This window comes from Ceratosolen solmsi, unplaced genomic scaffold, assembly GCF_000503995.2.
Source record: "Ceratosolen solmsi marchali unplaced genomic scaffold, CerSol_1.0 scaffold7, whole genome shotgun sequence".
Lineage (NCBI taxonomy): Eukaryota > Metazoa > Arthropoda > Insecta > Hymenoptera > Agaonidae > Ceratosolen > Ceratosolen solmsi.
In genome coordinates this window covers 17,609,176-17,753,354 of record NW_011948413.1, presented here as the reverse complement: position 1 = coordinate 17,753,354, position 144,179 = coordinate 17,609,176, and the positions used below count along the sequence as shown (strand labels likewise).

At 24.7% G+C, this 144,179-nt stretch overlaps 5 protein-coding genes across 5 annotated transcripts in view; 2 read left to right on the top strand and 3 right to left on the bottom strand.

The window, feature by feature from the left end:
• Positions 1–4,700, bottom strand: part of LOC105367742 (A disintegrin and metalloproteinase with thrombospondin motifs 2) — a 21,880-nt gene extending 17,180 nt beyond the window's left edge. Inside the window, exons 1-3 of the mRNA XM_011506510.1 lie at positions 3,810–4,700; positions 537–661; positions 90–182 (exon numbers count right to left, since the gene is read on the bottom strand). Coding sequence (XP_011504812.1) covers positions 90–182; positions 537–661; positions 3,810–4,581 — 990 coding nt within the window. The 5' untranslated portion in view covers positions 4,582–4,700. The remainder of the gene's footprint in view (positions 1–89; positions 183–536; positions 662–3,809) is intronic.
• Positions 4,701–13,846: 9,146 nt separating this feature from the next.
• LOC105367592 (uncharacterized) lies at positions 13,847–15,891 on the bottom strand. Its single transcript, XM_011506360.1, has 3 exons — positions 15,675–15,891; positions 14,631–14,797; positions 13,847–14,265 (listed from the first exon to the last, which is right to left on the bottom strand). Exons 1-3 carry the CDS (start codon positions 15,742–15,744, stop codon positions 13,984–13,986), a joined length of 519 nt encoding a protein of 172 aa, XP_011504662.1. The 5' UTR covers positions 15,745–15,891; the 3' UTR covers positions 13,847–13,983.
• Positions 15,892–35,747: 19,856 nt separating this feature from the next.
• Positions 35,748–127,735, top strand: LOC105367591 (uncharacterized). Its single transcript, XM_011506359.1, has 6 exons — positions 35,748–35,809; positions 117,227–117,609; positions 120,589–120,921; positions 122,081–122,439; positions 123,727–124,066; positions 127,397–127,735. Exons 2-6 carry the CDS (start codon positions 117,364–117,366, stop codon positions 127,685–127,687), a joined length of 1,569 nt encoding a protein of 522 aa, XP_011504661.1. The 5' UTR covers positions 35,748–35,809; positions 117,227–117,363; the 3' UTR covers positions 127,688–127,735.
• A 7,213-nt stretch (positions 127,736–134,948) lies between these two features.
• LOC105367590 (peptidyl-prolyl cis-trans isomerase) lies at positions 134,949–138,106 on the bottom strand. Its single transcript, XM_011506358.1, has 2 exons — positions 137,770–138,106; positions 134,949–135,349 (listed from the first exon to the last, which is right to left on the bottom strand). The coding sequence occupies exons 1-2, from the start codon at positions 137,983–137,985 to the stop codon at positions 134,975–134,977; spliced, it is 591 nt and encodes a 196-aa protein (XP_011504660.1). The 5' UTR covers positions 137,986–138,106; the 3' UTR covers positions 134,949–134,974.
• Positions 138,107–141,471: 3,365 nt separating this feature from the next.
• Positions 141,472–144,179, top strand: part of LOC105367589 (cell division cycle and apoptosis regulator protein 1) — a 9,739-nt gene continuing 7,031 nt past the window's right edge. The window contains exons 1-6 of the mRNA XM_011506357.1: positions 141,472–141,682; positions 142,669–142,796; positions 142,878–143,149; positions 143,258–143,494; positions 143,585–143,848; positions 143,922–144,147. Of these exons, the coding sequence (XP_011504659.1) occupies positions 141,625–141,682; positions 142,669–142,796; positions 142,878–143,149; positions 143,258–143,494; positions 143,585–143,848; positions 143,922–144,147 (1,185 nt within the window). The 5' untranslated portion in view covers positions 141,472–141,624. The remainder of the gene's footprint in view (positions 141,683–142,668; positions 142,797–142,877; positions 143,150–143,257; positions 143,495–143,584; positions 143,849–143,921; positions 144,148–144,179) is intronic.

The following is a 144,179-nucleotide window of genomic DNA, read 5'->3' as shown; positions in this document are numbered from 1 at the left end:
TCATCTTTCCTACATTGAGAAATTAATATTTTACATGCTAATTATTCATCACTAATGATTCAAATTAACGAAAAATAAATATAAATTACCATCCCATCCTTTTTATCAGCATACAAAATCATACGAACAACTACAAGTTGCATATTAGAGTCAAGTGTTGGATCTTTATAAATTGCACTGACCTGTAAAAGATTGAATTGTAAATAAAATGTGCGTTAGTAGTTCAATAATATTCAATAATCGTAAATCAATTTTCATCGAGTTAAGATTAAAACGAATTGATCGCGAGACGCTTTAACTCTAACGTTTATTAACGCGATATAAGTGGCAATTTAATGTTTAGAGCTTTCTCACGTAATAGAAGTATCTAAAACATTTCGATTCCCTGGCTTGGTTAATTTTCCAAAACCAATTCATCGTACCAAACCTATTGTCGCTTAACTTCCGATTCGATTTGAATATTAAAAAAAAAAAAAAAAAAGAAAAAAATATAAATTAGCATAAAAAACAATAATTTATTAAGTTATAATACTTACAATGTTAAGAAGAGCTAAAATGTATTGTTGGACTCGCGATCTGTGAAAATCAATCACCGAATAATCAGCTACGACCGTCATCTCAAGCCACTTCGGCGGAGAAAATTTGTTCATTGTTTTTCTTGCTATTAAAAAAATTTCACTTTTAAGTACAACTCCAGCAATTTATTAAAATATTTGAATACTCGATTCCTCATTATAATCAATGGTTTTAATTGTAACTTGAGAATTGTAATTAAACAAATAAAGAACAAAAAATTAACGATAATTATTCTGAAATAATAAATTTATGAATTGGCAAAAAAAATGTCTAATATTCGACATGTTTGAAGCAAATGATAAATAATGATATAGATAAGATCATCCGATAATAATAATCATTTCAGTTAAAATAACATAATTTATGATGTGACATAATTAAAGGTTCAGTAACAAAAACTAAACGATGTTATTCCTAAGGGAAATATTTAAATAAAGATTACTTAATTAAAATATACAATATACATGATTATTATCAAAATTTTTTAATACAAATTTATGTATATAATAGTAAATTTTTAAATTAATAATAAACTTACTTAATACTCATATACGATATCATCTATTAAATAGACATTATATTCATAATAAAATATTATCAAGTATCTTTACATAATAAATAAAATTAGAATTAATTTGCTTAAATTCAAAACATATTGATAATTAAGAAATTTTTCTTTATATATATGAAATGATAAAAAAATTTATATCTAAACTACAAATATCCATAAAAATATTTAATTGAAATAATACATTAAGATAAAATAAGTATTCATCATTGATCATTATCATAATTATTCGTCTAGTATACTGTTTTACATTCTGAAACTTCAAAATATATAGTACATAAAATTAAAAAGGTAAACGAAATTGGAGTGAAAAATCTTAATCAACATTCCACACTTTGTACCTATAAACGTAACATAATTACAAAACTTATGATAAGACTATATATATATATATATATGTGTGTGTGTGTGTGTGTGTGTAATGGTTGTTGTTACAAGCGGCTTACGAAAGCATAAATACTATCAAATAATAAATTAACTTACTTGATCCTAAGCTGTTTACAGTATTTATTTCTACTATGCGGAATGTTGCAAACAAACCACTTTTGTATCTTTTATAATTAATGCTTATAATATATTATATGAAAATTGTAAATTATATCTAGTCGATAGTTAAAAAAATATTAATATAAATATAAATAAATATTTTTTATATAATATATCCAAATTTTCTAATATTTTAATACATATTTTTTTATCATATATATATATATATATATATATATATATGTATATATCGATGTACAAATTTGAGTATTAGTATAATTTAATAATAATAAGACTCGTTAATCACAAGATTACAATAAAAATTTCTTATCTTGGCAAATATCCACTCACATTTCTAGGCAATTTATTATGTTGATTCTAAAAATGAATTCTTAACCGTTACAAATTGAATGTTAACAAGTATGAGTTTAAAGGAAACTGTTTTATATGGATTTTAAACATATTAATAAATTGATTGACTGTTTTTATGCAAATTTTTTGTAGAAATTTTCATTGTATTTCGTATATTTTATTACTTATTAGTAGTTTTAGTTTTAACGCTATGAGAACGAAATGGGAAATATTATTTTTTAACCCATTATTCTACATTGCATCGAACTGATGTTTCTAAATCATTTCTTATTTATTTATTTATGTCGTCAAATTTATGCAAAACTTATTAACAATTCCTACAATAATTATCATAGTATTAAAATTTTTTTTATTAATTCTTAATAATCAAAATATATGTATAACTAAGAAAGAGAAAATTTAGTTGCATGATTTTATCAATCCCTAATTAAAATTAAGTATTATTTAAATCATGTTTATTTCAAATTTAGTATTATATCATGGATTTTAGCTTGACTATAAATAAATTTCACATATTATTTCTTTCAATGACGAATAAATGATTTGCAATCGACATGTGCATGAATAAGGATAAGTTTTCCGTATACATATTACTCGAAGCAATAAGAGCGATTTTTAAATTTTATATTTTAAAATGCATTTACTAAAATCTGTAATTGCTATAGCGAACATTATATTTTAATTAAATATACTTTTAAATTTATGCTTTCTATCTGTATCCATAAAAGTTTATTCAAATTTCTATATATATAAAAAAAAGAGAGATTAATTACAGTTCACAGTAGCATTTTTAATGATAATTGATTAAAATTGTTTGAAATTTAGCGGAATTTTTTTTCAAAATTAATGAAAGTTATTTATTACTTTAGAGTAAATGAAAGGTAGTATGAAAAAAGTATTTGAAACTGTTCGGTCTCCTGATATTTCATAAATGTTTCTAAATTTAGTATGTACCTGCTATAATTATCTCTATTAAAGAAAGTGTTTAAATCTCTAGCAGTTCACCGACTCTTTTTTTATCGCGATTATTTATTTAAAATATTGTAGTTTGAATTGGATAACATTGAGACATTGAGCTCTTTATTAAATTTTATCCGATGAACAATAAATTTATTGTGTATAAACAGATATATATATATATATTGATTTTTTTTTTTTTTTTTTTTTTTATAAAGCATTTACACGTTTCTTTTCTTTATTAGTATAATGAACTTAATGTTATGTTTAAAGTAAGAAAAAGTTTGTAAATTATGTTTTAGAAGCAATTAAAACTGATACGAATAAATAAATAAAAATATCTATATATAGAAGATATTCTTGTAAATTACCAATGAAATTTTAATCTTAATATTATCCCTCAGCATTGCTCGGTGAAAGTGTATGTATCTTAACTCGAAAAAGATGATTTTTTTTCTTTTGCTTAAGAAATTTTGAAGAAATTATTATCTTGGAATCGTATCATCAATAAATACGTATATTTAATTGAAAATATGATTTTCATGATAATTAAAATGCTCCTCCCCCCCCCCCCCCTATTAAAATACATCCCATTACGAAAAAAAGGGCTCAGCTATTAATTGTTATATCTCTCTCTCTCGTTAATCTTGTCTCGATAAAGAAAACACTTTACTTTCATACACCAGCAACTAATGACTGCTTTCTCGCATTGTCTATTGCATACCTCTATTTATAGATGACTTTTCTAGCACCGTCAATTAACGGCAGATCTCGATTCCCGCTACTAGTCAAATATAAAGCCATTATCCATATTAAGCGGCGTTCGATTAAATCATCTCTTAATACTTACTCGGTAGTCTCTCTCTCTGCCAATTTCTGTCAAAGAAGTATCCCACATTAGCGGAATCGTCAATCCCAATAGCAACTTTGGACCTCCCTAGCTCATTACTTCTACTTAGATCGCTGCGTTCGCTCAATAATTCGGGATTGTCATCATAATTCTCGAGTTCGAAGGTGTCGCCGCTGAGATTATAGAATCGCCTGCTCGTTTCGTAAATCATCGATGACAAGGACAATAACGAGGACGATGACAATGGCGAGACCTCGCGCCTTGATCGTGAAAATTCAGCTTCGTAAAGCAAATGCTCCCCCGTCTGGGCCAACAATGGCTCTATCAAGTACGTCCTATTTTTCATATTAAGCATTCCGAAAAACTCGTTGTCACAGCGCGTTAATAGGACGTGTGAGTTGCCCTCCCAGCCATGAATCTCACCTTCGCGACTCTCGCACGACTTTACCAGGTTCAATGACTTGGAAAATGCCGACGACGCTGACAGGCCGAACCACTCGACGCTGAATTTCGGCGAGAATACGAGATGATGATTCGGTTCGGTCTTGAGTATCCAGTCATTTAAAGCGACGAACTGAAGATTCCGGCCGCTCTCGAGTGGGACCGAGCGACGATCGCGTGACAATTCAGTGCGTGGGATGATGCGTGGATGAACGATTCGTGGATAGCGTTGCTGACTACTGGCGTTGCTGAGAATTAGAACTAAAATAACGGCGATGCTTTGTTGGAGGATGGCCGATAACTCGCGTGAACTCACAAATGACATAATCATTGTTTTAGAGCTTTAACGCGCCTCTCTTATCGCATGCCTCAAATAATATCCAAACAAAAATGTTCAAATATTCAACTAAAGGCCCTAGTCGAGCTTGTATTTGCCGATCGTACTTATGAAATAAAACTAAGTACCGTAGACCAAAAGGAATTAATCAGTTGCCAATTAATAATCGATTTGATTAGCATTAAACTAGTGTCAGTTGTGGTTGAGGGCCATTTAAATTTTTCCTCTACTCGTACTCGCGATTAAGCACGTATATTTACAAATTTTTCTTTTTCCATCCGACGCATTATGCTTATTGCACATTTTCTTAACTATCACTTTATTTATTTCTATCCAAAAATTTCAATTACAAATACCATCTCAACCATCTCGTTGTCGCACGCCATAAATTAATTGCCTTGAAAAGACAAAACCCACTTTTATTACCCACTGATCTTCTGATCTTCTGATTTATTCGTTTTCACGAACGCACGAATTAGATGAGCTTTCGAATTAATAATGTGCTCAGACAGTTCAACGAGTCAGCTCGAAACCAACCGGTCATTCCATTACGTATCGTATCAATGCTGATACAACGACTAACCCACCACGTAACATCTCCAACAAAAAAACTTGAAATCACATTATCAATTATTACATTCCTCGACTCGGATCTCAGACTCAGCCCATGCAATTACAAATGTCCCGCTTTTACATAACACAGGATATCCGTAAATTCGAAAAGTGCCCGTTAGAATTGATGCTCCAGCATCCCGCTGCTCCGGAGCCGATAACTTCACCATCGAGCGATCGAGCGGCTGAATAATTATCCCGAGCCGACGATCGAACAAACCGAAAGTCCAATCGAAGCGGCCCGACGGAGCGCCTGAACTTTCGCCGCGAGGGGCTTCCGACTGTCTGACTAATGGTCGCGAGTGCCACCACCAACGCCCGCGTGAAAATCCCCTAATTAACGTTTAATTAGGCCGCGGTACCCGCTCGCGCCGCAACAGCCGAGGCGACTGGCTCGCCACATGGCGAAAGCTCGGAAAGCGGGAACGGCGCGTTATGGGGACCTCCTCCCGCTGCTGCAGACGACCGAACGGGAGATCAAGAGAGAGAGAGAGAGAGAGAGAGAGAGAGAGAGAGCGATTTTGAGCGCAGCATAAGAGAGATGGAAGGGCGCCTGTATGCGTGGCTGCTTACGTATATGCGCGCGCGCGCGCGCGTATAAGTGTGTGTGTGTGTGTGTGTGTGTGTGTGTTTGTGTGTGGCTTTCATCTCGCAGACTCTCGTGCGGCATTCTAATAATGGCAGTTTTATGCGTGAACGCGGCGTGTAGTATCGCGCTCGCATAGAGCGGTCAGTGTTCTTGCGAGAGCTCCGACAAGCTTTAACACGCCCTCTCTTTCCATGTCGAGGAGCAGAAGAGATGCGGAATTGCCCGGCTCTTTTGCCTTTTGCCTTTCCACGAATTCTCACGCGGCCTTTATTTCCCTTCCCTCCCGCCCCACCCCATTCCACCAGGCCGCTCGTACACTTATCGTCGCGCTCTCGCACTCACTTTCGTTTTCGCGGTCGCTCCTATAATCGCGCTTGTCACTTGCATCCACTCGAATTTGACCATGATTTGCTATTTTATTTTTTATTTTCTCTTTTAAACGCATCCTCAAATCATATTATCCAATGATAATTCTCAATGAGGTACGAATTTCAAAGTATTCAATTAATTTTATTCTTACAATTTCGCTGGCAACTACTTCAAATTATTTACGTACACGCACACGCATACGCACCCGCACCCGCGCGCGCGCACACACGCACACACGCGCACACACACACACACACACACACACAAAATTCGTGAATAATTTTAATTTCTCACAATATCGATATAACTATGATAATATGGCTGAATAATATTAAACGTATACGCATAATTACTTGTATTTTGAACAATTTCTTTCAACATTTTATTTTATGTAAGAAATTATGCTGCTGAGCATCGTGCAGTAATAATTTGTTGAATGTAGATCATTTGAAAGAGAAATATTTAATAAATTTATACTAAAAAAGATTCGTTTTTTATGGAAAATTCGTATTGTTTAAAACGAAAATATATAAATATTATTAGTTTCATTAAAAATTTTTTTTTTTTAACCATAAATACGAGAATGTTTTGCTTTTTCTCATTAGAATTATATTATTACATTATATTATACCTATTATGTATATTAAGATATATTATTTTATATTTACTTCAAATTGAATATAACAATATAACGAATTAAATATTTGTTCGAAATGTAAGCGACAATCGTTCATTTCAACTAAAACTAAAATCTCGAAATAAACAGTTTTTTTCCAAAAACGTGAGACCAAAAACTCGTAAAATACAAACATTTCTTATAATGTATATTGTTATTATATTGAATTTTATTGGATTATTAACTAAATAGTTTACTTTGGGTCACGACTGCTTAGAAAGATTGTATAATTGCCAAATGTGTAAATAATTATTATTATGTTGCCAATACTGTTAGATAAAAATATTAAAATCACAATATCAACAATCGATTTGAATGGTACAATAATATTAACTAATTTCAATTATTTATTATATTAAATCGTAAATCGATTGTTCGAATTCTATATTAAATATTTCTTTATTACTTGAGATATTATTCCTATACATATAGATTCTTTTTTTCATTTTTAACTTTTTTTTTATATTAAAAATTTACTTTAATAAATGAAACACAATTTAATATATCAAATAGTAATATTTCTCAATTAAAAATTTCAAAAATCGTTAAAATTTTATTGTAATTAGTATGAAAAAATTTTTTTTTTTATAAATAATATAAATTTCGGATAAATTCCTTAGAATTTATTACATGATATTTACAGAATTTAATATTTAAATTATGTCTGGAATTTTGAGTCTTGTTGTAAAAAATGAGCATATGGGTGACGTAAAAAAGTAGAATTACGAAAAGGTTTTTTATTTCTATGAAATTGTTTAAAATCACAATTACGTGATGATACTGTAAGGTTATTTTTTCATCTGATATACTTTCTCTAAAAATCTTATACTCTTGCTAATGTTGGTTTTTCCATATAATTGTTCTAAAGCAAAAACATTAATTCCATCTTCATGCGTCATACGTACATGCAAATCATAATCCATTTTATTTGTTATGAATGTTAATTCCATTTCACGCATTACATTTTATTTTAAAAACTTTCTCAAAATAAATTGTCGTATAATTGAGTAGAATTTTTTTTTCATAATGAAAGAAACTCTTCTGTACATATTTAATATGCATAATTTAAGATAATTAATTAAATGAAAATTGTTGTAAATATCTAACCAATAATCACTAAACGATTACATTTCGGACAGATTTAATATAACTTACTTTCACACCACTTTTATAACAATTCGATCGTAATATAATTGGCTACAAGCATTGGAAATTAATCTATGTATGTAATTTATTCTAGTAAAGTAGTACATGCTAGCTACATTTAATCAAATAGTATTACACCTTATCATAGAGAGAGAGAGAGAGAGAGAGAGAGAGAGAGTGTGTGTGAGAATAAATTAATGAAAAAAAAATTCTAGTGAATAGAGTTCCAAGACATTAAATAAGCAATATTCTGACATTATTAGTCGATCTATTTAAAATTGTTTTCAAATAATATAAATACTGTTAAATGTTTTTCAATTATTCCTAATAAATATCAAGTAATTATGAAATCAGAATGCTATTTTATTAAACTTTATATCATTAGTATTAAACTATTTTAGTTAACTAGTAACTCTAGTGACGAAAGTGGTATTTACACAGTTAACAGATAACACAGTAGGAATGTGTGGAAAATTTAAAAGTCGTGACTTCAGATTTAATGCAAAGCAATTGTACTAAAAACTCGATCACTTAGCTCTCTGATGATCTAATATAAATACAAGCGACATGTGTTGTTTAGTGGTGTCATATAAGCCAAATATAATCCGAGCTAAAAATAAGTATGGCTAATTAGTTTTTTTTATGTATTTATATAGTTCGTAAAAAGAAATACTTCGTTTTAAATTGGAAAAAAAAGTTATAAAAATAAAGAGAATTCTACCATTCTTTATACATAATTTTATTTACATACTTATTATACACTGATTAGAAATTTATAAAAAAACAATTGATCATATTTAGAAATATCTTAATCATAAAATTATTATTATCCTATTGATTATTCTAATATTTTAAATAAGAGGGGCCATTTAATCAGTACATATATATTGTCGAGAGACAGCCAAAATAATTTCTATATAAAATATGATTCAACGATCAATCAAACATATCCTTTATGGTATCTTAACCCTTTATGTTCAAAGCTGCATTACAAAGTAAAATAATTTGGTAAAATGCAATTTAATAATGTTACATGTATCTTATAATTATAATGCATTTGTATATTAAGTCACGACTTGCTGTAATGCGTCTTTCTCGAATTAGCACATTTACTCTATTTTAATTTATTTTTTATTCGTGTTGTAAAAGTGATAGCGTTCAAGACATGGTTAATAATGATGATGATGACGATGATGATGATGCTGATGACGATGATGACGATGATGACGATGATGATGATGACGATGACGATGACGATGACGACGACGATGATGATGATGATGATGCTAATGATAATAATAACAACAATAATAATAATAACAATAGCAATAATAATAATGATGATATAAAATTATTTAATATTACTTTATAAATATTTGCCATATATGATTTTACATACATATATCTGTATCGACATAAACGATACAATGAAGCGTATAATTATAAAGTTAGTGTAAAAGTAATTGGAAAAAACTATTCCTTAAAAATATAATTTTAATATTCCGTTACCTTTCGTTAAATTGATTGGAATTTTTTATTAAATTATTTGCAATATTTTAATTTAAATTAAGAAAAATTTCAATATAAAGTTGTTCGAACACTCAAGTTAAATGTCAAATAAATGCTACGTCATATTGTATCAACTTATTTATAGTTCGAGTCATAAAAACTGTAGTTCTAATAGATTCTCCAAGCTTATCTGCAAATTATCTCTATAAAACTTTGCAGTGCATAAGATCTTTTGAAAGTAGACCATTCTGTCCATAAATTTTTTTGCATTTTCAATTAAATAGAACGATGAAAATTCATCATAAAAATCTTCGATAGCAGATCGTCTTTAATTACTTAAAAACATTTTGAGATTCTCATACATCGAATAGTTGCATAACTCAATCGAGAAACAAGTAACTTTCTACTTAAATGGCTTCGTTTAGCAAATGCTTATAATATAAAATAACTTTTAATTAATATTTACCTGTTGTAATTATCAAGTTTTCTAAATACATTACATTACAATACCTTAATTATATTTAAGAACATTTAATATTATAATTATTAATTTTCATTGGTTACTCGCAATTATATAATCATAATATAATATGTTTAAATAATATGAAATAACATGCGATTATTTAAACATTTTCAGCAACTTATGAGCAAAATTGTTTGAATAATCAGAGAAGGTTCATTAAAATTATAATATATCATAAATATTCATATTAAAATTAATTATTTTTAAAGAAAGTCTTTACGTAAATGCAAGTTTACTTACTTAACACCTACAAATGAAATTTATATCTACGTTAAACAATTTAAAGAATTATGAAGAAATTTAATAACGAAGCATTTACATTGACGATTAAATAACATATTTATGAAAATTGTAATAGAAACTCTTCATTAGTAGGAATTTCAATAATACAATTAATTCAAGTAAGCAGTACTATGTTTTTGGGATTGATTATATTAATTTAAGGTTATATATTTCTTACTCTACGTATTCGATTGAAATAACTTATTTGTATGTGATTGCAGTATAGCTGTCTTTGCTCATACATTCACTTGTTCATCTTTATAATCTACATTTAAATTTTATTCAATGATGTGTTTAGTTCATTTTTTTTTATTTATATATTTTTGAAGAATTATAAGTTGATTAACTTTGACTATCACCACTGCGGTCATGAAGCTACCCTTCTACAACAATTGACGCACTTTCTTTATATTCTCGTCTTTTGTGTCAAGTAACAAGGTTACATCTTCTCAGTATTTCTATTAGTAGCTCAATAAAAAATTATATGAAAGTTATTTTAGGTATTAGTTAAGAAATTAAAAGTACAAAAAAAATTTAATGAATATTGTAATAAGATTCTAAAATGTGTTTTCAAAAGCATTAGTCGAAGTAAAAATATATGACATTAAATTGAATGAAATGACTAGATTTAGAAATTGAACAATACTGAAAAAAAATCTAATATTATATATAATATAATAATATTAGAAATTGAACAATACTGAAAAAAAAATCTAATATGTGCTTAAAAAACCTTTACACAAAATTTCATAAAATAATGAATTATTTTTGTTTTCAATTAACACTTCATTTGTTCTTCTATATTAAAGTATAATTTACGAATTTTTTAATTCAATGACGAATGATATTTGTAATGTTTCGGTAAGGCAAGGGAAAAATTTTTAATTCTCACATTGTACGAAGAAAAAATAAAATAAATCGTTTTAGAATGAATTTAATTCTTACACTACATGCATTTAAAAATTCTATTTATCTATAATAAAATAATTTTATGGTAAAGTATATTTTATATTTTACTCGAATCTTATTCAAGATTATTTAAGAGGTAAAAAATCCTTAGATGCACGTTAAATTAAATATTCCAACAAAGTTCGCTAAACATTTCAACCTCGACAAATATACAAATGACCTATGTTTAACTAAAAAAATATATCAAAATGTCAATTATCTTAAACTTTCGCCAAGATTCACATGCCTCGCTCTTAAATACATTTAATAAGCAAGTTCTCAAACACGTCATGCATCAACAACTGCTCGTGGAGCGATGACAAAGGCAATTGCCAATCCCTTGGAGCGAGACCGAACACGCGATTGTGTGCGTGACAACTAAGTAGAGAATTGTACACGTTGCTTTTGAAATATGGGACATCTTAGCCGAGCCACAAAGATATTTAATGTCGGCAACTAAGCCACAATCTGTTAAGATAAACTTACCTGTTGTAAAAGTTTGTAACTCTGTAATTTGTATGTAAATTTACATGATGTACCGCAATTGATGTAAATTAATGAGCGTTACAAATTTGATAATTTTCATTTAATTAAAGAACGCTGAAAAAAAAAATATATATTGACTATCATCGAAAAATATGCTCTAGTTAATACTATGCGTTTATGCTTACGTTGCCGTATATGTAAATACGTAAAGACAATAATTTATTACTCATAATTATTGAAATTATACATAAGTGTAAAAATAATGGCAATTATGGAAATGTAATGGATAATTTATGTAAAATTTCTATTAAGTTTAAAAGTATATTAATATCGCCCCGAGTAAGTTTTATATTAGGAACGTTAGTAAAGTTAGCATATAATTTATATCGCTACAACTGTCATCAAATATAATCGATTATCACAAATCACTTGTATAATTTAACCTAATAATACAAACTGTAATTTTAGTACATAATTTCAGAAATGTACGAAATTCAACTGTCAAATTAAAAAAAGTAGGAATAAAATGTATTTAATAATAACTGTGAATAAATATTTTTACAAAATCGATTAAATCGAAAGAAATATTAATAAAGCCAGTATATAATGAATTTATAAGCATATTTAGCTGTAAATTACAACAAAATAAACGAAAACTTTTATTACGATTATTTGATTTTTCAATTGCATTGCAAATTTTCATATTTATGAAATATCACCGAATAAAATTTATACTTAAAATGAAAACATATATTTAATGTATATCAAATCAACGACTGAATATTGAAATAATTAGTAATAATTAAGGCCAAAGTTCATTACTGGTGTCATTATTAATTAAAAGAGTAAAAAAATCAAAATTATTATTTTACAATTGTTCATTTTCTATTGTATTTATGACATACGATTAAAACTTTTTAACTACTCTAATAATTTCAGCAACATCATGATATTTAATAACGCTTATGCATATTATGCAGTTTATGTCACCTAACTGTCCTTAAATACTACATAATACACTATTGTGTTGAATAACATCGGCTTTCAATTATTCAAAATTGTTGACGAAGTTACTATTGAAAATATTGAATTATACCGCACATTAGGTTACATCAATAAGTTTTGAATTTTGAAATATACAAAATTGTTAATACGTAAATGCTTATACCTTAATAGATGCTCAATTTGATGTATATATATATATATATATATCAAATACATAAAATATACGTATATATGCGTAAGCGTATTATATTATAAAGTTATAGCGTATTATATGCGTATTATAATGTTCTAAAAAATACTGTAATTATTTGATTTGTACAATTTCTCTCAATTATAATAAAATTAATTTTTCATATTTAATTATTTAATGTTTTTATTCATCATACTTTATAGCTTACGTAATTTGCAAAACTTATCAATAGGGTATTCTCATAAAATTATAAATATAATTTTAGGTGTAAAGATTATTAAAAAATAGAACATAATTTACGAATATTAAAAACAATCAACTTGTATTTGATTGAATTTGAAATTATTTGATAAATTAACTTTATTAATTCATCTTTATTGTATATAAATTTTAAATTACCTTATCCAAGTAAAACATCAAAAATAATGTTTTTAATAAAATGGAAATTTAATAAAAAATATTTCTTTTAAAACTAAAATAGTAAATTAAATTACAATTGGATATGTTGGATATGTGTGAATAATTATCATTCTTAATAATTGGAATGTAAAATTATGAATTGATGAAAATCAATTAAACGAGCTTGGACATAAAATAATGCAAAATACAAGCAATTCTAATTATAAATATACAATCAATTCGTAAATAAAATATAATGTTACATGTTATTAATTTTGAAAATATCTTTATTCACACATATATATTTTACAAATAGATATGCATACAAGAGATTCATTAGTAAACGAAGAAAATTATTTATTATTCTTTAAGCCTCGTATTGCTTGATATATGCTGATAATGTAAAATCATTTTCTTTTTATATTACGTGATATATTAATAGCCAATGCGGATTATTATGCTTTAATGTTCTTACAATGGTACGAGTGCTGGATTAAATCGATATTTGCATTGCAAAAAAAAAAAAGATTGACTATTCTCGAGAATGTGGAAGAAATATTTTAATAACTAATAACGTATCATCGATATTTTCACATATCACTCGGATGAATCGACATGCGCACAATTCATTATATAAATCCTAGATGAGGATGCTTGTTATTTTACAGCGAGTGGCAGGAAGGATAGACCGTAATGGTAAGGAGTATCTGAAGCATAAGAGCGAGAAAGAATTCCAATTCCTTGATCACGAGCTCATTAGCTGTCCCAGTTCCATTGTTGCAAAAAGATTTTACGCAGCAGGCAGTGCAGGCGTAGAGTTTCGTACGCTCGCCGATGACGATGCATCCGGGTTCGCACTTGTTGGTGCAATTGCGCTCGAGACCCCACATCATCGGTACAGATGTCGAATTCTCCGTACTCGTTGTGTAGGAAAAGCGTTTCACCTTTAGCACAATAATACGTAAAATGTATTACGAATTTTCCATGCGAAACTACATATACATACACGTGTGCATGGAACAATATTTCTTACAAATGCATTGCTGTTGCGATATTATAAGATTTATTTTCTATCTCTCACCTATGATATTAATGTTTTTCATTCAATTTTCCAAATTTACTGGTACATTGCATTGAAAATCAATCGATATATAATTCATTTATTTCCGAGATTAAAACAATATAGAATAGTTATTTACCAGTATTCTCGAAATTATTTTAATTGCATTTTAAGCCAAGTCCCAAAGATATTGATAACCATTGGATTATGGGTATGATCGTATTAAAATTTGTCGACAGTAATAAATACCATGCATGTCCGTTTATCGTCTTTGCACTTTTGAATAAGCGAACTGTGGTTTCCAGTGACATTGATACAGCTTTCACCTTCTCCAATAGTATCGCATTGATAGCACCATAAATCATCTTTTCTTTCGGATGCTTTATGTGTTCTATGCTCTTTAGACATCAGTTGGCCTGAAACGATATGTATTCCATTCAATATAATTATTTATCTCTTTTTATCTGCTTTGTATTAAGGTAATCATTTACGAACGATCATATTATAATAAATTTTTCGCTATATCATGTGTAAAATATCAACCGTAACAAACGTAAGCTAAGGAATTGTTAAAGTATATGTTAACTCAGAAAATACATGAACCCTGTTCATTTTTGAAAGTTTCCATCGCACGATTAGTGAAGCGCGCTCAATCTATTAGCAAATAATTATTTAGTAAGCTCTGGCATTTATAAACGTTGTTAATTTATTAAATTATATTAAAAATGCGGATAATTAGATCATACGATATCTTTTAATTCTATTCGTTTATTTATACTTATATGAAACGTTGTATTTCAATGAAATAAACATTGAAATTGGAATTTCGAAATTTCGATTCAATGGCTTAAGTTACCCGAGTAATATGCGCACATGATAATACAATTTCTATTCCAATTTAAAATGCATATGAATTTATGTATCGACAATCGCTTGTGCACCCTGTACCAATTGACAAAATGTCAGTCTGCTCGATTGTTTGAATGAGTGACGAATACGATTCAAAGCATTAACGATGACAAAACTTTTGACGTATTTGAAGCTAAAGTATGCTTAATCCTGCCTATTTTTCAGCACGCTATCTCGCGAGCTACGACACACAGCGATCTACGAAATTAACAGAAATGCGAAGGAATAATAAGAAACTTTGCTTCCATTCGATTATAGTTTAGTTAAATATCTAAAACAAAATGAGGAGAAAAAAAGAGAGATAAATGCAAGAAAAATTAACTCTGAGTAGAGGCTCGTATATGAGCAGGAAGGAAGGTAAAGGAGGGAATCGTAACGACTTACCGCACGAGCTGCCAGAGAGGAAGACGACCGCGAGAATCAGAAGCAACAGCCTCCAATCCACGTGTAGCATGTCGTTGGTCAAGCTCGAACCTCATCAGGACATGATGGACATCCTGAGTCGAGGGGTATTAACACCAACGGCAGCTCCATGCCGCGGGTCGCCATCTTCTTACAGCCGCACATGCGCGTACGGAATTCTCTTTTACACTAGCGCCCAAAAACCTCGGCAGCCGATGGTTGCGCGACAGCACAAGCTCTCGACCCTTCCTCTCCTCCAGAATCCTCGGAAATCGATTTTCCAAGCGACTACAAACTTCCGGATGATTTTCCCGCTCGCTGACGCATATAAGCGCACGTAGATGCGTGCGGGTGCGCGCGCGCACGCCAGTACGTACCGTGCAAGGTGAGACTGGATTTATCGATTGGAATTCCTCACCCTCGCACACTCTCTCAACATCCAGTCGAAGGCTCATTCTGGGCGCTAGATACGAAGTGGCAAGCCTTTCAATCGAATTTCATAAGTATTGACCTCATAATCCGGATGGGCTTTCAGTTATTGCACTTTTCCTCGTTGGCTTGACTAACGTAGCAAGGATTTTCGCACATCCAGTTGAAAGAGTAGTCGTGCAGTTTATGGGCTAATCAGCTATTCTTGAAACTAATGTCTAGGGTACCGGTATTGTCAATGCATATTATACTTGCAGTGAATTTAAAATTAAAGCGTTTGTAAACATTCCCGATACTTTGATTCAAAGTACACTTTTCTAAAGGATAAAAAGAATAATTTTCTTATACGTTGCTTACTGTATGAATTACCGTAGACTGGCAGAAGGATAATTCCTTAGGAAAAAATAATATGTTATTTGATATGCAAGTAGGTGAGCGTTCATAAAGATATGAATAATAAAATAATATATAAGAGCGCAAAATTTTTTTCAATGCATCAAACTCGCGAATTTTCTATTGCATTGCATTATCGCCTGTATTATACAAGAAAAAAATGAATTGTTTTCAATAATGCACAAATACATTTTAATAAGGAAACTTTTAACGATAATTTAAAAAGTCTTAAGTATTGTGATACTGTTTTAAAAAATAATCCAACTAAATTCTAATATTCGTATAAATAGAAAAGTATATAAAGTTTCTTATTATAGGTAGCTTTGTTGAAAATAAAAACTTTTCTCAATTAAATTTTCAGTCTAAATTATGAGCAAAATTTCCTATAATTAGTTTTAAAACTTTGAGCATTTAAAATTTATAATTCATTATGTTTATAATTTTTACTTGTTCTTCATTGAAAATCCTTTACTTGGACTGTTTGTTCTGTATTATTTTTTCATTGATCTTATTAAAAATTTTGCTCGTTATTATTAACAATATAATAAAAAATTTCCACATCATATTATCTTTAATCCCGTTCTGCCGATTAAATTTATGTTTGTGATTCGAGCAATTTTTATCGATGCTATCGACAAAAGAATTTCAATATCAATTGGAAATTTGAAAACAAAATTATTTAAACAAATTCATCATTACCATAAATTAAGAAAATTATACATTTAATAATTAATGTAATTGCATTAATTCCCACTATGTAATTATTCATCTTAAAGAGTAATAATATGAACGATAAACTACATAAATTGTTAGACAAAACAAAGCCTTAAACAATTTACTCTTTTCAGCTAATATAATTTTTTAATTTTACTAACACCTATAATACTATCTTACGCTCTATACTAAGAGATACGTACAATAAAGTCACAGATTACATTGATTGCGAGTATTACCGAGGAGGAGAAGAGCTACCTTTCAACACTTGTATTTAATTCCGAACTTTTACGTTTTCTATCTCTTTCCATTTTCTTCGATGACCTATCCCTTTCATTTCCCTTTTTTTTCTTCATAATATTTTCTACTTCTCTCATTATGTCTCGTTTTTTTTTCTTCTTTTTTCTTTTCTTGTGGATCAGCCAGCAAACGAACATAGAGTTTAAGGATTAGGAGCTTGATTACAAAGCCTTTGTACAGAAACGATGTATCATCTTTAAAACTTCAAAATCTATAAGTTTTTATATTTCATTAATTGTATAAAAAATAATTTGTTTCTTTGGAACAATAATGTCGGTAATCGTGCATGGTGAGAAATTTTACTGAAACGAATTTGTTTTAACAATAATATCAATCGATTAAATAGATTGTTAATATTCGCATGGATATTGAAAATATTTACAAATGTCAACGTTTCAAACATTTATTGTTTCAAATTATCACTTAAAAAAATTATCTACAATCTATAGTAATAAAATAGAAGTAGAATAATTATAGAAAAATGTGTATTACTCAGCTGTATCTTTGACAATTTTCTATATATATAACCATTCCAATAAATTCAAACCTTTCAATTACAGAATCTTAATAATAGAATTTCGAATGTTTAATATAAAAAATTAGATATTTAAAATTAAAAAGTTACGTTTTAATGCCATTTATTAAGTATTAATTTATAAATAATGAATTTTTTAATCTTAGATATCTTAAAATTATATTTTATTGTTTAAAAAAATGTAATTAGTTCTCTGAAACTTACGTAGATATAATTTTTTTTTTTTTTTTTATAAATTGTATGAAATCGTATGAATGTTAATATTGTATAATATTCATGTATTATATGTATATATATATATATATATATATATATATAAGTATTTTAAATATCTAAGATTTATTAATAAAACTGATCTTATAATCTACTTATCTTAATATTTATTTCAATTTAAAACATACTCGTCGACTTGACATATTATTAATAAAACATTTATTATACTTTTAGTTAATTTATCAAGAACGTAAAATTATATTCCAAATTAATTGTACGATTATTTTACATTATATACATATAATAATAGACTTATGTGTGTTTAAGCGTGCGTATGGGTATTTATAAATACATTTTTATTGAATTTAATATTATTACATATTTTATTATAAATCCAAAATATATATTTATATATTTTTATTTCGCTTAATGACTATCGATCAACTAAAATCATATTGTCTAATTCGTATTTTAATAACTCCGTACAAAATATTTAATCACTTAGTTTTATAATAATAGAAGCAAAAAAAAAATAATAATAATAATAAAAATATAAAATAAATATTGATTATATATCCCATTAATGTCGATAAAAAGCTTTCAAACTACAGTGTAATAACATAAAACGAAAATTAAGGTGTAAATGAGTGGAAGGCATTTCATTAGCCATTTGTAGGGATGAAAGGTGCTCATGAATCCTACGTATACTCGTATAAATCTCACGCAACCTCATGGGATTTCGTGCCGTTTTAGTAATGGTAGAAAAGTGGCACTCTATAAAGTGCATAGCGATAGTGAATCTAAATGTCAATGAAATAAATATCCATTGGGAGCTATCGCCGCTCTTGAAAGGCGATGGCAGTGACCCGAGGACAGAGACACCGAGGACTTGATTTGAACTTTGCTACGACTACGTGCTTGGTATTTAGAATTGCATCACGTGCGAAAACTCCTGCTGAGTTTCGCTCCATATCCTTTTTCTCGCTCTTGCCATCCAAGTTTTGTCCGCACTGCCATAAAACTCGATATGTAGCAGCATAAACTGATGGGCGGAATCGAGGGTGAGTCTCGTTCAAATTGTATAGGTGCCAGGAACATTTTCAAACGCAAGTTAACAGATACTTTTTCCTGTATATAAGCATTTTATCAACTAGTACACTACGTGATGACAATGTTAACTTGATAGGCATATGAAATTATCGTTAATAATATCAGTTAGCGTTAGTTAGTTATTAAGGAATCTGCGTTTCCAATTTACTTATGAGAAAATTTCAAATTAAATACAAAACTTTCTATAATTTTATATTTATAAATAATATTTAAACTTTTCAGAATTGTTAATAATCGCATACGCATACGAACAAACACACACAAACACACACATATATATATATACACGCGCGCATACACGCGCACGCAACTACGTCCACATTGAATGTAACAAATCTTTTAAAATCTCTACGAAACACTTTATCTTTGAGAGATTAAATAGTAAATCTAGAATTACCAAAATCATGATCATAAACTTTGTGCCAAAAGAGACTTTAGATCCAATTTACCAAAGTTTTACAATCTTTTTAACTGAGATAGATATACTAAAGCGATTATTGTCTAAGGAAAGTATTCCTCGTAATTATTTTCTCTTCGGTTATATTCAAATAAAAGTTATTTAACTATTCTAAATATAATATTATGAATAATTTATTAAGAGTAGTGTAAAGAAATTTAACAAACACGATTACACACAATTTATGTAGATATTACACAAATTAAAATCTAAATATTATAAGATATATGCACATACATAAAGACAGTTATCAATTGTTTTCTGTAAAGGTTACATTGATATTGTAGTAAATTAATTCATAAATTATATGCGACCAATCACTTTACTTAACCTGAATTTCAGAAAATTTTCTTTTATCTGTATTAATATGTATCAATGTATAATAATTATCACAACATAATTATATAAATAATAATTTCTATAAATCATAACAATTTTCGACTATCCATTAATACACTATTATATTCGTTAAATTTCCACTGGTTTCTTAGGTCCTGAATATTAGTGTATGAAAACCTAATCTATATATTACCTACTCCTCCATTACTATTACTACGCTGTTTTTTAAATAATTGTCTCGGATAATGCAATGAGACGTGTATAATATAAACTATCTTGGCTATTTCAAAAATTTGCAAAAAACATAACTATACATTTAATTCTACAATATTCTGCAAAATACATATATTTAATAATTTATATTGTCAAACATATTAAATACACGTGCGACTTTACATTATCTTTACATCAGTGTTTCTCAAATGCTCCAAGATTTATGTCCATATACATTGAAATTCATTTGAGCCACGACTACAGGCATAATAGTAATTTACTAACAAAATTCCTATTCAAAATTACTTATTATAATTTAATGAGTCTATTATTAAATTATACTTTAAACAATTGTAATTAATGTTTATTAATTTTTATACAAATACATTACAATTAAATAATCTATTACAAAACAAATTAAGAAAATAATGAATTATTATTATATCATAAATTAAGAATGTATTGAGAATATATTTAGGCTTATTATACCTAATATCTATTATATAATAAATTTAACTAACTTCACTTCATATATATTAATCATTAAATTATATAATACTTTTGTTAATAACATCGGTATTAAACATATAAACAATAATTATTATATTTACGTATTATTTATTTCTGAAATTTATTATTTCGAAAACAATTTCAAGGAAAAATATATTAAATAGTAATAATAAAATGTATATATGTAGTACTTCTAGTATTAAAAATACATACTAATAAATAATAATATATCACTTATATATTATGTATGAAACTAGAGGGATCTATTATTTCCAATGGTATATATATATATATATATATATATATATATATATATATTTATATACAAATATAATGATAACAATTTCATAATATATCCCTCTAATTTCATACATAATATATAAGTGATATATTATTATTTGCAAAAAAGTAAATGTTAAAGTAATGAAATATGTATACAATATCAATAATCAATCATGTGGAATATTATATTAAAAAAATATAAATAAAACAATTGTAAAATTTAAAGTAATATTTACATAATCTATTGATGATCAACAAAGTAATTATTTCGAAATTTTATGCAATGTATGTTTTATTAAGATATATATGTTACAATATAAACAAATTATAAAAAGTATTTACTGAAAAAATGTATATTACATCATAAATATAGTCTAATGAAATATTTTATATAAAAAATATGTATGTATATTTAAGCTTCTTCGACTATATTATAGAAATGGAGTTATATATACGGCGAACACAGATGCTTATGTACAAATTTACAAAGCATTTTAAGAAATATACATATGACATATTATGGCCAAGCCAATATTTTTATCTTATCAAAAGAAATAGAAATCCAAAAAAAAAAACAAAAAAAAACAAAACAAAACAAAAACTTGTCAACAAAATAATTTCATAAATATATAAGTAATTTTATTACCTTATAATCACACTTGCTGCGGGAAATAGAAGCAAGTATTTATATTATTAACTTCCATTTCTGAAATCATATACAATTCGACGATAATAGTTCGGTGGCAATTAAGTATAAGTTAGGCACAGAAAACCGGAAAGGTTTAATTTCATCTTCCTCGACACAAGGTCGGAATGCTAAATTTGTTTAAACGTAAAATCACTGGTGAAATTCTTAATTTCGAAATAATTCTTCCGCGCTTACGCCTGGATGACAAGATTACCAACATTAGTTATATTAATGATATTGTTGATAATATAATGTATGTATTACAATGAAAAATTTAATTTCAATGAAATATTGATTCAAAGTATATTTAGTAGAATGATGTTATTTATTAAATATTTAAATTTGAATTAGACGTAAATTCGATTTGAATTAGAAATGGTTAAATAGAATGAGAATTCATACTTAAATTAAGCCGTTCTGTACCTTCCATAAAATATCGTTAAATAATTTAATATTTAATTTCATTCTTTAATACTTTATTGTTTAAATAGGCATTTATCTTAAAGATGAATTTACAATTATTCTCACTAGTAAAGTCATGTCTATTATAATTTTATGTACTGAGCACAGTAAACAATTGGTAAATTCCAGTTTATTTTTATACAGGAAGCATGTTTGTGAACTCACTCAGAAAACGTGTTAACAAATCTGCTAATGATTTGAAGTTTTACAAGAATTATCTTAACTAACCGCTGCTTTAAATGAGAAGCAAGTTTATTCTTAAATGAAAATTTTCAATTTAAATTTTATGTTAACTATAGAAAATGTAATTGATGTTTTTTTTTTTTTATATATATTTTAGTCATTTAAAACCAAGGGAAGAAAATGTATTCACCAAAAAATACTCAATTAATTAAATTAATATATAATACATTATATTGATCATTGTAGACATTTTTGTTGTAATTTTCTTTCATAAAATCTAGATTTTTATAATTGATAATTATAAAAAGCACTTACATTAAATCCCAATTCTCCCGTACGCCTATATTAATATATGTCTTTATTAAGCGTTAATTAAATTTTATAAATGTTCTCCCAAATACTGATTAGATTAATATTAACTATTTCACATCAGTAGATCATTGTATGAATTATTTTAACAAACAATTTTTATAATGAGTATTTAACAAAGAGTTTGAAAAAAGTAATGAATAAAATTTTATTCTTATAACGGAGTTTAGAATGTTCCGTAAAATTGAATAATAATAATATTTTTTATTCTAATTACACGAAGTATTAAATATATTGCGATTGTTCACTTACCATGTATAATTAATGTATAAATAATTCAAAAAGGTTTTGCAACTAATAAAAATATGAATGTATCAATTTTCTTCTTTTCACATAATTTAAATAAAACTATTTTATAGTATTCAAAAATATATTGTATAAGCCGAGAAATAAAAAAAATTATCAATAACATAAGTATCTTTTTAATTAGCGATGTATTTGACTGAATAACGATTACGTAAATGTTATCATATTTCCAAAAAAAAATATATATATATATATATTGGCAATAGAAAAAGAAAATTTCTTGATCCAACATTTCACACAAGATTTATTTGCTTAATAAAGTCGCGCTAATCCATTGACAGTTCCAGTACTCACTAAACTAAAATTGAAATACTAGAAAATAGAAAATTACTGCCACTAGACTTTCTTGATCGCAAAATGAATAATTATGATATAATAAACTCGCGTAGTTGAAGACTTGTCTTATCTTTTAAACTTAAGAGTTTTCAGTCAATGTGTAGAGACAATACTCCTCTACGATATTATGGTGTAGAAGTTTCTCTGCATAAATTGTAGTTGGTTAAAGTTTTATATTTTCTGTATTTAAGACGCCGTATGTTTTAACAAACCGCAGCAAGGATAATACATTATACGGTTAAGATTATATCGAAGAGTAAAAACTTTATAAATTTAGTAAGTAGTGCTACGTTAATGGAAAGGAAATTTTTCAATTTCTAATTGAAGAATATATTATAGAAGTGAATTCGATTGATGTTGTATATATTTTCGCAATCGTTTCATTTTCGGTCTATTGAAATGTTATTAATACTTGTTATAAATAATTCATCGAGTTATGTAATTTTAATAATCTTAATTTAATCATGATAATGGTGACTTTAAAGCTGCGTCATGCTTGATCATAAGATGTTATTTACTTTCGATTCTCGTACTTTTAGTTGGAGTAATATAACCTTCGATAACAAAACAGTTGACAAGTTAAGTAGTCCTCAAGTGCTAAAAAATACCCATATTTTTCATTAATATAAAAAGCATGGCATTGTGCTTAAATAAATAGAAAAAATAGTAAAACATATAGAATATATGAATTCACGTTATTATAAGATTGAATATAGTTTGTATTTTCTTTTTTAACTAAATATCCATCTCATATTTATAGCTTGAACTCAATTATAATTTTTAATACATATTTTATACAGTTATAATATTATATAAATATAAATTATAATTTAAATCGATGGATGAAAGAGAAAATTGTCTGTATTACACAAAAATAACTAAGGCATTCGATTAAATTACCGTGAAAATGGACTTTATACGGAAATTGAATGGCTTAACCACTGAGTCAATGTGTCTGAAAGCTACTAACGCTTTTAATCATGGATGTATCGTGTTACGGTATTCATCTTGATTGTTATACTCATTCTTATACACAAAATATTGTAAAAAAGCTTGGCTATGATCACTAAATTAATGATATATTAATGTATATATTATTGTTATTGACAGAGCATTGATAATGTATATTATAATCAACTTAATGCGTTTATTACGTAATGCATGAATAATTGAAAATAAATGTACCATTCGTTAAAAGCATTTATAAATTCTTATTGAAGTATTATTCCATTAAAATAGAAAAATTTTCATTTAATTATGTTAAATAATTTGTAAGGATTAAACCCGCAGCTGCGACAATTCATAAAAATTTTCTAAATATTTCTCATAAATATCCATAATCCTCGTACAAAGCACATATGAATCGCCGATATTAACTACATAAACTCTCACTAATCCCAGTCGCAGACCTTCGTGAAAGTATGAACCGAATAACGTCGAACTCACTAATGTCGAAGTCGCATCTCCCTATCTCAGTCGGGTTCAAAGAGATCGCTGCCCTCGACCTGCTCAGGTACTTTTACTTGCGAGGGTGAATAGCCCCGCAGGTGCCATGAAAAATCGATGGAAAGCGCGCGAAAGGGAAAAAGAGCACATATACAGCGAAAGTCTACAGTTGGTTTCATCTTCAACGACGTCGCTAGCCAACATTTATTATCAAATACCGCTCCGTTGAATTTATAAACCGAGGCTTCTTTGTGACTTTTGTACAAGTGCAAAAGTTCAGAGAAAGTTATTCAAAGATTTATGAAAATATGCCCACCCCTTGAGGGCTTGTAGAGTTTTATATGTTTCTGTGTAGATATTATACCCACCCCTTCGTAATCATTTATATTTTATTGAACATATAAAAGTGTCTTGAATTCTAGATTACAAAATCTATATCACTGATAAGAATGTTGATTTAAGAGTATATAATAAGTAAAGGCTTTATTTGCCGTTTTAAAGAGATAAAATAAGATAAAGAGATAGTAAATTTTTCTTTTCTATGTCAATCAATAAGTAAGTATAAATTTTTAAAAAATAAATAAATTATCGTAATCTAGAGATCACCTTTTATTATTATTATTATTATTATTATTATTATTATTATATATATATATATATATATATATATATATATATATATCACGGATTTACAAGATAACAATTGCAAGATTTATTTTCATTCACAAAATCGTTAATAATACCAAATTAAATTTTATAGAAGAGAAATAATATTTTTCCACGAATATCAAAAATATATAGCATTTAATTAAATAATGATAAACAATATACAATTTATGTAAAAGCTTACATTACATTGATATATATATATATATATCTTAATGATCTTCTACTTTGTCTATATAGTTTTATAATTATGAAAATGATAATCACTGGAGATAACAGTAAAATGGCCATTTTAATATATTCAATAATTGTAAATATTAGAGTATTAAAATCAATTTCAATAGAATCATTTCAATAAAATAAAATAATATCTCATGTTATATGTATTATAACATATTTTGAATGTCATTTTGAAAATATTAATATAAATACTATTAATATCATTGCTGGATACAATAGAAACATTATGGTTTGAAAATATTTGAAAATATTATGAAATAATATCTTATCACAAATTTATCAATTAGAACATATAATTATCAGACGGATGAAATTTTCACTATTCATTTTGTAAAATAAATTTCAAAATTAAAATATACATCTACAACCACCCATAACATTAAACAATCAACAAATTATAAATGAAATACAACACTTGTTCAACATATTATCACGTAATTACAGAATAATGTAAAATTAAATGAGTTTCAAAATCTTATTTATTTAAAAAAATATGACGAACTCTATTTTGTAAGCAAAAATATATTAAACGAATATGTAATACAGATTAATTAAAAATTAAATACTAAGAATTTTATTCGTTATTTTTATTTGTATTATTAAGATGAGAAATGAACTTATGATAAACTATGTATTCTACTCATATTCGTATCTTAAAATATGAATTTGATTCTTTTCGCTCTATAATTTAAATTTCAAATGCATTAAATATTATTATTATTAGTTTTTTAAATATAATATATATTCATTATTTAGTAAATAAAGTCGAAAATTTTGTTAGATCTCAACATAATTGCTAAATAATGCGGATGAATTAGTGATTTTATAAAATATTTTAAATAGTATTATTAAAGAGTAAAAATATTAATATTTTCTTTCAAATATTAGTCAATGAAAAAAAATTTATTAAAGTTTTTGTGCGTATGGTACGTACGAAACTACGGATGTACTTAAAAATATATTCTAAACAAATTTTAATTTCTTACTTTAATGTGACAATAAAATTAATTCAGTCTACTTATATAATTTAAAAGGGAGAAAAATTTTTTAAATTTCTAAAAATTAACACAAAAATTTTTGTCAGTTATTAGAATATTTTAAGGCAAACATCGGTAATAAATAGCAAATATTTTCTTATAATAACAATAATGGTAATGTACAACTACTTTTGCTACATACAATTTTGAATATAAAATTAAGAATATTATAAACAGCTGATAAAATTAAGTTATATATTGTAAATATTGAAAATTATAATGCGTAAGACTTTCTAATTTCTAATAGAAATAAAAATGAAATTACTATAGAATAACGAACTGAATACATTCAGAGTTTAAAACGAAATTTTCATTAGTAAATTTATTATTGATCTTAATGATAAAGCTGGCTTTTGACAATATTGATTCTAATAGATATTACAAAGTTGCTTAAAAAATTGTTTTTGATACTGTTACAGTGTACTTTTAAAGGTATTTTAATACCGTGCGAAATATAACTTAAATTCATATCCTTTTTTTTTTTTTTTTTTTTTTTTTTTTTTTTTTTTTTTTTTTTAATACACTATATTGCTTCCCTACTCTGTATCTGTCAAACTATCTACTGTCCACTGGCCTACCTAACAAGCTATTTATGTGATATATACTTGTTTAAATTAAATAAGATATGGTAAGTAAGATATGGAAAGTATGATTCATCAAAAGATATAAAATCATAAATTTTATTACAGTCCACTTTTAATAAGGAGAATTCATTAAATTGAAATTGAAATTGAAATGAAACGTATGACGATTATCCGATTTAAAAAATTTAATTAAAAAAAATTCTTTATTAAATATCGATTGTGAAATTTGTAGAAATGTCGAGAAAAATCTAATAGCTTCAATGTAATTTGAACATTAGGAACGAATCGTAGAACATCGCAAATAGTCTGAAATATCAGAATAATATTTTTTCAGTCTGCTCATTCCGTTCAGTCCCAAAACAATTTATTCGTACACTAAACCATACACGCGCAATTGCCAGAAATCAGATATTTGTTTTTATTTTCCTTACTATCCTACATTACAAGAATGTTTGTGTAAAAGGTGCTATTGTTCGTCACTTTCTAAATTAAATCACTAATTTTATGAGCTCAATTTCAAATTTGTCTTTCTCCGTAAAATTAATAAACTATTGCATTGTGCAGTGATATTTTTGTAATCGATGGCAATTATTGTGTAATAAAAAAAAAATGAATTTGAATATTAAGTTTATCGAATAGAAGAAGGTTTTTTAATTACACAATGCGAACCCATATATTATAATATATATATATACAAATAATTTACTTATATAATTTTTTTAAGTAATTAATATTTTACAATAATTTCATTTTGTTTGCAAGTAAAATGTATTAAAAAAAACTGCAAAGAGCATACCAACGTATTTATAAATAATCGCATGAAGGATTTGCTTAATTCCCTATTAAGATACGTTTTAAGCGTTAAATAAATTTGTAAAATCATTGGATCAAATAAATCATTTAAATTTTTATAAAAAATATATTTGCTTTTAAAGAATTTATTTGATATTTGAAAATAAACTAGCTTTATCTACAATTTAAATTTATAAAAATTATATTTTAAAATACCAATTATAAATATTAACTTTCAGATTATGATATTTTAATGTCATAAATTGATTTAGAATGCTGGAAAAAAAAAATTTTAATTGCAATACATTGTAAAGAACTAAAGAACAAATATTATTTTTATTCGATTGAACGACTAAGGAGTAATGTAAATAGTAAAATATTTTCTTTAGCATTAAAAAAAGGGGCCTAACAAATGTGATCATTATAAAATTTCAATTAAGAAAATAAAATTAATATATACACATTTATGTATTATGTTTGCATGATTTTTTTTTTTTTTTTGTAAGAAATTGTTTCATTAAAGTGGAAGTTTTTTTAATATTTATGTTTAACATGTATCTAGTATTGTAGACTTTTTCCGCTAATAATGCATCAAAAATAATGCCAAACAATAAGTTTTTATATGCTTTGAGCTGTTATTCATGCACATGAAGAATAGATTTTAAGTCTGACGATAAATTAAGGACCTTATATCGTTATGCAAGAGAGGAGTTTAAGTTTTTTTTTATTAAATCTCCTGAAATTGATTGCGCATATTATTATTATTATTATTATTATTATTATTATTATTATTATTATTATTATTATTATTATTATTATTATTATTATTATCATCAAAGATAAATAAGTATTTTTAGTATAAAAAGTTGGCTTTGTATTATCTCGTGGTTAATCTTATATTTCATTGACAATACTCCCTTTCGTATTTTAAAATAGTTTGTAAGTATCTATATGTGTAAGTCTGAAATGCAACCTATTCAACACTCGAGTGTATTTTCCATTTTAAACATTATACATCTTCAGCTCAGCTTTCTACAATGTTCAAATCAAAGCTCCATCGTCCCTTCGCATCATTGTCACATCACACGACTGGAGTAGCTAAATAATACCGGAACACAGCTTTGTCGAGACGAGGAGCCGTTTTCCACACCAGTCGGCGAATCTTGTCATCGCCGTACAAGGAATCGCAGCTTACAAAGCGAGATTCTACCATAGACAGCTCGACTGACTTTCTTCCATTCTAGTCTGAAAAAAAAAAAAAAAAAAAAAAAAAAAAGTGAAAATGGAGCTCTCGTTTTCCACGGCGGAAAGCCCCGCTGGACCAGTAAAAGCCAAGCTCACCCTTACGCACTACGGGGCTTTTCTAAACGTCGCAGCCCGGAGGGAAAGCTCGCCGAGCTATTGGCTCGGTCCGAAGGTAGAGGGATAAAGCGGGCGAGCGAACGAGATGGAACGATTGAGGGAAGGAGGGAGAAAGGAAGAGAGCGAGAAGTGGTGAAGCGGCCATGAAGCGGCGAGTAGTCAGTTACAAAGCGACCGCCGGCGCTGCGTTAAGGCGACCTCGCAGTAGATACGGACGCGCTCCGGACCGGCGCAGCGTCGCGCGCCTTCGGTGACGCGTGTGTGCATTGTGGAAATTTGGATCGTCAACGTCGCGAGGAAACCGAGAGTTTACCACGTGCGACTTACTAAAATTCGCCATAATATTGCGTTATATGCCTTTCCCTTTCCCTTATAATAAGCAATTTGTATGCTACGCTACCGTGTCGTTATCGTGCATCGATGTGATATTTATATTTTTGTTTGTACATTATTAAATGCACCACATTCCGTTGCTTTACTTTCAATTATCAATGCGTCTAATATGAAGTCCAAATTTGAAAACAAATACGTTGAATTCGTTATGCGAAGCATATAAAGGTGGACTTCTTTTCATTTACTTCATTTGTCACCTTCGAAACAGAGTTTAAAGTACAGCAGTACTATAAGTAAAAAACATATACCTAATTGCAGTTTACAAATTCACTTGTAATTACTTTAGTAACTTCTAACTTCTGACTTATTTAGTATCTTTACGAAACCGTCTAGCTATTACGTACTATTTATACTTAGTATTCTTTGAATTTTTACTTGGTACGCATATGTAAAGGGTTATTACAGTTGATCGTTTACGTCGTTATAATAATATGTATATGCAATTAAATTTCAAGTATGTTACTTACCAGTCAAATGCAGAGCTTCTCTAATCAATTCCATGTAAAATTTTATATTTAGTACTGTACATATGATCGTTTCAATTCAATCAACATTCTATTTAATGAAAAGAAATTGTTTAAACAGATTATTCATCGTCGTGTTCCATAATAATATTATTATATTACTAATCTTAATGATTGGATATAAAATATTGAATTAACATTAATGACAAAAATTCTAATCAATTAAGAATTTTAAACGCTTCAAATTATTTATCTCAATGTAAAAAGGAGCGACGCTAGAATTTTCGATGGAAAAAAATTGTTTTTTTAAATTTGAGGTTTTTTCTATATAATATTTACATTGTTTTAATTATAAAATGATAAACAATCGTTTATGATAAATTTAACGATTAAATTTTTTTCTATTAATTTTTAACAAAAAATGAGTAAGACATTGTTTTATATCCGATAGCCTTTTATCACAGTTTTTGCGCCTTTCGCACTCACTATTTGAATTTAATACCGGTTTCAGTCGCCATGTTCTGCCGCTCCTTCTGTATATTTTGAAAAAAGAATTATTGTAAAACTGATTTTTCCCTTATGTTAATCGTTTTAATTGAAAAATCTTTAATTTTAAAAGATTTTAATTTTATAAAACACTTATCGCTGACATTTCACACTGCTTTTTCTATTTTTGTAACAGAGGCTGTAATTATTTCACATTTGGTTAATATCAATTACTTTCATTTTATTCGTGAGATTATATGTTCAGTCTCATTTGAAGGATTTGACATAATCATTGACAAAATAATCAAATATAGAATGTTTTACTTATTACTTCACCAATTGATATATTAAAAATATTTTCTTTCTCTAATCTCTTATGTGAACAGTGAATTCATTTTACTATGCAACATATTATTAACATAAATACTATTTCCTATAATTTCTATTACAGATATTAATAGGTTTTGGCTACAATATTAACGTAAACTTCTCATAGCTTTAATTTTAACGTAATTAGAAAATTAAGTTACAATGTCTTAATAAGTAAAAATTTACTTTGTCTATATTAAAAATATTTTAAAAACGATAATATAAATATTATTATATCTTCGGTGAATAATAAATAGATGACATAATCACTAGTGATTTTATGAAAGTCTTGTTTATTACATTAATATTTACTTATGATTACTTTGTTAATACAAATCAAGGAATGTAAGTAAATGAAAATTAAAAAAATGTTATATATCGGTTCTAAGGTTATTATTAATGTAAATATAAAATTTTAATATGTAATATGTTCTTCAATAAAATTTATTATAATAATTACTAAAATAAAAATATAACATTATAAATGATTGAATAATTTATTACATCACTTTAATTATTTTAATATTTCAGTTAGTAATAAATAATTATAATTAAAATTATAGCAAATAATTCCAATTTAAAATTACAAATTTTATAATATATTACGTCGTCAAAATTTCACGAATCAAAAACATGTTTTCATAAATTTATAATAATTAACTATTGCAGTATTAAACGAAAATATTATTGACAGTTTAAAAAATTATTGGAAAGAAAATTTTTGTTAAATTTTTTATATTTTTGCAAGTTAATTGAAATTTTTTTTTTTTGCAAGTTAATTGTTAAAAATATCGAAAAATAATATAATAACTCTTTAACGTGGCTAATAAAGTTTTTATATAACTTATCTAAAAATGTTATAGTTGCAGAAATATGACATTTTTTTAATGTTTTATACATGAAAAAATAATAAATTCAAATTTCAAAATATTGTAAATAATTATAAACGAATTTTCAATATAATTTTTTAGTTGAATATAAATATAAATTATCGAGGTATATTTTTCTTAAAAATTTTATTATTTCTTCGGTATATACATATTAATTTATAAAATTAATGGTAACAAGTCTATTAAATTGGTTAAATTAAGTAGATTAAATAAATAAAAAAATCTTATTAACATCCTAGCAATCTTTCATAAAATAAATGAACAAATTAAAACATTTATGTCGCAAAAAAGTACTTACAAATCTATTTAAAATTTTGATATCTTCCAGTATAATTTATTAATTTTAATATAACATTGTCTTTAAGTATTATTGGCTTTGACTTTTCAACTATTAATTGTAAATATATATTTATATTAAAATAAAACATAATATATTCTATCGTACAAGATGTACATATTATTGAATTAATAAAGATTATGTGTCAATTAATAAAAATGGTAAATTAAATGAAAATATTCTGCAAAATAAATATTAAATTTCATTTGGCCTATAAGTTGCAGAAGAATGTTCGATAATAATTTTTAATTAAAATAAATTTCAATATGAGAATTTAGAAAAAAAGCATACAAAAACAGAAAATTCCTTGACCTACGAATGCATGGAACATACATGCAAATCGTTATGTATAGACAATAAAGAGAACTGTGACGTCAGCAATCCCTTGATATAACGAGGGCAATAATAATCCATATAAATAGAATAAAAACATCATCTGCCCACATCAACTTTGATATTCAATCAAAATAATTTTGTGATCCCACCTGTTAGCGACATACAGTTTTACAATTCTTCTAATAATGATAAAAATCGGCTTCGTGTTTATATGAAAACATAATAAATAACCAGAAAATTAAGTAAAAACGAAAGCCCAATTACTTTTTTAGTTGAAATTCTCTATGTACTCTATAGACTAAAATTTTAAGAATGTCATTAACATAGATAGTACGTGTATAAAATTGGTATTTACTGTCTTTGCTCAATTCATACAAGGAAATAACAGACAAATTTATATCTAAGTTAATTCAGAAGATTTACTAATATCCAATAATTATAGATTTTCTGTACATTAACGATTTAATTTAAAAATAATTTAAAGACAAAAATATTAGATAATATTTTACTATTGATTGTTGAAAAATAATTTTAACTCTACTTGTAATAATACAAAATACTTTATGAAAACGAAACTGTAGCTTTACTAATGATTAGAAAATTAAAAAAAAATCTATTTAATTAGAAATTAATCTGCCTAAGAAAGCATAAAATATTAAAATGTAAATATATAAATTTTTTCATTTTACTAGATTAGAAAATAAAAAGTAAATATTATGTATTATTATAATTATTAATTATTATGTATTCATTATAATTTGCCATTTTATTGCCAATATTGCCAATTTTATTGTACAATGTAAATTATAAAATAATTTAGATTCTTCCTTATTGCCTTGAGTATATTTTTAAAAAAGTTAAACTTTATTATATTAATCAATTACGTCGAATATTTTGCTTCATTTTTTAAATTCGGCTTTATCTAGAATATGACTTTCTTATATTTTCATTTTTTAAAAATATTAAATAATTTATTACAGGATAAAGGCATAATTTTACGGAATATTAATTTTCGCTTTTATAATAGAAAATAAAACATAATAGATGCAATTTAATATTACGTGATACCGAAGCATAATCAGATTACATAAAAAAATTTGATTACCTTTCACATCTAACATTTTACATGTATTACTATTTACAGCTATTGAATTATTATTTAAAAACTTAGAATTAATTTGCATGCGCTTATGTTGAAAATATTCAAATATTTTAATTAGAATTACAGAAAAATACCCTCATTCCTGAATAATTGAAATAAATTACAAAACGTTTAGTAAAACCTAAAAAGATGCAGTATAAGTTAATTACAAAGAAAATTTCTATAAACATTCATTATTTATTTTAGAAAATTTACAGCCCGAAAGCGTGAATATAAAATTCTGATTGCTTATAATAATATATAATAATTAATTCACGTAACATTAATTCTTACTTTATTAAACAAATTAATTTGTTCAAAAATACTAATATTATAAAGATTATATATATTATCTACTTATAATTTATTTCACTTTATACAGATAGAAATTTTCAGAATAATATAAATGTAGAAATCCAATATTTTTAAGAATAACTGTGTACTCAAGGTTTTAAGATTTACTCTTGTATTAGTGGACAACTAAATATATACATTTTCTATGTTATATTATATTTGTATTTATAAATCATTATATTATATAATGATTTATATATATTTTATATATATTTTATATATTTTATTTTTATTTTATTATTTATTTATTTATATATTTATATATATAATATGTAAATATATATTATAATAAATAAATAAATATAAATGACATATATAATATATTTATATATTTAATAATAATTTATTATTAAATAAATATAATAAATATTTATATTTATTATATATTAAATATAAATAACTATTTTATATATATTTAAATATTTTTGTATATATCATTTTAATTCACTACTAATTTAAATTATCATATATTGTCCGTTAACTCTATTTTATTTTAAAACAAATTTAATTTATAAAACTTTTATTCCAAAAAGTATACTATTAAATATTTTAATATTTTTATAATAATTAATATTCAATCTGTAAGTTGTAAATTAGCTGTTAAGTTTATCTGTTTCTTATTTTGTATGCGATCTATTTACTTTTTATTTATTATTGCAAACTTCATTAAAATTTTTTTATTGATATTCTTAAAATCGTTTGTTAAAAGTGTAAATTTGATAATAATCGAATCATTGCATAATAAAAGCTTAGAATGATGTAAATTATATTGAATTTCTAAAATCTTTCAAATATTTAATTATCCTCTAGAGTATTATATCGAATGATTGTTCACTAAAATAATTGTATTTCATTTTAAAAACAGAACCTACGTAAAAATAGTTTTATTTTTATTATATTTATTAAATATATATACAAATATATATATATATATATATAGCTTTACTATCTTCTTCAAATATTTGTATATATATTTAAAATATATATCCATTGAAATTGATTTCACTTTCTGTATTATTTTAAAATTTATTTAGTTATTGACGAATTTTCTTCTTTTTTAATGATTAAGATTATTATGATTAATAATGTATTATCATCATAGTTATCACACTTCTCTTAATTCATTTGACTGTTACACATAAAACATTTAAATAATAAGAAATTTTTGCATACTAGAAAATTATTTCACCTCCAAATAAAAGAATTAGATGATGAAATTTGTGTAATAAAATTACAGAACGTGATTAAATAACAGTGAAAATTTAAATCAAACATTATAAACAGAAAGAAATTGTTAATTAATATTAATTCAAACATTTCAAGTTCGATTGCTTTCGAAGAAAAAGCAGATCAAAGTCAACGGCGCAGCATTATTACATAGGTAAGCAAAACGTAATACATAAGTTCAAATAAAATTCATATTCACATGTCTTTAATTTTTCTTAAAAATTCTTTTAAATTGAAATTACAATTATCAAACGCAAATACTTATTCGGTATTTGAAAGTGAATTAAGGAAAATTTTCTTCATTTAACCATTTTACATAAATTAAATTTTATAAAATAGTATTTTAATTTAATACCTAGAAGTAAGTATTAATAATATAAAGTTTAGATGCCTTTATATTGTATCATATAATTTAATATATTTAATAAAAATTCAAATATATTGTATTTCTTATAATCTTATTCTCAATGCATATATTTCCGCTATTTAATAGAATAAAATATACATGATTATTTTACGAATTTGATCAAATTTCGTTTATTCGGAATAATAAGGAATTATTAACAAATTCATTATTTATTAATTATATGGTATAAGTAATTTCTTTGAAGTTTGTGAAGAAACAATATATATATATATATATATATATATATATAGTGATTGCGAGTGATAGTGAGAGCGCAAAATAATTTGCAACTCGTTCATAAATATAACTTATAAAAATTATATGAAATTATATATAATATACAAATATTATTATTTACATCATATATTAGATGTATAACTATTGTTCAATCAATTTTCATATTAAATTCATAAAGGCTGGTCGTTAATATAGCTATATTAACGACCAAACAGCTCCATGCATATACACAGGCATGTACTACACATATACAAAATATATTTATAATTGTAGATTTTTAAAATAATGAGAATTTACTTACGAAGTTTGACATAAATTGCAGTATTTTTTTTACCAATAAGTCTAATAATAATCTCCTTATAATTTAACTATTTTAATATTGTATAATTTTATACAATAAATTATTGTTAAACTAACAGCACAAAAAAAATCCAAATTAGCAAATTTTCTTGCAAATAATATACACTTATACATGTAGTAGATACTTAACATTGAATTTTTAACTTTGATGCTCATTAACTTCCTTCCATTTTATCCTCACTCTTCTAATTATCAGCATTTTTGTTAAGGTATAATAAATGTAGGCTAACAGTAATAGTTGTCGTTATAATTTTTCCGTTTTACTTATTTCCATACATTCCTCTAATCCAATTGCAAGGTCATTTGCAATAGCAGTGATAAAGTAATCCTCTCATTCTGTCTCTCATAACTGACACAGCGCGGCAAGTGCGTTTGAGACGTTATGTAATTCAAGCATTCGTTATAGATGTGAGACGAAGTGCAACGAGGTGAATTCAAGCTTCAAGCACATCCGATCGACCTTGTCAAGTCAACGCAAGAATATCTTGCATATGTACTCTCCTCCCCCTTTCCGAATAAACGTGTATACGTGTGTGTGTGTGTGTGTGTGTAGCTTAAACTAAAACTACCTATCGTCTTCATTGTTTTCATCGTTTATGTGGGTTTAAAAATCAATTTATGGAGAAACTAGATCAATTTAGCTGTATGTAATTGAACAGTAAATCAGAAAACTGTCGTGAAAATTTGGATGGAAATTATTTCATTTCCTCTATTTGTACTTGACTCCTTTTATGAAATGTTAAATCATAAATTACCAATGCTATAATTATACGAAAGTTGTAGAAATGTTTTAGAAAAATATTATGGTTATTTGACATTTAGATACCTTTTAGATATTTTCTATCTAATATATGATTCTGAGTCAAGTAAATTTTAATATAAATAATTTCTTACGATAACATTATTGAATAAACATTGTAATCTTAGGTTTTGACCTCCATAGATTTACATATATCGTCATATAGTGCTGTATTTTAAAGTAAATATTTTATTGTATATATTATATTATATTGTCTTTTTATAAAAGTCAAATAAATATTCTTCTAATATTTTTAGATCTATATATATATGTATATATATATATATATGTATGTATATATATATATTAAAACTAATTTAATTACCTCTATATTTTTTTAACAATCGTTTATTTGCTTCTCTTCTGATATTTTATTGGGTTGACGAGACTCTCGCGCAACAATACCTCAGGTCTTGTAATATTAAACAGTACATTGTGATGTTAAAATTTTCCAATAATTTTGCTTCGGCAGAAATACATCTCCCTACTTTAAATATAAAAACTTCATTTTTGTGTAAGTATTCACAAATTTATTCTTTTATAATGGTTAATATGTGCCATTTGTGCCTAAATTCTGTAACACTGAAATATAAAAGCAACCTTTAAATATGTATAGTTTTCCCTTTCATTAACATTCATTTTTAAATATAATCTATTTCTTATTTCTTTCTCCTTACTAGTAAACAATTGCAGGCTACATTGTTGAATTTCTCTTTAGAAACAATAATTTTTTATTTTATATTTAAATGGTAATATTATTTGTATTAAAACATTTATTTAGCAATCTCATTATTTATTTCTTATTAGTATTATGATAATTTATATATAAAATATTATAAGGATATATTTTATTTTCATATTACAATGTTATGTTTAGATGAAAAAAGTATTTATTTAATAAAAATAATCAGCATAGGCTATTATGAATTGACTAAAAATATATAGTATAAAGTTAAATCGAAGATATAAACTATGAAATATGTGGGATTATACATTATATTTTACAAATAATTATTGATTATTAATTGGTTTAAAAACTAAAAACTAAACATTTTCAATATTGAGATAAAGTTTTATCATATATCGTTTATAATTTACTAACCCGATGTTTTATTCTATTTATGTTAAAATAATATAAAATAAATAAATGCGGAGCGAACGATAAAAAAAATTGTTCTTTAAAATTTATTATTAAAGTTTATTAAAGTTTTTAAATTTTAATACAGATTTTTGTAACGCAAATCATAAAAAAGGCATTGTAAAGCTATAATTGATGATCGAAATTGTATGTAGTAGGAATATATGATAGGATAAAATAATCTTATCTCCTACAATGCATAAAATATACATAAAATAATTATATAAAAAGAAATTTCAGATTCCTCTGCTCCTACTATTTTTTAACTAAAAGGATGCGTAAAAAAAAATAAAATAATAATGTCACGATGAAATTTTCAATCAGATAAAAAAAAAAGTTGTGAAATTATATTGCCGCTATGCACAAGGATGGGTCGAAATATTCATCATTTGTACTCTTTCTTTAGTCGTTGGAAATACTGAAAGATACGAGTGCATAAGTTGCTGAGATAAGAGAAAAAAAATTTATGCAAAGGGAGAATGACATCTACCGAATGTAATTGAAGTTAAAAAACAAATCAACAATTAAAATTATGCACAAAATAGAGTTTTCAACTTACACTGTCTTAATGTTTAACTAAGTTTTAATTTGAAATTTCTACAAATAATCTTTTTGCACTTGATAGTACAGTATGTCTCAAAGGGCTTTCCGCTTCTATCATTATTTTTCGAAAATAAACATAATCTACTTTTCGCCTGAAATCAACATTCCTGTAAAATAGAAAGAATAAGTATTCTATTAATGAAATAAAGATATTACTTATGTATATTTGTAATTACAGACAAATTTTCTTTTACTCTCCGAATTTAAAGCTAGATAAAATGTACGATTAACAATAATAATAATAATAATAATATTTTAACCGCAGTGTTTTAATTAAATGTAACTATAATAAAATTACATTTAGATTAAGATATATAGAATTATAAACTATGGAACAAAAAATTATAGAAAAATTAAAAAATTGAATATAAAATGTTTTATAATATGTAATTATAACATTTTTAAAACTTGGTTATTGATTTTTAAATACTTCATATCATTATATAAACATTAAAGTTCGTGAATAAAATATAAAAAAAGTAATAATAATAATAATACGAAAGAAAGAATTTATCGATTTGTACGAATTGCATTTTGAACTACTTATAAACTATTGTATAAAAGTGGCTTCTCGGTAATCCATACAATTAAAAACAATTTACTTTAAAGAAAAATTATTTAATATTTATAATATAATATCTATACATTTACTTTAATATTATTCTTCGTTAGAAAATTACATAAATTATTTATTTCTATCAATCAAGCCTTTTATGCTACGACGCTAGGATCAGATCTAATTTTTTTAATAAACTTAAAAATTACATTAACTTTATGTAAGTACATCTTTGGTAGGCATTAAAATTCATAAGAGATATTATAATTTAATCATATTATTATTAAATTATTATTATTGAAATGACATTACCACTAGTATTCTCTATTTATTATGATATATTTATACATGGACCAACGAATATGAATGAGAATACATTCAAAAGCCCATTACATATAATTTTTAAATTTGAAATTCTATATTGTTATACTGCAGAATTTCGTCTATATATATATATATATATATATATATATATATATATATATATATATATATCTATTTTGTATATATTTTCGTTTTTCTTAAACGCTTTAAAATAACGTAATTTCATGAATATTTTAATTAAAATTATTCGTTTTGTAAAAGCAAAATATGGCCATTCGGTATCCCATATCCCGTACGTAATACCATAGCACAGAAACGTACGCGTTGTCAGTAGACCGGAAATCAATGGGAATTCAAGTGCATTCAATTTCAGAATTTTATATGACAAAGCTGCTTGCCTAGTAGACTCTGATCATCGATGATGAAAACGAAAGTTAGTATTTGCATGACAATGTAAATGCATCTGCAATTGTAATAGAACCTGAGGTTTAATCTTTAAAAACAGACTGTTTATATTTTTTTAACAAAATTAAAAAAAAAAATAGGTGTAAGGAAATGGAAACTAATGACTTTATGAAAATTCTAAAGTTCATTTAATTTGAATGAATGCTGTACCTGTAGAAAAAATATACCTCTATTTAAAAATTCAGTTTGAAATTTATTTAAAGTCAACTTCAAAATCAACAAAATGTAAAATATATGCTAACCAAATTTTAAATATGATAAACATAGTATTTTGTTCACAAGATCATATAATTTATAAAATTAATATGTCTTGACATTTATCAATGAATTTGTAATATTAATTTTTCTTAAATAATTAATAAAAAATTGACGATTTCAATAACGTCAATTTGGCGATTGTAATTTATTCGACATCAAAAGGTAAAATTAGTAATTAAAAATGAATGGAAATGTTATTTATTAATTTGTCAATTCGATTGAGAGAATATGTATTGACTGCCAAAGTAGAGATCTCGATATTCACTATACAAAATATTAATATAATGATATATTAAATTTGCGTTTCTCTACAATACTTATATACATAAGAAGAACGTAAATCAATTACAGGCCCAATTGACAATGAATAATATCAATGAAACGTCATTAAATAAGTGTCGCTATCTTCGAGCGACGATAAAAATGAAACTTTCACATTATGAATACGAAATAAGATGAAGACGAAAATCGTCTGGCTGAATTAGTATTTCTAAATTGAGCTATCATAGCCGTCTCCTTCGAAATCGTATCTACTCTGACTTATAAATCGTTGATAGATATTTTTCTATATTTCTCAGTCTAAAAATACTTTCCTTATTATCGAAATAATTGTATTTATAAAATATCATACTACGCTTATTGATTGATTAATAAATTACTTTCGTTAAGTTACGTTGTATATTATATAATGTTTAAATTTCAATGAGCAATCGAATTTATTAAATGGCTATTAAATTCTTTTCTATTAATATTAATGAATTACAACAATTTGATATAAAGCTCTGTTTTTAAATTTTGGCAGAATGATAACAAATTTAATGTCCTTATAACCAAGATCGACTCGACTACTATCAATCATGGACACTCAGTATGTCATTAATTCAGCTATATTGACCATTTGTTTCAAGAGTAGAATATATAAGTACACATAAATATATATATATATATATATATATATATATATATATGAAGGTATACTTAATACATGTATGTTCTAAATCGATTATTTGATGGATAACTTTTCATAAAAATTTTCAGCAAATTTCTTGCTTAATATAAATATTTTTCCTTCCCTCGCGCAATTCATTCCAATAGATTTTTTCATTCTGATAATACTCCGTAGCCAGAAGCTCCAAAAGCGACTTCAAAAGGGAATTGAAAAGAGTAAAAAAAAAGTCAATCGATTTAACAAATACACAGGTCCCCCGTTACCTTACTTGAAACATTTATACCTGTGTATGCTGAAACGTAGCAGCTATTGATAAAAGTTTTCCTCAGTGGTTACACATCTCGATGCGATCAGGCTCAATATTAACTATCAATTCATTTACGTTTGTTCAATTTATCCTACAATTGTACGTACAATTGTATAATAGTAACCGAAAATTATGTAACTAAAAATTTCAATAACCTTATTCTCTCATCTATGATTGTAAAATTTCATTGTTTTACTTGGCACTCGCTCGCAACATTCTGTCCCGAATATAAATGATTATAATATTAATTATTTTTTATTTTTATAAATTTACAATAAAGAATTACTTTGGAAACTTATACAATATTATTAATGAAAAGCGAAAAGCGATCAAAGTATTTTAAAACAAAAAATAAGTATAAAATTGTCAGCGACTTAATTTTTCAAATTATAATAGAGGGCTGACTGAACTGACCTTTAGCACCATGAACAAAAAAAATAATTATCGTATATCGGTTTGAAAAAATTCAAACGTTGTCAGAAACTTATGACGCTCGTAACATACGACACTTACCAATAAAAAAACGCAGATTTTAAAAGAGAAGAAGGCTTAAAGCGTCGTCGTCGTCGTCGTCGTGTGTGTGTGTGTGTGTGTGTGTGTGTGTGTGCGCGTGTGTGTGTGTGCGTGTGTGTGTGTGTGTTTGATCGTATGTAAAAAATAGTTAATAAGCTTTTTTTTTTTTTTTTTATCGAGCCCTCCAATTATACTAAACGCATTTCGGCATCGAGAATCGGCAAATATAGTATTACTTTAATATTCTACATCTTATTACATTTATTTTCAACAACTGAATTTAGCAATTTATATTAATAATAATTATGGAAAATTTTTTTACAATTAATTAAAAAAAGAAATCATTATTTAAGTACTATGTAAGAAACTAGTTGTTAGTGTATTCAGATATATCGAATGATAAACGAAAAAACTTTTTGTTTTTTTTTTAAAGCTTCTAAAGTTTTTATAAAGTTTTATTTTTTCTTTGCCTAACACATGTGAATTATTAACATTTAGTAAATAATAATTCATGATATATATAGAAACGAGATAAACTTTTAGTAAGAAAAGTCAAAGGATTAAATGTGAAAGTAATACGAAATGACTGTTCACGAATTTATCCAGAGCTTTTATTTTTACGTTATTGAATTGAAAATAAATACAAAGTATCCGTAATGTTATATTTCCTACTTTCAATAAATACAATTTTCATTCTTTTACAATATCTAACAATACATAATTAAAAAGAAGGGGGCGGGAGGGGGTAGGGGGGGGGAGAAAGTTTGTTATAAATCTACCAAAGACATATCATTGTTTTCGTTAAAATATTTGGAAATTCGCCTTTCATAAAATGCAATTTCATCCTCATGTGCCCGTAAATCAATTATCACTTAATTTTTGTCGTTTCATTGTTCTTTGATTAAATCTATCTACCGCAAGACGTCCCATCCTTCCCTATGGGCCATAAAATATTCTCAATTGATCCACCTTTCGGCTTTCGGCGCGCTCAATTTTCACGCACGAGCATCGAAAGAGATGTAGTGCGCAGTGACTCGGATGTCCAAACTCGTAGCGATATTCTGTTTCAATTTTAATGAGACCCTGGAAATTTAACGGGACAGTGGCAAACCGCCGGCTTGTCCCGTGTCGCAGGAAGCGAGGGAGAAGAGATATTAAATTCAAGCGCGATATGCGCACACGACTGTACCAAGATTTCATGCACTTTCTCGATGCTATTTCACGAGCTATCGATGAGTTTATTCGTTGTTCAATTATCGTTGGGCGGATAATAAAATTAATTATACAACTGCTTACGTGTAAACGTTTTCATTCCATGCGTACCAACTATCGACATTGCAGAATTACCTAATATTGTAAAATTCTTGCACGACTTGTGCGATTTAACTAAGCTATTTTCTTTAAATCTAGATATAAGTAAATTATACCGTTGACACACTATTATTAGGAGAATGTTTGATAATTTCATTGAATGAATGTCGTTTATTTGGATTTTGATGGTTCATGCCATGCACGTCACCTATCTCAAAGTAAAATTTACATTTGATTGGTAGGGTGAATCTTTATTAGAGTCGATTTTTCAATCTATTCATTGCTTGCATATTAAATTGTGCTAAAATTATGACACGTAATTTCTACATTCACTTCAAAGGAAATGCGAATTGAATAAAAAAAAATTGAATACATATCATTATCTTGTCTTGAATATGTACTACAATTATGTGCATACGTTATCTTAATTCTAATCTGAATAACTATGAAAACTCTAGTGTGTAGGGTCCATTCCAAATTGATTACCCATGTATTGAACATATTTATTATATGCATATAAAAATATAATTCATCTAAATAATTTATCATTTTGTATTAAAAAATGATCGTTAAAAAAAGTGTAACATATTAATACGTTGTTTAATAAAAAAAACTTGTTTTATTATTGAAAAAAATTTTTTCAAATTTTCAAAATTATATCTCGATTATTAAACTTTAAAATAATCATTCAAAAATTTATGTAATATCAATTTTATATGAACAACTAATAAATATAAAATTCTAACCACGCGCACTCGAATATAATTTATTGTAAAAGGCATTTAAGTGAAGCTTCAAAAAATCCCAATTTTTGTTTTGTTTTGTTTTGTTTTTTTTGGTTTGGTTTTTTTTTTGTTTGGTTTTTTTCTTTATTATTTTTTTTTTTTATTCGATGACATATCGGACGATATATTGATTGTAGCATATGGCGAATGAGTGGTGTGGCTGGGCAAAATAAGAGGGACGGGAAAGCACAGTTATTTCGGTCGATTGAACAAAAAGGCCGCGAAAGCAAAAGAGTGCGCTGTATTTTGTATAAAAATTGCACTGAAGGGTCACTAAGCGTTAGAAATTTTTTTTTTCCAACGATATATGTATTGATATAGTTAATTTATGTGAAGAGCATGTTTCGTTATGAAAGATTTAAGAATTTTAAGATATAAAGTTTAAAATATTGAAAATTTTAAGGAATATGAACAAATTTTTTTTCTTGACCTATTATAAATAATTCTACAAATTTTTAATGATACATGTGTGTAATAATTAATATAATGAAACTATTACATTGTCCTACTATAAGAATTAATATTACCGTTTATTCAAATTACGAATTTTAATTTCTTAAAATGAACAGAATGATATGAAAATCATATTATAAACGAAATTTGAATATAATTGTTTAAAAATCTCAATTTGGCTCGTGTTTATATGCGTACAGCGAATTTTGAAAATTAACTGTGTTTTATTTCTTCTTATGTTACCTTCTTATGGAATATACGAATATATTAAATATACGACTGTATTAATAATTGTATGGAAAGCATTTAACATTATATTTAAAAATTTTTAATATTTATATTAAACTCTCTCAAAATAAAATCAAACTTTACGTAGCTATAAAGAAATTTTTCTAAAACAAATCCTATTTTTGCAATAGAATTAATAAACTGTTCTCTTACATGAACTTTTATATTCGGCAATTGTGATGTATATTTAATTAAATATAGAGTATATTTATTACAAATTTATGTATCATTTGTGTATTCATAAATGTATTTCTTTTATATCAACTATATATTTAAAAAATTATTAATATTAATATTAAATGTTCTTTTATTAGTAGAACTCAAATGAATTAAAGAAAACTTTTTTTATAAACAATTATATATATATATATATATATATATATATATATACGTGTGTGTGTGTGTGCGTGTGTGCGCGTGCACGTGTACGTATGTACATTCATCAACTTTGAAATTTCTGATTACTTTTCAATGTTTATAGTTTTATTTATATTGATTTGCATATTTAATACATACAGCATAGGCTTTGGGAATTTGAGAATGAGTAAAGAATTAATAAATTTAACTTAATCTCTGGATGAAATAGTAGTCTCCTAATCAAATATACACTTTCAAATATTACATCACATAATAAATGATTTGTGATTATTATTTTAGACAAAAATGTAGATTTTCGAATGTATACTTCAATGATTAAAAATTTTATGATTTAATAAAATAAACTGTGAAACAAATTAACCTTTCTTGCAGTGCACTTATGCTTAAGCATAAAAATAATTTTAACACGAGGACTAATAGTTTTAAATCTTCCATAGTTGAAATCGTTTATTTATTATTTTATTAAGCATTATATAAGTAAATATATTAAATTATGAAATTAGTTATATATTTCAAGTCACGATATAATATTAAAATGCAAATAAATTAAATTTTTTAGAATTAAGCGCAGTCCATATATATGATAACATTTAAATATTCAATGCTTATGTGTAACTTTAAAAATTAATATACATTTTATTAAATGTTTACATTATCTTAAATTGCACAACTTTAATTTAGCTAAACTACACATAATGAATTACAGTGTAAAATAATAAAAAAAAAATTAAAACTTATTCGTGATTATTACTCTTTTATGCAATACAGTTACGCTTTCAGTTTTATCAAATAATATTATTCTTTATAAAAACTTATATTCTTTAATACAATAGTTTAGAAAAAAAAGATAATGTTTTTTTTCCTTTCACTCGTATTAATTTGCTTTAAAAAGGACAGAAAATACTGCACGATTAAACAAAATAATAAAAATCGATGAAAATAACTTATCACAAACCGCATACCGCATAGCATATACGTGACATACCACTCTAAACATTCCACTACATGTTACAAATACAAACAATTAGGCCAGATTATTAAATGATTTTTAACTATAAATACGATTTACGTTTCGTTGGTGTAATAAAAATATTTTCTAGAGAAAATTCTTAATAGAAAAGTGTCGAAACTTACACAAATATGGATAATAAATAATATGTTTTTTCCTTTTACATCGACCAATATAATATAAAATTATATTAAGCAATATTTTTTTCAAAATAAAATTACTAATTATTTGTATAGGTCTATATCAAAGCTTTAAACATATACATAACATGACTTATATAAATTATGGAGACTTAAGAAATAAGTAAACGTGATTTCTTAAAACACATTTTAAAGAATTATGTTTACTATTCTTATTTATATAAGATATAAATAATTTTACCACAGAATTTCATTATAATTCATTATATGTAAATATATACTTTAAAATACAATTCCAATTGATTTATAAATGTTATAAAGGAATTAATATATTTGTTTATATTTCATAAAGAATATTAGTGTAGAGGGGGATAAAGCAAGTAAGCTTCGATACATTAGAGAATTCTCATTCCTTGCGGACTTTACTTTTATCTTTTCACTGTGTCTATATTGAGACCACCATATACGAAAGGGCTCGTGCACGTAAACTCTTCTCGTACAAAGGTATCCCATAAAAGAAAAAAGAGAAAAAGTAGTACCGTCACAGAATATAGAATATTCGAATCGATAAAATAATCGAATGAAGGAAGAGGAGATTGCCCTTGATAAGCTTGATAACAGCCTTACCGTCCACAAAGGGACAAAGAAAAGTGCAACAGGCTCAAAAGAAAAAAATCTTTAGAGTATGGAAAATCAAAGGATTATTTACAAATGTGTCAAAAAAAAAAAAAGAAAAAAGAAAAAAAAGAAGAAGAAAAAACACTAACAATGAAGTGACTGATGCAGCTCAGATAATATTATAGTTATCAGTCACAAAAATTGTAATTAATATCACAGTAGCTGCATACTGCCACACTCACTGTTTAAAAAACACATTTGCACTTTATTTTTCCATCACTTTCTGTAACCAAATACTTCCTCTTATAACAAAAAACAAGAGAATATCTGTTTATACTTTTATGTCACTATAAATAACAGCATCATAAATAATAGAAAATTCAGATAATGTATTTTGAAAATGTACAGGAAAAGTGAATACTGGTTGAGAGGAACGATACTAATAGATGCTCTTGTGAATCATTCCTTTTTATAGTGGAATATGTGTATAAAGTCCCAACACTGTCATATACGTGAAAAATATGAAACCAACTTCATTTCGCACTACTATTTATAGTTACAAAATCAGACTCGATGTCTGGTAAATATGTATATATATATATATATATATATCAATAAAATACTTAAAAGTGATAAGACGAATTTTAAAGGATGATTGTAGAAAAGCCTGTCGTTGGATAAAACGATGCTAGTAACATTTATACAGTAAATGTAGCATCAGATACTTTAATGTAATTAAAGAACATGATGTTATAAAAGAACATTTTGAGAAAATAGTCGACTATTAAAAAAAAAATAATAACTCACCCTGATTCGGGTTCGCTACAATTTGTTTATTGATCTGACCTAATATGTATAGCAGTGCTATTAAAATATAATTGGCTGTAAATAAAATTTAATGTACACTCTTGTAGTTTTTAAACTGTTATTGTCTCGAATTATCGTCTGTACATAGTCGAATGTTAATATAACATATAAATACGCAATAATTGTTGCATTATGTTTGAACATTCGTAATTTCAAAAATTATCTAATTAAACATTTTCTAATTTGTATTCTCTATTTTCCAAATGATTTAATGACCAATAATAAACATTTTTTTTTCGATTTCGTATTTTCTCTTCCGCGTGAATTACTGAGGTATTGACGAAAGCATTAAAGACATAATAAAACATCGAGCCTAAATGATCGAAAAATGAAGATTTGAATTGTCCAAATTTTCTTTTAACAACATAGATATTATCTAAAAGTCTTGGCCAATGATTATCATTAATATTTTGTTTTAAATTAATAAATAGCGACTAATCGAAATTCTTATTAATTCGGAATTAATGAAACAGAATGTAGTCAGTTACTTCGGATTGATAAAGTGTGAGAATTTTTTACTATCAGCAATCAATTCGCAAAAAATGTAAATAAATTTCTTAATACAGTGAATTTTATATTTCTTAATGAAGTATTTTTAAGTAATTTAATGGTATACATAAAATAATTAAAATACATTTGTTACTTATTATTATAATATTGAGTAGCCATTTCACATGATTATACGATTATACTTGTTTCGCTTTAAAATATTTAATTATAACTTTAAGTGTAACGGCTGATAAGAATTCTATTCACATTTTAATGTAGATACGATCCGTTTAATCGATGCTTAATGACATTAATTTAATTTCAAATATTATTTAAATGAATTATCTTGTAATGCCTACATAACTTATGATGTCCCAAATAAATGTACAAGCAAAGTGAAATGAACTAATTGAACTTTATAAGCACAATATTAATAAAATTGAGCCGATTTGAATTTTGTCTCGCATAAGAATTGAAAATACCAACACAGATTAATTATAAAAACTAATTAAGTCATTCGTTAATGAATATATTTGTTTAATTTAGATAAATTTAATTTAAATTTATAATTAACTAAAAAAATATTTCAATATCAACTTCATATAACTTGAAAATTTTTAAAAATTAAATCAAGACAAGTAATTATATTCTTAATAAACTATATCAAATATGTTATCGCGCAAATCTGTTCTAATAAATGCTCCAGTGGGCATGAATATAATTAAGGAATATTACTTTTTAAATATAAATAAAATAATGCCATTTATTAAATGACAATTAATCAAATGCTAATGAATCTACAGAAAAAAATACTTCAGAATTTAAAAAACTTTTTACATACACATAAAAATCATTTTTTAAAGGAACTCTTTAAGAGGATAATATGGTCCATCATTGAACTTTTAATTAGTTATATATTTTAATGTCTGTCAATATTAATTTTCTACTAATCACTTACATCTTATAGCAAACAATATACCTAGAAATTGGGTTTTAAATATCAAGATTAAACTAAAGACGAAGATAATAGATTTTTGTATTGATCATAGAATATATTACATCCAATATACATGAAAATAAATTAAAAACTTGAGACTGTCAATGCTTTAACAAAGATTTAACAAAATATTTTTTCTTTTCTAGTTAGCATATAACTTCGTTAAATTTAGCAGTAGAAGAAAAACACGAAATTTAATATTCTAACATGTAAAACGAAACCAAATTTGTTAAAATTAATTTATAAACCTCGAAAGTTTGTAAAAGTTAAAACTTATAATATTAAACAAGTAATGAAATAAATATTGTAATGAAATAAACAATTTTCATTTATCTACTATTAAAATAAATTCATTCTTACTTCATAATATTTTGTATTTCCTCGAAACAGTACGAATTAAATATGTTAAATACTGTATATTCTAATTGTTTATTTTATATTTTTTAAGCCATGTTATATTTATGGGCTGTCTATATGTATTCCTTATAATCTGGTATTCCTAATTACGTAATTCTAAAACATTTCAATTATAAATTGTATTTCATAAGTATTCAGTGTTCGTTTTATGAATAAAATATTATTTCAAATTTGTCGCTGCTATATTCTCATAAAATTGATAAATAATTTTCTAATTATTTCAATTAGATAATTGTTTATGTATTATTAATTAACGTTTTATAATTAATTACTTTTTTCGTAAATTCTATTATACATTACAGAATATTGAAAATATTGAGTTTCCTTAGTAGTAGCTTAGAACTAAGAATAAAACATAAACTAACAATACTAAAATAAGCTATTTTGTATTTCAATCTATTCGTATAGTTCATTTATTTTTAATTTATTCGAATATTATGAATTTGTTGAAGGAATATTTTTTTAATAATAGAAATTTATCATATTTTTCCATTATCGCCGATTAAAATATATTTCATTGAAAAAAATAAAGATTTCAAGGTTATGAAATTGCTGCTTATGTATAGTGAAAGAAACATACTGATTTATATACATAAACAATTACACTATCTGAAGAAATATAATTTTTATTTTATTTAAGAATCTATGTGTATATGTTCATGTATGTATTCATAAATCTTTTATTATAATTTTTTGAAAAGCTTATAGAATAAAAAAATTTTATTTCTCACTTCAGATAGTCATAATTTTTACAGTTAGTATAAAAAAAAATACTAATAAAAATATTGTAATAAATAATCGAATCAATATTTAATTAAATGTTTTTTTTTATTCAAAACTTATTGTGTTATTTTTATATTTTTAATTACTGTAGATTAAAAATCTATTAAAAATTACGTTGTAAATAATAAAATGCATCGATGAATGTAACATTATATTCTCAATTTTTTTATATAATTATGTCTAACAATCTTTGTGCTTTTATTATTCTTTTTATTTCTTTTTCGATTCTTTTATATATAATCTTATATGATTTCTATTTTAATAATTATATATAATTAATGACAAATTTTTTTAATTTTTTGTTTAATAATTAATTTTTTTACTTTTCTTTTTCTGACTTTTATTCAATTTCTATTTTTTATACTATTATTGCTATTTTGCTTGACTCTTGGTCTTGATTATCTCATTTGTATATAACTAAACTGAAAGTTATACGTAATTTGATTATAGTTTTCTTACTACTAATTTATATCAATTTGTACGTGACTGTTCTTGACGTATCATCTTATGACTATTTTTCCTGTTCCTTGACTTTCGCTCTCTCTCTCTCCCTCTCTCTCTCTCTCTCTCTCTCTCTCTCTCTCTCTCTGATGGCATATTTTAAATTATATGTTAACTATCAAAATTCTTATAAATTATATTGCATTTTTATAAATTTTTATTTGGAATCGAATATGGACATCATATACAATTTAGTAAATTAAATAACCCGGTCTTTTCTATTAAAATTTTGCGACCTATAGAATAAAATTATAATATAAAACAAGTGTAAATATATTTATGACTATTGTTTATCAATTTTTACTTTTTATTGCTCATATATATTCAATATAAAATGAAAAACTATTAAAAAATATTAAAAAATAAACATTTATGCAATATCCATTCAAATTTAATATTGCTCATTGATAGATATATATATATATATAATATCGATGGCTGTAAATATTTAATATCATTCTAATAATATAATATGTTAATAAAAATTAGTTTTTTGCCGTGTACCGATAGAGAATAAATTATATAAATATACAGATAAAGCATAAAGTTACTATAAATTGAATTTTAATTTAAGAATATTTTTAAATCATCAATAAAACTTGATAATAATATTGAACTTTTATTATTTTACTAAAATAAAATATCTAAGAAAATATTTATAGAAATACAAAATAATTTTATATATTATAATATAATTATGACAAATGTACTATATCAAATATAATTTAAAATATAATATATCAAAAAAAAAAAAAAAAAAGGAAAGAATTTGTTATTAAAATAAAAATGAAAAAGTCATGCACCATAAAACAAAATTAATTTCCTCTTTATTTTAGACCCTTACGTAGTGAGCCCATATGAATACGAACATTACATTAAAGGGAAAATGGCAATAAAGAAGCATGAGTAACATTACTTTGAACTCACTAGATCAAACTGTAATAATAAACATTAAATTAAGTTAAAAGGATTTCGTAAATATATCAAATTCGTTACCCTACACAATACAAAATTATTAAAAATTATTCTTCAATATAAGAATATTTAACAATATGTGTAATTAAAAATAATTAACATAATAGAAAGAAGAAGAAACGTATATTGTTAATGTTAATCTCATGATCAAAACTAAATAGAACTTATAAGTCTAATCTAAAAATTATTAAATTCTAATTCTAATAATATTAATAATATCTTACATAAAAATAATAAAATATTTCAATATCTTCGGAGATTTAAAGGATATATGTATATTAAAGAATTAAAAGAAAATTTGAGAGAAATAAAAACAATTGAGAAAAAGTTTCTAATTGAAGTTTTAACATTTTGTAAAAACTAATGTATAGGATATACGTTGAGATACTCGTTTTGTAGGCTCTATTATTTATTTAATAAAATCTTAAGACTTTTGAATAATTGTTATATCGCTAGCAATGTTAATATCAAATATTAGCTATTTATAATAACATTATTCGTAAAATTTATTAAACTAAATTCGAGGGAAAAATAATAATAAAGCTACAATGTTATGGAATTTTTAATAATCTTTACATATTGATCACAATATCAAAATGAGGTTGCTCCGTTTATTTCTATTTTCTAATATAATCTCTTAGTCTGTAGTATTTTTTTTTTTATTATTATTATACCTTATTACATATCAATGAAATTATTTTAAAAAAAGCTTTATGTAATATTAATCTAAATTTTTTAATTGAATTACAATCAGTTTTTTCACTATTTCCACTAGCAAGTAGTGATTGAATGTTTCAATACATTGATAAGAGCTCAAAATGCACTTCATTTTATAATTAAATGGATATCAACTAATATTAATTTAGATATGTAGATTTTTTATAATAGAGTTATTTAAATTTGTCATCTACAATTTGGTCTGTATTTCTTAAACGATTATTATATTTGTCTTTGTTATGAATCATATATTAGATGATTAATTGTTTGGTTGGATTTTTTATTAATACGTATTGAAATACTTAATAAACTTTATTTCAAATTATTTTATTGAGATTAAATGACCTATAAGATCTTTTGTTTTGGGTTATATATTTCGAAAGCAAAAAACATTCGAAAGAAATACAATGCAATTCACGTTTATGTAAACATTAAGATATTTTTAACAAAAAAAACCAAGGTAACGTAACTTTATTAAAGGTTGCTCGACATATCTTATTAAATTTCAAATTATAACTATAAAATTATCTAGAAATCTGATAGTTATATATTCAAATTTCACTTTACCAACATCATCCGAATTGCTCAAAAGCATAAAGAGGATTCCATTGAAGATTCTTGAAATTGTTAATGTAGTAGCAGAAAACGTCGAGTAACTGGTGTAGCATTTGCATTGAAAACAAGAACTTCATACATATTATTCTTAAAACTTTTTCTCTTCGTTATATAACTTTTAAACAAAATCTCGAATTAATCTTTAAAAATTCTGACAATATGCAAAATATGCATTATTATAAAATTCTGGTAAATTTTTTAAATTTTACATTCTTTTAAAAATAATTCAAAATTAGTAAAAACCAAAATTCCCGTGTTGAAAAATACTTCGACTGAAAGATAAAATTGTTGATAAAACTAATTGCCTAAGCACTTTAAAGCATATTACATTACAAATTACCGGTAAAATCTAAAACTCGCCTATTTCATTAATATTTTCAAAAATTTTCATAATTATATCATATATCATTTGTTATATGCCACTTATTCTTCAAATAAATAATCATTGTGATTACAGTTTGCATATAAACTTCGTATAATTAAAAAAATTTCTAAATTTCTAAATCTAATTTAAAAAAAAAACATATTTTTTGAAATATCATTTATTATGTCTATTGTAAAAGCTACTTATGTTTATTATTACTTATATTTATTACTTATGTTTGGCAATTATTAATTACTGATAATTTAAATTAAAATACTATTTTTATTACTTATGTTATATTGTACGTATTCAAATATAAATATAATAAATACAAAATAATATGAAAATTGTTTGCGATCATTTAAATATTTTAGTTCTCCATAAAAACTGCGCCATAATTAATAATACATATGTTTACTACAAAAATGTTAATAAAAACCTTATTTTTAAGTTCAATACAAATTTGATGAATTCCTAATGAGTAGTGAAACCGTTGACTAAATTTTATTCAATTGGAAAATTCATTATTCATAGAAAATTTTTCGAAGATTAATATTTTATTCTATTCTTTTAATAAGGAATCGAGTATTCATCAATTATTTATAAAAAAAAAAAAAAAAAAAAAAACTTAATTGCACAATAATTATACAGAAATGTAAATTAATCTATATTTAAACATTTTTCATAATTATTACTAAATTTATTCATTGTTAAATAAAAAGAATATTTTCACTGTAACCTTGAAATAATAAATCCCGTGAAAAAACTTACTCAACGAAATATTGAATAATGTATTGAAAATAAGGAAAAAAGATCTGGATATTCAATTATATATCGTTATTTAATATGCAATTAATAAAAGATATAATTTTTGTTTTGATATTCGAGTTTCATTAATTCGATTTAAATTTCAGTTTGATGGGTATAATGATATTTTTTTATAGAAATTTAATATAATAAAATTAATAAAATGTTAAGAATAAATGTCAATGTAAGGAAGACAATATAAATTTTACAAATTTTTGTCATTGCACCTACAAATAGACAGAACTAGAAATCATAAATCTATTGAGCAATGTATAAATTGAAAAAATAAAATACTTAAATGAATTTTGTTACTTAATATTTATTATTATACCCACACATAAGGTCACATAAGCATATGTGTGAGTGAGTGAGGGTGTGAGTGAGCGCGCTCGCGTGTTGAACGGAACGCGAAAAGTGTGTATGGGCCTGCATAAATGCATGCATGTGGGTGCGTCGGTTAAGGAATGGAGTTCCTTTAATATATATTAATATTCAAATATGGAAGCAGCTAAAGTATGTATGAAAAATGTGAAATGTATTTAAATATTACTCACTTATTTCATTATGAATTTATACGCATAAAGATAGCTGAATAAAATAGCCGGTAAAGTTCTGCATTTAAAAATTAACTTAAAATCCCATTTACTTCTGTACTGTCGTGAATTTTCCATCGAAGTTTCATTCTGAATCGTAAGGATGAAGATAATATAAAACAGTCTTTTTATAATTTTTATTCGAAACTAAATATTAAATTTATGGATATTAAATATTAAAGTTTTTAAACATATCTAACAAAATGTTTATTCAAATTTTATTGAGAAATATAGTAATTTTTTTTAAAATAAATATAATGAAATTACGTGATATACAACCAGAGAAAGTCTCATAAATTGATTCGATTCTTTGATCGAAATTCTGTTTTGATATTTTGATATTAAGATAAATTTGCGTACCTGACTTGCTTCATGATTCTCAGAACTTATAACTCACAAAAAAAAAAAAAAAATTAAATTTATTAAAAGATAGTATATTTAAATTTATAAATTCTATTTATCAGTAATAATTTTTTTACTCATTTAGGTTGTCATGAATTTAAACATTAAAGACAATTCATAGGCATCACTAATTGATTACATTATGTGATTTAACATAATCTTATTTTCTTTTATTTATCTTATTATTATTATCATTGTTGTTATTATTATTATTATTACATATAATAATTAATAATAATTAACTATTATAACAATTTATTTATAATGGCTATATTTTGCGGTAATTATTAAAATATTCAAAATATAAAATTTGTTTTATGAGAATTGTTACCTTACCTCAACAATAGCGATAATAATATTTCAAGAATCAATACTGTAATTTGTATAAATATAATCAAAGATCCTTTTTACACATTAAGTATAACATTAATAGACTAAAAATTATAAAATGAAGTTTTGTTTATTATTTTAAGTTTCTATAATTTAATGAAGATTGGTCAAAATCATTTACACTTAGTTCTCCATACACTATTATTATTATATGATAATTATATCAAAATGAATATTTGAAACCTTATTGCAATTAATACAACGAAAATGAATTTTTCATAATCAATCATTTTGTATATTTTGTTCTAATTTCATTGTCTATAGGTACAATTAATTAAAAAAAAAATCAATACTATAATTATATATGTAAGTAAAATACTTATTCGTGTTGATATTATTTATTTTATAATATATGGACTAATTGATAAATATTTATCAATTGATTGTGTAACTTCATTAACCGATACGCTACTTAAATGCTCGACGTACGAGTGAAAAAACTACAAGTTAGAAACAAGGTATTCGCGCTTAATCGGTTCAGTTCAGTATAATATCGCTTGAGTACAGTTCTGACATTTTCCTGTGAATATCACATAATTGAATTATCCTACAGGTCGAGAAGCGCGATAATTTACAAGCTCGTGGATTGGCTCTCTCTCTCTCTCTCTCTCTTTCACGCGCACACACGGTTTACTTCTACTTCAGAGAATTACTCGATTGTGCACGTGCTAAGAGTTGCCTGAAGCGCCTTCTGATCGGGAAATCTAATGTATATAACAGAGTCAGTTGAGCGCGATACTTCAAACTTAATTCGCAATATTTCTCGATATAAACAAGTTTGCAATATATTAATGTCAATGTTCAGAATTATATGGATTAGCATTTTGTTTATATTTTTATTGATAAAGAATTTCATTACCAATCTATTATTGATAATTAAAAATCTCCGTAATAATCTCAATTTATTGATGTGATATTTTATTATCAAATTTTTTGTAAAATTCTAAGATTACTACAGAGATTCAAGTTTATATTATCAAGTCAACATTTTACAGTAATGCCATGATATCTAAATAAAAATTTCTAAGCTTTCAAAGAAATTACAAGTAATATTGATGAATACGTATAAATCCATTGAAAAATAGGCAAAACAAACGACTAAATACTACAATTTTAATTATTTAAATATGACACTTGACGAATTGCTACTAAAATAATTTTCATTTGTTAGTTCAAAGAACACACACTGATATTATGTTTTATAGTTCCTTAACAATTATATTAATAATTTAATATCATTGTATTAATAATCAATTGAAATGAAAATAAATCTAAAGATAAATAAAATAAAAAAAAATTAATTTTCAACAAACTGTATTTTAATTCAATCAGCTCACATAGACAACTGATTATTGTACATTAAAGTAAGGAAAAAATTATGTGCAGAGAATGCACCAAAGATAATTAAATAAAAAATAAAGCTGAAAGTTAATTTTTCATAACTAAATCTCCACTGATGAAATTTTTTACTAATCCATTTATCAATATTAGTTAATCTTTTCTTCCTATCTATCGATTTTCATAGCCCTTTTTAAAGATAATTTAATACGATAGAGAAAATAAGTAAGTGAGTCTTAACTTCGCCGCTGTAAGTAATTATGAAAAGAAGATGTGTAAATAGAAAAAATCTATAAGATGGAAAATCTAATTATTTTCATAGCTGAAACGATAATTAAAAAATAAGTAAAGGTATATTCTAATTTTTTCTTGGATTTAGTTTGTAAATAGCTGTTATTACAACTGTCATTCAAAAACATTTTTCCAAAGTTATTCGACCATAATCAGCAACTGTCACCTTCAATTATTAATTGGAAACTCTGGTAGATAAAATATTACTTTTTAAAAGACTTTTATTATCTTCGGTTTGCACTCATATTATATATTTTCTATATTATAAATTTCAAAAGTATTTTGATATGTATAACTAATACATCTTCTCATATTCATAAGAGTACAAATTTATTCGATAATTCCATCGAAAGTAAGGAGTCAATTATTGCTTTGAAAACTGACGGAAAAAGTATTTTAATAATTTTTTTATGCATTTACAATTTATATTATTTAACTGGATACCAGAAAAGAAGCGAAAAATTAAAAAAATATTATTTACATATATTTCCAAAATTAAAAAATATTTATAATTAATTTTAGGCTCTTCGTAAAAAGGACTTGACAATATCCTTTCAAATAATAGTGTTTTAAATGGTTATTCATGTTCGCTTTAAAACAAATATGAAAAACACTCGACAAAAGAATAACGTTCTTCAAGCGTAGCATATGACTCCAGGATCTTTCATTTTTATGACTGAAACACGTTTTAATTGTGCTACGGATGCCTAAACAATTTTCATTATGTCGTCATCGTCTTATTAGAATATAAAGCACAGAACTGTACACCTTTCATAATGTGTTAATATTCATTTAAAATGTATTGTATTACAATAAAAAATCATAAAAGACTAATAAAAAAATAAAATAAAATAAAAAAAAAAAAAAAAAAAAAAAAAAAAAAAAAAAGGAGTAATGATACAAAGAAATCGTTGAAATAAACATGAAATACATATTTCTTTGAAGAGCTCAAAGTCAATTAATTTATCTACTTTAATTACATTCGTCATAAATATAAAGCTTTATTGAAAATTCCAGATTTTTTCTGTGTACTAATAATTCACATACTGATCTTCCATATTGTTTCTCGTCAACATTTGTCATTGCATTCTTGCAGTTATTTAATATCGGTATTATGCAAGATAAAAATTCCAATAAATGAAAAAGTTAGACATCATGATTTTATGAATAAATAAAATATTGTAAAGGGCATGTAATATAAAAGCAGTGGACTAAAAAAAATTGAAACCAAATTAATGGTAAATGTTTTTTTTTTAATTTATATATGAAAATAATTCATCTAAGAACTAAATAACTATAAGTCATTAATAATCATTTAAACATTAAATATAAAATTAATATTGAAAATAATAAAAAACAACATTTTTATTAAATACATGAAGTTATTATTATTATTATACAATTTATTAAGTTAATTATTGTAGTTAATACTTTTTTTTATAGTAGATTTGATATTTATTTTTCAAACAAAATAAAAATTACCATTTTCCCTAACTATTTTTAATTTACTATTCATTATAAAAATTTTATATATTTTCTAATAATTTTTGTATTATATTTCAATATAGTGATATAAAAATAAATTCAAATATTATATGAATCTTAATTACATGTACAATAAAGTCGTATAAAATAATTCCTTGTAGACGATAATAAATTAGGATTGTCTCGTTAAGGAAAACTTTATATTATAAATTAAATCAATATACAATATATATAATATATAAAAATATCAATGTATTAATGAATAGACAGTAATAAAATATTATGAATATAATCAAGTTGATAGAAAGTAAATATAAAATAACTGTTGAGAAGAAAATGAATCGATCAAATAGGCAGCTAATGTAGAAAAACTCAGCTTTACTTTTTGAAAATTTTTAAAACAAGATGGAGGTTATTAAATATAACGCAGTTTTAATCATATATTCATCTCTCAAATTTCTCACCCTCTCTCTCTCTCTCTCTCTCTCTCTCTCTCTCTCTTCTCTCTTTCTTGCTCTCTTTCTTTACGATTATGTAAATCTACACATTTATTTTCAATTTACCAATTACTAAACGTTTTTACACGATTCCATATCATTTTAATGTTTTAAATGAATTAGATTATTATGAGAGTATTTTTTTAGTTCAGACAGACAGTCAAATAATATAACTAATGGAGTATGTCTTATAATTACAAAATAGTTACAAAACCAAATAACATTCGATACAACGGTTATGCTCAAATTTCTTTGGATGTATGAAAATATTTTCCACAGATAATATGAATTCTATATGAAATTGAACCGGTTTTATAATTTTTCAGTTTCATATATAAAAATTTTTGTTTATCAAAAAAACATGATTTTCTTATTAATCGTATATTGGATTACTGTAAATAAATGATTTTTCAATAATTTATAAATTTTCAAATACTTTTAAAAATATGCAAAATAAGAATAATAAAATAAGATTTTAAAATGAATACTGAAAATAATATTTCTTATTATGCTGTTTTTTGTAATTATAATCATTGAAATTTATGTTTAATAATTTATATTAATATTTACTATATATGAATGTAATTTATTAATATTAATAATAAATAATAAAAGTTTTAATTATACCTTTTGTCTTAAAAAAAACGAGAAAAAGTTTTTTTTTGAAAAAATGAAAGTTAGTATATTAGTAAATCAAAAAATAACTTTGTAAGAAATAGTTAAATTGGAAATCATAGATATTCTTATGAAAAAATGAGCATTACTGTAATCGGAACTATAATAGAACCAAAATATATGATGAAAAAAATTTCAAAGACTAAAAATAAATAAATAAAAAAAAATCCTGAAAATATTAATTTAAATATAATTTTTCACAATAAATTCTAAAGTTACAAATGCATATTTGAATAAATTTATCTCAATAAACAGTAAATAAATTTTCCAATAAAAAAAAAAGCATTTAAACTTCAAACGCATAACTGATTCTATTAAATAACTCTTATCTAGATTTAGACAAATGTATATTCGAAGATAAAAATTATGATTTATTGTAAGTACTCACTGAGACTCTAAATTATACTACTTTGAACTTTACTGATGTCGATCATTAAAAATGAATGTAGGATGAAAAAATTATTTGCATAAAAATATTGATTACTTATAAATTTATAATTGTATTGAAAAATTGTATTATAGTAGTGATTACGATACGTCACTTGAAGAAAATTTTTATACAATTCTTGTAATAAATTAGATTTTATAAATAAATTTTCTCTGTCGCTACTGCGATAACTGTTGCCATAGAAACCAAATAGATTTTTATATAAATAATCGTCTATAAAAATTGCGATCAATATTATAATACAATAATTTTATATTAAATCTAATGATATTAATGTATTTTATGTAACGTAAACGTTATACATAATAGTATAATTCTATATAACGTCAATACAACTGTAAATTTAATACGTAATAAACTCTGCAATGAAGAACGTAAATGAAAATTGCAAATAAATAAACGATGTTCAGTTATATGTAAAAGTATATACTCTTTTTCAGTGATAATATTCTTTCAAGTTTTCTTATGCTATTTTACTTCGATAAACTATTTACAAAACATTATTTTATTCGAATTATTGTTTTCCACAGATTATTATTTAACCAATCTATAAATAAAGCATATTTATTTACTGAAAATAAAGGAAATATTCCCATCTTCAAAACAGGATATTAATAAGGAAAAGCATACAATCGCTAAAACTATTCTAATAAAACATTTATCCATAAGCATTGTCATGTATTTATTGATGATAATTGATTTTCAATTAAAAATTAGTCATAGATGCTGTAATAGGCTTCACAAAAAAATAATAAAATAATCATCGCAAACCAACACTCATTGTTGAAGTTCAAAAATAATTATTACGTAATTCAATATTTTATATTGGCTATAAGTATTTTTAACATAATTCTTAATTTAAAAATAAAAATATTGAAAAAGATCGTGTAAATCCAAGAGAAAGATGGAGAGAAAGGGAGAGGAAAATAAAATTGACAAGTTCAGCGTATGTTGCGCTTTCTCAAAGAAACGTGGAAAGTTTAAGGAAGCTCCTACTACATCGTCAAAATTTTCCTTGCAAGTAAATGGAACGGACATGGCCGAGGGCAAACAAGACAGCGAGCTACATTTTCATACAGAAATTCAAAATAACATTATTCCCTTCGCTGCAAACCATCCGTCAGAAATTAAACAGTCCTTCTAAGGACGTATCCAACTTTCAAGAGCCAAAACGTCCTCCTCAGCACGGTAAACACTCCTCCGTATACTTCCTGTACAGTCGAACCATACCAGAGGAAGCAAACAAACTATTCAAATCACTTGTCCGTCCTTCATTAGGTAGTTGCACTAAGTACTTGTCTTCTCGATCAACGTACGTAAGTGAAATCCACTCTTGAAAGGACCTGCGGCTAAATCTTCGCCCGACTCTAAAGTTCAGCTTGTAATTAATTATTTACAGGTACCTGAATTAAAAGTAGAATAATTAGTTGAAGTTAGTCCAATTAAAAACTATTTTAGAACAAATTAGTAAATAAATTTTAAATTTTAATGAGCAAAGATTGAATTAAGGAGTAAAATCAAGTAGCCACTTACGAATAACTAAAGTTATTATTCTAATAATAATATACAATCCATGATAGATATTCAAGTGATGATTTCAAACTTGAAAACCAAAGTCACAAAGTATGAAATCCTTTCTAATATGGAATCCTATTATTTCGTCAATTTGCATTTTTGATTTGCAAGGAGTTGTAAAAGTTACAGTTGTAAGCTACTCTTTTATACTTACCTCGTGAAGTAGAATAACAGTAAACGCGAATTTTACGTATATTTCTTTTTTACATTTCGTTTGCTTTTGACAGGTAAATATTTCATTAAAATTATGCTCGTTATTTTGAATTAAAAGATTTTACGATAAAATAAATTTCAAGTGTAATGGACAGATATTTTAAGCTTGGAATAACTAACATATTAATTTTTTTTCGTTTTTTTTTTTTTTTCGTTTTATTAATTAAATTATTTTAATATAGTAATTATATGTTAAATTATTGGTATGAATTGTTATTTCGTTTTATATTCATTAGGTAGTTTTAAATAATTTCATAATAATACAAAACCAAAAACAGTATTATTGCTTTAAGATAATTTTTAAAATATATGACTTTATTCAATATTATCTATTGAATACGCTTGTTTTAAATTATGAGTTTATTCCATGGATTTACTGTCAGGAGGATAATGGCATTAAATAATGTACAAAGAGCTATGTATTATATTAAATACATTAAAATATAAATTTTAATAAAAAATATTAATAATGGAGAATTTGAATGATAAAATTGAAACTCTTACACGCATTATTGCTTATACGTTATTTAAAAATACTTTTATGTGTGCAATTGAATTTCTATATAATGATCGAAGCTTTTAATGATTAGTTTAATTATTAGTAAAAAAAAAAGCATCTCTGAAAGATGAAAATCATGATCCATTATTCTTTTTTTTTTTTTGTTGCTAATGCATTTTCTCTCACTTTGATGTGTGGCCAGATACCTAAATCATAGAATTTAACGAGACTCGTACATCGATAAACTTAATAGCTATAATTATGAAATCCTATGAATAAAAATTCATAACTTTTCACTCAAGTAGTAAGAATAGTCACCCAATATGAAAATAACGAGCATTCATTACAATCTTTGAATTCTAATTTATTTTGAAGCTTCCAATGTCACTACTAATTCATCATTAATTATTAAGAATATTTTTATTATTTCGAATTCAAAAGAAAGTTATGTAATTTTCCAACATGCCCTTCAATATTATTGTTTAATTGTCCCGATGATGAATCTTTGTTAATTCGATATATATAAATTAGTTGAAAAGTTACTAAACATTTTCTCTTAAATATGTGAATAAGGTGTGGAATTCTCTAGAAATTCTATTTTTAATAAACTTCTTTATAATTGAATTCAATTCTCAATAATTTTTTTATAAATTACCCATTAAAATACAATAAAAACTAAAAAATAAAAATTATAATAGATACTTTTTAAATTTCAACATATTTTAAATCACACAAGTTCGTGTGTCATTTTTTTTATATTTTTGCAAAAAAAAAAAAAAAAAACGTTACATTACATTATATATTACATTTATGTTTCTGTAATATTTTTCATTCGTCAAAAATTTGTAGAAAATATTGTATAAAAATAACCCATCATATATAATTAATAAAAAATCAAACCTTTAAAATTTAACTGTAATTTTATTACAAAGAAAATATTTTCAATAATTATTGAGAAATAATATATAAATAGAATATCAAAATAGACCTGAATTAATTTCTTTTTCTCTATAATAATAAATGGAAGAAAAGAAACTTATAAATAATCTAGCTTAAAATAATTGTATTTTCACTAAATTATTAAGATCTTATATAATACTAAATTACATTTATTTCAATACAATTATAATTACTCAATTTCACTTCCCTACTTTACATTATTTTTAGTTTTTTTTATACATTTAATATTATTTCGGATGTTCTAAATCAATTTACTAAAAATATCAAATATATAGGTATAAAGTGAAAATAGTTTTTAACGGACCTACATACAGTTTTTTCGGAACATTTTTATCTTATTCTTTCTAATAATACTCTCATATCTGTTATTATCCTTTTAGATACATTACTATGATATCCTTCTTCACCCAAAACTCATTTACGTATAGCTCAAGCTGAGAAAAAAATCTGTGATTAAAATAATCGTAATGACATGTTACTTATATTCCAAGAGTGCAAAAAGCATTGCATTTTACTGCTGGCGAACAATGATTGAGAAAATTGTGGAAAAACATATGCCAACTTTTTTACATTCATATGTGTAAGAAAAATATAAATGTAGAGAGGTTAATGATGGTGACTCGAATAAATAAATATAAAATAATGGCAAATTATTATAAAGTAGATATAAAGTCACTTTGAAAATAATATATGACATTATTGATAATCGCATCATTATCGATTTAGCTGTTTCACAATTTTCTAATAAATTGTTTGTCGTATACACGTATTATTAAATTTCATTACATTCAATACAATTAAAATTAATTGTAGGAAAAACTGGTCATATTTTTCATATTGAAACACTATTTAAACATATTTTATATGTGTTTATATTGGCATATTCGTACCTCTTATCATTTAAACAAATAAAACTGTTGGTTATAAAACAGTTGATCTGTTTCTTATTGCACTTGTGTGTTTTTGTATATTTGCATATTCTTTTGCTTTTTGTTTAAATCTTTATTCTATCTATTGGATAAAAGTCACTTCCTATTTTAATTCTTATTATAATCGTATATATATATATATACATAATTAATACAATATGATAATTAATATTCGTAAATACTTTGTTTAAAAAAGCTTTTGTATATTAATTTTATTTATTCAATTAAGAAATTCATTAAATAATAAATTCAATTCTAGAATCATCATTGTAATTTATTCTACTAAAAAATACTACTATTACTGCTATATTAAGTTATAAGGATTTTTCAGTTTTATCAGAATTTTCATATTTTTTAATCTATTAAATGAATATGCAAGGGAAGACTTTGAGATAATAGCTTTTATATGGAAGATATTTGATAAAAATTCTTAACCCATTAACTATTATTAAGTGCAATGTTCATTTCGGATGATTATAAACAAACGAGAGGAATAAAATAATTGTCAAATAGGTAGTGAGTGAGAGAAAAATTGAATAGATCGAGGTTTGTGATCCATTAAGTGGACAATGAAATTAGATCTTTCAAATCAGTTTTATAATTGTAGATTAAACGAGTCTGATAATTTAATTAACTACTAACTATTATAAAATATTTCTAATACTAAGATAATTAGAACTGAACATTTTTTTCCAATACTCTTTTTTTATTGTTAAATAAGCTAAATGATCTTAAAACTTTCGGTAACAAATTTCACGATTTAGAATTAATTATTAGTCAATATTTGCTTTCATATATCTTTATTTTAAAGAATTGCTTACTTCTACTTAGTATTCATTTACTGACTAATTTCTCCGTCCTATTTGCTTGGCCGTCTCAGAAAATAATCGCCAAAAGGAATAATCCTTGTGCTGGACATCATAATATACAAAAACTTATAATTGAATTAAAATTGAGATAACCGTTTTTGATAAATATCAAATTATTCGACATTTTAAGCTCAAAGTATACGAATTAACCATTCTCACAATGTTTATAAAAAATATAATATATAAATCAATATTCAAACAGACTGAATTGTATATTGCATAATTATAATTCATCTTTTAGTTATTTTTAATAGTCACCAATAACAGTTTAGTAATGAAAATCATTCGTGTATTGAGCTTAAACTCATCGTTCGATTTGTTATTCGTAGTTCAAAATATACCATCGATTCATGAATTTTTAAACAAATATTTTTTACAGAAATTGAGTAAATGTAATACATGTAACTGTAAATAAATATGATGTTATTAAGTACGCAAAATTAAATGTAGATGTTCTTTTTTTTCATAAAATTTTATCGAAATATGATATTTCATAAAAAAAAATGAATAAAAAATTGAAACTTGTATGAATAAATTAAATATGAATTTCTAATATAAAAAATATTGCTATATTTAATTAATGAAATGAACTAATTGCTTTTCTATTTATCCAATCAATATTTTATAATCTTATAATCTCCTACTTTTTTTTATTTATGAATGTTCATTTTAGAATTTTACAATTGAAACTTGATGAAGCTACTTGAGAAAATAATCGCAATGTACATCTATTAAATAATCAGTATAATTTTTAAAGATATTTCAGATTTTGGTTGTATAACTATTAAAATATATACTTGCATTAATTTTTATTTCCTGCATTATTCAATTTATAAAATTTTTTATTAATACAATCCATCTATATAGATATATATATAGTTTATATCTATATAGATTTGCATTCGCATATGCATTTTAACTAAAAATAATAAATAATCAAATTAAAATACATGATTTCATTATCAGCTTAACTAATAAGAAAAATTAAATAAAATTAATGCGCTACTCGCATTTACTCTACTTATAATAAATATCTGTAATACTATACCTAGTGTATTAATTATAATAACCACCCATCATGTCCTTGAAATAATTTTGCAAAATTGTTCAGCTTCAGACATAGAAATGCGGATAGTGGAATTCCACGTGTCGGAAATCCAAATCTCTATGAGTCGCGACGCTGGACGACCTTGCCATACCTATATTTATAATCATACTTGAGAATTATTATCACATATGGACACTAATTCAAGAAAATTATTATCCTACATTAGACTACATAGTATACGTGTTTAATGTAATTTGTTCCGAAAACTTTAAAGAGCATGTAACTAATACAATGTGTTTCTCACAAACATATTTGTACTTTAATTTGTAACAAAAATATTTTTGAAACCAACCTATAATTATACGATGAACATAGTCAATAAATTTTTATTGGCACCGATAGTATGAATGTTTAAATAAAAACTTAATTAATGGATATAAAAATCTAATATTTTATTGAAAAAATTAATCATATTGAAACTACAAAATATATTAATAATGTATGAATAAATTCTCTATTCAAGTTAAGAATAAGAGCAATTGTTAATTGTTTTTCTCACATTCTTGAACAATTCACTAAAGAAAAGTAATCAATTCATCTTTTCCATAGATATAAGTATGAATGTACAGAGCCATAATTTTTGTTTTGTTTTTATGGATTAATTGAATAAAAAGTGTTTGTAAATATTTCATACCAGAGTCAATAATTTAGTCATAAATGAAAAAATTCTTCAATAACGATTGTTAATGCACGAATAAAATCAGTATGAACCTAAAATTCAAAGAGTAGAAGAATATTATTTTGTGTAGAAGAATGTAAATTTTTCATAAACATAATAAAATTATTTTAAGCAAAATTTTAATAAAATTTTCTGCTTGATTGGGGTATATACACGGACGTAAGAACACCTACGTTCGAACTAAAAATTCCTTGAACATCCATAATATTGATGGCTGAAACACAAACATCTGTTCACAATTGGCTAAATTGATTATATAAATAATATACTATATTATAATTATAAAATAAATGAATATAAAAAGTTGAATTTTTTTGTAAAGATTCTTTTAATGCTCAAAAAACGTAACTAGAACAATGATATTCAAATTTTAATTCGTGATATTAATTCTCAATTAGGTGAAGGTAAATTCTCTAATATCTTAATAAAAATCTTATTTCATTATTATTATTTTTAATAATTAGTAACATCTAGTTTCATAATAAATATTGCATTTAATATTTGAATGTATATAAATTAGATTATATTCAGCAAACTATATTTTCAATTTCATTGTCCAATTATTAATCAATTGTAAATTTAAATTTCAAATTCCATTAATTTAAATTCTACAAAAAGTCTAGAATAGATATAATATTATTATTTTTATAATTATCTATCATTAATAATTCAATGTATATTTCATTTTAATTAACATAAAAAATTCATTTAAAACATAAAAAATTCACTGTAAATATTAACTTTATTTTCGAATGCTCCAAAAATTATTAATCGTAATAAAATATAATTTATTAAAATCGTATAATTTTTCTTTTTTAACTTCTTTTAATACAATACGTTTCATTTTACTTGTAAGTAATCACTTGAATAGAAAGAATGTAAGTAAAAATATATCCGAATCTTTAAAAATATACATTATTAAATTGCTTTCACAGGAGAAAAAGTATTTCTATAGGCGAAAAAACCTTTAGTTGAGAACAAAATATTTTATCCTCTTTTATTTGCTTTTCCTCATTCACTCGTTTTTTCTATTATTCATCCGCATATAAACTCTATTGAACTATATATATATATATATATATCAATTTTTTAAAAAAGTTCATGCTTTTCATTTCAAACTACTGTTTCTGTTACTTTCATGTCATAACAATATTTACTCGTCGAAAAAATTCATGCCATTTAAAAGTAAGTACGCCCACAATCACGTTTTCATGCTTTACCTTGGAATTTTATTTTTGGGCTATGTTCCATTTATATATGTATTTTAATATATTCCTAATAATTATTTATTATTTACATAGTAGATACAATCTCATTTTATTATTACGAAAAACTAATGGAGAATTTCTATAACATATTATATGCATTTACTATTAATAATTCTTTGCTATCGATCTAAGCTAACATTGTCAAATTTAATATGAAATTGTATTTTATTTAGTAGCAATTTTTTTTCCTATTTTTACCGATATAATCCAAAAAAAAAAAAAAGAATATTAAAATAAAAATATTTACATAGCTTATATATTTTGGAAAGGAAATGCCAATTAAAGTGTCTGATATGATATAAGCGTTACTACTGACAAATTGTACATCAATGCTTTAATTATTTTTTAGGAGTTAAAGCTTTATTATGATCAGATATTTATTTAATGGACATATCCAGGATTATCTATCTAATAATAATTATATCAGATCATTATGATCATCATGTATGAGAAATAACAGCAATTATATATTTCAGTAATAAAGAAATAAGTAAGCTAATATAAGACTTAATTATGAAAGCAATAGGCGGGAAAACAGTACTTGGTGAGGTTAATTTTTTTTTTGTAAAGTAAAGCAATATGGTTTCTTTATATTTTTTACCTTAGAATATCATTATTTCAATAATAAGTGTTTAGAATAAAATATAAAATTTTTTTTTTAATGCCAACAATGTACGTTATTAGATTACTTACTATATATATATATATATATTATTTCAATTAATTATGAATTATAATTTTTTAACAATTTATTATATTATTTTAAACAAAAATGCTGTTGTTTAATTAATTTCTTTAATTGGAAAATTTGTATAAAGTAATTTGTTTTACAAACTCAATTTTTTCTTTCGTAATTTGAAATTACATTTTCTTAAAATACTGAGCTGAAAATTTAACTATTTCTTTATAGTTAATTACTTAGAATAAAAAGAACTTTAATTTCAACATTAATCAGTTCTAATAATTGACCTTTTTCAATTGTACTGGTGTTAAAAGTGTTTGTATAAATAGTATGTTAAGTCAATTAGCTACACATACACTTGCATTTTGATAGTTCTTTATTTATAAAAATATTACTGCACTTATGCTATTTATATATATATATATATATTACATAAAAAATTTCCTCTATGTACAGCAGTATCATGAATATTATAATTAATATTTTAATATTAGTATCTTCAAAATTAGAATATTAAATCTTAATGTATGAAAACGCTAAAAGTATATAAATAGGTATTAGTAATCATACTGATAGAAGGATTCTCCATTTATATTGACATTTAAATCATTTAAGCATGGAAAATCTTAAAAATCTTAAAAATCATAAAAAAAATATGTGTCTAATAATAAAAAGAAATCTTTTACAACGACATAAATTTGCAAATTAAGTTTAAAAATATTAGTACCATTAAAAAATGCATTCACTAATGAAAAAATACTGTGCCTCGGCATCAGTTTTTATATCTTCCCTGAATAATAAAAACAATACCAGTTGAAGCAAAATAATTATGATGGAGTATCGCAGTAGCAAGTCATTTACTCATTCCTAAATACGGAATGTCATTTCCGTATTCTTAGAACTTTCTAGTAGCGCAAGACAATGTGAGCAAAACTATGTCCCTCTTCATTCTATTATTGCTAGCTGCAAGTCTCCTGTTAATGTTGTTATGGTATTGGTCCCTTGCGATCCTGAATGCGCGTAAATATACATAAAGTAATATTCCAAGCGATAAATGTTTATGTAATGAGGCTTTTCGCGTATATCCTTTAAATTCAAAACTTTTTCAATTTTTAAACTAAAGATAGAAAGCTTTATTTTACAATGATAAATCATAGCTAATGTTAATTTAGAACGTTAAAATGAACTATCGATATATTAGATCAAATTTACAAACTAACACTGTATTAATGTGAGAAGCAACGTTTAAACTAACACAAAACATCACTCACTACTAACCAACTCGATTAAAATAATTATAATGAATATTAATTTATTTAATTACACATTAGTTACGACAAATTAGTCACGAATATTTGTACAATCTATACGATTAAATTCAGCTTCACCTTAATTTAGCAAATATTTATATTACTGTTTGAAATCCAAATGGAAGGTTGCATTAAATTACTTAGGATGTATCGATAGCTTAACCAATTATGACAGTTAAACGCTATATAAATAACACATCGACGAATTATTATTATTATATTACATTTTTTAATTATCGAACAGAAGGTACTGATGATCATTTGTTCGTTAATCTATGAAAATCCACAATTTCTTCTTATCAAGCTAATCTAAAATCGCAAGTTGAACTAGAATATTTATGTTCATGTAATACAGCGAATTACTCGTCCTAGCTGAAATCGAGCATGCTGGCAATGAATCTGCCAGTGGTGTTGAGAGTTCGAGGCGAAAGTGTAATCCTATTAAAGAGAAATTCTCACGAGTCGAGTGGGGATCGACTGGAGCGTCACGTGACGCGCGCACGAACCATCCATTCCTCGTAATGCGCTCGACTTTTCCAACGCCAAGGACTCGAGTTTCATATATATATATATATATATATATATATATATATATTTGCGCGCGCGTGTATATGTGTATTCGATGCAAATAAGAGCTATATATTAGTCGTGATTTTGCGTTATAATATAATAATAAGAGCATCAACGACTGCGATGTTGAAAAATTGTAGAAAATGTTCACGCTGAGAGCAAACTTTTATTTTAAAATAAAGTCCAAAGTTACTTTGCCTTGAAAAAGTCATAAATTATGAAGAAAATAATTTCACTTACTCATAATTTTGGAATTTAAAACTGACGTTATGGATATTGATTAAGAACTGTGGTTTGTATGACTATAATTTATGTTAGTTCGTCTTACTCCAAGTTCTTATGATTACAATAGGATAATAAACTGATTACATATAATATCCTTTTGATAATCGTTCAGACGATAGAATTATATATATATATATATATATATATATATATATTGAAATTGAAAAGGAAAATGATCTATAGCTTATATAATATAGTTTCTTTCATACTATCACAGTATTCTGACATATTGCTTCTCAAAATAACTAAAAAGATCTTTCATATAAGCTTATATATAAAATATATTTATCATGAACTAGTTAATCTCTAAAAAAAAAAAAAAAACATAATTCTTTAATACAAAGTGAAAGGAAAGAATTCGAACGTGTAATTGAAATTTAATCGACTAAATTTGATGGTATTCATAGTAAAATCTATATTATAGTCCTATTGATTATCGATAATAATACAATAGCTTTATTGAATATATTGAAAATAAAGCGTATTAGTCTTTATATGTGAAAGTTTCCACTGTCTAGAGTTTGATTTTCTATTTTATAAAGGAACAAACAGCGGAAATTGATTGCCTTAAACATATGTTTTTTTATAGAATAGTTAGTTTTTAGATGTTAAATTTACAGAAAATATCAAGTAATTATGTAAATTGATGATTATGTTTAATATTAAACAACATAAATAAGTTAAACTATATATGTCAATAATATTTTTTTAATATAAGTAATCTTTAAATATTAAGATTGAAAAATGTAAAATGTAATTCACACTATTGGATTTCATTGCAACAATAATAATTATAAATATTTTTAAAGGATTTTTGAGATGTATTGTACATAATATTTTATTTTGATTTAACTATAAAATCTACCATAAATTAATTAGTTTATTTTACTTAATAATATCATATATTTCAGAATTTATTACTATTTTACTCAAATAAAGTTCAAAGCGCTTAAATATTAATCAATGCTATATTGAGTGAACTTAATTTTTTTAAATCGTAAATTCTAGTTACCTATTGATTCAGCACAATATATAATAAATCATACTATTCGCTCATTAATTCAGAAACTTAAATCAAACTATGATGAAATAGTATAGTATTATGATGTAAACTTTAAAATACAAACACGAAGAAATTTTATTTATAACAAAAAATTGTTCAGAAATACGTATTCCGACGATGAATTTATGGATTTCCACTTAAACACAATCGTTAGACTTTAAAAGCAATAGAAACTTAATGTAAAACAGTTTCAATGATAATCGAGCTACTGTATAAAAATATATAATATTTTATAATACAGCAAGGGAGAATGAAATAAAAAAAAGAAAAAGAATAAAAATCTAGGAGCATTGAAAACAATAAAGTTAAAATTTAAAAGTGTTTGTATTTTTATTGGGTAAATACTTCAAATCAAATTTTAATTTAATGCAATATTTATGTCAATGAATATTATTCTTGAAATTTTGTGTTATACAAGAAAATGGCATATGTTGGCATTATATATTGGCTCTGTAATGGCCAATAAAATTACTAATTCAAATTAGAAACGTATAAAGGGTTAATGGAGAGTCTAATCTGTAATTGTAGCTTCGAATATTAAAATTATTTATCGTATGTATTTATTGTTAGAATTAACATGTATCAACACCTAAAATTTTACAAATTAACATATTAAATATTTAATTAAACTCTAGGAAATTATTAGAATTGAAATTTTCATTATGATGAAAATGCTGTAAAACATGTGTATTGATTGAATTGAATTTTTATTAAACATATTTTATAAAAGAATTCATATTGAAAAACAGCAAGTAAAGATCTATTTCCTAACAATTTATTCTCTAGTTACTTAATTTTTCAGGTTAATTATCTACATTACATACTTTAAAAAATACAAATTTTGGATAATTTAAATAATTTAATTATTCGTTTTTTAATATAAATTTCAAACTACTTGCATATTTAATTGAATTTACTTTAATAAATAAATTCAATCATACCTATAAAAATTACGTTTCCATTCACTGCACAAACATATATACCACACAATATTGCTACTGCTAATATAGTTTTTCCAGGTATGTATACAACCAAACACCTTCCATTCTAAAATAATCATTGCATTATGTATGCAATATAATCGAATTTTTTTCATATTAGCACTTTACATATTCATGTTAAATTAATTAAGTAGCAACCGCAACTTTAGATTTAAATCTGATATCGTCAAAGCTTCATTAATATATTAATCATAAATGGATAAATTAGAATTAATTATAAAAATTTGAAAATAAATCAGTTTAATCAATATATATATATATATATATATATATAGATATAAGTATTAAATTATATAATAAATAATTTTATTTCACAATACAAATTACAAAGTGTGCTGATATTATTGTAAATATTAATATGTAAAGTATTTGTTGTTTAATTTATGTAATTATTTATTAAAATTAAAAAGAATAATTGTAATTTATATTAATAACATCGAAATTTTAAATAATAATCAAACATGTAAAAATTTTCACCGTCAACATAGGTTACAATATAAAACGAAAATAAAGGAAGTCTAAAAGAATTCTAATAAATCAACACATTCCATATATTTTTTTCTCATTTCTCAAATATTGCCCAATAAATAAAAATAAGAGAAAATAGTTCACAGTTACATAAAATCCATATACTGAAAAATTAAAAAAAAACTCTATAATTTTACGTATTTATTTGTCTTTATGGCTTTTAAATATCGAATCGTCAATCATATTTGTAATATCAAGATCGTAACGACGGCAGACTATTACATATAATGATAAAATATTTCTTTCGTAATATGCCAATAACACGTAAGTTCACAATAGAAACGAAAAGCATTGAACTCAAAACAGTTTTTGTTTTATTCTAGTGTTTACTTATCCTTTTCTCACTACCATACAATCTGTCATATGTATCAGACATTTTTCCACTTTTTCGCAACATTGTTTGGCGTGACTCTTCTACTTCTCTCAAATATAAAAATGTTAAAAATAATCGATCTGACGAATGCATTTGTTACAAAAATATGCAAATTGAGATGTCCGATCCAATACAAAATATGCAAAAGGGCATTCACATAAATTTGACTTTTCGTGCTAATTTGTAGTGACATATTAAACACTTTACAGTAAGCGAGTATATATGCTGAAAATTTTTTTAAAGAGCTAAAATTGAAAGGATGTTTTTGTAATACAATCTTCCGACTGTATATAACTATAAAAAAAAAAAAAAAAAAAAAAAAAAAAAAAACGAAAACAAAAGGAAAATTTTTTTTAAATATTAAGACTGATATCGAAATAAAATATTTATCTTAAAGAGTATTGGAATTGGAATTTTTAAAGTGTATTTTGTATGTTAAAGCATATTTTATAAACTGCATAGTAAGTTCGGAATAAAATTTAAATATTTGAATCCTCTCTAGTACTACGTATGAACATTTTTGTTAAATTCAGATATAGAATAATATTTGTCTTATCAAATCCTATTAATAAGAGACATTTATCTTTATATGATAAGAGAATGAAATTATTATTTTATTAATTGAATTTATTTCATGACGTTCTAGAGGTTGTTCGTTAAAATGCTAATAAAGATAATTCGTGTACAGATTCAAAAGATAGAATCTCGTATAAAAAATTTAGTATATTAAAACGTACAATATTTATAAAAATCTATATGTATATATTGTTACAGTGAAAAATGTATTCTTCCGTTATAATCAAACTTTATTTATAAAAATAAAAATGATATTAATAATATTAAATAAAATGGATAATCTTAATTTAAAAAAATATCACATAAAGTTAATAACCTACGTTTACCTAATGAACAAATGTCAAATATTTCTCATTTCGTTAGAAAACACTTGCACCTATACGTCTGTTAATATAGATAATGAGCTTTTCCGTACTTGAAATGATAAACTACGCAAGGAAAAGGATATTTGAAAATAAATTATAATAAATATGTCTTTTACACTCTTCATCCTTGCTTTTCTTCCCTCTTTGCTCACCTGAAATAGAATTTGTCGATTTTCTTTTATTCGCTACTTTTACTGCTACGCCCGAATGCATCCGCTTAATTATTATAGGCGGCTTCGCTTTGAACTTGCAAAGCTACCAATGCTGACGAACTAAGTAGAAAACAGAGTCATTTATTAAGAAGTAAAAGAATTTTAATGAATACGATTTGTTCACGAAAAAAAATGTAACAATTAAATTCTAATTTTATTTGATTCTTACAAGAAAATACAATTAATTTCTAATTTTATTTGATTCTTACAAGAAAATAAATTATCAATTATAAGGAATAATCTAGTTATTTTTATGACTTTGACATCTTATAATATTGGGATTTTATCTTATATAATCGTCAAGAAACTTTCTTTATAGATAGGAAAGCAATTTATTATAATTTCATCAACTGATCAATACCATCTCTTTATATTTCAACATTTTCATTTGATTTTTCCTTTTCCAAGTAAATATTACATGTAGTAGCAAAAGTAATATTTAATTCATATTGTTAAGGATATTCGTCAAATAAACTTATGAGATTGTACTACATATGTGACAGGTCCTTATTTAAATTTCTATATAAAAATTTCTTATTCAATATATTTGAAATATTTCAAATATCGATTACTTAAATTCCAAGTTTTTAATTCTATTAGACATTATATATAAAATATATATTAATAGTCTTGTTGAATTTTTTCAATTTTTTATTCGATGTTCTTTTATTATACATAATATTCACATATATTTACATACAGATCGATTGATTTTATTAATTATGATCGAAACTACATAGACAATATTACATCGTACATGTCCTTCTAGTAGCTTTATATCTTGTTAATGAATCCTTAAGATATATTAAAATTTAGTATACTATTTATATATATATATATATATATATATATATATTTATAAATTTTTATATATATAAACTATTTATATATATATATATATATATAAATAGCATTCATCTATTTCAATTTTCATCAAAATTTTAATCAAAATCTTATACTATGTAACATCTTAACAGCTGTTGAACATCAAAATTTGATATTTCATACGTTATACGAATAACTGAAATATATCTGTAAACTGTTAAAGCTTTAAATATTGTGAATAATTTAGCTAAAGCTATATTTAAGTAGAATACTATTCCAACGTTGAATAAATAAGTAATTAATTATCTGCATAAATTTTAAGATTTACAAGAAATAATTTTAGATAAAATTTATGAATACGGAATAAAGTGTCGGCAAATTTTGTTAAATTTTATTGTATTTGTAATGAAATAAACATAATCTCCTAAGAAATACTATATTAAAGCTTAAAATTTTTTTTTATTTTTCATTTATTATAAACAAAATTGTTTTCCCGTTTTTCGTTTTGTGCGTATTTTAAAAGTAAACTTAATCATTGAATATTAAGCTCATAAATCACTTATACTCAAAGATAAAATTTCGCATGTATCCATACATGGTACACTTTTACAAAATCTGAATATTTACGCTCGAAGCTTCGTGAACTTTAACGACAAATACTAGTCATTATTATACGTAATACGCACACATACGATAAAAAGGATGAGAGATAAAAGATATTATATACTAAGTACGAAAATTATCGACAAATATGATTCACTTTTATATATTCCTAACTCATGTTAGATTCCGCAGCAAACTTAGCAAACAGTTTTAGCGCCAAATTTTAGGGACAATCCAACATGAATTAGCTTCATCTGATCTATATACTTATCACATAGATGAAAAGTATTATTTATGTGGAGAGATTTCACTTCAATATAATTCTTCGATTATCGATGGTCACTATCCCTTCAAACTACCTCCGTCCAAATTACGTTGAAAACTAATTAATTAATATACGCAACATGTACGTTATGTTCCTATTAACTTTAGCCATCAGCTTATCGACACAGTCCTTAACGAATCCCGTATCAAAGAGAACAAAGTAATTGAATTAATATTTTTAGCTAATTGATAAAACAAAAGTTTGACAGCCATATCATCCCTACGCACATTTTGAAGCACAAAATTTACTTTATAATTGAACTTGCACTTAATAAATCTGTAAAATGATTTTAAACAATAATATAGCAAAGCAATAATTCATGTTAACTAAAGTACATTCTCGACGAATGTACTTTAATGTATGTGTAATTTTATACATTCATCAGCTTTGATGAAATCTATTGAATTCCTGATAGCAATGTCTTTTTACTTGACTAATTGCCCTTGATTATCTTAGTTAAAAAAAACTTTTTGTAGTAACGTTAATTTATTCATTTAAACAATGGTTTAATACTCGCTTCTTATATATTTCACTATCTGTAAAATATTAATAATACACTGCTTTGCGTGTCAAAATACTGTATGTGTTTTATTATAATAATAGTTATTTACACGCAATTAAAATAAACTAATTAGTGGCTGACTATTTTACAGAATTCGCAATATTCCTTTCACAGTCCTTTATCTATAATTATTTAATCGAATATAGATTAATTCTAAAAAAAACAACATTGTTATTTTCTATAATACACCCTAGCAAAGATATTATTCTCCTAATAAATATAGAAACATGGAAAATTCTAATGTTTTTACGTGATATATTATTAAATATAATTTTTTTTTTAATTAATTATTAAAACTCTTTATATACTTATTTATTCCGAGTAACATCCAAACTTATTCATTTTAGTTTACAAAATTCTTTAATTTTATTTTTAACAATGTACATTTTATTATAAATATTCTATTTATTTTTTTATGTGATTATAAAAATTAATGTATTGCCTATCATTGTTATTTATAAATACTATTCTCTTAACTCATTTCAATTAAAAATCGTTCCAAAACAAATCATATATACAAGTCTCTAAATAGCTCTGTATCTGTCTTTATATCCTTGCGTGTTTAAATTGTTTTTAATGAATTTAAATTTTCACCTTTTATCATACTAATATGGATTTGAGAGAAAATTTTTAATTACGTCCATAAAACTAATAGTAATACAACTAATAAAAAATATTCTATTATACGATAAGTATATATGTAGGTAATAATATATAAAGATATATATACAGAAGCGTAAATAAAATTAAGTAAAAGTAAATAAGAGTAAGTTTAAGAGTAATTTATTTTAATAATATATATTAAAAATTAAATAAAATTGAAAATTAATTTTCTAATGTAATCTATGTTCAATGTTATATATACTGTGGATACTTGTTAATATCATAATGTAAAATAAAAATTATCTAAATATTTACATAAATTTGGTTAAACAAATATCTACATCTTCGTTTCAATGATAATAACATTAAATCCTTTGAATGGAAAATGAGAATTAACCAATGTAATCGGTGATTCTTCAAATTGTTAAATGTATTTATAGATCAGAAGTGTACCTGAATTTAATTATCGATGCGACGTGCACGTGCCATCGATAATAATCAGGTCGCCTAACACCAAATGCGCATAAACTTCTATGTGAATAAATACTTGAAAATGGTGTAATTAACAAAAGAACTCTTAATATTATTGACAAATATCCATTTACTATTTTTTATTTAAATAATTATTTACTTTCAATCGTAATTATTAGAGAATTTATAGTTTAGTTTCAGTTTTGTACACAACTACATTATAGTAGTTTTAATCATTTAAAATTTTATAAATTTATACAAAAATTTATATAATAACATTTATATAAAGTCAAATACAAAAATATTAAAAATAACGTTTTTTGAAAAATTCATAATATCTAAATTATTTAAAGGTTACTCTACGAAATAATATAATTATGAATCCTTTTGATAAATAAATCAAAATAAAATCCTATTAAACATGGAAAACATTGAAAAATTAAAATTATTGGTTATATAAATGGATTATTTATTGGGTTATAAAATAAAAAACAGTTTTATTTAAATTTCTGCTACGTGTAGAGTTTTTTCTACTTTAATATTTCACTCCAAAAAAAATATTTTTACAATAAAAAATATGTAAATGTGGAATTGAAATAATTAATTCTAATGTTATGAAACTAGATTCTATCTCTAAAATAAAGAGTTCGAATAAAATATATTAAAATTATCTTTTTTATGATCTATTTTTTAAAGAAATAGAAATGAAATTTAATTTGTATCTGGAATTAGAATTTATAAAAAACTTAGATTTTATTTAACTAAAATATAATGTTTGTTTTAGATTATATTCATAAATCATAGACGCTAATGAAAATCCATATATATTATATTAGAATTTAAAATAAATGATATAAATCTTTATATATTTATTTGAAAAATAGACAATAAAAATTAATTAATTACTTCATTTCCCTTTAAAATCTAATCATTTTATTGTAAAAATCTGAACAAAAAAATTACATTATTCTTGATAAGTAATTAAATCATTATATTAGTTGTAAATTATTTTTTAAGACAAATGTATGGAAATTATTACCATAAATTATTGTAATATAAATCTTATTCAAGACTTTACTAAATGTAGAATTATTCTCTAAAATTCTCTTCTAATTATAAGATTTTTTTTTATAGTATTTATAATTATTGTATTTAGTGAATGCAAAATTTTCCAATTTAATCATTAGGTTTAATATAATTTAAAAAATTCCAATTAATATTTAAGATTATTTCTAATTCTTCTACGAAATAATAATTAGACTATAACGAAGACAAGAACGTCCAGAAGAAAACACTTTATAGACTCTCTGAGATACATAAAAAATAATTGTTTCTAATCGGTCAAAATTGTGGTGAATATAATAGATGATAAGCGATATTTTACTCTTTGCACATCAAAACAAAATTCTGCCAACGTGCACTATCAATTGAGATTGTAAAATATGATTATTACTTTCTATCAAGCATTGATAAAGGAAAGACAATTTAACAATCGATAAATCACAACTTTAAAAGCGTACGTGAAAAAAATTCTTTATAAATATTTTATATTTAATGATAATTACAAAAAAAATTGCAACGTTTAAAGTGAATTGTACGTAGTATAGAAATAGATTTATATGATTTTATAAAATTCAATAACAAATAAATTTGAATAATTAAAAATTAAAAAATGATTTATAATATTTTCGTAATATATCCAAGTAAAGAATTAATCATATTATTCCTGAGTAAATGAAAAACAATTTATTGATAACCATGCAAATCACCAGCTTAACAATTGAAAATTTTTTTTTATTTTTAACAATAAAAAATATTTCGAAAAATTCGAAAAAGTTAATTAAGTAAAATGTAAAAGCAACAGAAATAAATTGACAGAGATTTCTAAATGACTAGTGATCTAAACAATTAATTTTCTTAAGTAAAAGCAATGTTTGCTTCACAATTATTCTTACTAATTAAAAACTAATTTTATTATTATTAGCGAATTTAACTATTTTTATATTTATAATATTTCTTTATTTAATTTTTTTAAATATCGATCTATTTATTGGATGAAAATATTTTCATTAAGTACTAGTAAGTTCTAATTAGAGAAAATATATACATATACATAAACAAAAATTTATAAAATTATATTGATTTTTTTTATCATTTATTATTATTTACTTTATTTATTTACTTTATTATTATTTAGCTAATTTACTTTTATAAAGAAAACAAATATAAATTATTCAAATTATCACATTAATCCTTATAATTTATTTAAACTTATCTATCTTATAATAAATACACCAAACCGAAATTTAAAAAAAAGTATTAATAATTAAAAAGGACAAAATATTTAAAATTAATGATAATAATAAATGTTATAAACTAATCATGTTATAATATTTATTAATAGTATCTGATGTGATATTAAATTGATTTTATTTATTTATTTATTAAATAAAACCAATGAAAATATTAAAAAATATATAGAATTTTTATTTTAATTCTTTATATTTAAAAATGTAAATATAGTAAATTTGCAATATGCTTGAAAAAACATCCATTTTTTTTTTTTTTTTTTTTTTTTTTTTTTAAAAAAACCCCCTTTTTTTTTTTTTTTTTTTTTTTTTTTTTGAAAAATGCTGTTTGAATTTGAGTTATATAAATGGAGTAATTGTGAAAACTATAATTTAAATTTTAAATAAATAAATGCTATAATTCACATTATAATATTTAAATAACACAATTAGACCAATATTTTATACAGAATTCCAGAAATTATATATTTTATTACTCTCAATAAAAATGCAAAAGAAAGTAATAACACTGAATAGTGTTATTTCGTATACAATTTATCCATTCTCTATTTAAATAATACACCCCTCGATCTCGGATTGAGTCTATGGGGAAAAATTTTATCGGATAATACACTTATAACATTAAAATAAGATCAAGTAAAATATAGATGTAGAAAATCTCTGATATGAGATACGTTGTAGGAGCGTATATATTAAATTATAAAGTAATGTTTGTTTTAGATTATATTCCTAAATCACAGTCGTCAATGAAAATCCATATATATATATATATATATATATATATATAATATAAGAATTTAATTATTATATTATAATTTTTATAATTATTATTTTATAATTTTTAGTACAGTATAATTTCTATTATATTGTCGTTTAAATCTTTTCTATAAATTACGACTAATATTAATGTGCTCGTTTTTGTAATGCTTATTTGAAAATTTTTATAATTTCAAATAAAATATTCAACAATCTTCCATATTATAAAAAACCAAAAAATATTTTATTTTAGAAAAAAAAATAATTATAATACTTTAAACTGTAGGAGTATATTCTCTCTACAAATATTGTTGTGTTTTTGCTTTAATTTATAAATATAACTGTTATAAATACTGCATTCTTTTTTATTATTAATGTTTTCTTCTTATAAGTTCAGTTTGATATGTTTAACATAAGATAGGATAAAAATGATTAAATAGAATATGTTTGTTTTATTTTCATAACCATTGAATTGAAACTTCCAACTTCTAATATTCTAATATAATTTCTAACAATGTTTGATAATTTGGAAAAGTCAAATATTCTATAACTATAAATTAATGAAGTACACACAATGCTGCACTATTTATATACTATTTCAATTAGAATAACAATTAATATTTATCATAAAAAAAAACAACAAAATATATATACATCTATTAATTAATAGCGATATAATAAAACTGGATAATAGAAAAACTTGTAAGTAAAATTATTAAATAAAATTCATTTAAAATGTACATTATGTAAATTAATATGTAAATATGTAAATTATGCAAAATTCTATAGCGACCATATAAATTATTATAATTATTATTATTATAAAAGAATAATGATTTATTATTATTTTAAGATAGTACGAAGAATATTTTTATATTATATCGTGATAAATTGAAAAAAATTGAAAATAAAGTGCCATGAGAAAACAAAGAAGTGTGACAGCCAAATCCAAATAATAAAATAGAAAATAAGCATAATTGACAAACATTGTTGTTAGAATAAGACATAGAAAATATTAAAGTCAATGTTTCAACGACACTTAAATCAAGAAACTTCACCTCCTTTACTTTTTCCTGCATTAAAAACGTTCTTAGATATACTATATTCTTATTCTTTCCTTTTTATTTTCCAACAACTAGTCCTTTCAATTCCTTTCCTATTGAAGTTTTGACGTACACGGTTTTTTTCCTGTTTATACTTAAAAAAAATAACAATACAGTGATAAACATTAGAAATAGCATTAAAAGAAAAGCTTAATATAAATATTTGGATTAAAAGTAGCAAATATTAATTTGTTTGAGCCCATATAAAAAGATGATAGTTGAAAAACATATCAGTGTTTTTAGATTATAATTATTTATGTAAATAAGTTTTAAAATTTAATTATTATCAATAGACCAGTAATGTTGATACATATAAAGTTTCAACATTATTTAGCTACTGATAATCTAAAATATGAATGTTACTGAATCTTGCAGATACGCATGTAATGTGAGTAAGATTACTAATAAATTATATTAAAAAATGAGAGAGATTTTATACTTTAATGTATAAGCAGATTGTTTTTAATATGATATGGTAAATTTTTTAAGTAAAAAATAAATTATAATACTGTAATATTCAAGCATTTCAAATACAAAGTCAAGCATTAAGGTTGAATGGAAATATTACACTGAGTATAAAGATCCATAAAATATATTTTATGTTTTCATCTAGTTTAAGCATAAACTTATTGGATGTACAAGATCCTTTATATACTAAAATAGGATCTTAAAAAAGGCATTATACAGCCATTATTGTAAGTCACTTGGCAACTCTAATGGATTTTTAATTTATGTTCTAAGTAACTTGATTCAACTGCGAAATGTTCTTCTTACATTAGTACGAAATTCTTTAAGTTTTAATTGACAGGAACTAAAAATTTTATAAAAAATATCATAAATATCATAACTTACTTTTTTCTTTACTGTAAAAGAAATGAAAATAAGACATAATAAGATATTTTGAAAAAGGCCTATCATCGCGAAAGCTACTCCGCTACTTTTTAATACTTAGTGATTGATTTAACGGCAACGAAAAAATTAGAAAAAAATCAGTGCCATTCATTTCAAATCAAATGCAAACAACATCAGGCTGTTGCTGCAATAAATGAGGCCTTTAGTAAAAATTATCATTTTAATGTCAACATAACATATGAATCATAAAATAGACAAAAAAAAAATTGTATAGTAAAACAGAATCCTACAATGTGCGACGAAATGAAAAATATTGATTTAAACAAAATGATCTTCTAACATTGAATTAAATATATAAAAATCGAAAATAATCTATAAAATAAATACTTATATATATAGTTTTAAAAAGTTAAGTAAAAAATGCTTTTATTATATTTCAAAAGTTAACAAATTACCGGTTAACTACTACTGAAACTTTAATGTAATTTTATCCATAATACCTATTGTAATTGAATAATAATAATAATAATAATATAATAAATATATGCTAATAATAATGAAAAAATTTAATAATATATATCGTGTAGCTATAATTATACTAAATGTTTTATTTTGTGAATTATATATTTAAATAATATAGTCGATTAAACTATTTTGAAATATTTAGTAAAAAATATAGTAAATATTTACAGGCAATCCAATTAAATTATATATTCATAAAAATCATTAAAAAACCATGCTTAAATTCCATTAAAAGTAAGAATAAGTCCATATTTCTTGACATACAGAAGCAGAATGTAATCCATTAATAGACAAATTATACATTCAAATGTTTTACACTTGCGAAAGCATGCTCGTACATATATTAATGAAATAAAAATTAAAATTATATCATCTCACTTGGAAATATATATATATATATATATATTAACTTACACGCTTGAAATAATAATTATTGGAAATTTTGAATAGCGAGTAGTGACGGAGTATTGATTAAATCACTCTAAAACTTCGTGGATATAAATAAGTAAAAATTTCATAAATATCGTACTTAAGGATCACTAAGTGTTTTAATAATAATTATTTAATATCTAAAGTCTACGTAAGATAAAAAAAATATCATAGAAAAATAAAATCTCCAAGTTTAGAACCTCGAAAAGTACAAGCGGAGAAGGTAAAAAAAATGAACTGAAAATTGATGCGTTAGTCCACATGCCAAAAAGAAACAGCAATTGCTTTCGTTCTTTCCTACTACATGTCATGGCAACGACGAAGTCAACGAACTCGACACGAAACAAAATGAAAGAAACATTTTTGTCAAAAGATGTGCAGTGCCTATTATAGTTTCGCCTCGCTTTATATTTCACTCGGGCTTCTTTCATTCAAGTTTTTTCAGTTTCATCGATTAAACATTAACTATTTTATATGCTTTTAGCAATGTCGAAATACATAAGCACTTGAAATATATTTATAAAAGACATTGATATTATAACGAATTTTCTAAACAACTAACGAGAAAATTTTAATTGAAATTTTTTATGGTATAATAATTAATATAATAAATCGATATTATCCAATAATATCTGCTGCTATAGAAATGAAAAACTTAGTAAATAAAGTTTACTAAAATACAGCGAATAAAATTCCTTAAATTAATTACAGTTTAATTACACTTTATTTAATTACCCAAAACGAAATCACCACGTACATTCTAGAATATAATTAAGTTATGTACACATGATTAATCAACCTTCGAATATTATTCATTTGAAATGTAAGAAATTTAAATATGAAAAAATTTCTCCGTTATAATGATGAATTTCTTTTCATTGTATTAATAAATCAATATAAAATAAATTCTTTTAAATTTTTATCGTTCTAATGAACAATGATTTCAAAATCATAATCATTTATTTCATTATATTCTCTGAAAATTAATTTTAATTCCTTTATATATTTTGCAAAAATAAAAATGAATGTTAAATAAACATAAAAATTTTTTTTAATAGTATAAAATTTTTAATATATTTACTATATTAATATTATAATTTAAACTATTTTACTTCATTAATTCTTAAAAATGCCATGAAATTTTAATTTGAATTCATTTCTATCGAAATGTAATAAAAAATCAATCATATTGAAACTAGAAACCATTGGAATATAATCAACATTCTTTTCTATCCAAATTAATGCATTTGCAGAACTATCGAAAAAGTACATATAACGTGTACTTATATAACTAACATATAATTAAATAAATATTAAATAAATACTTATATAATTAAATAAATACTAACATATAACGTTATATATATATATATATATATATATATATATATATATATAAGTATATGAGATAAAATTTATCTATAATAATTCTGATTAATCGAATACTTGTTATTTAAATTTTATACTTTTCTTCCTCTATTACATGAAATATCAACTTTTAAGGATAGTAGACAAGCTCTTGCTATCGATCGATAAGAATTCTTTAATACTACAATTTTTATACCGTTTGATAGCTAATGTAAGTTTATACACGTAATGATAATTTCCCATAATGGTACATTTAATCTGTATTGATTGATAATTTTAATATTAGTAAATGAGTAAACGAGCTTTATTTTATAATATTTTTTATGGGTGTAGGGCTGTTGGATAATAATGGAGGAAGAAAAGCTTACAAATAATTTTTTTCTACGTGCAATCGCATAGGAATGTTACGAAAATACTCTCAAGACTCATTATTTTATGAAAATTGTTATATTAAATGAAGCTATATAATCTAATAGTATAGATTCAACCAAATCGGACCATTTTGACGCAGCTAAGCTTTATTAAATTCAATGATAAGTTTCTATCATCGACTGTCAATGCCGGAGTTTAACAATATTCCAGTTCCATTTTATCCTATTTTCCTCTATTTTTTAAATTCTCATCCAAATTTTTATCATTGTATTATAAAATATCCTTATTCAAATATAAAAAATTTTTACCAAGCATTATTTTCTTTAAATTTAAATTCCAGAAAATCAAAAATCGTGATATTAAAGCTACATTACATATTTTATTAAATTTAAGGTCTTAGACTTGGGCAACTACTGAATGAAACACCATTTTAATTCGTAAAATAAAATTCGTAAAATCATTATTACAGTTAATACTGTTCATAAATAAACAGGAACTTCGAGTTTAATGAGATCCATAATCATGAAGTTATTTCTTAATATTATTCCTTTTGTGAATCACAACATAACTCAAACGAAATAATACTTTCTGCTTGTTATTTTTATAAACATTGACAATCCTTTACAAATACAATGAACTTTTAATGTAAATACAATTCATTTTATATACATGCAAGTATAAATAAGAAATTATTATTGAACTTTCAAATATTTATTAATACAAAAACCTCTTAAAGTTTATTTTCTGTGTTGAATATACAATAAATATAAGCCATTAATTTTTTATAATTAGAATTTCCAATAGTTGCGATTTCACTGGATATTAATTAAATCTTAAATATGGTACTCGAAATTGTCTGTTTCTGAAAATTGTGCATAAATTAAATGTGTAATATTAATTTTCTCGTCAAATCACAGAATTATATTACAATATTGACAATGTTTTAAGAATTCACTTTTTCATTTTATTTTAATGTACGAGTAGTATCTTTTAGAAAATAATATTATGATTTCATGAAAAATAATGAAGTTCATAAAATATATTAGAAACACTTTTTATTAAAAACAAAAACTACACTAATGTAAGAATAAAAGAATTAAATTCCAAAATAAATAAAAATTTTATATACAAATTAATAAAAAAAAAGAAAAAAATATAACACTACAGGAAAATCAACTATATTATCACTTGAAGGAAGCTTTGTAGAAAAGTAAATTGAAACTAAAATTTATACTGACATAGTTACATTAAGAATACTAGTAAGTACTTATATCCTCAATTTACTCTTCTACTGCCAAAGTCTCAGAATCTTTCGAAATCTTTCTCTTTTTCTCCATTTTCCACTTAAATTGTCTTTTTTAATACTGGAAGTAAATGTATAAAAAGTATAGAAATATATATGCAATGAAATGAGATTTTTCGACTTTTATCACTATTTAAATGAAGTATTCCTAAAAACTATTTTTATGCATTAAAAATACACATATTATAAATCCACGCATCTATATACATTAAAAATTTTATACTATAAAAATATAATCTAATGTAACGAAGTATAAAGTTTACAAAATTTGTGTGTACATTATATAATTATATATATGTAAAAATTTATCTCTCTCTCTTTCGTGCCTGCTACTTCTCTTTCACTTTCAGTCATAGAGATCATAAAGATAAATCGAATAATTCCTTTAACACATTGCTTGTTTAAGATATATGTTTTTTATTTATAATTTCTCTGCTAAGATATCATAAAGCGACGCTCTCTTATAACCCTTATAAATAATATATAATTTAAGGTTTCAAATTTTTAATAAATATATAAATTTAAACTAATTTGATTGAAATATCCAAATTAGAAGCAATGAGTATTACTATATATAAACATTACTATAAATCAATAATAATCTAATACTCGATACATGATTTAGAAAAATTTTATTGCATATATTATACATCAATTTCTACATCTAAATACATAAATATATTAATATACTTAGATTATTAATTGTTATTGTATATCATAATAATATATTGCTTAAAACTTTCAATAAATATAAAATATGCAAAATAAATAAAAAATTGTAGAAAATTTAAGAGAATATATTTATTTCTTGTTATGATTTTTTTAAATAAAACTCCTCAAAAAATTTTGCAATATACATTCACTAATAATTGATTTTCAATTCTTGTAAAAGATTGTATATCGATTTACTACGATTATAAATTACAGTTGTAAATTAAATAATTATTAATTTTTAACTACCAATTAATAATAATTATCTGCTTGCAGAATATATTTATTAAGGATAAATTTTTATTGAAAATGTCGATTTTTCCCTACGTTAATTTTGCATTTTACTCTATTTCAGTTATAATATAACAATACATATTCTATGTACCTTTTATAAAAATATTTTATATAGACTTTTACCTAAGATATGTAAATTGAATACAAAATATCCACTGATTACTGTTTCTTAGTATTTCACATGTCGATAAATGACCCTGTTCAAACAAAATTTATGTAATGAATGTTAATTACGATTGTAAGATGAACGTGCACTAAGCGACACATGAATCCAAAATACTTTCAGTATTCGAGCACATAAACAAGCGTACATAAACGAATATGTAACTACAACGAATACAATGAGAAGCATCAGGTAGAATGTCCTTGATTAAAATCAATATCTATTTATCCAAGCCAGTTATGTAATTTCATTTAGCCGGGAAAGCAAACAGAAATCCTAGCTGAGATAAACCTTACTAGCCAGATTCTTCGGGTCTCGTGTCTTATTGCAATGACTGAAAGTGGAGGGAGGAGAAAATTGTTAAAGAAAGGAATAGATGAAGAAGAAACAGGTGTGGATATACAACTCGAGTTCCCCAACGAATTACTTATCGATCATTGTCTATATGAGTATACTATCGCTCCCACCCTTACGGTAAATTGCCATGATGTCTAATCGTTCCTCCCAACTATATATCCATCTTTCTCTCTTTCCATTACTGTTACGAACCCGCTTACATCTTTCCATTCCAGGTGGCTCCAATCCGCCCGGAAACAGTTATATCCCGTCGCCTGGATTTACTTCGCTATGGACGATTTGCGAGAATATCAGCTATGGCGCTTATTAGGACTATATTTATCGACCAATTTTATGCTCACTTTAAAGAGTAAAGATCAGTAAAAATATTAATTTACACTAAATTGATATTTTTGTACTCGCAAATATATAAAAAGAAATTACAATTTGTTAAACTTTTACTTTAGACATTTAATTTAATTTTATTTGAAGCGTTTTAAAGCGTTCGTTTATATTTTTAATTTGCTTTCTTGCCTTTACTCTAGCTTTAATTATTTATTATGTTTTGTTTAATTTGTTAATTATTGAAAGTACATGATTTATTTGATTTAATATTTTTAAGATACTAATGTAATTTAGATATTGAATAAAGTATGTAAAATTGAATTATTCTTCAAATAGCCTCCAATAAATTGAATATAATAAAATAAAAATATATATATATATATATATATATATATATACGATAAATCCTGAAGAAAATTTTACTGGGGCAAATAGTTTTTTAATTTATATTATTAAATTTTAATTTAGTTTATTATATTAAACTTCTTATTCCGTTTATTTATACGATTTTGCAGAGTTTATTAAATTTTAATGTACTAATGAAAGTTCTATCCAAAACTACTATAATTCTAATATAATTCTAAGTACTCTGAAAGTACCATTTATTATTTAAACTAAATATCAATGCCTTTTCCATTGATGTTCTTCAAATAGATGTCTTCAAAGCGATACAATGTGTTTATTTGAATATTTTTAGAAATATAAAAAGCAACAAATATGATATAAATAAATAAATATTTGAATCACCAAAAACACTTAACGACCAACCAATGATTATTGACATAATATTTCATAAATTATAGTGTATTAGTATTTGCTAGCATCAAGCATTCATTTCAAGTGTTATTTACACTATTAGTATACATTGAAAATTCTTAACTATATAACCAGCTCGGAAAAACTATTATCGGATACTATACTCGGAGAAACAATAAAAATGGCTAATAAAAATTATAAATGAAATTTCTTGAAAAAGAATAAAATTTATACATACGAAGCCATTGACTAATCTGAAAATAACTTTTTAGCAGCAAATATTAATTAGCTTGTTTTAATATTCCTACATGACTAATAAAAAGAAACCGTAATAGTTCATTTTAGTTACATAATATGTTTTTATGAAATCATATAATCATGCTATAATAAATATAGTTAATATTGAATTATCAATAACACACACACACTCACACACACACACATATATATATATATATATATATATATATATATATAGCAGTAATATTACTAAAAAATAATTTTATATACAAATAATAATAACAGAATTAATCAACACTTTATCATTATACCGCTACATTACCAATTCAAAATTATTTAAAAAATTCGCTATCATAAAATCTAGTATAAAATATATTACATTTAGGTAAGATTTTAAAATAATTTTAAATAATATTTGGATATAATGTTGGATACACATACATATGCGCGCGCGCGCGCACACACACACACACACACACGCACGCACACACGCACATGTAATATCCTTTGCTAACAGTATTACAAGATTTGTGTGGTTTTCAAATATATTACGTATTGTAAAGATATAAATATTGTCTTCAAGACTTTTAAAAAATACTGACTCAAGCTCGTCATTCGCTTTTAAAGAATACATTTAAAAATTTTATATAACATCCCATAATATGCATATTGCAAAAACATCAAAGATATATTTCAACACTTTAGTCGGTATGACTATATCTGTATTTACAGTATTCTTCAATGTGCTTTCCACAAAATACAAATTTTAAAGAGAAATAAAAAAAATGCTAATAAATACATACATATATTATAGATTTGATATTTTTAATGTATATACAAAATTAATTTTTTTGAAATTTTTATTTTTAAAATCTAAAGTTTAAAACTTTTCTTAATAACTCTGTATCATAAAATCCTAATTCTGTAGTAATATTCCATATTCCAAAGTTGCTTGATTGAATTTTTTTAATTTAAATTTTTAATATATACATTTTTCACTAAACTAACAATATTTTATATAATGATTGTATCATATAAATTTGGTTAACTGTTTTCAAATAATAGCTTAATATATGTACAAAGAAAATATATTGAAAAAGAAAATAATAAATATATATAAAAAATATATACATACATATGTTACTCTATAACGTTCAGATATTTTAATTTAAACTATATATGTAAACTAAATTTTTCTCTAAACTAAAAGATTTTTATGAATAAATATAAGTAATATTGTATTTTCATAAAACTTATTTTTATCAATTATAATTTATAATACCCAGAACTTTTTTTCTTATACTGTAATATATTTACTCCTCCGTTTAATTAAAAAGTTATTTTATCATGAAGTAAATCCTTATTAGTTACTCGTTTTCAAAATTTTTTCAAAATAATAATGAACTTATTATTTGTGTTTAAAAATTATTTATTGACTATGCATTGTCTAAAAACTATGCTTAACTAAAGTTTTAATATAATTTTATAAAGGGAAATAATGCTCTCATTAGTGCGAAACTCACAAAGTGAGAAAAACACGAAGGGAAGGACGAAAGGACGTGCGGACTAGGATAATTGCGCATCAAAATCAAAGGCGGATCAGTTAGATTGAAACAAGGATCGCATCGCTAGCTACAATTTATTACGAAAGCAGATCTTAATCATGTACTATATTAAAGCTTTTTTAATTCATTTCGTACAATATAATATAAATTTTTAGCGAAATAATAAGTGCTAATTATTATCGAGAAAAATCTATATTTTGTAATGAATATTATTTAAATTGTATTTGTTATGAAAGAAAATTAAAAAATGATTAAATTTTTATTAAATTAAAAATAGAAACTGAGAACAAAATAAATAAAAATATAAGGTAAAAATTAGGATATTTTTTTTTTTACATTAAAAGATAAAGATATTAAATAATAAATTAGACGCAAAAGTTACATCGTGTCATACTTTCCATTGACATATATGAATTAATCATTAAGGAATTAATCTCTTCTTTTCACATATATCAAATGATAATTAATCATTTGTTTTTATATTTTTAATTTGTTAATACTCAAAAAATGAGATATTTAAATATTGCAAATAAAATTAATTTTGTTATAAAATTGAAGGTTATGAATGTTTATTTGATCAACTAGAAGTTAAAAATGAATATTCTCAACGGCAAATACTATTATCTAAAATGTTAATTTAGCAAATATAAAACAAAAGCTTTTCTGACGAATACGAATAAAATATATATAAATAAAAAAATTATTTCACAAACTTAATGATATTCACAACATATTCTCACATATACGTATCTCCTATCATAATGTAAGCTCACTAAACTCTAATTAAATCATAATTTCTCGGCTATAAATATTTTCAGATAGCTTTTCCGATTTACATAATCTATATGTTAATATTTTATAAATTGTGCTCCGTTATCTTATTCTTATTATATATAAATGAAAGATTCTTTAAATATAAATATGAAGAACAGCTTAGACTAAACCATTTCTTGAATTAAAAAAGTCACTCTTTTAAATTATCTAATTTGGTTTAAAATAATTGGTAATTTAATTTATTGCTTATAAATTATCTAATATACATCGTTTATTTTTATTCCTTTTAATAGTAAATAATGTTGAATTATTATTTTATTAGTATTATAATACTTTAATTCAAATTTGATCTCATATTAATGCATAAAATAATTAATATATTTTCAAAGATAAATTGCAGCCATTTTTATCATAATCGACATGACTTTAAACTATATATAAGAATTGGTACAGTATGGTCTAAATTATCCTAAAAATAAATATTAAAAATATTATTAATGCTAAAACCAAAAAAAAAACAAATATTAAAACATAAATTTCTTCATATTTACCTAACAAAATTGAACGTTTACATAATTTAAAAATTTTTATTAATAAAGTTACTTCTATCATTAGTTATATTAATTTTAAAATATAAATATTAGTATACAGTGGTATTATTAAACCCAAATTATCTTTAAAATTAAATTTCCTATATTCTACGCTACAGTGAACTAAAAAAATATTGCCATAGAAACATCTCTTCTCGTGCTTTTTAAAGTATTTAAAAACATTTTCGTTACAAACTTCTTGTGCTTGAAAATTAATATCAAATAAAAACTATCTAAAAACTAATGGAAGGCTTTCTTTATAATTATCAATAATCAATATGATGCAAACATAAAGACTAAGATATTCAAGTTTTTCAGTGATAAAGAATTTTTTAGTATTATATGACTCAATGAATGTGAAAAAATAATTTGATAAATTTGTTTAATAATGTTGTTTATCAATCATCGTCATAAATTGTTCAAATTTAGCATTGGTTTACCCAGTAAATACGGAGGACATCACATAGATTACAGGATAAGATAGTAAAACAAATATTCGAAATCTGGTGTTTATTCATAGGTCAAACGATACTCACTTACGAGTTACCTTCCTAGATTTACTTAATAATAATTAATAAGCAATATGTCAGTTGAGATGAATTACTTTCTTAACTACTGATCGGTATAGGTATATATATATTCTATCATATTAAATAAATCTGAAAAAAGATTTGTAACGTATATATATTTATTGGAATACATTGCGTAATAAGAAAGCTATTTTTCGTAAATTATTATTGTATATCAAAATAATCTATTCATATTCCAAAATTGCTTTATATAATTATTTTCAAATGTTCAACATCTAAAAAGACAAAATTAATGAATTCAAAAGCAAATTGAACGTTAGCGAGCTTCTTTTATGATTCATTTTTTATTTTTCATTTTAATATTATTTTATGAGTTGGTATGTTTAAGAAAATTAAAAAAAAAATTATTCTTATATTTTCTAATTTTTCAAAACTCTTATTAAAATTTAATAATTTAAATCAGGAAATATTACAAAAGATATTTTCTATTAAAATAAAACGCAAAGCGCATAAGATATTAACAATTATAATAAAAGACTATATAATCAATAATTTAATAACATTTTACCCTATGTTATTCAGGAAATTATTAATTAATTACTTTCATATTTCTTACAATTAGACAGTTCATCTTTACATATGTATGTTATTATGGGATTTATAATATTGATATGTGATATTGAAAATAGTAATGCATTATGCTAATATTGTTTAATTACTTATCTAATTACTTATATTAATCACTTTAATAAAATTTGCTTATTTCAAAATAATAATGTTTTATACTTTGTGGTGATTAATATAGATAATTTTTTGATGAATGTATCAACATCAAAAAAAAATTCTTTCTTTATTTTACATTTTACATGAATTGTGATTAAATAATTAAATATATTATGTTGATTGTAAGTAATTGAAAATCTGTGTCCGTCGATCAACAAGGCTGTAGCTTCGATTATAGAACTCCCCTTTCAGACTTTTGCATTATAATAAAGTTGGGACGTCGAGTAATTTTGTTTTCATTATCAATGAGAGAACGTGTCTGTTAATCGTACATTACATTGTTCATCTATTTTTACATTTTACTCTTTCATTTTATGTCATATTGTGCGCACATTGACTCGTGCTTACACATTAATGCATTCATACTGAAATATATATTTGAATGTATGTATGCAAACACTCCGATTCAATGTACCAGTGTATACTAATCTTTTCTCACATTCCATTTATTGCACTCAATTTACACGATCTTTTATCAAATACATGATACAATAACTTCATATCAAATTGGTTAAACTTAATTTTTGTCACTAATTCCCTATAAATGAGTAAAAGTTTTACTTTTTGGATATAGTCGAAAAAGTTACTAATTTATTACGAGCATAAACAGTAAAACAAACAAATCATCAAAACTAATTTTAATTTTTTTAATGTTTATATTGATGTTATTTATCCATATTTATAATAATGTATAATGACTTGTGTATTAAAACATCGAGAAATTGTCATTAAATGTAATGTTAAATAATAATAATAATAATAATAATAATATAACCGGAAAATCGTATCAATGAACGAGAACGAATCTAATGAAGATCAATCTATAAGATTTTGTTTAATTTTTAATACGACCGGAATTATTTTCACAATGAAAAATTGAGAGCGATAAAATACTGTTATAATGAAATGCTCAATCACATGTACTCTTTTTATAATTAGAAAATAATACTTATGAGCTGATATTTGAGTACCTCTGCTAACCTAAATTTTCAAACGGCGAAAAGAAAAAAATCATCCGTTCAACCATATTTCAATGTCCCTAGAACGATTTGCCGGAAATTGAACTTAAATTCCAGAACGACCTTTATCCGAATTTCCTCGCAAAAATTCGTCTAAATTTTTCCACTATCTTTCTACCATCATTATATAAAATACTTAACAAATGAAGGGGTAAACGCTTAACCCATAATCTTACATTATAAGAGGAAAACAAAAAACGACGAAACATTTTTCTCTCGTTATCCAATTCATGTAGGGATCGCATAAAGATGGTCGAAGATTTGTACTTTCGCTGTTCATAGAATGCGCAAACTTCATTGCTAAGAGAATACGTTATTTATGAGATAATTTGTAAGATTGTAGAACTGAAATTTACTATAAAATACTCTATTAAATTAATAGATATTTATAAATATATAAATACATCTTTATCCAAATAAAATGACTTAATTACAAGTATAAAGCTTGCTAAATTTAGTTATAATTTACAATGAAACTTAGTTCATACTACATTATATCAATTAATACAATATTATTGTTCTTATAAAATCAATACAATAACAAATGTTTTTATTTCTATACATATAATTTATATACATTTATGGTACAAAATCCATTTAAGCTATTAAATTAATATTAAAAAATATATATACAAATACAATCATAAATTAAATTGATAATTGTTTTTTTTTTTTAATTTTTAATTTACTCCAAATTTTTGCATGTAAATAAAAATAATAGTGAAAAAGTTAATACTGCAATAATTAGATATTAAAATTTTATGGCTGAATAATCATTAATAATCATTATGATATCTCGAACTTATCACATAACACTAAAATTCTTAATGAAATATATTATCTATCTTTAGTAGATTTCATGTGGATTGATTATATATTATAATTAACTTATTTTATAATTCAATTAAGGTGTTATTGTATTGGCATTTTAAAACATTTATTTGTGTCTTAATACAATATTAAACAGAAATGCATAAATAATGAAAGAAAATTTGCAATTGACATTAATCCAATTTTCTATTAAATTTTTAATACATTATATTGATATTTTTGCAATTAATTAATTAAAAAATATATTATTAGCAATCAATAAGAACGTTTTCAATAAGAAAACTATACTATTAATATATTAGCTTTTTCTAAAATCTACAAAAAAAAAATTGAGAAAATCTAAATAAATAATTACTTACTTTGTAATCCAACTAAATATCTTACGAAAACTGGCTTCTGAAATATATTTACTAATATATGTATTTATATATAAGAATCATTTTAATGTCACGTCAATTTAAAAAAAAACTTTAGGTACGCATTTTTGTTAACATTAACTAGTGTTTTTAGTGCTGACGATCTTGTTTAGTCAACTTCTAATTACATTCGTACTTTTGTAGAGAAAACTCAAGCTCAAAACAAATTTCAATGTAAATATCAAAATAATATCAATCGATCCTATTTCGTCTTATTTTCATGGTAGTAACATTAAATCCTATAATTTTCTCTCTTTCCAATTTATTTCAACTTGTTCACACTATTTTATCAACGTATTAGTAAATAATTTCTAGATTTTGAATTATTTTTCACTGTAACGTAATCAATGGAAGATTTATCGCTCTTTCCGTCTTGACTTCCCCTCCTTATTCTCTTTCTCTCTTCCATTATGCCTCGTATTTATCTATTAAATGAAAAGAAAACGTAAAGAGTCCTTAACTCCTTATCAGTGCCACACGACTTCATAAATTTTAGATTCATAGCGACGCTTCGCCAAAAGAACCTTTTTTTTATCTTGGCCCGACTATAGAACGGTTGCGTGGGTGGTAGACAAGGACAGATGAGAAAGCAGCTTTGTGTTCAGGTACGCTATGTACGTGGGATTTGAAAGGCCCGGGAGTATGACACAAACTTCTTAGAGTGAATCGTACATTCTATTTTCATCTACTACAATAGATAAAAGGATTTATACATAAGAGTACAAAATGTTTTTAAACAATCATTCAGAGTTTGTATTATTGCCTAGGGTATCTAATTTAATTAAAAACAAAATTTAGCATTGGGAAAAAAGTATAATTTTCAAATAGCCAATTACAGATTTAACAAATATCATTCTAAAATTTTACATTTGAATAATATTTAATTGGAAAATATTTTAAAAATATAATATAATAACATTAAATTTTTCTAGCTAATTTTAAATAATAAATATAAATCGACTAAATCTATTCTCTATTTATCCCTTATATATTATTCCTTGTATAATAAAATTTCAGATTATTAAATGAAGTTGATCATAAATAATTTATTAATTCAACAGAATAATTTCATTAACTTTTCGATGCGCCTTGAATAAATCAAACCATTATTGAAATACAATTTGTAATCGCATCACTGGTTTATTTGATTTCAAATAATATGAAATTAGTTGAGATAATAGTAAGAAAAGAAACGGAAAGAATTTTCAACAGCCATATTATTTCATGTTATATGATTCCATTGTGTGCTGATATACATACTCCTATAAATAAATATTACTGACGGGCAAATAAATAATAATAAAGCTAAAAATTTTGAAGTATAAGTTACTCATATGTACGTTTCTTGCATTAAAGTTATCAAAGCAAATTTATTTTGCTTAGTTATTTGTTTAAGTAATTTTTTTTTTTATTAATAAATAAATTATAATTACAATAATAATCTAATATTCCATATTTTGTAAAATTGGCTGTAAAAAGTGGCATTAATGAATTTTCTTTCATAAATAATAAACTACATTGATCTAATAGTACTTGTTATAACTCATTATAGCATTGTCAATTTTTTAATTGAGTTTAGTTTGAAAAACATATTACAATGAAGAGTTTTTAAAATTGTATTATAATATTAAATTAAATTACTTAACAAAATTATGTAGTATTAGTTTAAATCAAAAACTTTTAATTAAAATAATTCATAAACCGTGTAATATTATAAACGAATAATAAAATATAAATGAATAATAAAGAATGAGTATCATAATTTAGATTATATTAAAACTATTATTTAACTATAATTTAATATAGATAATAAGAAAGAATTTAAAAATTACATTAAAGCATATTAAATATTTTTCAGAAGTTATTGTAAAAAACTATGCCGCATATATTAAATAAATTACAAAACATGAAAATATATAAGCTATTTTTAATTATTAATTTAAATTAATTCATTTAATTGTATTCTAGTAGATTTCATTTATTATTCGAAGAAAGAGTTTCAAGAAATAAATAAACAAAAAGTTGAGAAAAAAATTAGAAAAAGGAGACACCAGTTTGTAAAAAAAAGATGATATTTAATCAGTACGATAATATATTATAAATATAGTGGATTTATTTTATTACAAATAATTATAGAGTAGATACAGTATGAATTTATGCAATTGTCTATAAAATTATTAGTGCATTTTTTTATTCTCGATTAGAAAATCACTAATCTATTAAGCTCCAAATAAATATACAAATTATATTATCGATAAAATAGGACAAAGATTTTTCTAATATACTAGTCACGAATAAGATTTTATGTAGTTATTTGTAAAAAAAATTTTTGCAATTGTATATTTAGGAAAATTAGAATATCAATAAGATCAGATTTTTTTTAGCTTTTTTAAGAGTCACTAATACTAAACACTTAAAAAAAAAGAATAATAATAAAACGAAGAAAAAGAAATTATAATCGTAACTACAAATAGAATTGAATAATTCTCTTTTGTTGTAATTAGATTAAAGATATTTAATTACAGATTTTACAGCACTTGAAGTCCAAGTACCTATGAGGGCTCGTTACCTGTTGCCATAAAAACTCATAACATAAAAATTATATTGAAACACTTTCGATTAAAATAATCAAGTCTTTGTTGTGCTATTATCATGACCTAATTACTCTATCCAAAATTTATATGCTACGGTCAATGTCTTCAGCACACGTGATACGACTTACCGTCTATTTTTAAACAGCCAACTAAATTAGCTTAATTCTTTAAAGTATATGAGATTATGAATATTATCACTTTCAAAATATTTATCATTTATATTTGATTTCAAAAAGTCGAAATTTACATAATTTAAGTAAATCTTTATGAGCGAATTTTCTAGTAGAAGTGTCGATTTTACCCATGTCGTTTCGTCAAATATCAAGCAATCTGTTCCCAAAGTGGATTTACGGTGGATTAAGTAACGGACAATCCAAGGTAAGTGGGTAATCGTCTTAATCTAGATTACTTAAACTAACTTGGTAAAGTATACAATATCGTAGGAAACCCAGCTCTTCACAATTTTAAATTCGCACAACCAACAGATAACGAATTTAATTTCCTCTACATTTTCTAGAAGAAATTAAAATAATCTAGAGATAGTAACAAAATTTACAGATCTATATAAGATGATATGTAAAAAGATTTTGAAAAGGTAAAACTATTTACTGACATTTAGATAATGAATCATAAATTTTACCTTAAAATATATCTTATTATTTTAACTAAATTCTATAGAATATTATATTTAATGTATTATTTAATCGTATAATTTCGGATTATTTGCAAGTATTTTTAATGAAAATAATTTGATATTCTCAATTACAACCTGTACATAATCTAATCAATTTAATCAATAACATACATGTATCCATATCTATATATATATATTCCTACTCATGTTTAATAAGCTCTCTAATTTCTAAAAAAAAAAAAAAAAAAAAAAAAAAAAAAAAAAAAAAAAATACTATACTTGTTTTATATCATAATTTATTGGGGTTACATATAATATTGTTATTATTATGCATAAAACAAAGGTGGAGATAACGAGAACACTAAAGGCAACGAGGAAAATGAGGTGACGCACTGACAATTTCTGTCCCTTGGTATTGAATCCAAAAATCTTTTTACGATTAATAACAAAGTCCATTTAATTTGTACACTACACCAATAGTTGTTAATATAAAAATAATTATTGCATAATTATTACTGCTTTTACTATTATTATTAAAATTATTTGAATTTTTATATTCAATATTATTATTGTTTTTTATTCATAACATGCTTACAGGATTCATGACATTATCGTTAGTTTATTGTCATTATTTGTCATTTTTTATTAATAAGATTATCATCATTTTCTTCTTGATCATCATTATCGTTATTGTCATCATTGTTATTACTATTGTTATTTTCTATTATTATATATTTCAAGTACAAAATTATTAAATAAAAAATAATACATAATAACATATTATGCAATTATGTAAATATTTATTATATTACATATTTATTAAAATACTATTTCATTTTATATAAATATCTAGAAATTATATTTCACAATTACTTACATAATGTATATTATTTTATATGCTTAACGATTTATAATATAATATCAATAAAATAACATTTCTTGTGTTTTCAAACTTTTTAAAAAGTTTTTTAAACTCAAAGTTTTTTAAAAGTACCCAAATTATTTATTATATATTTACTAATGAATTTTCATTACTTTTTTACTACAATTTCATTTGTGAATAATGCTTATCAATGATTTACTCTACAATAATATTATATATAAACTTTTGATTATTAAGAATTTACTTTTTCTATTATTTTAAAGGTATTTTTAATTTCTCCTAGTTGCCTATGACATAGTTTATTGGGTTACAATTTGCCTCTTTATTGTAATGAAACAAAGCTGGATATAACGGGAAAACTAGAGAGAACGAGGAAAATGAGGTTACGCCTCAACAGTTTGCGTCTATAGAGAATCTAAAAATCTTCCTATCAATAAACGAATTAACTCATTTTAATTTCATTTTTTATCACCAATAAACGTTGTTATTAATTTAACAATAGTAATTATTATCATTATTGCTGCCGTTGTTGTTTACATGATTATAACATTATTACTATTTTAATTATTAATATGATTATTATTTTATTTTTTTATTAACATTATTATTATTAAAATTATTATTACGATTAATATTCTCTATTATTGTATTGCTCTGGTAATAATTGTGAAATAATAAATATAAGTAAACTCGTTATACTATACAATTATTGAAATACTATTTTCTTGAAATTATGTTTCAAAAGTATTGATGCACGATATATTGCATTTACAAATTTCTCGTTATCTTCAAATGTAATAATTGTTTAAATTATACATAAATGTCTGAGTGATTATTTACTAGTTACTTTTCTGTACTGTCTTACTACAGCTTAATTGCTGCATAATTTATATTATTATTCCTTCATACTGCATGTAAATAATATTAAGTATTAAGTTTAATTATTAACAACTTAATTTTGACGATGATATTAAAGTACTTTTATGTTTAATTTAAAAAAATCTAAAATATTTTTATTTTAATAAAACAAATACTATTTATTAATGTTAACAACTGCTTCATAAATATCAAAAATATTCGATATAAAAAAATCAAATAAATAATTTTGAAAATCCTTTTCATAAAATAAAATTATGATTAATTTTTGCAATTATTTTCAATTATTGTTTACTTAATTATAACTATTAATTACTATAAAGTCATCGGTAGTACTTAAATAATTAAAATTTGTATTCTTATAAAAATTGAGAGGCATAAGTATTCTTAAAGAATTATTCAATTAAATATCTTAAATTTATGCAATTGAACTTTTTAAATATATTTAACGAAATTGATATAAACAATTATTTCGAAAAATTATTTGTCGTATTGGAAAAATATAATTTTTAATAAGTACTTTAATATTAAAAAGTATTAAATATGATAATATATAGTTCACATTATTTCTAATATTCTTATAAAATTGTTTTTATAAATTCAAATATCTTTCATTTCTGAAAATATTTAATTTTGTCAACAAAAATCTACACATTTTATAAATTTTTAAAGTAAGGTAAAACACCAATGAATTTCGAAAACTTATTAACTAGTTTCGATCTAATTGTGTAACGAAACGCCCTTTCCTCATTATATCAACAACTAGATATTCAATTAATGAGCCGAGTGAATCATTTTATAGTAAATAAAAATAGAAAAATATAAATAAATTTGTATTTAGACTCGACATTATTTTTATATTTTTATTACTTAGATCTTGCCATTTTGAATCTGTTCACATTATATAATATACATTAATATATTTCATATATTTATATAATAATAATACCTATACGGCTTACCGAATATCAGTATTGCATATTTACGTAAAGTAATTAAAACTTTTGTGTTCCTTATTCTAATAGTCGATTTTCCATTATTAATCGTAATATTACATTCTTTTGTAAATACTTAAATATAATGTCTTCTGATATATATATATATATATATATATATATATATATATATATATTATATTATTATATAAATTAATATATAACAATGATAACAAAACTGAAATTGAAGAAAGTGAAGTAGATAATAATACAGTTTTTATTACGAGATTAAAATGATTAGTATTGAATAAGTGTTAAATGACATTCGATTAACGCTATTTCAAATATCAGCATAATCAAAACTCATACTATTCAAATGTGACCTTAAAGTTCACAAGCTAACAATCCTGTGCTGGGAAATCAATTAACTCATCGGCAAACTTCACTGATGTACCGACTACAAGAACAATACATAACAGAGTATGAATTTCGACAAGTAACTTTAGAAAATTCACGCTATGGAACTTTCAATGGCATGAGAATCTTGTGTACTACATAGAACTCCTATGCGAACTATATATTTTCCTGATTTAACTCGGGCAGTAGCTTGTGATCGGTTTCTCATTAACAAAAAGTTACCTTTACCCCGACAATCCTCAAAACTTACTTTAGTAATTAAATTGTAATGATTTTCAATATTGTTTAATCGTTAATCAGTTTCTATTATATGCAGAAAACTAATGTAAATTAATCATAGTATTTCTGTGAAACATTATTCAACAAAATTATTAAAAACAGGCACTCCGAAATGATTCTACACTTTAAAATTTATAAAATTTAATACTATAATTTATATCGAAATTATTTTAATTGCTTACTAGTATTATTTATTTATTTTGTTAATTTTTTTTGTTTTTCATAATAACTTGAATATTAATAGATCAAATAATTTCCTCTTCATTTATCAATAATTTTAACGATATTCCAATAATTCCAATCGATACTAATTTACCTTCAATCTACTGATAGTCTGATTACTGGCTGGAAATTAATTATTACAAATGAAATATCTATACAATCAACAGTTTGCAAAGTTCTGTTATTGCAAATCTTTTTCCTTAAGACAAAAACTTCTATTACAAATAAATATACTCTTTTCATTACAATTCTGGGAAAAAGAATAATTATTAATTTATTTGAAGAAAAAAGAAAAAACGAAATACAACACATTCTGTATAAAAAATGTATGGATAGTAATTTGTTACTAATTAAACTCTAAGTAATAACTATTTAAATATAACTGAAATTAGTCTAAAACTTATTTCACTTTTCAATTTTACTTCAAATCTACTTAATATTTAAATAATCTCATTTAAAAATCATTTACAATTTGTAATAATAAAAATAATCATGAAATATGTTTTTCTCATTTTATATAAAAAAAATAATATACTTTGAAGTATCGCAAATTTTTAAAATATATAAAATCCGATTACGCGTGATTAAATTTCAAAAAGACTTTTGTTACATATTTTTTAAATCCCGAAAATATTACAAAATAAAATAATAATGTTAATAATGACGTATTAAAAATGTCAAATTTAATCCATTGAAATTAAAATTTATTTACTTTAAGACATATATTTTTTCATACATATTTCATATCTATATGCAAAAATATAATTCTTTGTATATCAAAATTTAAGAAGAAAATATAAATTTAATCTATTTGAAACAATAAAAGTATGAAGTAGTGAAAAATATTTTATAGCCAAATGATTTAAAAGTTTTATTTTTTATTTTCCAAAATCAAATTATGTATGCTTAGTATTGGACACTAATTTAAAAAAACATTGAAAAATGAGATAAATCCATAATTAAAATAATTATTACCAATAGTCGATCAATTTTGTGCAGTAACTACATAAACTGAAAATCATTTATTTTTATCATTATTATTTATCATTATTTTTATTAAATTACTTATTTTTTTTTTCTCTAAAATAGTAATATTCTTTATACAATTATTATTCACGCATGAAGTTTAAATTTTAAAAAATTGTGCATTCATGTTTGCTTTAAAATACACTTAAAAATCTGCTGATTCCAAATTTTTTACAATTTTTATTTCTTACTTCCAATAGTATTCTTTTTCAATTGGAAAATTGTGAGCTTATTAACAAATAATTAATAAAATCATGCATTTTATCAGGCTTAATTACACAATAATAATAAAGTACTTATAAAAAAATTATAAATAATTCTTTAAGTATTTATAAAATATAAACATTTTATAAAGATTAGCATTCTAGTTATTTTATCCTCCTACAATATATTATTAAAATTATTAAATTTAATTTAATTTTATCTTTCTTAATTAATTTATTATTATATGTTAGTATTGAATTTATAATTTCGTCGATAAAATCAAATATTTTATTGAAATAATTATATATAAAATTGAAAAACTTATTTGTAAATTTGAATTAGTTTGAATTTCTGAATGAAAGAAAGAATAAATAAAAAAAAATGTCACCATTACTCCTCTACGCATAATGTGTCCTTCGCAAATTTGAAAATGACATGCAGTTGAAGTCTCTTCAAATGTTTAAAATTTAAAAATATAAGACATTAATGTGAAAACAAACGTTAATATAATGATAAAAAAATTTTTATATTCTCATCTTTCTCATGTGCATATATTTCAAAATTGTTAATTTCCTCATAGCATTATTGTAATTTAGTTATGTCCTTTCGCTTCTGATTAAAATCTGAAAAAATAAACTAAAGTTGAATTATTATCACTGAAATTAGTGATTGATTATTGAAGATGAATTGAATATTACATTTTTTAAAAGATTTAACAGGAATTATTAAATTATTTTTTATAAATAATTAAAATTATTATTATTATCATTATTATTATTCCGATCATTTTTTACATCGGAACAACTTTGTTACTTGAAACTAAATTACAATATCTTTAATTGCAACGAATTAGTTACATTTTATAATATTTATTCAAATGTTTTTGCATCCTTAAATTATGAAGTATTACTAAATTTTCTCAATAAAATTTCTATTGTGTCATATATAATTATAATCATGAATTTTAATATTAGAGAAATATATGCTCAACACCAGATGCTCGATATTTCTATATATTATATACATAAAAAATTTAAACAGTATATTTCTTTATAACAACTAAATTGTTTTTCTTTAGAAACATTTATAAAAATTTTTAAATTTCTTATTATCAAAAAGCTTATGATTTATAGTGAAAATTGTTTAACAAAAAGTAAAAATAAAACACAAGTTAAATTTTAAATACCTATTAAGCTGCGATGTTTCTTCAAAATTAATAATCTAATTGATTTTATAAAATTTCATGGAAATTTTTTATTATAATGTTTGAAATAATTTATACGAATTTTAAAACAAAACTTTTTGAACCTCATTGTTTATATAAATTTATATAGAAGAAACATTAAAACCGATTAAAATTTACTAATTATATATATAAAGTTATGTATAAAGTATATAAAATTAACAAAAGAAATAATACAATTGAACGAAAAATACCATTAACTCAATGAAAAGTCTCGTGGTATTATTTCTTCTAATAAGATAGTAAACAAATGATTTAGAAGAAGCTAATTAACTATTTAATCACAAATGATGCATTCATTCATGAAACTACATTTCGATCGAGCCATAAAATTACATGCACGACCGCTTTTGACGAAGACTCGTTAGCATAGAAGGAAGAGGAAAGCACGATGATGCTTCCGACCTGTAAGCGTTACGTGAAAAGTAGTTTTGAGAGAGAATAGCTGTGAAAGGCCAGTAGGTCGAAAAATCTTAAACGCAAAAATATAATCAACCTTATCGCCGTAACATTGTTTTGTAATTTAACTAATATAAATAATTTTAATTAAAAAATGTATGTAATTAAATATAATTAGAAATAAATTTTTTTACATAAAAAAAATATAATATTATTTTTCGTCGTAAGAATAGACATTACAATAATTGATAACTTGATTATATTTATTATCTTTATCTACATAAATATATTTATACTTATATGTAATTATAAAGTAAATTGACGATTTCTTGAAGTTATAAAATTAAATTGAAAAACAAAATCTTTAATGTCGGATATATGTAAATACATATATGGAAATGTGTTATAAAATGATGTAGATTGTCTGGCTCGAACCGTTATTGCTTCAATAGCTCAGTTTGCCTAGTAAATGCTGGGGAAGGAGTTAAGTGGATGAAGAGAATGTAGAAAATATAGTGCGTTATCCATGATTTTCCATGATTTATTTTACAATTTATTATACACTTACATATTGGTGACAGATTGGATGTATCATAAGTTTAATGCGAAGATACAATTTCTTGGAACGTTTCTTATGATGGATGTTTCACTATACAAGATGCTCCTTGAGATCGTGATGTTGTTGTTGATTTTGTAAGAATCAACAATTAAAATGGCACACTTTCTATGTTCTATATTGCTTAATGATTGCTTCATCTCAGTCATGAACGAACTGGATATGGCAATGTAGTAGTAGGTCACACAGACTTTCTGTACTCATAGTGATACAGTGGCCTTGATCTGATCCTGGGATGAGTAGTTCACCATGAATCACACTCCAAATGTCCGGGAGTGCGTGCTTGGTAGTCTGGCCCTTTAATGGTATGAAGGAGATAACGTTAACACCTATCAACTATAGTACAGGGGGGTTGATTGGGGGGTGCTTCACTTAAAACTCGGTCACTACTTTATCACCGTTAAGTGAGATAGATCCCCCTTGTTCCATGGCTTCTCCGCGTAGACAGCATCTTCTATCTGTGTTGTCCCCAACTTGAAGGCCTCTCGCAATGAGTCCCTACTCAAGGAGCTTCTGGTCTTCTTAGTTTTCCAAAGCGAGGCGCGTCGCTTTTAAACGGCATGACTGAGCGTGCACGCCTCTTTCCCCACTTCCAAAGGAATTAGGTTTTAACAACGACAACACCGAAAAGTATGTCTCCAGCAGCAGCGCCTTCATCAACTGGGAGGCTCATCCTTCTCCTGGACTTAGCGACCCCGGGGGATCTTGGTCAAGCGGCAACACGTGGATATGCAAGCGGCAACAATGTATGGGTCATGTCTCGTGACATTGAGGGCACACGTGAGACGAAGTTTACCCGATGTCGCACGAGCTGGATTACTGATTACAATTAATTTTAGGAAATGTTTTTCAACTCGATTGTTTTCAAATATTTCTGGAAACATTATCGCATAAACAGACTCGCGGCGTTCTTGCTAGTCAATAACAAAAGTCGTTTACTGCGCTTTCCGAGCCACCAATGACCATGGAAGAATTTTTATAAAAGTCATGACTTTTGGTATTTTTCCCAAAATAATGCACGAGAAATTCTCGCAATCTCGAACAAAATAATACAAAATAATTATAAGTTTCTTAGATAATACATTAATGTTAAGGAAAAGATTATCCTAACAATAATAATATTATCGAAAAATATTTTAAAAATAATTTTATTTTTAGTTGTAATTTCATATAAATAATATTTTTCATATCAAAGTATTCGAACTTTATTCGATTGCTGTTAATTTTCCAAATAAATTTTTCAAATTAAACGTATAAAGACTACATATTCAATCATTATATTAATTTCCAAAGAGACAACAATAAGTAAATAAATAAATATATATATATATATATATATATATATATATATATATATATACGATTCTCTACATGAATTATAAAATCTTACATGAAATTAAGACATTTTAATAATAAAATCAATACCAAATGGGAATAGATCATAATTGCAAAAATAATATCATACAATTTCTTATTTTTATATTATTATAAGTTTTGATATACATTGTTTAGAGCATCAGAAAGTATGTTCAGAAAATGAAAAAACATTCACATGAAGTCTCTAATGTCAAAATGAGATCAAAATAAGATTACAAAAAATTAAAAGATAAGCGAATTCTTAAAGAAATCAATCGAGCGAAAAAACTTGAAAGAAACATTGAGAATGAGCTTCAATAGGAAAAGAATACAAAGTATAAGAAATCTAAACATTCCAACATTATTTATGCAAGCCAAAAAGCATAGAACTTCAATTTACAATACAAAATCTATTTTTATTCTTTAAAATCTCTAATAAATTATTTGTTGAATATTATAATAATATAAAAAATGCACGTAATAATATTGGGATAAATTGCTAAATAAAATATATTTGACAATACGTATGAACAATTATAGTAATATTGTACTTTAAATGATTTGGAATGCTAAATTACGTGGAAAAACTTAATAATGATCGATATCGATATTCCTCTAGATAACGTGCCGATAGTAGAAACTATAATGCAAACTAGAAATAATTAAATATAATAGTCGATATAATATAAGTAAACGCTTAAGGCGACTGTTAAGATAAATTTGACTCGTTAGAAAAATGAATTTTAACAAATTTTATCTGTATGTAGATTGGGGCTTTTAGAGATTAATATTTCAAAGCGGATGGTTAAACTTATATATAAATCAAATAATTATTAGAATAACCTTTATTCTTGAAAATTATTTGGCAAAATATAAAATATTCTCATTCCAGTACATTGCAATGATTATTTTGTATAAACCGTTCAAAATTTTGAGTAATTGAGGTAATTTGAAAATTTATATATTTGTCTACAAATATAATAAAACAGCATTCGATATATATATATATATATATATAACGAGAAGTATTTGTAATAAAGAAAAATATTAAAGTTTCGTAAATTCGATTGCAATTCTCCGAGGTATTATATGATTGATAACTGAGTGAGAATTTTACTACAAAGCCATCTAACAAAGAAGAAAATCGAACGAATTGGCCGTTAATCGAATAGAAAAAAACAATAGGATATAATTAAAAACTTTATTTCTTAAATTCATTTATGAAGTAAAATTTTTTAAATAAAATAAGTTTATCTAAGATAATAAAAGAATGTATAGTTTTTTTAAATGATTTTAAAGAGGCGAAGTCTTAAAATTTAGTAGTTCAAAAATTTAAATAACGAATGAATTCTATTCAGGGACATCTCGAGATGCGCAAATAAGTACACCAGAATTGTCGACTTAACTATGCACCATTGAATTAAAATTATAAAAGTTCAATGTACCGTGAAGTAATAAAATGTAAGAATAAATCATAGCAATGTAATCACAGTACTGAAAGTATCATTGAACTGTTCTATTATCGACTATAAAGTATCGAAAAATATACATTGACATAACCATGTATCTAAAAATAGACGGAAAAAACATAAATGAAGAATGAGAGAGACAATGATACTGATTAAAGATATAAATCTTACGGATTCACCAAAGAATTCAATGAACAATTAGTATGAGAACGCCAGATTCCGTGGCTCTCTCGATCTTTTGATAAAATAAACAAAAGCCAAAAATAAGCATTGATATAATAAAATTCAAATACGGCAAATAACAAACAGTATGTATTAATATAATTTCGAGTCAATGACAGCATCTATTTGGCAATTGATTCTAAAAAAGTCCAAAATCAAATGTGCATAAATATTATGTATTTGCATTATATAGCTGAATATTAAAATATTATCACAAGCAAAACGCAAAGTAACACTCTTATATGTGAAGACTAAAAAAACAATTGTCGACAATCATTATTTTTATCATTTAGCATCAATATATAGCATGAAAATTTCCCTAATGACTGACGTGACAATACAAAAGTTAAAAATCTACAATAGTAATATTTATTCAATCACTATAACTATTTAACACTATACTATGTTTTATACCTTAACTATACCGCAAATAGATCGGTTTATATCAGTAAGAAATGCCGAAATCGGCCAAAAAAGAATATTAAAATCAGTTCAAACTCTCCAAATTGATTCCTTTCTCCTCTCAATGACCAATCTCTGAGAGTTTTAAAATTGAATAAACATTAAATATTTGACGACTGTTAAAAAATTATTATCGAGTTATGATTCTTTAAACGTTTTAAATCTCACAAAAATACTATGGTTAACTATATATAATAGTAATAATGAATTAATGTAAATTACATTACTAAATACATCGTGATAATAATATTTTACGTAAAAATTATAGCATTAGACTAATATAATATAATGTATTATTACTATTCTTAAATATATATATATGAACTTATCTGTTACACTTGCAATGTCGGACATCAAAACAGAAGTTGATTTACTACTTCTACTATCCGCACTATAATTCAAATACAAAACTTACCGGATGATATATGCAGCACCCATCATAACATCCACTAATACTGTTTAATTTATTATAAGCCTTTAATACTTTTTAATGCGCATGTTCGATCATTCGCGCGTGTTTTATGACTACGAATTGATGACGCCAACCTTCCAAGCTGTTTTTTTTTTGTGCAAATCATTCAACACTTTAAAAAAGTAAGTGTCAATCAGTGAGTCGTTTAGAAGTTTGAATGAGACCTAAATAAGTCAAGATCTAATAAAAAAAATATTTCTACATTTTCAGATACACCTGTTAGACGAACGAACTCCAAATAAAAATTATTATTCCCTATCCTATTACTTACTTTCCTTCGTCTTTTCCATCCCATTAATCTTATGCTTTTATTTTGAGTTTCATATTCTCAATATGATTACATATAATAAGATGCGAAAGTATATAAGTTATACTTATATTACGTTTCAGCTATACAATAATTATTTTCATTTGCAAATAAAAGCAATTGTAAATAAATAACTCTGTAAATAGAATTTCATATCATATTTCTGAGAAAAATTTTGTTTTTTACATATTAAATTACTTTTCTCCGTTTGCTGAACTTTTGTAAAATATTCAATAAAAATTATAATGTATAAATTCATTATTTAATTTACTTTTTAAAAAGCCTCTATATACTCTATAATAATAAGCCTCTATTATATATATATATATATATATATATAAAGGACATAAAAGATAAATATTTTATCCAACAAAATGATTACATTATTTTAATTATAAATATGAAACGAAACTACGTATTAACAAAATAATATACGTATAATATTGAAATTTATTGTAATATTTATATAAGCATATGAATGGAAATAATTGTCTTTAATAAAATTATACATCTATTTTTTAAATATATTATGTCGATAGAAATAGACATAATGTATGTTTTAAAATATTTTTAAAAAGTTGAAACTGAACTGATATTATAAGGAATCTTATTTAAAAATAAATAAGTTTCTTTATGTAGTTGACAATGGAAAACGAGACCTGCTTATGCAACTAAATTGTCAAATTGTAAATTTGAAAGATTAAACAAACTTTAATAAATATGTACGTTTAATTATAGAGATTAAATTCAGAAATGTAATGTTTAGTATTAATTTTAATAATTCAGTTTTCATTAGAGATTCGTTAGAAATCACAATTTTTGTTTTGACAAAAAACAAAATAATAATTTTAGTAACTATTTGTTGTGAAATATTATTTCAAAATAGTTTGGTCGAACTTTGTCAATTTTTTTATATATCATATTTTTGTGTAAGAAGTAATTCAAATTTAATAAGAAAAATTGAAATTGATAAAAATTATTAAAATGAGTCCGCGTTCTAATATAATTCACAACTACTTATAGATTGAATAAAACAAATAAAATCATAAATTTAAAAAAAAAAGAATTAAAAAGTACATCAGCATTTATTTTCTATTATTCTATGTACTTTGACTACGTAAAATAAAAAAGATACGCATTTAATAACAGTAATATTCCATAATGAAATGTTTCGTAAAAAAGTATAAGAAGACTCAAAAATAATAAGTAGAAGATTTGTACAAAGAAATGTATGACAATAAAATATCAGAATGAAAGACTTTGAAGAGCTTAGTAATAATAGTTTTGATGTTATAACTGTTATATAATTAACATATAATTTTTGTAATAGATATTTTGAAATACAATTATATTATTATATTATTATATTTTATTATAAATTACTTCCAAATAAACTATTCCAAACTATTATTTGTAAATCGTCTTTAATCGATAAAAATAAATATTCTTAAACACTTATATACTTTTTAAAAGAAATTCAGAAATACAGTGACAAAACATTTGTATAGACAAAACTTAAGTACATGCAAATTAATAAGAAAATCTTTGCAATACTACGACATTTAGCTGAATCAAAATTTCCACTTATTTAAATGATAGTTTACTTTTTATCATTAATAACCACTTAAATATATTTAAGAAAATGTATTTGAATTATACTAGTGAACATTTAATAGAAAAACAATAAATGAAAAAATGATAAGTTAAAGAGATGAAAAGAAACTTGCTTAATTTACAAAGGAATGAAATTCAGTGAAATTAAATGATAAGGATAAACGATGACATAAAGATAAAAGAAAACGTAGTCACTCCGAGTTAAAGTATATAAAACTGACATGTAACGTTTCTAGTAAAAGAGCAAAGCTTCACTATATGCAACAGTAATACTAGACGCATGTTTTTTATATAATAAAAGCAATTTCCATTTTCTATGTATAAAATGTAAGCGTTGAAAATAGAGGGCGGGGGAGGGAGTGAGAAAGAGAGGGAGTATGATATTGGCGTTGGCATCCGCATTTCAGATCAGAGAAAACGTTAAAATGAAACAGCGAATATTCATCACCTTTCATAAGTAAGGTAATGTCGATATTTCTTCATTACAAGCTTTAATCGCATTAAATTCAAAATTTAATGTTTTAAAATATATTTAAGTCAGAAAACATAACATGTAATTGTAAGTTAAAAAAAGTGATACCGAGTAACTGCAAAACATCTTAATTGTTAGAAAAAATTGTCTATATATATATATATATATATATATATATATATATATATATATAAGTAATCCCATAACTCTATAAACTTTTAAAGAGAAGAAGAAAAGTACGTAACTAATCGAAATGTAATATAAGTTTTTAAAAAATTATTATTTGAAATACTTTTGAATGTTCTTTTTATAACTGTTTTCAAATCTACATTTGGAATTAAAAAATTTAAGAAAAACATTGTGAAGTCGAAAAATAAAATGCCCTTTTTTGTTATTCTAATTTTAAAATTAGTATCATTATAAATATATTATATATCGTAATGTATTATCAAGTAAAGTAAACTAACGATTATATATACCCTAACTGTCAGCTTATATATCAAACAAGTATTATAGATCTATAAGATTTACAAGCTTCTTTGTTTGACTTCGTAAGATAAATCAATGATTTTTTTTTAACGCCAATCGTTGAATTTATCATCTACTTAATCCTTGTTAAATAATATCACCATTGATATATTGATAAAAAATTAATATAAATATGCATTAACACGAATATGCAAACATTCAATAAATATACATCTACAATTAAAAAGAAAATAAGAACTATTTTTACTGTAATAATTATAAATTGACTTTAACTCTATTACGTTTTTCTTTATTGGGATATATATTTTTAAAAAATAGCTGATGCTATTAATCTATAGAATTCAATAATTTGAAATTAGTTTACTGAAATTTTTGTTCAATTATAAACGAAATTTCAATAAGATTTGTAATAAATGCTTTCCTAAAATAAATTAATATTTTTTTATTTTTTGTATTTTGTGCGTTTAGCGAATTACCAAAAAATTCATATAATCCAAAAAGGTTTTAATTTATTTTAAAAGACAAAGAGTGTATTATTTAGTTGTTTCTATGAAATTTTTCATGTTTGTAATTTATTTGAAATTTTAAAGGAAATTAAAAGACTGTATTTGCTAAATATGAATTTTCAAATTCATCAATGCATTGGTGAAGTAGGTAAATCTAAATTGGTATCTTATAAAATATTCTGAAACTAAAGCAACAGAACTAATCTATTTATGCTACAGAGATACAATCTAAATATAAAATGAGAATTTACTTTTCTATGTCATAATCTCAAATAATACAACATAATTACTTTGATATTAAGTAGAAAGAGTGCACAGTAGGAGGAGACAGTAGAAAGAGTTGCAATTATTTACTTTATTACACTTTATTACTCATAATATTTATGTTTCTCCGCATGTATATTCTATACATGAACTGTGTAATTTTAATCTTAAATTCAAACTAATTTTCACCATACTTTAAATATATTTCATTACTATTGCTAAAGTATATTTTAAATATAATTCAATAATCTTTTATCGGAACGTCTACTATACAATATTTTAAAAATCAAGAACAAATTTTAATTTGAAGGATGATCTTTTCAAGAGTATTTAATATAAAAATTACAAACTCTGCATAAGGCTATTAAAATCTTGAAATGGATTTTTAGTCGGAAATTCAATTTAGATCTCATCAGACTAAAGTTTATTTTGCTAAATGAGAGTACTCGTTTTTTTATTGTACATTTATTTTATCGTTAATGTTAGAAAGTTTTAAGATTGTGATAGTTACAGTAAAGTTTGTAGTGATTATAAAATACAACACTGACATCGAAATGATTGATCATAGATTTTTTTGTCACTAACAATGAATTGCACAATACATTTTTTATATATAGATTTTGAAAAGAAATTTATAATGAAATATATATATATAACTGCATAGAGCTTCGAAGCTTGAGCAAAAATAATATTAATTATTATTTATAAAGGATTCTGTCATTAATTAAAAATAATATATGTTTTATCAGCGTTCAATGTTGAACTATAAAAACCATACTTTATATTAAGTTTTACGATATTTCGTTCAATCTTTATTATATACGATAAACTCCGATACTTTCACCCTTTACGCTTGATTTTTAACAAATGCCCAGAACTACTTAGAAATTGTATGTTTATTTATAAACAACAAGTTTATTAAAAAATAGATATATTATGTTTAAAATAGCCCCCCCCCCCAATTGGCATTTAGTAAATTAATAATGTATGTAGACGAAAATTAAGAAAATCCTAATTACTTAACCACTTCTACTTACTATCGAATGATAAATTATTAGTTACCTATCACTATAAAAAGAAAATTGAAATAAAAATCTCAATTAATACGATAGTTTAAAATTTTATTGCTAATGTTATCGGTACCCTTGCCGATATAAAGCTGTCGGCTGATAAAATTCAACAATACCCAAAAACTCGACTACGCCAGATTTGCATTTAAAAATAACAATTTGATGTTTCAGCAGTCAAGAACGAGGAAAAAAATTCTAACGCGATAGCTGGTTGACCCAGCCGAGCGGACGAAATAAAGAACGAGCGCGTTAGTGGTAGCACGTGCACGAGGAAGAGAGAGAGAGAGAGAGAGAGAGCGAACACAAGGATGAGGCGGCAATCTTTTTCATCGAGCCTCTCGTCGGGGAGCGGCGGTGCCGGGGAACCGCTGATCGTCGTCGAGGAGAGTACCTTGGGCGAAGAGGAAGCGGAGAGACGCAGAAACGAGTCACCGCCACGTTGCCTTGATCCCGACTCACCCTCCCTCAATCCCTATTTGCTGTCGCCTTGGCGAGAGGCGCGTAAACACTCGCTACCTACGCCTCAGTGCACCACTGGCATAACCGCTTCTCAGGTGAGTTACATCACCACTTCCGGGTTTATTTGCGACCTGTAAATCATTAGTGGCCAGTTGATCGCGCGACGTGGTGAAACGCATTGCAGTTACGACGACGCATCGGAGCGTCCGCCTTTATAAAGCTTAATTTCTACTTATTTCCCAATGTTCATCATGTCTTCGATACTATTTTTCAATAATACGAAAGGCGACTTATGTAATAAGTCTCATAGTGGCTGACATTTTGAAGGTGCACTAGGTAAATGTGAGATACAATTTGATCGTCATTTGATCGAAAAAAGAACTAGTGTTAATGGACTTATCAGCCATCATGAGGGGCACTCGAATTAATCGACGATCGATTAGTTAATTTTACTTGATAAATAATATTGAGTGTTATTGTTTTCTAGTAATAGCAAAACAACGATAAGAAAGAATTATGCAATGTGACTCGAGAAACTAATTTGTAAGTATTTTTGACGAAAACATATAAAATTTTTTCGTTTCAATTGCGTTTAAGTATTTTTTTTTATGGTAAGAAAACTATGGGATATTTTAAATTTTTAACAATTAAAAAATAATTTCAAGTAAATTTTCACTCCAATTTTCTCAAATGGAATTAATAAATTACATTATATTTTTTTTAACCAAATAAAATTAATATACAATAAAAGATATACTAATACTAATTACACTAATATACTAAATTTCTAATATACTAAATACTAATATACAATTTGAAGAAACAAATTAAAAATTTAAATTTAAAAACAGATTAATAATGTGAAAAAATTAAACATCGAATACTAAAATGAGATGCATAATTCTTTCGACTAAATTAATTTTAATAAACATCGGGATCAATGTAAAGAAAAATATAATTAAACATATTACATCTATCATCATATTACATATATATTATACGAATGATTATAGTGATTTTTAAATTTTCCTTTTTATACACCTGATAATTATAATTTCGAGCATTATTGTTGCAACGTTCATTGCAATGTGCAATAACAATTTCAAATAATGTATCACTGACAAAAACAAAACTTGATATAATTATACTTCTCAAATGTGTTGACAATGATAGTGAAACACGAAATTTGTTTAAAATGTCATGTAAATAAATTTATACGTCAATCATAAAAATGACAAAAGAAATTGAAATAAATTCAATTTTCAAATTATGTAGTTAAAAAATGCATTCTGAGCGAAAAAATATGAAAATACTTAATGAACAACCGTTTATACTAATTTGGACGATTAGATTTGAAAAAACAAAATTTTAATGAAATTCAACGATCAAAATTTTCATGCATATAATAATGCATCACATTTTAAAATAATTAAAACTGAAATGAAAGTAAAAATTAAAACTAATTTAAAGTAATAAAAACTAATAATTTTCTAACTACAATTGTGTATGCTTCGGTAAATTTTACCTTCCTTATACTTTTGTTTATTTACCATTTAACGTAAATTATTTATAATTTATATGAAATAGTGTTTATAATAATATTATATAGTGTTCGAGTTAATGTTACTTTATTAATTAAAATTCGTCGATTGAAATTTTTATGAAACATTTAGGCATATTAGAACGTTAATTAAAATCTTTCTTATTAATATAAGATTTATAATTATAATTCTTTTATAATTTTTATAATTATTGTAAAATGTTGTTGTTGAAGCTCGATTGAAAGTTTCATACAATAATTAGATAAAATGTTTTATCACATTTTATAAAAAAAAAAAAAAAAAAAAAAAAAAAAAAAAAATCGACTCATACAAAATCACTTATATATTCTAGTCAAATTTTGTCAATCCATTCGCTCGAAACATCCCCTACTTTATAACAAATTGAATTTAATACATTTATTTTAAAATATAAAGTAGCGGCCAGCGATTAGCTGTTTTATTTAATACAAGTCAGTATACTGATATTACTTATTAGGAATTTTATTAGTCAGTAAAATATAAAATTAACATAGATAATATGCATCGATGAGCAATGTTATCTAAATACTACATAAAATTTATACGTGAATTTAAATTGGCACGCAAAGAAATTGCCTTTAATTGACAAACCTCGTAGTAATTCTTTGATAAAAGAGAATTTTAGCTTTATAGAAAAGTATTTCATTTAAAATTTAAAATTCAATAATCCGACACTGAGGATAATTTTATCGAAAGAGTTTGATCGTTTTCAATTTTGCCTTGAGCGCCGAGAAACATTAAAATACTCTAGTAATGTAACAAGTATGAAATAGTATAAAACTTAGCAATTACCTCGATATATTACATTATCTTGGCGAGCCAAATGAGTCTCATGACAATTTATCATGCCACATTTCCTAAATAAGTGCAGTTTTGCTGAAAATTAATTCGATTCATTTGTATTAATAAATTTTAATAGCATTTTTCATTTATTAAGCTCACACCAGTGCCACTGTTTATACGTAAGTAGTTTATACGCAGTTTTTTATACGTAAGATTGAGCGGAAATACAGACTCGATAATAATTTAGAAAAAGAACAACTCAGAATCATCGTTCTAATCCCATGGAACTAATTGAATAAGCATGATCAATAGGAAAATACATAGCTCGCGTAGAGATCGATACGCGTTTCATAAAAACAAAAAACAAAAAAAAAACAAAACAAAAAAAAAAACAAAAAAAAAAACAAAACAAAAAAAAATACTAGAACCGAAGTGGCTTAATAATAGAGAAATCGACTCGAAAGTTATAGTCACGAATTAGTCAAGGAAGTAATTAAAACTTCCGCCGAGGAAACACCAAAATGAACTTTGTCGTGCCGAGCTCGCGCGAGTGCTGCAAACGTATCTTAGCATCCCGCAAGAAACGAATCAGAAGATTAATTGCGCGCCTAATACGCAAAAGGGCGCCGGCAGGCGCTCACCAGTCGCCTCGAAAGTAAAATAAAACGATAAATCCCTCCAGCCACCCCTCTGTTTCGTCATCACCCGCAGGTACGTCGGCTGAGCGAGCGAGGGGGCGAGGGCTCGGGGCCATCACCAAGGGAAGCCGCCTTCCTGGCGACGCTCTCACAGTCGACGCCACCACAGCCAGGCGGCCGACGACACTCTGTCGTTACCATATCCCGGGTGCCAGCGACTCTCTTCGGGCGCAATCGCCGCGAGTCAATCGCCGCCTTCCCCATGGGCGGAGCCACGAGGATATTGGCGAGTAGGCGCGACTCCGCAGCCGGTTTACCGTCCGGACCGCCGAGCAACAGCGGCAGCACCCACAACTTGCAGCTGGATATTATGGACGACATCGCCGAGATAAAGGCGGCTAGGAAGGTGAGAGTCGGATATTATAATCGTCCGGTTGGCTCACGAGCGCGTGACTGCTTTCGCTGATCTTCCACTCGACCTCCAATCGAGATTGGACGGTTCGGTTGAAATTGTAATTTGTCGTGGGGCTGCTGGTGCTTGCAGCTCAATATGTCAATCAATTCTCATATTAAGACGTCGTTGAGACAGAACGGAATGTTTCTTTTTTCCTTTACTAAAAGTGCGACGGGAGAGTAATGTTTATTGGATTCTAATATTCTTTCAATCGTTTTTAATTGTAATTGTTTGCCGTACGTAATAATGATGAGCCAACAATAAGGCTCAAGGAAATATTTAAATTTGTGATCGAGCATTGAGAAGATATTGTGGACATTAATATAATTGGCCTAAATTTAATGCAAATATTGGTAAACTGGCGATTATGATGAACACCTGAAATATTGAAAAAAAAATTAGGAATTTATGTATTCGATGACAAGTAAAATACTTGCGAGAAAATTACGGCGTTGACGAGCCATTGAAATCTCATTGAGAAGATGAAAGAACATTTTTAAAAACCAAAACATACCCTTCTATTTTAATTAATAAATTAGTGTTTATGATAAATGAAGAATTTTTAATTGCTGGATATTTATGTAATTTAAATTTGAAAAAGCTGCTTTAATCGTAGGTATTGGTGTATTGCGCAACAAAGGAAAGCGCTAGGAACTTATTTTTAATTTGTTAACAATTCGTGGACGTTTGACCTTTGTTCGCATAAATATTCATAATAATGTATTACGTGCATGTGAACACAAAGGTGAAATTGAATTTCTGCTACAAAATTATCACAGCCAAAGCACTCGAACATTCGAGATTACTTTCGGTGGTGGATTTTATAGTTTTATAAAATGATTTAATTACAATAACCCAACTATACAGCTGAACGCTAATTTAAATAAATGGGATTTCCAATGCAAAGTCGAAAACGTTAATTCTAAGTAGTCAGTTCCAATAAAAGTTTCTGCGAAACATGAACGTCTGTGTCATAGGCAGTACTATGATTCTTTTTGTTTGTTTGTTTTTTCCTTTTATTTAACACTGAAATAAAGCACGAAACGGAAGCTCCCCGATACAAACAAAAACTTACCGAGATATAATAACGATCCAATGTGCCTCCACATAGGTGCGGCTAAAAATGTGGAAGACACCATCCCGAGAGCGCGTGTGCGAGGTGCAGCCCCTCGAAGGCAACAGCTCCGGGTGCACGCAGAGATATACACAGTACCAACCTCGGCGATACTCGGATTTCGCCCTGACGACGATCCCAGCGGTGCCGACACGGAGACGCGCCTCGGAGATGCCACCCCGGGTACCGCCCCCTGTACCGCCGAGAACAGGCATCGTGTGCACCAATACCGACCTTATATCGATTCTTAGTTCGCTCACCTCGTCCGCCACGGAGATCGACAGATGCGGCACCGAGGACGATGACAGCAAGTCCTCGACATCTGCTACAAAGACGATCGAGCAAAAGAGAAACAGGTGAATGTTTCCGGCCTAATTCGAGAATCTTCTTTACTTGCAATAAGTCTGCGAAAAAATTGTTCTCATTTAAAATTAACAAAATATTATACTTCTAATAAATAAAGGTATGATAAATAATATAAGCGTAATATACGATTTACAATTTGTGTCGTTCGATATAATATAATCGGCTATATGTTATAATACTATTACATATTAATTATTCTTATAATCACCGTATCGAAAATATTGATCAAATTAGTGTATTCATCTGTTTGTAAGTAGAGAAAAAGCATTTGAGTAAAAATTTGGATAATTTATAAATATTTATCTACGATAATAACCATAATTTATTCGATAAACCATAAACTTGTATTTTATTATAAAGCAACAAAGAATTACAATTAAAAAAAAAAATATATATATATATATATATATGTAGTATTTACTAGTTAATTAAGAAAAGAGAATCTTTTGTTTTTTAATTAAATGTTTTTAATTAAACACTTCAACAAAGAGGAAGAAGAAGCAATGCTGAATATTTTTGAGAGTGAAAACAAAATCAAGTACTCTTTCACACCACCAATTAACTTTCAATAATAATTTTGTTATGACTGTTAATTTGCCAAATAATGATAAGACTAATGGAATAATTAAATGTAAAATGACATTGTAAAACTTAATAAATAATTATATTGAAAACATTTGAATACGTGTGTTAGCTTAAAATCTATATTCGTGCATCGATAGCTATAAATATATTATTTTGTAACTTATAAGTGAAATTAAGTTAAATTAAATTATTTTTAAGTTTATTTTTCTTAAAGTACTATACTATAAGAAAAATTTAAAGCCAATAAAATATAAAAGACAACAAAAATCGTTACTCGTAACAAATACATTAATAGAATGTATAAATATATTAAATATAAATTAAATTCATTAAATTAACAAATTATAGAAATTAATTATTTCAAGCTAAAAACCTCATTGGTATATGCTCTCCCGGTATGCTTGTTTTGAATAAAATCTATTAATATAAAATAGATTATTGTTTATTAATGGTTTTAAAATTTATATCAAACATTATATTATAATGTTCAATATTTATGAGGCGTGTGTATGTAATACTCAAAGTAAAAAATTTATCAGCGAAAATGAATAGCACGCGGTGATGCAGGACCGAAGCCGAAAGAGATATTCGATTCGATTCTTATTGCAATAATTGAGAGAGAGAGATAGTGATTCAAGTTGGACGAAAGCTCCATATCCGAATAAATGGCTTGTTTTATCATTTGAGCGCAGACTGAAAAGCAATCGGTCCAACAGCTTTGACGTCTCAATACTGAACGAGTGCAACGAGGGCAAACAGTCGGGTGCCACAGGGACGTCCAAGGGCTCGGGCGACGCCAATCCCTCGACAATGTCGCCGTCGTCGTGGTTCGTTAAGCGCCACCAGCCAATGGCCAAAAAACAAAGGAGCACGGACGCGGCCCCTGCGGCCCTCAGCTTAAATTTCGAGAAGTCGAGAGTAGTGAAGTTGATCAAGGACAATCTCGCGAAGACCTCGCCGACGAAGGACGAGGCCGAGCTGCGGCACAAGGTCGTTTGGGATGGATCCAGCGGCACCAAAGTCGATGCACAGGTTTCGTTTAGTTGCACTATTAATAGATATTTACGTGGTCATGGTAAATAACATCACGATGTGTTAAAATACTTTGAACATGGCATATTCCAATCCTCTCTGCTTTACATAGGAACACGCGTGTGATTGATTAAAATTTTAATAGGTCATTGTTGTGCGGAAAAATCGAAAGAAACGAGTTTTGTCGTGCAGCTATTACGGACTTTATTTTTGTTTTGTTTTGTTTTGTTTTTTGTTTTTTGTTTTTTGGTTAATATAAAAGCCATAAATAACGGCATTTTAATTAATTTTGTATGCTGATATTATTAATTAATTTATTTCATAGTTAATACTCTTGAAAATTTCTTTATATCAGTTCCACAAACTTTTCACAAACTTTTTAACAACATTTTAATATATTGACAATCGCGACAATTATATTTTTTATTTTTTCAAATAATTCAAAAAAGTGCGATTATGATAAAACATTATGAATTGTGAAATAGTTATCCAATTTTATCTAATAGACTTTATAACAAAGAGACATTAAACTAATATCAAAATTTTTTTAATTCGATTAAAGTTTATTGTTGGCAAAATTAATTTACGTGATTAACAAATCTTTAACGCCTTTTGATAATTTTCACTAAATCTATACTATTTACGTTTTTCGAGCAATACTTTTTAGAAATTATTCTACTCTTAAGTAAATTATTATGTATATTAAATGTTTTTCTTTTACTTTTCCATTAAAAACATTCTATTTTGTTTTTAATATTTTTATATAAAAATTCATTTTTGACATGATTAATTTGTTTTATTATAATACTTTTTAGAAATTATTCTACTCTTAAGTAAATTATTATGTATATTAAATGTTTTTCTTTTACTTTTCCATTAAAAACATTCTATTTTGTTTTTAATATTTTTATATAAAAATTCATTTTTGACATGATTAATTTGTTTTATTATCTGTAATTATATTGCTACACACACACGCACACACACACACACATCTATATATATATATATATATATATATATATATATTATTTTAATATACACGGTATATTATTTTTTATACGTTTCCTTATTAAAGTGCAGAACAAATTTTATATTTAATGATTTCAAATTGAATTTTGAATTTTTATTACTTTAATATATATATAGGAAATTTTATTATTCAAGTGCACATATATTTGATCTATTCTATATATGTTCAAAATTCAGATTCAATAATGACGTTTGTAATATATGATCACATTATAATTCACTGTGGACTCGATTTTTAATGACTCTTAATGACTCGTTCCTTATTATATAATTTCTTATCAAATACAAGTGCGATTAAATAAAAATAATCTAATTCGAACTAAATTTTCCAACTAGAAATTCTATAATTCTTTTAATGCTAATATAACTTTTTGGATTAAAAAAAATTAATATACCATACTTTATTAAAAAATTATTAAATTAAAAATCTTTCACGTCATAGGATTTAAAATCTGTACTTATAATCAACCTATAAGGTACTCAGAATTAGTAATTAATCTTAATCTACTAATACCATATAAAAAAATAACTTTTTACTACCAACTATGCCATGACATAGATATATCACTGTACACTCTACAATAGATTTAGCTTCATATGATATTATCATGAAAGTGATTAGATCGATTTTATCTCAATAGTGAATCTCAATAGGATATTTGAACAGGGACATGAGATTAGTTATACAAGTAATCAGTCGTGAATCAGCCATCAGCTTTGAAGCGTAATTACTAAATAGAATCTAACATTGCTGACTATTCGCTTTACTTAAGCAATCCCCAAATCAATTTAAACATAGAAGTTTAGGAAAATTGCTCGATGCATCAACACTATGTGTTATCCATTTCCTTGTTTATACACTACGAGTGCTTATATATTTTAACCTTTTATTGCTGTCGCTGAATTTGTAAAATATTATGTAAACATGAATGACAAGACTCTTGAACCTGTACTTCAATACCTTCAATATTTTCTCTATTAATGGAAACGGGATTTTCTGATTCAAGATAGTTTTCACTTTACATAATATTCACTTTGGTACTTATTGTGTACATATAATTTTAGAAAACTACAATTATACATATCTCTGATAAAATACAAATTAATAAAAAAAAAAAAAATAATAATAAAAAAATTTATTATAACTCTATTAAGTCTTTGTAATTTTAGAAAATATTAAGCAATTTATTTTTGAAAATCCTGCGAGCTTTTACAGAAAAAGTTAAAACATACATTAACAATTTTATTCATTTACAGAGTTTAAAATAACTAATTTCTTATGTAAATAATTCGATAATTGTACTGAACGTATATAAAGGATGTATATTAAAATTTATTCCATTACTAGTTGTTTATACAATTTTCTCGATGCTATTTGAGAAACGTAGATAGAATTATTTTCTGTCTATAATAATGATTTTTATAAGACTAGGCTAAGGAAGTATAATATGTTAAAAAACATGGCCAGTAGTAGGTTTACGGCAATAAGATTCTTATAGTTAATTCGCAAACTACAATAGCAAAAACTATCATATATTATAGAATTTTTCTATAATAAATATTTTAATACTGCTATATTTCCGAATGAAATTTATAATTTTTCTAATAATAATAATGTATGGATATCATAAGAAAATCCAAATATTGCTTATAATTTTAATATTATGTACATTTTACAATTACATTAATATTAATATTGCAAATTTAATTTAATTGTATATATATATATATATTACCTTACTTTAAACTTATTATTATTATTATTATTATTATTATTAATTACGTAATAGTACTATTCATTAATTACTTAAAAGTTGTTAGCACTCGATCAACGATGCATTCATTTGTATACCATATTATGGTTGCCAGTTATAGATTTAATTAATTTTTTTTTATTTCCTATGTTCTATGTAATATACATATACTTATTTTTATTAAAATATAATAATTTTAATTCCTCCAGAAATTATTTCAAACATTGATCATATACACTGTGAGTTTTTGTATATCTATTACTCTTTTTCACATATACTAATTACGAAAGTTAAACATTGTAAATTATTCGAATCAGCGCAATCATGTGAATTATCGTTTAATGGAATAGGCAGAAATTACTAAAGTATAAAATAAACTTGTAAAACTTACTGTTCGAATTGTTTATTAATTTTTTTTTTCATTCAAATTATACTTGCATCGTTGATTGTATAGAAAAAAAATTAATACAAAGAGGTTAAATTAGTAAGATAAGAGCCAAAAATTGTGAATAAATTAATAAAATTTGTTTTTTTATACTTTCAGATTTTAGGCAATGCTATCGAGGAATTTTTAAGAAGTAGTGGAGTCAGTAATGAGATAAGCGAAACCTTGGACAATACAAATACCTTGAGAAAGTCACCGGGAAAACCAACAAAAGGTGGTCCAGCGAGTGGTTCTACCAGTAAAGTCACAACCTGGTTTACCAACGATAATTTGTCTGACACGAGCAACATCACCGGAGGAGCAACAACGTCTGGTAACAAGGAAGATGAACAAAGTGATTCATGCGAACCATCGATCTGCTCATCCTTAAAAGATCTTTTCGTCAAGTGAACATTATACAAATGGACAACAGCACGAAGAATGGAGATAAAATGTTTATTTATAAGCACATTGCTCTTCCTCTATCTCTCTCTCTTTAACTTCTTTCTCACTCTTCACTCTCTCTCTCTCTCTCTCTCTCTCTCTCTCCTCCCCTTTCTTTCATTTCAAACGCGAATATACGTGCTTTTATTCTATTTTATTAGATTATGATATATATATATAGAAATACAGAGTTCGTTAATGGTCAATAGAATTCACAAGAGATCTACACATTCTTGTTTGCCTTTCATACTTTCTGACAAATTAACGTTTAATAATTAAGTTTTATACGGAATAATATTGAGACAAAAGAAATATTGAATCTCATAAATAATCTATACATCAAAGAAAATAAAAATAGTTCAAGTTTGTGGAAATTAATTGTGAAACTAATAATGCAATTGATTCATATTCTTTTAAATATTAAATAATTACTTGAAAATTTAAATGCATAATTAGAAATGTTTTATAATAATATATATTTGTACAATGTATTAATATTTATTAGTTTTCTAAAACACGAAATTATAGTTAATAATAAATTTATCAATATATAAAAAAGGCAAATATAAAAGCACATATTATATAAATATAAATATGTTGCGGGTAATTATAAAAAATTAGTAACGGATATTCATGCAAATTTCACTTAGTAGTTAACAAACAGTATGTATTATTTTATTTTTATTAATTTATGCCTTTATTTGTCATTAAATTATCATGTAATTGTCATACAGAGTAAAAATTTAGTACGAAAAAGAATTAAAAGTTATAGTGATATTAATAAAAAGAAATATTATCTTAAAAAGTTATGATTACAAAATAAATAGTACTATATGGATCCCATAACCAAGAATATTAAAAAACTGAATAATTCACAATTTGAACAATATTTTACAATTATCTAAAATCTTAAACACATTTTTTATAAAATTAACCTACTAACATAAATCAGCAATTATAAGAATTATGATTACTACTATTACTATTACTATTACTACTGCTACTACACTACTCTGCCAATAATACTACTACTACTACACTACCCCTATTACATGTACTGGTACAACTACTGCAAAAACAACAACAAAACTACTACACGACACCACTACTATTACTACCACTACTACTACTGCTACTATTATTACAACCATACTATCCTTATTATTATTATTATTATTATTATTATTATTTATTATTATTTATTAGTACTGTTTGTGTTATTATTATCACTATTATTATTATTATTATTGTTGTTGTTACTATTGTTATTATAATTATTATTATTCTACAAACAATAAATTCAATTCGGTCACACATATTTAATACCCCTACAAGGTGTCTTTTTTTTGATAGTTTGCGTTATATTCATGTTTTATATTAAGTATATTACAAAAGCTCATATCCGAATATTCATATAATATATATTAAATTATAATATTTGATATAGTATATTATATTAATGCAATATCTAATATCAATATAACATATAATATAATCAATGCATTCCGAATATATATATATATATATATATATATATATATATAAATATTAAGTGAATAAGAATTTATATGTTAACTAAAGAAGTATTATTGCAAGATTCATAATATTTCAAAACATGAAACAGTAAACTAGATGACCGAACATAAATGCTTAAAATGCGTGTATAAAAAAAAATTAATTATGCATAATTAACGTCAATAATTATTAAATAGCTTAGCTAAAAGCAAAATAATAAATAAATATAAGATTACTTTATAAATACACATATACAAAAAATCTATTTAAAAATAAATAATAAGTATAAATTTCCTTTGGTATAACGATTTTTTGTTAATTTATGATATGACCACATTTCGATTTTCAAATCTTATAAAAATACTGCTATTATTCAAAAGAAAGTAGATTAAACAGGAAAAATTTAAAAAGAAACATTTAAAAAGCTCTTAAATATAAATCTAATATTAATTATTTATGACAATGTAATGTACCGAAAATGTTTAAATTATTGAAAATTAGATTTTTAATTTTTTGTTCAATTTATTAGTAAAAAAATTTTTTTGTGTACCAGAATTGTTAGAAAATTATTTTCGAAAAAATACAAAATATTTTATACATCTTCTCAAAGTACAAAAAGTCAATTATTTATTTTTAAAAAAATTGTTAATTATTTTAAAAGATTTAAACATTGTGATCATAAAGTTAAAACATTAACAAAACACACATTAAAAATATTTTATATTATTAAAAAAAAAAACATTCTCTCTTGCAATTAAACATATATTTTTTAATATTCAAACTAAATCACATTCCAATTTTCATTGATTTTTCAATACTATTTAAATAAAAATATTCACTTCCAGAGAAATTTTGTATAATTGATATTTAAATTTCTTAAAATCAATCATACAAATATACTTATATTTTTCAATAACAATTACTCAGACATTTGTCACAGCAATTGAAACAATTCACATTTATTTTAAAAATTTGCATATTATTTGCTTGAATGTATTTTAAGAGAATAAGGGAAAAAATTTTTCGTTAAAATTCTGTTCTTTTATTGAAATATTATAATTGCTTGTACGATTGTAATAAAATAGTAAAAATTCTTACATTTGAGTGAAAGAATATAACAGAATATTGACATTATAACACTACACAATAAATTCTCGTATTATTTTAAAAAATAACTAATTTATATACAATTTAAATTAGTGAAAAATGTGAATCGCGAGAAACCTATCAATGCTATCTACGAAATTCTACAGTAATAATAAATTATTTTCTGTAGCGTAAATCTGATAATTTAAAAACAACAAATTATAGAAGTTGAGCACGGAAATAAAATACGTACAAAAATGATAATACGTCTGAAAAGTAGGAAAGATCAATGAACAAATAGAGAAAAAATAATGAAACGTTGATTTATAAGCCTTCGCTGGACGAAGGAGAATTTCAAATCAAATACTCGATGAAAATAATATGTAAACAAATGTATAATATAAATATAATCAACTTTATTGATGTTGCAAGTAATTCTAATGTTTTTGAGGAATTTGCACCCATTCTCTAAACTCGCGATATTTGAATATGTAACAATGAATATAACTAGTAATAAAACTTCTTGCGCGCGTTATAGCATCCTGCAACTCCATTATGTAACGTATTATTCATTAGCAATAATTTAATTGTGCAACTTATGCAAACGGCGATCCCAATTTATTCAAAAATATGTAAAGCATTGTTATATAATATAAAATGTAGAGAATGCACTTGCCAATGAACCTAATAATTGATATTCCTTTCAATTCTACGTTTATCAATAATAATTATAATAACTGATTCCACTCGCTTTAAATTATATATTTTAATATCACGAACATTATTAATTATAAAAACAATACTGTCAAACAATGGATATGGAATTCCATTTTAAGAAGGTTGATCATTTTACATCTACTATTTAGTACGTAAAGTCATAAAATAAATTATTTTTTATAAAATTTTAAACCAAAAAAAAAATTGCAAATCATCTCTATGAATGTTTAGACAATCGCTAGTAAAAAATTAAAACACAAATGATACTATCGTTTCAAAAACATAATTTTATGTTTGGATATATACTAAAAATCTCTTTCGACCTCAAATGCACAAAAATCTTAAAACTTACTTCTCTATTTCCGTATAGATATATAAATATACGTATTTATTTTAATCTAATGAAAGAGTTGCTATTATCAATTATATTTAGACAATAACTTATTTTATTGAAATGTACTATTACTATATATGCATGGTCTAAGCATCAATAACACAATTATTAGATTTTACCTCTCGAATAAGGTCTGTATAAGGTCTCATAAAATAAATAATTTATTTCTGGTAGTTTTTAGTTAAATTTAATTGTCGACGCCATAAACAATTGAAATTTTATCAAAAAATTATTTAAAAATGCGAATCGATTATGAAAAGGCCAAGTAATATTTTATGTTATAACGTTATGGAAAATCAATAAAAATAATTTATATTAAAACTATATTTATTGAAATTATATATTCAGGAAATGTATTTTTGTATTAAAAAATGAAACTATTATTATTCAAGCAATGAAAACCGATAAAAATTAAAATAGTCTTAACATCTTATGCTTATTGATTTATATAAAATTAGAAAAATTATGAGAAACTTGTTAATATTATTTATTATACGTACGTACACGCACACATATTATTTATCAAGTAATTAAAAATAAACAATAGCTTTAATCAAGTGAAAAGTAATTTATACAAATTATCGATTGTACAAATTAATCAATAGGCAGTAACAATTTATATCTATTAAACGATTCATTTACAAGACAATAGAGTAAAACTTTTTTATCGATATGTAACGTGCGTTTGGGGTACAAACAATTTTAGATAAACATGCAAGAGCATTGAAAGAGAGAGAGAGAGAGAGAGAGAGAGAGAGAGACAAAGATGTATGACCGAACACAATGAGATCGTTACGATGCAAAACTGTAAATAAATTTGACACTGAATCGCTTTGAATGTTCCTGGCGGCTCTCACCGTCTGATAAAGGGATAATCGTCGCGCATAGTTGCAATTTACGTATCACTGTAGCACGATCATCAATAACAAGTTGTGATACACGTATTATACATTATATTTTTACGAATACGTACCACCCACCCGTTTCCACTATTATTTTCTTTCTGCTTGAAAAATGTCAAAAATAACATAAAACATGTTATCGGCGCTTTTATAATTGAATAATTGTTTAAAATTATTCCAACTTAAATTTACTTGTATATGATATTGTCATAGAATAAAATTGCGTAATTTTCCGATTAATACTATATAAATTGTACCTTCATAAAATGTTGAATTAATATATATATATATATATATATATATATATATATATATATATATGTATATATATATATATATATATATATCATAACTCGTAACTTTGAAACAAAAATGAAAATTTATCAAAACTGTATAAAGCAAATAGTACAATTATATATTCATTACTTAGTTCCATTCAGTTCTTATAAAATAAAAACAAAAAACGATTAGGTGAAAACATCAAATCAGCAATATAATTATCAAATGGGTATTTAGGTAATAATAGTTGTAAAGATTTTGATTTACGTATCCTCGTTACCAAGATTTTTTATTACAAAATTATAGTAGAATTTTTCTCTATTAATTATTGCTGATTTACTTTATTGAAAATCCATTTATGAAAATATACAAACTTTATTGATAAAGGAAGGTTTAATTGTAAATTTTAAAATAAAATAATGTCAACCAAAGATATGCACGACAGTAAAAGACAACGTACATACTTACAAATCGTAGAAATATCGATGTTATTTACTAGATTCGACTCATCTGTATTGACATTAAAATACAGAAAATACCAAATGTTGCCCAAAATAAATTTTGAATGTTGAAAAAAGAAGGACTTTTATTTGAAAACCATTAATTTTCTTTTACAAAACAATATATATATCTACAAGATAACAAAAACGTATAGAATAAATTTCTTTAATATAATGTTCATTACAAAATTATCAAACAATCTTTTATTATGCACATTTAATACTTATAATTAGATATTTATTATAATTATATTCAATACTACTAGGTATTGTTGAATACTTATTGACTTTCTTATTTTTAACAGTTCGATTAAAATGTTTAAAATATATATATACAAACTGATGCAAAATTATTTTAGAGCTAACAAAACAAGGAGAATAATCTGCAATTTTTAATAAATTTGAAAGAATTCGAGCGAAATTATTGTTTTTGACCTCATTTACGTAATTATAAAGATTTTGTATAAAATCTTGATAGAATAATTTCGAAATTCTATAAGAGAACTAAAAATAAAAAAATTAATAAGTCAGATTATATTTTTGAAAACATCTTTATTTCGCAGAAATCAATACTATTATTAATTGCTAAAACTAAACTCTTCGTGATATTACGATATTCTTTTTTGCTTATACATACCGCAAATAAATAAAAATATGCACTAATACAAATTAGAAGAAAAAAAATTAAAATAATATATTGGTCATTTCATGCAATCGTTAACATTTTTCCTTATTTATTAATAAAAGCTTTATTTGAATGCTTCAAGATACGCGTTTCCGTAAACATTTTGCATCCATGCATATTTTTTATATTTTCGAAATAAAAACAAAGGAAAACTCAATAATTATCCGCCAATGCACTGAATAATTGAATTTGACTATTTACACTTTTCACTATTACCAGAAACACATGAAAAGAATATAATTTAACTGTAAATTTCATTGAATTGAAAGAGAAGGTCAATGAAGAAATGGACACAGCATCATGAGATGTAAGCATAGTCGATGATAAATTTCGTTGGAAATTGTATTCGTACCTATTTGCTGCCATTCTCATAAACCTGTCTTCTTCTTAATCACTATCTTGTATTTCTCCACAGTTTCCTATAATAATTTTCTTTTGTATAACACCACTCGGCAGAACCAACTTCTCTATCTATAATTAATAAAAATATAAATATTTGTTAATCTGCAAATGATTATCTTGTAATAGGTTGATGTTTGTCTTATTAAATAATACATGTCAATGAGACATTAATACTTAATTTTTAAATCTAATTTATAGTATATTCTATGTATACTATATCTTTAATATATGTTTTCTATATTCCATTTTAAAAATAACAATATGAAAAATAAAATTAGTCCGTAATCTCAATTCCTGAACAACAATTATATAGATTGAAATAATTAATTATTTGCCGAAAATCAAACTATTTAATTAAGCTATGCTTCGATTTAAATATACAGTTTACGATTTTACTAATTATATTATCATATTCCACCGGACAAAAATAATTTCCAATTAATTAAAGTTATATACATATATTACTAAATTAGTTACACTTGGAATTTCATGTGATTTCATGGAATTTCACGTGATAAAAATTAATTTTCGCATTTATTTTCTAAAGTTTAAATTTCTAAAGTAATTAAAGAATTATATCGAAATTATGATTAATTTATTATACTGAGTCAGTGAGATCTTAAAATTAGGCTGAAACTACAAAATAAATTAATAAACAGAATAGCTGCATGTGATCATCTTATATTCACAAAAAAAAAAAAAAAAAGGCATTACCAGCTATGAAAAATTACTTAATTGCAGACTAAGTTTTGGATGATTAATCTAATAATCAAATTAATTAAGAATATCACGTACCTTTTTCAAAATTTCCATTCCTTCAAGAACTTTTCCAAAGACAACATGTTTTCCATCGAGCCAGCTCGTCTTGGCATACGTAATAAAGAATTGCGAATTGTTGGTATTTGGTCCACAATTTGCCATCGAAAGAATGCCAGCCTCTGAATGTTTTAGTTTGAAGTTTTCATCCTTAAATGTGTTGCCGTAAATGGATTTACCACCTAACCCATTGAAGCGGGTAATGTCGCCCCCCTGACACATAAATTCCGGGATTATTCGATGAAACATGTTCCCTTTGTATCCGAAACCCTTCTCGCCGGTACACAACAATCGGAAGTTCTCCGCTGTTTTTGGAACGATGTCGGGGCGCAACTACAAACAAAATGCGAACATCAGATATTGATTGTAAAATTATTAAATTTATATGGTATTATTATTTAAAAAATATTACAGATTATAAAGCTAATTTCAATGTAATATTTATATAATAAACTACTCTTATAGCTTTGAATATTAATGATTCATACATAATTCATTTCTCCCTATTTAGGATAAATTTCAAATTATTCATTTGTATGAAAATTGTTTCAACTTTGAGATTCACATTATTGTTTAAACCAATAACGCGAAGCAATATTATTGAATTCCTTTCCTTCCATTTTGATAACCAATCGATTAAGAATAACGTCGATTTGTAAGTCATTTGAGAAGGTTTTACTACGCATCGTTGAAATATAACAAATTCAATCTTAGTACAAATTTAAAGAAATTAATGAATATTAGTATTTAAATAAATAACATTTACATATATATATATATATATATATATATATATATATATATATATATATATATATATATAATTAATATAATTTATATAATAATATTTTTAAAATTTGTATTAAAGCAACCGATTGTAGCAAAAGATCTGAGCTATAAGTAAAAGTTCAGTCCATGTGCTTAAAAGAAATGTGATGACTTTTCAATATATTTCAATAAAATCCTATATTTTATATTTTTATCGACATAATGTTATGAATTAATTTTATTATAAATAAATTTCAATATCATGTGTATGATTAATTATATTAATTTTAAATCCATATTTTAAACACATATTTTTATATATATATATATATATATATATCCGTACAAACTAAATAAAGATAATATAAAAACAATTTCTCTAGTGAATTGCTTTAATGATAGAATGCTAAATAACAATATAATTAATTTTTTAATAAATATTTTAAAAACTCAATCAAAACTCAATGTCTTTTCATATTAAAATGTTAAAAAGTCGTAATACATTACTATTTAATTATCTAGTTTTAGAAACCTTTATTAATTAATAAATGATATTCTCAAAATAATAATATTTATAATAAAAAATTATAATAAATTTGTATACAAAAATTCTAAAAAATCTGGAAAATCTTATAGTCTCATTCAGTATCAATATTTAAGTACAAATTGAATTATTATTCCCAGATTCCAATTTTTGCAATGTCAAAATTGGAGAAAAAATAATGATATTAGATAATTAAGAAGAAAGTGATTATATAAGTAAAAGATATGAATTAATTACAAATTTGCATGTTTAATAAATATTTTGTATATTCCCAAACAGATATTAGATAAATAGATATAAAAACAAATTTTTAATTAAACTTTTATAAATATATTTGAATTTGATAAGAAAATAATGAAAATTGAAAAACTTAATGTTATGTAATCTCGTTAAAGTTCAATATTGTTCCTAAAAATATGACTAATAAATTCCTAATTTATGAAATAAGGACAATATTTAACAAATATTACAACATAAATATTCTACTAATTTAATGTTCTCGATTAAAATGTAAAAATAGATGATAAAAGAAGCTAAGCAAGCATGCTTTGATTCCTACATTTTATAATTACAAATATACTTGAAAATTCAAGTGACCATCTTATTATGTTAAAAAAACTATATCGTATAGTCGATTTAAAAATTTTTATCTGAATATTTGTACAATTATACAAAAATTCAGAACGCAGGCTTCTAACTTGGGTATTCCCGTACACACAATTGTTCACTTAAAACATTCCTCGATACAAAACTTACATTTTATAATACAATGTTCATATTGTTAAATACTCTATACGCAAAATATTCTGCAACGATCAAGCCAATTCTGTTTATGGTAATTTCAATTTTTTAAATAATTACCACAAACTTGATGAATTTAATTATATTTAATTAATCCATTCATTTTAATCTAATAAAAAAAGCTTGTATCGCACAATATTGAATATTTCTTAAAAGCACTACTATATAACAACAATCCAAAGTCTGTATATAATTTATTGGCATTGTCATAAACATTAATTCTTAAATGTTAAGTCATGAAAATTAGCCAGAATATTTGTAGAAATCATTTTAATGCAAAATTATATTAAAATACAATGACAATGATAATCGAGTATGCTATTTGATAAAATATTTATGATATTCTACCGGTTGAAATGATCTCTGTAGAATCATTGAGCGTACATTGAATTAATTACAAATCCACGTTACTCCACAACCAAAATATGCCCCAATGACATAAAAATGAAAACGATAACAAAATCAATAATATAATATGCCATGGCAATTGACCTATCCGTCAACCTGCTGAATCGAGCAAAAGGAAACAGCATAAATTGGTGGAGATTAGCCTTGGCGGTAACTAATAAAAAAAGACGGTAGATACTTGGAAAGAAGCTTTTCCCAACCAATGCATCCCCAACGTGTCTCGGCAACTTACCTGCATAATAACTCGGCCGAGACTTTCCTTGTCGGCGGTTATGTCGAAGAAGACTCGTGGCAGTTTTACCTTGTCCATGCATCCGACCAGGGTATTCAACGACCTCGCATGATCGGAACCGCATCTCGTTGGAACGGCGGCTGCCAATTGATTAGCGCAACCGAGGCTCGAATCTATTATTGGGAACCGTAAACGACAGATTGTAGCAAGTGCCATTGTAATTGCGTTGGAAGCAGAGTTAAACGAGCATCGACCTGCTGGTTCCTAAACGCCGACTATTAATCACACGAGTGAGAGGGCTGCAGCGACGACCGTGTAGAGCGTTAAAGAGTCTCCACGACGTGCGGCTACTTCGCGAAAAAACGTGCTCCTAAAGATTTAAGAACGAAGAGAGTGCGCGAGAGAGAGAGAGAGAGAGAGAGAGAGACAAGATTGGGTGGAGAGCGCGTGAGTGAGGGCCGGACGCATACGAACTTATATAAAGCTGACGAGTTCCGCTAGTGTCGCCATGCTATTGGCGCACGAGTTCACGCAGCAGGAAGACGATGACAATCTATCTCTCGATTATCATTATTTTTGTCTTTTGTTCTTTTAATAATAATTATAGCGAATTATAGCTTCTTCATGCATCCAAACTAAATCTTATACTTTTCGGGTTAGTAATTAAATGATTTCCCCCTACTTGATCTACGTACATTAAAGCAGATGTTGAATAGTAATTTTCTTTTCTGCCACGAGTGTCGCTAGTTGAATTTTCAATCAGCCTTATTAATTTGAAATTGCCTTTAGAAATATATAAATAAATAAATATATATATGTTCATATTGGTGATTTAAAATTAATTAGACTGATTGAAAATGCAACGGTTAATATAGTATAAATATAGTATAATTACAGTGTAGACGGTATACGGTCTAATTTTAAATCGTTCGTATGCATATATTAACAGACGATGTTTAAACATTTCTTTACAACATACATTTTTGTTATTTTACTTTTAACGATTAATTCAAGAAAACTGATAACTTTCCGATTGTATTGTGAATCGCGGGCGTTTAAATATGCAAACCAACACATGCAAGCCAAATAACGAATTTTTAAACGAAAGCATCGTAGGTTTATGGTCATAAGCAATCTAAATCGACAGACTCAACGTTGTAATAATTCTTCAAGCTATTAAGTAATTCGTTTCAGGCCAATATCATTACATTATTTTCATTAATTACGATTAACACTGCAGAACAAGGTACATTTATAATATTCAAATTGTTAAAAAATAATCTTACGCGCGTCTTGCACAATTTATATAATTTTGTCGTCTGAAATTATTCGTAGTGATTACTTTGTTTGCAACGAACATTTTAAAAAATTCGAGAAAATGATACTTTTCACAATATAACGAATATTTGCACAGAATAAAACAAATATTTACAAAATTAAACAGGAAAGTGTAATTTTGTAATAAAACAAAATCAATTACCATGGAATTCAATGTAAGACAAATTATTGGGGAAACACATTTATATAATCAAATATTTAAATAATTACAACTAACGTTCTAAAGCTATATTTAACGCATATAAATTTTTCATACTGGAAAATGGGCTTAAATGTAATTTACTTTCATAATTAATTAATCTTATTATTTAAAAAGCAATACCATCTCGTATATTTTTTTAGAAATTGATATTTAATACGGATGACAGACAGCTGTATAAGCGATTGAAATTCCAAAGAATAAACATAATTTGTATTGTTAGTACACTCATATATTTTATAAATGAATTCATCCTGTTAGTTGTTTGAATAGTACAAATAATTTTAGATCTCACTACTAATTACAAATTAGAATAGTAATATTATAAAAATAATTATACATAATACAGGGACACAATAAGTCATTTATAGTAATTACACGAATTTAGCAATAAAATAAATGAATAAAAATTATTGTTCAATTCGTGTCTGTCAATACATAATTTTTTTTAAATTTGTATTGAAATTTAATGATTAAGTAATTTTAGTCACTCAAAAAATCCGTACGATAGTTTCGAAAGGGCGTGTATATTTTATAAAATGACAAATACTATGTACGATTTAAACTATAAGAAAGCAGTATAAAATCTATTATCCATTCAAAATTTTTGTCCTCGATAAACATAATTTAGCTATTACAATAATTTTTTAATAAAGTCACTTCTTATTTTTTTGGCTTATACAAATTATCCATAAAAAAAAAAAAAATTTATATCCCCAATTTTAGATGTAGCAAATAGTTTTTTTGCGATTCTCAATATTTTCTATATAAAATTCAAATTGAAAAAAAAAAACAAAATAATTTTCTTTTTGTACAAGCAATTGAAATTAAATGCCATTAATTTAAGAAGAAAAATTAAATTTAAAATTATCCATGTAATATTAATTAAATACATTCATATTATTTTAATAATTTATTATTTAAACATGAAATCAGTAATAAATCAGGACTATACGAAGTGAATGAAGAAAAACAGTTTTAAGTTAACCTTAAATTTACGAATTAATTGAATTATAATATAACACATAATTTAAATGCTAATTACTTTAAAATTACTTGTAAAGTATTAAGTTATTAAGTAATATTTGGTATTTGTTGTCTAATTATAGGAATATATATTTTCTTTTTCGCTGCTTTAACGTTGTTGTATTAAGAATGTAAAGTTTACTATAATATTTGAGCTAGTAACGATTGTAGAAGATATTGTGCATTGTTTAAGTTAATAGTATTAAGATTTAATAAATGACAACTTGATTAAGTTTTATGTTGTGTTAAATATTATATTTATAATAAATCGATAAAGCAGCAAAAATTTATCCAATTTTTTTTCATCATCGAAATAAACGGAAACCCGCGTAACTCTCATTTGACTCTTACCTTTAAATTAAAAGACAAATCATATATATTTAAGATCTTAAATAAAATTATTTGTATTACATCGCATTTATCATAATAAGATATAAATGTATACTTTAATAAAGTAAGAACTTCTTATGAAATGAAATAAAAATTCTTTATAATACATAAATGACCTTCGTACATAGAAAACACGGCTTTAATAACACGATTGTTAAATAAAATTCGTAAGAATTATTTATTACCTGATAAAACACATTTTTCTGGTTATTTAATTCACATTTTAAAAATTAAACTTAAAAATATTAAAAAAAAAAAAAAAAAAAAAAAGGTAAAAACATACGAATATAGTTATACCTAAATATATATATATATATATATATATATAGGTATATTCAGTGATAATGCATTAGCTGACGGGATTTGTTAGCGACAATCAATGAAACTTACTCGATATGATACTTTATAGAGAATAATATTTCAACGCTATTTAACATTTATAATTATTAAAGTAATTTTACCATCGTAACCCAGAGCGTCATATCAATTGTCATTTATAAAATGAAAAATAAATTAGTATTGCACAATTAATTATAAAAGCATTAGATTCATAATAAATCGTGAAAGCGCACGATTATTAATGGCAACAATGACCGCCGTAACATTATCAATGTTATTTTCATTATTGCTCGGTGATCGGCATTATTGCTATACAATCAAACTCAAAATAAGCAGGAGCTGGAAAACAAAAAGCAAAAATCACGAACGAAGCTAGTCGATTGACCTCGGTAGTTCTTTGCGCATGTGCATGACGCATGTGTGGTGGAAAGCAAAAGGGAGTCCGAAACATGGCGCCGAAGTGAAGGACGCCGTCTCGGTCCCATTTAAAACCTGGATATCTCGAACGTATCGTTTGTTGCACCCGCTGTGTGTTTCACCGAAGCCGCAGCTCGATCTAAACCATGAGCAACATATCGCCCTTCGGGGGTGGCAAAAATCCCCCCTGGGTACGCAATGCAGGTGAGAGTCGCAACAAATTGACACGAAGCAATTATAAAAATAATAATATAATAACGAAATGGTGAGGAGGGCGGAGAAGAAAATAAGCGATCGAAGCGTGTGCCGTGTGGATGATGAAAGCATAAGGCATGACACTAGCGCACTGCCAATTGCCAAATAACTCGACCAAACTGTCTCTCATTCCCGACTGACGCGCGTATGTGCCAGTGTGTATGAACGTCACGGTTTTGCGGGAGAGGCGGTTGGGGCTATTTAGAACGGGAAAGGGTGTATTTTCAATGGCCTCGATGTACTTCTTTTCGGCGATGTATGCGAGTTTTAAGCCAGTCAACAAGATGAGGCCAAAACGTGCATGTAGTTTTGTTTTAACATACGTGTGCATAGGCGCTGAGGCAGAGTGTGAGAAAAATTGCTCCACTGCGTTTTATTGATAATGAAAGCGCTGTCGGTTGTATGTAAATAGATTTGGTATTAGTATTAAATTTATGCCTTTTTATTGGATGGTTCGCAAATTTATTTCAATAAACTACGAAATGCCACTATAAATTTTGCTGATCGTTGCTTTCTATTGTTGAGCGAATATGTATTTTAGTAAGTATTTAGTTTGCACATACGTGCTAAATTGAAGCGTTCCAATTATTTTTAGCAAAGAGGTTTATTGGTAAAGAGAAGAATTGAAATGCAAACCTAAGAGGACGTTGAAGTTTAATGATTATCATTCTTAAATTTACATTTAATTTAAAAAATTATATCTTTTAAACGCTATAAAGATAAGTTCAATTATTGATGATGTAAAATTTTTTATGTTAAATACAAATTAAAACAATTTAAACATGGATAAATATTATTATTAATGTAAAATATTTATAAATATATATATATACATAGTTTTCTTTTTGTAATTACTTCCTCTATACTCAATAAATTTTTAATGAAAAATATGCAAACTAATACAATAAGGTGATCAAATTTTTTTTTTTTCAAAGGTCAAGGAATTCAGAATATCCAGCAGCAAATGCTTGGTCAAGCTATGAGTGGTATGGGTGGACAACCAATGGTTCAATATCAACAGCCAAACCAACAAGTTTACCAACAGAGTTTAGGATTGCAACAAGTTAGTTTATTTTATAAATTTAATCAAGAAACTGCAAGGAACTCGTTAGTTTTAACCGTATAATATTTATTATCGTTATAGCCAAATATAACAATGGCATCCATGGCAACGTTGGGCTCTAATTTACCATCTGGTATAGCTGGACAGCTTTATCCTCAAGTTGCTACAGTATCGTATCCAACTCCACGAGCGTTAAATACGAATACCTTCACACAATCCGTAGCTGGAGTTGCTCAGCAAGTTCAGCAAAATGTGCCTCCTTCGTCAACTAAACAGAGAGTATTTACGGGTACAGTTACCAAAGTTCATGATAATTTTGGATTTGTAGATGAAGATGTGTTTTTTCAAACTAGGTAATGAATCTTTACTAAACGGATTGCAGATATATGATATAAAGTAACAATGTAAAATAATTCCTAATTTATTATATCTGTTACATCAAATTATAATTCATTTTTCAGTGCTTGTGTCAAGGGATCGAATCCGGCTGTAGGTGATCGTGTACTGGTAGAAGCATCGTATAATCCTTCAATGCCTTTTAAATGGAATGCAACAAGAATACAAGTACTTCCTATGGGAAACAGTAATACAAATGCAAATACACAGCAGACTAATCAAAGCAATCGACAAAATCAACCAACTCGGACATCTGGAAGTTATAATGCTGTTCCACCTCCTAATGACAATGCAAATAATAGGTATTATAAATATAAATATAAAATTTACTAGGCTGATCATTATCAAAATAATTCTAATGGCATTGTGCATTATGCAAACTTTTTAAATAGGTTTAATACAAGTAATACAAATACATCGTCTGTTGCAAATCGCAATAAAGTTGGAAGAGTTAGAGAAAGGTCTCCTCGAGATCGAAGAAACGATGACGAAGAAATTGAAAGAAAAAGACGTCGAGAAGAGAGAATCAGAGAAAGAGAAAAGAAAGAAGAGCGCAGCCCATCCAGAACAAGAAGAAGTAAATCACCAAGACCTCGTAGAAGAACAAGGGTGGTTCCACGATATATGGTACAAATACCAAAGATAGCTCTTGATTTGTAAGTATTTTAGCCGCAGTGTAATTTTATAATTTTCAATTTACTGATGATTTACATTTATAATAATACACAGACCAGAAGCAGATGTTCTGGAAATCAAAAGACGTTACCAAAATATGTACATTCCCAGTGACTTTTTTTCTACAAACTTCAGATGGGTGGATGCTTTTCCACCCCACATGCCATTTACTCTGAATAAACCTTGTTCCTTTCATGTTATGCATAAAGACGTTGACTCTTATGTTGAGAATACAGCCATATTAGAACCACCCGATGCGGATTATTTATTTTCAGCGAAGGTAAATAGTTTTTTTTCCTTTTTTTTTTTTTA

Excerpts from the sequence above, each read along its gene's own strand:
- LOC105367591 (XM_011506359.1), top strand. The coding sequence starts at position 117,364 with ATGAGGCGGCAATCTTTTTCATCGAGCCTCTCGTCGGGGAGCGGCGGT. Across the intron at positions 117,610-120,588 it reads CTGGCATAACCGCTTCTCAG|GTACGTCGGCTGAGCGAGCG; the intron begins GTGAGTTACATC and ends CATCACCCGCAG. Across the intron at positions 124,067-127,396 it reads GCACCAAAGTCGATGCACAG|ATTTTAGGCAATGCTATCGA; the intron begins GTTTCGTTTAGT and ends TTATACTTTCAG.
- LOC105367590 (XM_011506358.1), bottom strand. The coding sequence starts at position 137,985 with ATGGCACTTGCTACAATCTGTCGTTTACGGTTCCCAATAATAGATTCG. Across the intron at positions 135,350-137,769 it reads TCGGCCGAGTTATTATGCAG|TTGCGCCCCGACATCGTTCC; the intron begins GTAAGTTGCCGA and ends TTTTGTTTGTAG.
- LOC105367592 (XM_011506360.1), bottom strand. The coding sequence starts at position 15,744 with ATGCTACACGTGGATTGGAGGCTGTTGCTTCTGATTCTCGCGGTCGTC. Across the intron at positions 14,798-15,674 it reads CCTCTCTGGCAGCTCGTGCG|GCCAACTGATGTCTAAAGAG; the intron begins GTAAGTCGTTAC and ends ATATCGTTTCAG. Across the intron at positions 14,266-14,630 it reads ACGATAAACGGACATGCATG|GTGAAACGCTTTTCCTACAC; the intron begins GTATTTATTACT and ends ATTGTGCTAAAG.